The sequence below is a fragment of the Carassius carassius genome, chromosome 29 (genome assembly GCF_963082965.1).
Source record: "Carassius carassius chromosome 29, fCarCar2.1, whole genome shotgun sequence".
Taxonomy (NCBI): domain Eukaryota; kingdom Metazoa; phylum Chordata; class Actinopteri; order Cypriniformes; family Cyprinidae; genus Carassius; species Carassius carassius.
This window is the reverse complement of record NC_081783.1, coordinates 15,964,474-16,108,652: the sequence shown is the minus strand read 5'-3', so window position 1 is coordinate 16,108,652 and position 144,179 is coordinate 15,964,474. Positions and strand designations below refer to the sequence as shown.

The 144,179-nt window shown below is 37.7% G+C and overlaps 2 protein-coding genes across 2 annotated transcripts; one reads left to right on the top strand and one right to left on the bottom strand.

The window, feature by feature from the left end:
- Window positions 1-30,039: 30,039 nt before the first annotated feature.
- LOC132109740 (catenin alpha-1-like) lies at window positions 30,040-132,809 on the bottom strand. The gene is made up of 18 exons (XM_059516053.1): window positions 132,499-132,809; window positions 130,146-130,254; window positions 129,858-130,053; window positions 122,714-122,880; window positions 117,379-117,498; window positions 115,842-116,111; window positions 108,793-108,996; window positions 76,444-76,524; window positions 76,068-76,220; window positions 65,417-65,509; window positions 64,959-65,115; window positions 63,581-63,781; window positions 59,609-59,760; window positions 53,163-53,273; window positions 50,609-50,790; window positions 47,506-47,611; window positions 31,699-31,833; window positions 30,040-30,880 (listed from the first exon to the last, which is right to left on the bottom strand). Exons 2-18 carry the CDS (start codon window positions 130,248-130,250, stop codon window positions 30,590-30,592), a joined length of 2,724 nt encoding a protein of 907 aa, XP_059372036.1. The 5' UTR covers window positions 130,251-130,254; window positions 132,499-132,809; the 3' UTR covers window positions 30,040-30,589.
- On the top strand, window positions 81,734-85,374 carry LOC132109739 (leucine-rich repeat transmembrane neuronal protein 2-like). Its single transcript, XM_059516052.1, has 2 exons — window positions 81,734-82,371; window positions 82,933-85,374. The coding sequence occupies exons 1-2, from the start codon at window positions 82,053-82,055 to the stop codon at window positions 84,552-84,554; spliced, it is 1,941 nt and encodes a 646-aa protein (XP_059372035.1). The 5' UTR covers window positions 81,734-82,052; the 3' UTR covers window positions 84,555-85,374.
- Window positions 132,810-144,179: the final 11,370 nt, after the last annotated feature.

Sequence of the window (144,179 nt, the reverse complement as noted above, 5' to 3'; positions counted from 1 at the left end):
TTGCAACGATGCACCCTCAGCCCGCCGCAGACAACATCCCTAGCTTTCAATAAGGCTATTAAAGTTGCAACTCTACCACCATCAGCCTATTCCACAGCTGAACACATGTAAGAGAGGACCTATGGGAGTCTGAAAGCTACAGAGGGTAAATTAACCCACATACACCACTGCCAAATACAACAGTAATTTCACACCTGGTTGGACAAAAACAGAACCATTCATTTTTCGCTGGTGACAGGAAAAACATTTTAAACATCTACAATAGTAAGAATAGTGTGTTAGCTGTCATTCACACATCCTTAAACTGCGTTTTATCGCTCTGAGATTTTGATTACTCTGCTAATGGATGCACAGATTGCGACAGCTTTTCCAATCTATTAAATTTAGACAACAATAGATGAAGACTGTGTAATGCCCAAAATTATGTGATTTTAGCTACGGGGGTTATGGACGAATAATCGTACTGCAGTGTTTGTTCAATTTAATAACCTCAGAGCAGCGATAAAAGCTGGTCTTAACACATCCCTTATAATCAACTCGCCAAATTGGTATCTATGTAAAATATGACAAAGAGCTACTGCAAATCCTCAGGAAATGACTACAGGAAGTAACACATGGACCTGTCTAAGACATTAAATAAGAATTCGATAAAAGCAGCATGTCTGTTATGAAGGTACATTGGTCTGATATGATGTGGCTAAGATTGGAAAATGTAAATATTTCCTGAAAATAAGCTTGTTTTGTCACAGGAACACTTGATAATGGCCAATATAAGCTTCTAGGCATAAAAACACATTTTTCAAAGTTTAAAGGGTATGAACCAATCTGAAGTCTTTGTGTTACTAAAGTTCAACATGTTTTACCATCAAATGGCAATTTATTATGACCTGCACAGGCGCTGTGGTGGTTCACAACAAAAGAACAAAAACAAGTGAGAAAATAAACGCTCATTAAAATAAGTCAAGCTTTGTCTTAAAGCTGTCACAGTAGCACAACAGCAACTCCTACAGAGCAACGTAAAGTTCAAAACAAACACATCAATTGCAGAAGCAGTATGCAAGCAAACAGGAAGAACAGCAATTATAAAATATCACAAATAAAGAAAAATCAAACACGAGGGAAATGCAACAACCAGCTACTCAACCCACCAGCCTTCATGGGCATTCCCACTCCCTAATCTGAATCACAAAGTGGCTTTTTAAAACCTTGCCTCCACACCAATGCAGCTGCCAGTCGCTGATTGCAATAATTAGAAAATCTCTCTCATTGGTGTGTGAGATAGGATTGGCAACTACTAGAAGGTCAAGTTTTGGCTGGCTATAGCATAAGCAATCAAGCCCTTCTGGTAGATGCTGTAACTGCACCATTCTGCAAACGAAAAAAAAAAGTAGGCCTGTATATTGCAAAATAAATTATTTTAAGGCAACATATATAATTGCACATATTTCATTATTATAGGTATAATATTACACGTTATGGCTGTTGAATGGGAATACAGATGGTTTTCTCTGGGCATTATAGGCCTCCTTGATGATAACCAGCCAAACTCTGACACCCCTGGTCTTTCCAGCATAATAACCAGCAACAAATGCTATGTTCTGAGTGGCATTCTAACATACTACTCTTATTTCTGCCGTGGAGTCTGAGGCAAAATGCTTTGTTAGCATTACAATGTTGCCCAAGCCTAAGGTATTAAAACAGACAATGCAAAAATAAACAGAGAAATGAAAGGGAAAATAAAAGAAAAAGGAACACATATATATATATATATATATATATATTTTTTTTTTTTTTTTTTTTTTTTTTTTATATAAATTTAAATAATTTTCTGTATGCCATGAAAGCTTATTCTCTCCACATAACTGCAGCTTTTTATCTCACAGTATTTACATTTTAGTTTATATCTCGCAATTCATTTTTTTTTTTTTCGGAGTTCTGTATTTTAATTATAAATACAGAATTGTTAGATACTCTGTAACTTGCAATTGCAAGGGGGAAAAAACTCTTAATAATAAACATAGAGAAATTCCAAGTGGGTCCAAAATGCCCAGTATAATGAAGCATACTGCATGTTTCTATTAAAAATGTGGTAACACTTTAGAATAGAAACCAATTCACAGTATTAACTAGTTGCTTATTAGCATGACATTTATTAACATATTGGCAGTTTATTAGTAGTACTTACAGTATAAAGCACATTTTCTGTTTGTCCATTTTCTACATACCTACCCAAATACATAAATGTAACAACTATCTTACTCACTATTAATAAGCAACAAATTAGGATTTTATTGAGGCATATCTCGTAGTTAATGGACCTTAAATTAAATTGTCTGGAATATACTATGCAGTATTCAGTAAGCTATAATGTAGTATTTCATTCAGAAGCCAAAATAAACTCATTTATAAGCATTCTTTACATTAAAATTGTTTTAATTCACAGTTCTGAATGTTAATGGCATTAGGATATAATATTTCTTCCAAATTTTTGGCTCCAAAGGAAAAAAGCCATTTTCTTCATAAACATTTGTAACACTCAAAGTACAGTTACTTATCATTGTGAAAAACAGAGCATCATGGGATGTTTGACAGTTTAAGAGCCACTTTAGTGTTGTCTCTAGTGAGCGAAGTAAAAGTGACATCATTTTTAAAAATGGTTTAAAAACTCTCCATGTGGACAGCCTAAATTATCCCTTAGGCAGCAGTAAATTGGGAGCAGCTTTGAATTTTGATTGTCAGGACTGTTTGATGCAGAGTAGTCAAGGGTACCGCCATGAGACAAACTACTCAAAATGTGGACAGAGTAATAGCTTCATTCAAGCCTCTTTTGCATTGTGCACTTTAGAGATTTTGCTAGAATTTCAATGTAACACATTTCTGAAGAAATAAGCCTAAATAGTTGAGTTGGGAATTATGCGTAATCAGAGGAAGGATTATAGAGCTGCATGTTCCTGAATACCTAAATTGAGAATTAAACAAAAACACTGTAGCCTATGTATTATGGGGGTTAATTTGTAAACATGCACACATAAAAGATTTTTTTTTTTTAACTGTTCCAAGAGTCTTGATGTTATACAAGCACACTCTTCGCAACAGGATAGGACAACACAAAACAATTTTCTCCCACATCACCCAGAGGGATTCTGGGTTTTCATGAACAGCGGATATCAACTCCTACATTGTCGGGATGAAAGAATGGAGCTAAAAAAGAAACACGAGAACTGTAAATTTGTGGGAGTTCTCAATAAGAGGTTTGTTATCACTAAGATACAGTTGCTATGGTGAGGCTAATTAGCGTGGCTACACGAGGGTGTGACTAAGCACTATAGGTGTCCAGTGGGAGCCGGTGAGTAACCAGACAGAAAAGAGGGAATGAGAAATAATGCATTGTTTGTGCAGCTGCACTTTCAGTCTCGCCACCAGGACTACATTTCAAAATTATCCCTGTTTTAAGACCAGAATAGGCAGCTTTCATGGTTTTTGGTTTCTGTTGTGGCTTTTGGGAATGCAAAGTGGAAGACACACAGTCTGCGGGGTTAGAGGATCTGTTTTGGATAAGATTTGCGCATCTGTATTTAAGAGCACTTTGGGTTGCTCTCTGCATATGCATATTTAAGAGAGATTACTGTATTTGTCTTACATTTTATGTTATTTGTGGAGGAAAAAAATCACTCATTCTTCCCCGTTCTTTTTTCTCTTTGTAGTCATTGGATCACAGTGATCTGACATGTGTTTGTGTTTACAGATCCTGCATTGTGAAGAGTGCTTTGTGGAAATAATAAAACACATATTGCATGGTTTCTTTCTTGTTTGGAGTTTCACTAGTCATTTTCCTGTAGAGTGGCACAGGGTATCTGAACTGTTTTATGCCCCTTTACTAAGCCCAAACTGTTCACAGACCTCTATAAAGCATTGTGAATGGCATAAAGAGGGTGAGGGGAACAGATTCAATTATTAACACTTGTGACCCTATGTTCTTAACACTATTTTATTTTCTAAGAATACTCAAATTATTGGAATTATTTCTTGACTGAGAACAAAAACTTAAGAAACCACAGTAGGTAATAGAAACTTGCAAATGAAACATTTCTCAAAGATCTTCTCTTATGTTCCGCAGAAGAGAGTCAGTCATACAGATTTGGAATGACATGAGTGGGGGTAAATGATGACAGAATTTTCATAGAATTTTTCTGTCGCTTTAAGGTATTTTAATGTCTATGGAGAAAAAGAATGGGAAATATATTTCAGGAACCCAAGCCACTAGAAAAGTGAGTGGTCACTGTTGCACTCTATCATATTGCTTGCCATGGTTGTCTAGTGAGATTTTTGTTCTCTATTGTGAAATTTTCTACAGGCCCCCTGGCTATCTGAAACAGACCCTAGTTTAAGATAAGCATCTGTTGAGCAACTGGTAGATAATCTGGACTTATTGTCTGCTCAGTACTGCCCAATAAATAAAGTTTAATATATATACAGTACAGACCAAAAGTTTGGAAACATTACTATTTTTAATGTTTTTGAAAGAAGTTTCTTCTGCATTTATTTGATTAAAAATACAGAAAAAAAATGTAATATTGTGATATCTTATTACAATTTAAAATAATTGTTTTTAAATTTATTATACTTTAAATTATCATTTATTTCTGTGATGCAAAGCTGAATTTTTAGGATCATTATCACATGATGATGACATTGATTCACTATCAAAGTGGGAAACAGTTCTGCTGCTTAATATTTTTTAAGAACATGTGATACTTTTTTAGGATACTTTGATGAATAAAAAAAAGAAGCTATGTTTTTAAAATATAAATATTTTGTAATAACAATATACACTACTGGTCAGTAATTTTTCTTTCTTTCTTTCTTTTTTTTAAACAAAATCAATACTTTTATTCAGCAAGGATGTGCTAAATTGATAAAAAGTGATAAAGAAAATATATTATTAGAATATATATTATTAGAATTTTTATTTTTTTTATTTTGAATAAATGCAGTTCTTTTTATCCTTTTATTCATCAAATATATTAGACAGCAGAACTGTTTCCAACACTCATAATAAATCAGAATATTAGAATGATTTCTAAATGATCATGTGATAGACTGGATGTTACATGTGACACTGAAGGCTGGAGTAATGATGCTGAAAATTCAGCTTTGCGTCACAAGAATAAATTATTTTTTTTAAGTATATTCAAATAGAAAACTATTATTTTAAGTTGTAATAATATTTCACAATATTACAGTTTTTTCTGTATTTTTTATCAAATAAATGCAGGCTTGATGAGCAGAAGAAACTTCTTTCAAAAACATTAAAAATAGTAATGTTTCCAAACTTTTGGTCTGTATTGTGTATATATATATATACACACACACACACACACACACATACACACACACATTTAAATGTTAAAAATCTTACTGATCCCAAACTTTTGAAGTTAATTAGTTTTTGCCACTTTGTTGTTTGCACAGTACAGCCTTATGAATGAGGTGAATATATTAATATTTATTTGATCATTTGTTTTTTTCTGCTTAATGTTTTGATGAAACCATGACACTCTACAATTAAAAACATTGAGGTAAATAAGATATCTTTAAAAAAGAAAAAGAAATTAAAACTTGTATTTATCAAGCACACATCAAATTTATGAAAAGTGACTGTAAAGATATTTATAATGTTACCAAAGATTTCTAAAGAAAAAAAATGTTGAATCATTTTAATAAAAAAATTCACATTCATTACGTTATTATTGCATACTATTTTATAATGTACTACAATAAATACTGCTATTTTTACTTAGTGTAAATTGAATCCATTGCTATTTGCACTTAGTGCAAAAATCTGCTGCCTTTTAAAATATGTTAAAATAGATATATTATTAAATATATAGAAATGAAATATATAGATTATTTCACAATATTACTGTTTTTATTGTGTTTTAGATTGAATAAATGCAGTCTTGGTGAGTATATATCATACAAGTACACACACATACACACACACACACACACATACACATAAGGATCAGACTTTCCAAATATGGTAACATACTGTTTAATTACAGTTCTCATCAATTCTGTTACAGTGATCTGACAAACATGTTTGTTTACTTAAGTGTTCCACACACTAAAAGACAAAACAAATTTAATATTCGTCTGTCAACATTCACACATTCCTGCATATTTGTCTGGCAGGTTCTGCCTCTGGCACCAATGTATCAATGTCAAGTCATTGCAGGGAGACAATGACTTGAAAAAAGCGAATCCCAGCAAACACTGAGCCACGTGGCTATTGTTGGACAAACAGCTCTTCCATGACATTGAGATGGAGATGAAAGCGGCTGTAGGGCAAATATACTTCATATTTCGATTAAGATCATAAAATTGCTTTCTTCCGTCTGGATGCAAGTTTTGACATCCCGTTAAAATAAAAAAATCGAACCTAAATATCTGAGGGCAATCACAAAAAGCACTAAATAAATACCCTGCAATCCTTATGTTCATCCGTCAAGGCTGGCCAAGAGTACAAGAGTTGACGGGGGTGAAAAATGAAAATAGGCCAAGGGTTCTCCTGTTTACACATATAAACGTGATGTCTGGCACCCAAAACTTTCAGCTTTTTCAGTGGCCACAATTTTTTGCAGGTCAGTTAGTCAATTTGTTGGCCCAAGGCAAAGAGCAAAACACCAATTAGGAGCAAGGAGGGTCGAGCACTGAGTGTGTGAGGAGAGATTAAAGTGCTGGCAGAGTTTGGTCACCGGAGCTCACTCTTAGACCCTGACCTCAGAATATATCAAACACTATATAAATCAAACATCATTCAGCCTGCAACTCTTCTCTCACTGTCTCAATATTCAGCTGTGGAGGGGTTGTTAAGTGACAATAGGTGAAAATTGATGATCATCTTCTTCAACAAAATGTAAGGTGCAAAATTTGTAAATGTACACTACCGTTCAAAGGTTTGGGGTCAGAACGTTTCTATATATATATACATTAATGAATAAGCTATTTACAAATATGTTTAAAACAATGTTCACTCCAGGGCGGTGCTTGAGTTCACTTAGATTCCTTAATTTGAGTTGAGGTATCAAACATGATGGAGAATTGCAACTGAAATTTGATTGTGTGAAGTGGAATTCAAATAAATTCAAAGAATATTTGAACAACAACAGCAAATTTACTTCCTTTCATACTGGCCAGCAAAATGTATGCTTAATTGCTTAAGTAATTTAAAATGAATAAAAATAAGACAAAATATGAAATACTTAACACAAACCTTCACACAACTATATATATGTATTTTTTTTTAGTATCTAAGCTTCAGTACATAATTATCTAATATTGCAGCAGGTGACTAGACACGTGATTTCTCACCAGAAAGAGAGTCACTGTATTTTCATGTTTCACAGTATGAATTACCAAAAAGCCTAGGGTGGGCCTACAGCCCCAGTCAGATCAGTCTGTAGAAAAAAGAAGAAAAAGAAATACCAGAAAGATTAGAGGCTCCAAGGAAAAATCAGTCTTCCACCATAGGAACCAATCAGTCTCAGAAAACCACTAAGTATTATCGGTATTCTTCAGGTTCCCATCTATTTTGTGCCATGTATATGAATCCATAATCCATACTGTAGTAATGCATATATCTGCAGAGTGAAAAACATGATGTAACACAAGCAATGCATCGTAGTATCACACAAATTCAGTTGACATACTGTACTGCCTGTGCCTACTAATGGATCTTCAGTATAGTGCCTGAAGATGTCCACTGTTAGCCTGTTAACTGCAGTAATATTCAAAGCAGTTCAAGAATACGAATGGAGAGGAAATCGTTCTAAGGGAAACTGTACAAGCTGGTACCAACTAGTATTACATGCAGCAGGGAGTCATTAATACATTTTGTTTTTCTGTTTGATTTTTGCATGGTATATCTCAAACTTGATATAATATTCAAATGTTTTTCTGTTACAAAAGTTGCTTTGAAATCTTCTTTCTAAAATGTATAAATTAATGTCATGTATAAAGAGCTGCTATTACCACCTCCCCAGCTGTGATACTAATTGATAACATAAACACGTTTAATATTTGTGAAATAATGTAATCAAATTCACTGTTCAAAATAATTAAGCTTCCATTAGGAATGCACAATATACTGAATTTGGCGATGTCAGCAAACACTTTTATCTAAACTCAAACAGCGATGATTGCAATGCCAAGATTGTAGGTTCGATTCCCATGAAACGCATGAACTCATCAAATGTGCACCATGAGCTGCTTCGGATCAAAGTGTCTGCCAAATGCATGAAGGTAAATGTAAATGAGGAGTTCTGCGAAACATTTAATTTTCAAATATATCAATACTGGGTATTTAATTGTTAATTTAATTGTTTTTCACATTTACTATGTAGTAATTTTTAACTCATCCAGCGCTGAGTTAAGGTTAAACTTAAAATTTAATCATTTAATAATAACACTGTTATAGTGTAATCTTTGCTAAATCTTCACACTGTACATTATACTGTATTGATGCCTACATCCACTAATGTAAAATAACTGATTTAGGTTTTATTGTGTGTGTGAATAGAAATAAAAGAATAGAATAGAAGATTAATATTGGTGCTTCTCTTAATTCTACATTCTGACAACAACACTTAGAACTGCTGTCATCTCAAAAAGACAGTGGTCATGTATTTCACTCCATTACAATTCTTCGTTACATGCCCTGGCCTTTGCATATGGTAAATGACAATGTTGTATAATGATAATTGTTATCTCTGTAGGGAGCATGATTTATTGTACACTTCAAAACACAAAACACATAAAAAAATGACTGCTTTATTCAGACCTCCCAGAACTGAAAAGACCAGTTTTCTCTGAGAGAAGCACTGATATTGGTCTGGCACGTTCTTGCCTTATCTTAAGTTATTTACTGCTGTCAGAGAGGTTGACTGGCAAAGAATGAATGATTGCTTGAGTTTGAGAAGCTTCTGGCCCAGCAGTCAATTTCTGTCAATGAGAGTGGAAAGTTTAAAGGAATGGGATAAAACAAATGGCCATTTGTCCATAGATGCACTGAACAGAGAATTTAATTCTAAAAAATGGTTCTTCCTAAAAATGGTTCTCTAAACAAGAAAAGTTACTGTGACGTTATGAAATTGAACAAACTCAAACATTAAAAATCCCCAATAAAGTTCTGAAGATCACATTGTGAAAAACAAATGCCACATGAATGTCAGGGAACACAAGTTCACTAACTGATTATGAAAGGCAAAGAGAAACAAAGCAATGTGCTTGGATGTGTCGTCAAATAATTCACTTCTATATTTGTCTCACTGTGAGCATTAAAATTCAATAATTTGCGATCAGATTTAGCAATACAGTACGTGCATTAGCATTTCCTCTCCCATTCACACATAAACACAATTATCTGCAAAGCAACAAGAAATTTTAAATAACTGTTCAGCACATTTAAAAAACGATCTTCTACTTCATTAAACTTTGCACTTTGGTATTTTCTGGAAGTTGAGCACAGTGTTTACTCATCTCTCGCTCACGTACCCTCCAACTCGCATGATGCATATTGATTTTGTTTACAAATCTCGTCGGATTTGATACGTTAAATACATTTGTGCTCGCGAGCCTTCGAGTCCAGAATAATAGTGCTCTGAATAATATAAGCCACTTTTACCAACTACGTTGAATATTTTTGGCTAAGTTGGGCTAATCTTGAAGAGGTTTAACCAATAACCACTTTGGCATCACCTTCTGAATTAGTACTTTACAGTGAAACTTCCCCTTCATATTCAAAGGTCTACAACAGGAGACTCCTATATGTGCTCAGGACAACCTGGGGAAATAGCGGATATCTTGAACTACTCAGACGTGCACACGCTCCTTCCCATGGTCTGATGGGGCTTTGTGCCCTTCATAAAATATACAGTCTAACAATCAGAGTGATTTAATGCCCCCAGGAAGACATTATTATAGTGCAGACAAAATCAATACAACTGAAATTCCAGCAACTTTTTTTCTTCCCTTTTCCTCCGGTTCAGCCTGGACGACTGAAAGGCCTTTTCTCAGCATGCAATTCAAAGAGAGAGATACCATTGGACTGGGGTTAGTCAGGAGGCATGAACCACTGGACTGTCATTAAACAAGAGCTAGGTTCATGGCACCCATCATGTTCCCAAATTACCAGGCGTCACTTTTAATTAAGTGTGGTAACAGCTCATTTTAATGAAGGCTTGATGTGTTCAGCAGATTTTAGCCCAGCACTCTTCATTTGCTTTTATGTGCCTGTGCATTGATTCTGCCCAGTCAAACTTACAATGAACCCTCAATATAGATTGAACCCACATGACAGCATTAATATGCAGTAGCTACTTTGAAACAGAAGATTCCCCAGATACAAGCTACTCAGCATTTTAAATAGTTCAACTACAGTCAAGCTGTTCGTTTAAAAAGTAGCCACTGTAACAAAGCTACTAACAAACAGAAGGCAGCATTCAAGGGGGCAGTTTCTATATATATATATATATATATATATATATATATATATATATATATATATATTCTTCATTATACTTCATTATAGAGGAAAGAATCAGGAGTAAACTGCAATTAAGAGATTCCAAGCCATAGTTGCCAAAAACATGTAACAATTTCAAAGAGTCATACTGTATCGATTTAAGATTTTAATTCATCACTAATAAAACTTGCAGTGTAATTTAAACCCAGTTATCAGCTCCTTAGACTGAACATTTAATATATAAATAGTAGCTAAAATGGTAAGATAATATAAATATGATAAATAATGGTAGCACTTTACAATAGGGTCTCATTTGTTAACATTAGATAATGCATTGACTAACATCATCAAAGGTTAGTAAATGATGTAAAAATGTAATGATCATTGAAAGTTCATGTTAAAGGTGCCATGTGCAAAAATTGAGCTAAAAATATATTTAAAAAATTACCTACACGCATCAAAAGTATGAGAAGAAATAAGGGCGATGATGTCATTAAAAAAAATTAAAGTTATAGTGCTGCAGAGATATCAACCTTAATTAGCAGTAGCATTACTAGCCCCGGCCCGACAGGTGTCGTAATACCAGTTTCGGCCATGGGAGGCGGTATGCGGGCAACATAACCACCAGCCAACCTGCAATACACGAATAACTCGCACGGCTTGTGGGCGTAATCTAACCTGATGTCAATCAAGCGGAAGGATGGTTGAAGCCCTTGGCAAGAGACCACCACCCGCTACAGGGAAACAACCTCGCTCGGAAACACAAATCCGATAAGAAAAGGAGCCGAACCAGAGTAAACATCGGCACTGCTTTCAATCGCTGGAGACAACTGATGGACCTGAAAGAAATGAGGTTCGACACCGAACTTGCAACATTTCTTTTGGATTGGTAAGTTAGATGCTGTTAGTATTTCGCTAGAAGTTTGTTTTATATGTTTGTGTATTTTTTTTCGGGAAGTTATAACATAGAAATGTATCGAAGTCTGTTCTATAAACGTGCTAATGTTAGCGATGGCTAACCGTAGCTGCGTTTGATAATTAGCTAGCTATAACTTACCCATATTTTTATATCATAAGTAACCTGCTCTGTCTAGTCTGTTGGTCTCCGTGTCCTCTTTGCTTCGTGGTTTTTCTGTACGTGAGAATGTCTGGCGTGAAAGCGTGTGAAAAGAGTCAATTGCGTGTGTCTCACGGTGAATGCTTGAGAGTTGCCTGTCTGATGTTGACCAATGATGTTGACAGAATGTTGTCTGTCAAATTAATTTAATTCCAATAATGTGTATATACAACTCAATGTAATATGAACAAAACGAATATGAACATATTCACTGGTAAAGGTGAAGGGGAGTAGCTTGAAGATGTCATGTTTCAAAATCGCTTGACATCACCCAACGTTCCTCTGGAGGCAAAAAGTCCTCTTATAGCAGCAGTTCTCAATTCCAGTCCTCGCGCCCCACTGCTCTGCATATTTTGCACGTTTCTCTTTGTTAACACACCTGATTCAGATAATCAGCTCGTTAGAAATGAACTCCGTGCATGAACTGTGTTCTAATTGTTCATTGCTCCCTACTCTCTGAGCAGGGGAAATCTGTTGAAGTTTACCTCACATCGAAACATTCATTCACTGATTTGTGCTGTGCAGCGTCTTTAAACATGGACAACTGTGACATCATATACCTCTGTAAATCAATACAATTTAAATTCACGTCTTGCACACTTCAATGCACTTTGATTGGAACATATAGCTACGTTCACTTCGAACTGGAATCATGGCTGAATATCCTGTGATGACCACTTCGCAAGGCACTTATTTTCGAATAGAACAAATGTCTGAAGCTCTGAGAGAAACGTTCAAAATGTGCAGAGCAGTGGGGCTTGAGGACTGCAATTGAGAACCGCTGTCTTATAGGCTTCGGCTATGCTCTAGTGTTGTTGTGTAGGTAGGGGCGGAGCATAGAGACTATGCTGTTTCTCGTTTGTTACTCTAGAGTAGACCAATTCACTTTATTGAGGCATACTGCCCCCATCTGGTATGGAATGTGGAGTATGACTTGATTTTTTTGCCAGATATGACAGATGGCACCTTTAATGTTGATGTTTGTCAGACGTTGCATTACTGTACTTAATGTTAAAAGTTACAACTTTTCATCTTGAAATGTATTAGTGATTATTGAAAGTAACATATCATAAGATCAATAATATAAGCATTGTTCATTGCTACTTCATGTTAACTAATGTACAGTAGCTAACTATTGTTCACAAATGAAACCTATGCAAAGTATGACTGAAAAAATTAAAAAATAAGTATTAGTAAAATTATATAAGGTCAGTAGGACTAATATGAGAAGATCAATTTAAAGTAGCGCACAGACTGTATATAGCAGAATTGAGACAATGATTCATGTTAAAGTCATACTGTAGCTGTGTGAGATATGAAATTATTTAATATTTCACAAATCCATGAATCACTCATTCCTTCAGACAGCAACGACAGAATACAACCACTTGTTTTAGCAGTTACTGCACATTTAGTTGGAAGAGAAAAATAATTCCAAATAAACCCTCAAGTTACACATCACAGTGCTTGTTACTGGAAAACCTACTTCATTTTTAAAACAACTGAGCTACTGTCACGCTCCTGAAAAATGCAAGTCAATGCCGCTGCTACTTTTAGTTTGTTACACTTCTGATATGCAGCCTGACAAACTGATAACAATGTTCTAGCACTGATCCGGAATCAGGCTAAAACACTTTCACTGCCAGGTAAAATACAACAGTGTGGGTTCATTTTCTTTTCATTTCTCTATTAGTCACAAACACACACAGAGAGACACATATATCTCTGAAGGGCACTCATTGTGATAATTCGTTTTTTTTCCTTCCATGCTCTCAGCTCATTAAAAATTGAAATACACACAACTTCTAAAAAAAGACCCTGCATGACACTGAACTGGACACCTCTAGTCCTTTTCAGACAAGCCCGATGTGTGACAACACAGAGGTGGTTAATTTAGCAGCACAGCTAGATAGCCTTGTTCAAGGGCCTCAAAGAGAGCCCTCTTTTGTGGTCCGGATGGGAAAAAATCCTGTGTAAACATTTTCAACTGTGAGTGCTGCAGAACCACAGGATAGTTTTCCCTGCTTGAGTGGGAAGGAGAAGTTTGTGATGAAAATTACTGTGCTAATGCACCTAATCTTTATGGACTTTTTATTAGGCTGTAACTCTCGAGTCTTGATCCATGTTTAATGCCCTCATATACAGATCACAAGAGACCTACAGATTACTCTGAAAAATAGCAGGCTAATGAAAGCTAAATTTGAAGGAGTTCATTCCAGATACTGTAGCTAGTTTCCAAAGAAGCCTGTAAAATGTGTTGATATGGAGGGACACAGCTCTCTCAATTAGCATGCAGGAAAGGGAAATGTAGCCCTCGGTTTTGACGCTGTCATTCTCTGACCGCTCCATGCTGACATCGCAGGTGTCTGTCGTTCCCGTACCTACAGGCCAGGGCAAGAGGTGCTCACAAAAAGCTGCTCTCCATCACTAGAAATCCTTCTACACACACACACGGACACACACATGCTGTAATCTAAACCACTGGCCACAAATCACATGAGTGCATTTGAAAATCATCACCGGCCTTTCCCATAAAGAACACCAATAAAAATAAACATTCCCTCAATGGAAACATTTCAAGCTCATATGTAAAGTGCTGGCAGGAGAGTACATTACGTGATTGTAGTGAATTTGCCGTTGATTTTGCTTTGGGAAAGGGAGAAATAAAGATAGAGAGAGATGGAGGTTTGAAAATGTACATAAACCTTCAACAAACACACTTCAAATTGAAGTGTTATGGAGCATCTGTGGTATAATGGTGTTTCCTCAAGTAAGCTAATTTCAATTTGTCTTAAATAAATATAATAGAAAAGCACTGATAATAAAAGTAAATGGTGATTAAAGCAAAAATATGTGCACCTTACAGTAAATATTTTTAAAGCACCTAAATTCTTATTATTTTCGTTTTTTATTTTTTTTGTACAAAATGTCAATTATTTCAGCTGTAAAGTTTCCTTAATCCCCATTTCAGTCAAAGATGGAGATGCACAGAGCTAAGTAGATTACTTATGAATTGTATTTCATTACTGATTCCAAATTACATTACAAAAATTGTAGTTAGTAACGTAATCAGTTACATTACAGAATTTAGGTAATATAATAAGACTTTCTGATTCCTTTTGGATTACTTTTGACCTATCTTATTTATCACATCCATTTAAATAGGATTATCTTTACTATAATAACTGTTATATAAAACAGTTACCATTTGTTGTAATTATGGGGTGCATTAAACATTATATTACATCAAAATTTGCCAGACTGGAGTTTCTAAAGGTGGAGTCTTTGTGTCCACAAAACTGGAAGGCTTTCTGAATGTACACTGTAAGTCATAGGCTATTGTAAAAAGTTTTTTTAAGATACATTATGAGTAATTTATTGCTATTGTATGAATAATATGTAATCAATAAAAAAAATAACTGCAGTATGATTACGTGTATTTTAAAATGTAATTACAAGTACTCCAGTATAATCCAGATTACATGTAATCAGTTACTACCCAGCTCTGGCAATGCAGCAATGCCTGATTAAACAAAAATGTATATGTATAAAATATAAACTTATTATTACACAGCCTAATTGGCTAGCAGTGAGCTAAGCTAGCTTTCTGAGCAGTTAACTTACAAAGGATGCAAAACGAAGAAGAAAAAGAAGAATGGGAAATGTTTCTTTTCCCGATATATATATTGGTTCGGTATTATACTATTATGTAACATGTCATTTAAAATGCATTAATGGTCATAATAGCATAGTTCAGATGATATACACAGAATTGGTCTTCATACTGGGTTTCCAGGGTTACCACATTATGTTGTCATGACAACAAAAAAAGTTATATAAAGACTACAGTTCGAAAGTATGAATCAGTAAATTTTGGAGATTTTTTATTGTTATTGTTTCAAACAAGTGCTATTTTTAAAAAAACTTTTATTGATCAAAGAATGTGAAAATAATGTTAGCACAAAACATATCAAGCAGCAACTGTTTTTAACATGAGTAAATTATTTAAATGAGTAGTGTTTCTTGAACAGCAGGTCAGCATATTAGAATGATTTCTGAAGGATCATGTGACACTGAAGACTGGAGTAATGATGCTGAAAATTCTGCTTTGACATCACATTAATACATTACATTTTAAAATTCCCTAACCCTAAATTCAAACAGAAAACAGTTATCTTAAACTATATATATATATATATATATATATATATATATATATATATATATATATATATATATATATATATATATATACGTATATATATATATATATATATATATATATATATATATATATATATATATATATATATATATATATATATATATATATACGTATATATAATGATGATGATTATAACATAAATTACTCATAATTTATGTTATAAGAAATAAGAAAATAATAAAAGGAAAGGATGTGATGTATGGCATCAATTATATTATATTATATTATATTATATTATATTATATTATATTATATTATATTATATTATATTAATTATATTATATTATATTATATTATATTATATTATATTATATTATATTATATTATATTATATTATATTATATTATATTATATTATATTATATTATATTATATTATATTATATTATATTATATTATATTATATTATATTATATTATATTAGAGTCTCAGGTCTGGCAGGAATTGTCAGTCACAATTGCAATTAAGCTTGAACTAAAATTGGACCAGAAACTTTGCTTTAACCAGTGGTTCTCAACTTGTTGTTGAGTATAAATTTGCATGAGGTTAGACTTGCCCTATGGCCTTGACAATAAAAAAAAAGCGATAGGGTTCTCACTAATAAAAGCCTTTTAATTTTGTTTATGGATAGTTCATTTTATCATTACTTTATCAGCATTGTTTTTTTTCTCTATCAGAACAGACCTTTGAAACATTTCTGGGTCGTGACCCACCGGTTGAGAACCACTGCATTAAGTTTGCGCCCTGATTAAAGAACAGTGAGATTATTCAACGCTTCAGAGTGAACAGCAGGGTGTAATGATTTGCTCATATTTCAGCCTCTTGAAGGAATGCTAATACACTTGAATGTTTTGAATCCTAATATTGCTCTGTATATATTAACACTAATATATTCTGAAAGCTGAGCAAAGAACATGAAAATCATGATATTTCTGGTGTGTGAGTTATCCAAGCATTAGGGTAAAATAATACGTTTTACTTTGATTCTGTTTTTGCATACAGTTACAGTGAATCTACTCTTAATTTCTGTCCACCGACAGGCAGCCAAAAGATCAATCACAAACACACTGACTGTAGATCTCCCCTTGATTCAATCTGGCTGGAAATGAAAGACGTGTGAGGAAGCAGGTCACGTGGTCTTTATAGACAGCTAACACAGACAGACACATTCCGTGCACATTCCTTGAGAGGCACGTCCACAGAAACGTCGTCTGGCCATTCGATTAATCTCCCAGCTGCCAGCGTGACCAAATTGTAAAATCAGGAAAACACTAAGTAATTTAGCACTAGAAATGTAGGGAAGGAAGAATTCAATGAAATAGATGCAAATTAGACCCTCTGTCTCGGGTCTTTGGTCAGGAAATTCATTGGTAGCCATTAGTGTTACACTGGGTGTACCAGTGTCACAGTAGCATCACAGCACCCAAGCCTGAAAGTACTGGTGCTAATGTGCTAGAGTAAATATCACTGAAACATTTACCATACAAAGCTAATGCAACACCACAGAGGAGTATAAAACAAAGCATGATAGATAGATAGATAGATAGATAGATAGATAGATAGATAGATAGATAGATAGATAGATAGATAGATAGATAGATAGATAGATAGATAGATAGATAGATAGATAGATAGATAGATAGATAGATAGATAGCAGGGATTGTACAGTGTTCACTTCCACCCTCAGTACCACGGTATCAAGGTGCCCTTGAGCAAGACACTGAACCCCAAACTGCTCCAGCTATTGCTGGAACAAATGGCTGCTCACTGCTCTGTGTGTGTGTTCATGGTTTGTGTGTGAGTTGTGTTCTCTACTCACTGCTGTATGTGTGGACTTGGATGGGATAAATGGAGAGCACAAATTCTGAGTATTTCATACTTGGCAACATGTCACAACAATGGCAGAACACTCTTAACTACTTCATTACGAGTGTTCATTTCCTAGGTACAAGAACTTGGGACACCTGGGCCCTTATTCACACAAAACATCTTAAGGCTAAAAGTAGCTCATAACTCACAGATTTAGGAGAAAATCTAAAAAATAATGGGTGTGTCAGTCCTAAATTTAGGACTCCTAAATTTTTGCTCTAAAAATATTTCCGAAAGCATTTCAGCACTAAAACTAGCTCACTAAAATTAGTGAAGAGGACTCATAAGTCACTAAGACCAAATTACAAACTATCCTAAATTGGCTGTTGCTGGCAATCTGCCTCTGAATGTAAACATTTTAGAAACATTTGACGATAATGACCTTTTACAAAGGTATCACCTTTGGTTTTTGAGGTTACCCCAACTCCTAATTTTCCTGTGATTTTTTTTCTTGTTTTTTATTAACCAGCTGGGCTAGAAGTAACAGCTGGTCTTGTGTCCAGTGTTTTTTTTTTTTTTTTTTTCGTTAGAATGTATTACTATCAGCCATTATTATTCTACTCTGTCAATTAAAAGGCTGTTTATATGCATATCCACTAATTGTTTTTTAGAACCATACATGTAAGAGGCTGACAATAAGCTGAACATATACTTGTTTAATTAGTGACACTTATCCTGCATTTAAAAATCTTTATTTAAATCCGGCAACATAATATTGTGCTCGACAATATCTCCATGAATAAATCTCTGACAGAGACCATCAGCCAATCACTGTGTGCATAGTTAGTAAACATGCTGAAGTCATCCATAGTGACGAGGTCAACCCCGCCCTTACTCTTGCTCAAGACTTTTCTCTATTCCTAGTAAAAGTTTGTGTTAGCAGCTTTGTGAATAGGTAACTCTTAGCTAAAAACGTTTACTTCTTTTTAGGAGAACTCTTACTGGTAAGATAAAATGCTTTGTGAATTAGGGCCCTGAAGCACAATGGAGCCCCATGCAACCTTTTCAAACAAAAACAGTATTTTTTTACATAAAAAATAAGTAAATGAAAATCTTGATCAAAATTGAGCTTAATAGTTTTTGTAGAATCCATAACGTCCTACCATTTTGTGAATATTTATTTAGCAGTGCATTTTTAGTGAGACCACATCAACCACTTTCAAGAACATAACTGAATGGAAAGCGATTAAAATAACTCAGTGGGTGATCCAGATCTGTAAATATGATGGTGACTAACATCTTAGAAATAAATACAAATCACACTTGAATCCATCTAGCTATGACAGGCATTTAAAAAAAAGAGCGTGTAAACCTACAGTAGGCGTGAGGTCATCTGACAGGCATCATGACATATTTCACAACAGTGTATGGAGCAGACTTTTGTTTATTTTCAGTTGTTTAAATTACATTGGAGGTGTATATTCACTTTAAACACCTTTAAGTGCACTTGAACAACTGACAGAATGATGAGATATGTATACTGTGCAACTGAAATCAAGCAGACATGAGCATTTGTTCTTATGGCCCTATATCAAACTCATCTGTTTTCTAGATTCAGACCCCAAGCACTACCACAAATAATCACAAAGCCTTGAACGAAGACACCAGCATGCCATGATGAAGAACCCGATCACCACCAATCACTCCAGCGAAGCAATTAAAGAGTCAGCTCAAAGCATTTTAACTGTAATTACATCACACAAATCGACTCGGACAAGAGAGCACATACAGGCCCACATGCAAAAACAAATGCATTGGCAGCAGCTTTACTGTGACAGCTAGAAAGGCATCAGTTCTGAGAAATAATAATAAAGAATGTCTAAGCCTCACTCATGATTCCATTATGATTTAGGCTTTTGTGGGCTTTTCCCCCATAAGAGCTTAAAAACAATTAATTCATTCATTTAGCCTTTAGCAACAATTCACCACCAATTCCATTTAAAATAATCTTATGACCTTCAGATGAGATCATTTCACAGAAAACAAACAAAAAGTATATTTCTTGTATACGTGTGAGAGTGTGTGTGTGTGTGTGTGTGTGTGTGTGTGTGAGAGAGAGAGAGAGAGAGAGAGAGAGAGAGATGCATTCACAAAACAAGCATGAAAAATGTTGCTTGCCGGAGTAAAATCTGCTTCACCATCCATGAAGATAGCGTGCGTGAGTCATTTGTGGGTAGCTTTCAAAATGCCTTCTTATGTCCACAAAGAATAACACGAGAATAACCTACCACAAATCCACATTTCTCCAGGAATAGAAAATTCATATAAAGTGAAATCAAAGTTCACTGTGACTGTGCATTCATTTTACACAAACATTAAAAGATGTTTGTAGAGATTCACTTGAATGATTCACTTGAATGAGTATGAGCATCACAACTCAGTGTTGGAATGTCCATGGCTCCAACAGTCTTTTTTTGCACTCCTGAACATACATTTTTATATATGCTAGTTTATTAAGTATTGTTACAAAATGCATTTTGCCAGTCAGCTTAAAAAGTGTATTTTTTTACGCAGCCTTCATTTCTAAGTGCTTATATAATATATAATACATCTAAACTAATTAAGCGATAAGCACGTGTAAAGTGAAAACACATTATAGAATGAATTAAAGCTGAGAAATATGCATTTAAAGTCATATATATATATATATATATATATATATGTGTGTGGAATATGTCAAAGTCATTTTTATGTGCCAATCTTCCTGATGCCAGCAGGTGGCGCTATCATTATAATGGAATATTGGCCTTCAGATGTGTTCAGGCCAGGACTCTTATCGAACATGTGAAGTTTGGGGAAGAACGAACATTTTATGCCTGAGTTAAAACAACTTCTCTTGCTGTGGCGAGACATCAAATTTTGTCATGGCGCCATGGACACACCCTTTAACAAAAACTCAAGATCTCCACAATTTAATATTGCACAGACCTTTAGATTTGATGGACAACAAAAAATACATTAATGTCAAAAAAATTCTAGGAGTAGTTTGTCGCAGCGTAAAATATGTCACTTCCTTTTTCATGGCGAAACATCGAAATTTGTCAGGCCGCCATGGACACGCCCTTTAACAAAACCTCAAGATCTTCGCAATTTAACATCGCAAAGGCCTTTAGATTACACTGACCAAGTTTGGTGTTGATCTGAATAAACCTCTAAGAGGAGTTTGTTAAAGTTCAACCCCTGAAAATGGCAAAAACAACACCAATTTTGCAGAGAAAATTCTAAATAACCGACTTCCTGTTGGGATTCGGCTTGTACCAAGAGATTTTTTCATATGTATTGGTGTGTTACATGTGTGTACCGATTTTTGTACATGTACGTGGGGAAGATCGGATATTTTATGCCTGAGTTATAACATCTTTTATTCCCATGGCGAGACACCGAACTTTGTCACAGCGCCATGGACACGCCTTTAAACGAAAACTCAAGATCTTCACAATTGAACATCACACAGGCCTTTAGATTAGACTGACCACAAAAAAGACATTGATGTCATAAAATTTCTAGGAGTAGTCTGTCGCAGTGTAAAATATGTCACTTCCTGTTTCCAATAGGTGGTGCTATGACTATAACTGTAAATGGGCATGTCAATCTGTTCAGGTTCGGAGTCTTATCAAACATGTGAAGTTTGGGGCAGATTGGACATTGTATGTCTGAGTTATAGCAACTTCATTTTTCATGGCGAATCATCGAAATGCGCCAGGCCGCCACGGACATGCCCTTCAACGAAAACTCAAGATCTTCGCAATTTAACATCGCAAAGGCCTTTAGATTAGGCTTACCAAATTTGGTGTTGATCTGAATAAATCTCTAGGAGGAGTTCGTTAAAATACAATGCATGGAAATGACAAAAATTACACAAAATTTGCTCATAATATTAAAAATAACCGACTTCTTGTTGGGTTTAGAATTTTGCTCCAAGAGTCTTTTTTGTAGGTATTAGTGTATTACATGTGTGTGCCAATTTCCGTGCATGTACGTGAAACATAGCTGGAAGTCTGTTGATTTTTTTTGTATAGGTGGCGCTGTCGAGCCATTTTGCCACACCCTCTTCTGAATCCTATATCAGACATTAATTTGCACCAGGGTTGACGTGTGTGCAAAGTTTCATGACTTTTTGAGCATGTTTAAGCCCTCAAAAATGCGATTCATTCAGGAGAAGAAGAAGAAGAAGAAGAAGAAGAAGAAGAAGAGACTGGACCTGCGAATCATCATATCCCATCTCTGAATCTGTGACATAACACACATTTTCAAATCAAAATGAGAGTGAGAGAGAGAGAGGGAGAGAGAGAGAGAGGTGTGTGTGTGTGTGTGTGTGTGTGTGTGTATGAAGAGTTCAGATGCAAATGCCACCTGAAATTTTCATCGAAAATTAGCATTATTCTCAGGCTCCAATATTTATGTTCAGTCATTTCACTTTAATGGCAATGAAAAGTACCTATTCGTTGGCATAAAAGTTTAATTACTGCCAACACACAGGAGCCTGCTAAAATTCTTATTATTCTTATTATTATTTTATCTGACTCCATTTTAATATGACCTCAAATTTAGGTTGGAATGCAAATTGGTTGTACGTCTGTTTCTAATTAGTAGGCCTATTCTTCTGACATTTGATTATTCTAGTTAAACCCTTTATTTTATATTAACTCATTCATTCGGGTGCTCATGTCGCTAACAAGGATTCAACGTAATCTACTAGAGTCAATAATTACAGAGTAAAACAGAATAAAATCAAATGTAACAATTTATTATCAGTCAGGTAAATAATGTATTCTGCCAATTACATATCCAATTGAAACACATCAAATCATATCAATACAAAACATCAAATTCTCAAAGATGAATCTAAAAGTAAAATATGCATACCTGAAAATACATAGTATGAAGTGAAGAGACACACAACACACTACGGGCTTTCTGGCTACAGAAATCGCCCTGATCCTCTTGCTGCAATCGTTTAAATACCTCAGACAAGACAAACATCCCCCGAGATGAAGACAGGAACTTACAATTGGAATTTGCATTAACTCAGGTCCCAAGCCTGGGTGGTTTTACAACTCAATGGGAATAAAGGGTAATTTACATGGAGGACCCTAGGAAAGGGCACTCCCATCACAGTAATCAAGATAGCTCTTGACTCTTCAGATCTGTATTATCATCTAATCTACTTTTGTAAGATTGAGACCATTGTACCAGTTGCACTGAGACATTTCCAATGACACTAGACATGAGTGTTAGTTCACTTGCATTAACATTTTCATGTAATCATTTTGAGCAGACTGAGTAGAAGGAAGAATGGGTGAAGGGATTTAAAATGAAACAAATGGCCAGAAGGGGAGGAGGTCTCCTGCTCCTCCACTCTGTGGGGTGTCTTGAAGATGCCCGTGTATGTTTGTATTGTCTGTTTCTCAGGAGATCAAAGTATCTCAGGTTCTTTCATCCTTACACAAATTACTATCATTCTCTCCTTGTTTTTCAGAGTTCACGATACAGTATGTTGCTGCCTTCCACAATTTATATTTCCTTTAGAAAATGCAAATATTATGCATGTGCATAATCTGTTCCCAAAAGTGTAATCTTCCCACAAAAGATTTCAAAACCTCCCTCAATTTTAAAAGACAAACGCATTATAAAATCTAAGACCAAAGGAACAAATCTATTAAAATCATGCTGATTGCCATGCCACTATAAACCTGACGTGGGAAGCACAGTATTCTGGTACACAGGTAAATTACGACCCTTCTTCTCTTGAAGGGCTTCACATAAATTAACATGAACTCCCAAAGATCAGGTCTCTCCTCCCACCTGCTATAAAACATCAGCGAGCAGTCAGACATTGTAAATAGCTGTTTTGACTGATTTTCAGGAAACACCTCTCCATGCCCCCCATTACCCCACAACCTGAGACATTTAAATCATCTCGTATGTGGCAATCCGGGAACAGCAAGCAACAGAGATAATGTTTTCTCTCTCTCACTCTCTCTCTCAAAAACATAAATAAAATGTGATTGTGTTAGCAGTAAGTGTTTAGCTTTCCACATAACACACAGGTGATGATAGTCAATATAGAAACCTGTTTTCTTTTTTAGTATTTCATTACAAAGAAATTATGTACATATTTAAAAAATATCATATATACAGGAAAGTTAATTTCTTTATTGGGCTACTGTATACATTTTATAGACCTAGTCAAGCATTCTGAAATACCCAAGCACGGTCATATGGGCCATTCTTCAAAACTGGTCCAAACTTCTATCCCACTACCAAAACACATTTAAAAAACATTTAAGCATCAGCTCTTAGATGTTTAATGAGATTCTTTTATTATCTACTGAAACCAACAATACTATTTAAAATCTTAGTAAGCTTATTATATATAATCATAATTTATTGGGTACTTTCAATTGAGAGGTGGCTGTCCTGAACCATAAGCCCATCCATGTGGATGCTGCACACTGATGGTGGATGAGGAGATACCCCGACAATGTAAAGCACTTTGAGTACTTAGAAAAGTGCTATATAAATGTAAGGAATTAATTAGTTAATTAAATTTCAACTTATGAAAATGATTCAGAAATATTTGTGTGTATTTTTTTCCATTGATGATTTTAAAAGTATATTTTTGATTATTTTAATAAGTTAAAAAATATATATATTATATATTTGAAGTGTTCAGATGCACAAGCCTCTAAGTCTCAAAACAAAATAATTTAAATAAAAATCTCATGAATTAGACTTAAAATATTGCTAAAAATGTTTTTCTTTTTAATTGATTTTCCTCAGATTTTTTTTTTTTTATAAAATAGCTACATATATTTACAATGTAGATGTAAGTAAAATCTTAATAGGTCAATATAAACTTTCGAATTTAATATTACTGTGGTAGTGACAAATTTGCTTAAGACAAATATTCCAAAACTTTCTGAAAATACAATATGAAAATTACCTGCGCAATTACTAGAAATGTATACCGTGGATATTATACAAGTTTTTTGGAAAAATAATTTTTTCAAGTCATTGACTTTGGACCAATTCTGTAGAATGGCCCATACAGGATATTGAAAAACAAGATAGAAAATATATACCATGTATATTTTTTTCAGTTTCTGTTTGGTGCCTCAATGAACTCTGTTCTGTTCCGTAGGTTGTTGTCTTCATCTTGTGAATTAATCTGCACTGTGTATTTCCGCACAAGATTGCTCACAGCTTCCGTTCTGTACTGAAAATCAATGGACATGCAGATGGACTCCAGTTGAAATGCTGCCCATTCCTGTAGTGCTGATTGAAGACATCTCCAACACATTTTTATTCTGTTTATTCTGTCTTCTGTTTGGAATATTCTTTGGTCTGTGCAGTTGAAAGGGAACATTGGTTGAGACATTAGATTGCAGCACAGGTTCTCGGATTGAAATGTGAGAGGTGCCTGTCTGTGCAAACCTGACTGCCACCATGCTATGGTGCTCAGAGTGGTTTCTTGCTGGTCAGAATCTAAAAACTTCATCCCTAAATCTCGAATAGTCTGGTCTCTTGACCAGACTCTTTAAAAGTAAGTTTAAGAGATACCATTTCTCTTCTAAGAACTCATTTGATCATTTTCCAGGTTAAAATCTTAAGTCTGATCATTAAGAAACACCCACCTCTCCATCCATTTCAAATTGTATCCAAAACACTGAGGGACCGTTTCTCATTGGTTGTTTTAGCAGGAAAGAGCTAGGCTATTAGTTAAAGGTACATCTGATACAGTATAGATTACACAGTGTTTTCAGGAATATATATATATATATATATATATATTAGGGAAAGGGATTGGATATAAAAACCAACAAAAACAGGCTCAGCTTGCTTAGACACAGCAAAATGTTTGTTTTTCCCTGAAGTGTATCAGTAAGAACATTTTGATTGCTAATGCTATGGATGCTGACTCCTTTAATTTAATGGCACACTGCTCCCAGCGTTCGTATTACAGGAATATGACCATGAATAGGAAGAAAAGCTCCTCACAAAAAATGTGTTGATGCTTAAGTAAATGGGTCTGACTCAGCGCAACCTTTGGCATAACCCCAGTTAAACCTAATTTTTAAGAAACAGGAATTTCTTAGCATTTTAAGTCAACAAGTCATTCAATCACTGTGGTTAACAATTCTCAGGCATAGACGATAAAGTCTTCACACAGAGTAATCATTTGACTTGAGAAATGCACAAATCATATGGACCACTTGTATGGTGCTTTTAAAGCTTCAAAGTTCATTATTATAACATTTAAAAAACATGGAACCTATGCAATTCTTAATTTTTTTCTCCCTTTGTGAATGAGGACTTGGCCTGTTAAGTATGATTAAAAAAAAGAAAATAAAAAAAATCTAAGAAGCAGCAGCAAAATCCAATTTGTGAATGAATTGTTGGTTATGCCTGATATACTATAAATCTCAAGTCTTTGCACAAAGTTATCGTTTGACCTCAGACATGCAATGGACCACATTTATTCTGCTTTTTGAAGCTTAGAAGTTCATTGTAATTCTATTAAACGGAATGTTTCTCTTTTGTGCTCTACTGGAGAAGCCATTTTTGGGTTACATGGTGCCAGTTAAAGTCAACTTGCCCCTTTAGCAATGTCCAGTGTTCAAAAGGAGAGTTTTTTTGTACAGTGTCAAAGCCATTATTGTTGTGATGGATGTTCCCGAGCACAGCTATCTAACAAAATCTCTCAGCCGTCTATTTTAAGTCAATTTAATGGCCAGAGATTCAGGTGTGAGCGACTGGATTTAAATTTGCTGCCTGTCTTCTGACGACCAGCTGAAGGGTAATACCTCCAAGACATTTCTTTTCATACGCGTCAAGCCTCGGAATCATTTGTTGTAGCATAACAGCATAACAATTGATTGAACTGTCAAAAAACACATTGTTTGATTGATCACATCTCAACCGATCATGTCATGCAATTTTAGATGCGATCAGGTTGGCTGACAGATCATGGGAGAGAAAAAAAAAAAGAGTGATACAGGCAAGGTGATACTGTTGCACGTCGTTTAAAACTATATGCCCAAAAATACCCCCCAACCACCGCAAGGAATCAGACAGTTTGGCATTGTCCAGTAAAGGCAATCCAAAAAAAAAAAAGAAAAAGAAAGAAAAAAACTTGCTTGTCAAAAAACCAGCAGCAGGTCAAGTCGACCTTAGCTAGACTTCCAAATGATGCACCCCTGTTAAAACTGGAGAGGTTTTTCAGCATCAAACAGCATGCATGTAACACCCAGATGACCTTCCAAAAAACAGGAGGAGACATTTGAGGGTGCCCAATGTTTGAAGGACTGGAGGGAAATCAGGAGGTCGGGTCAAACCCACTGTACATTCTTGACAGTTACAGCAATTATGATGAATCTCGAATCAAATACTCCAAATAAAAGCTGACAGCTGAAGCCTGACAGAATGCGAGCATGTGGGCTGCTAAAATGTGGAGAGAAGAGGAAGGTGTTAAGAACCCGTGAGAAAACCGAACAATGGAACATCGGAAATCTACTTCCTTAAGTTTATTTTGTGCTTCTCAAGCAATTAACAGTTACATCTTGTGACAAACAACTTATACAATCCTACTCGTGATTAATTCACACAATTGAGTTTACCTAACAGATGTCTTCAAGTTGGCACTTAACAAGTTTGTCTTTAACTCAATGTTTCGTGCTTTGCTTTAGCAGCAAAACCATGTGTAAAAGCACTTTGTCTCAGCAGTGAACTTTTACAGAGCTTGTCCACTCCGGCTCCCTCACTGTAGTACATTTCCTATTTGGAGAACCGTAATGTCTGGAGGGAAAGGTCAACCACAGACAGTATGAGTAATGTAAGAGAGACAGAGGGGGGGGGGGGGGGGGGGGGGGTGAGAGGACATCACTCTGTATCTGAAAATCTCTGTGTTGAGGAAAAGGTGCATTACGTGGCTGAGAAGAGCTTTGACACTCGATACTTTTCCTCACTAGAATGAAATATCAGAAATGTGTCGTCATGGATGAGCTGTGCGAATGTAAAGCGGATTTGTTGGCTTAACAAAACAAGATAAGAATTTTGAACATGTATGAGGCATGGCAACACTTGATGGACTTCGACAACAGGAAGCAGTTTGATTTGAATAATCATTCGGAGAAAATAAGTATTTCTCACTTGCAGGCCTCGGAATCATGTCAATTATGATTAAATATTCTTTGAACATTAATTTGGGAAGTGTTTGATAAACTGCGACTAGTTAGATGGCTGACAGCATATTTTAAACAATGGCAAGAGAAGTCAAATGGGCGTAGTTAAAAAAAAAATACAGAGGCTTTTGATATAGATCACCTTCAGGTGTGATAACATGTCATTTATCAAAATGTAACATTGTAAAAGCGTAGGTTCGAGTTATATTAGAAATATGAAGCCGTTTCACTACATTATCACTGTAAGCTCATTTGGGCATTTCACAGAAGGAAATCAGTTTGCCTAAAGATACATACACACTAGATCGGTTCAATGTCAGAATGCTGCAAATCCACAGATGGTGTCATTTATATTTATGGTTTTATAAATGTTAATTTTTAGAAGCCATGGATTCAAATTTCAAAGAAGCTTTATAGAAAGTGTTCAAGCAACACTTTAGCACATTTATGTATGCGTAAAGTATTACTAACAATAAAAAAATATTTCAGTATTAATACAGGTATATATATATATATATATACACAATATTAATATTAATGCTATTGTTCATAATTTATGATCCATGAGTGAAGTTAATTTAATCACAACGTTAGAGTATATTAGCCTAGATACCGTAGATTCATAAATGCTGTAAGTGTTGTTTTTGTTAGTTCATGATACATGATGCATTGAACCTTATTGTAAAGTCTAAATGTTGTGCATTAACCCTATAAAGCTTGTATATAGCTGATGGTCTACATGAGCCATAAAACCAATTTACTTATAATTATATAAAAAAAAAAAACCGTTCCATATTTAAAATTTACATATTTTTTTTTTTTTTTTTACACTATTTCATGACAGGCTTTATAGAGTCAATATCTTAAAGCTCATTAAACATGGTGTCTAAAAGGAAACAAGTTGCATGTTACCAAATTTGCATATTTTTATGTGCAGTCATGCATTTTGACCAATCATGTGTTGACCAATATGACTGAGAGATGAGGGTTCTTTTGGAAATCCACTTTGGTGTATTCCCTCTTGATGTCAAATGGACCTCACTTTTTCTCACACCTCAACAAATTCCTATTTGGTAACAAATGACAATGCGGAAAAGTATTTAGATTTTTTTTTTATTATTATTTGAAACAAAAATGCAAATGTGTAAAACAGCAATCAAACTCCCAAGCATTACATAACATTAAAAAAAAAAAACACACTCCTCTAGCAAACTACTATTCACTACAGTCATTTCCAGAAATAAAATACAAACCCCAAACCAGTACTAAATCCACAGGAACCTCTGAGAGGCAATTAAGTTGCAATAAACACACAAACCGAATCAAAAACATCCCTTAAGCCATCCGTCACACAACCTCCAGCGACCCAATACACCGTTGTTTATAAGTGTAAGGTGTAAGGCTACTCCAAAGAAGTCATCACACATGCATGCGTAATAGAAATGTATATGCATTTCCAGAACGCCGCTCAAAAAACAACACTTTACCACCCACTGCTCTGACTAATGTGAAAAGCTTTTTCCCTGTTGACCAATCAAATCTTTGAGCAACTCCATTTGAGGTCATTCGCTTCTCGCAATGAATCAAGCATCATCCTGCACTTTCTCAAGCGAAACCTAATTAACATGAAGGCAGCAGAACTGAGAGATGTTTTCCTACCTAAAGATATATTCAGCAGATAATGATGAACTCATTAACTAACAAGGCCTTATGAGGAATATCGATCGCTGTGATTTGGAAGCTCCTTTGGGACACTTGATCCCATTTATCGTTGGTTTAGCCCAAGAGTTCTCCACTCCTCCGAATAAGAGGTGTGTTGATTCATTTAATCAGTGTCTGGGTCATAGAGGGGTGCGAGGATGGGAAGGAGTAGGAGAAGAGAGGCCTAAGGCCAGTCTTTTGAATTTAAATACAGGGCTGAAAATTGAACTCGCTCGCATTTAGCTTTGCCCCGCTGCTCCTTGAGATTACTGAGGGCATTATTATTGAGGGCTTTTGTTTCTAGAGTTTCACATCAATTCACTATTTTCCATGCAGTATTAATTCTCTTAAAAGATATAAAGCATTAATATTCACCAAACTTAAAGATTATTTAACAGTTAATCAAAGGATAAAACAAAAGAGTTATCAAAAAGTTTATTAGGCACAGCAAAATACAAAGACTTTGGTCTTGAGACTGACAGTAATTCAAAGCCCGTTTTCCTTTTAGAGTTTCATACCAAAACAAGTATTGCAAGTGTTACGGTGAGTTTGCATAGGCATGGAGAATGGAAAGAAAAACAAAAATCAGACAGTAGTGGGCAATATCAAAGCCCTTAGTGTGAAATATATAAAAGTCTTCTTGTAAAATACACCTAAATGTTTTTAAAAATACACAACAGTCATCTAGATAAGGGTGAAACGTACATATAAACTGAGGGAATGCCCAAAATTTAAATGTATGCCCTACCTGTCCTCAGGAAGAAATCTTGTGTAAAGATTGAGCAGATTAATGCATTCGTGTGAAAAAATATAACTTTAGCAATTTATAGACCTTAGTGCACTCAGCCACTGCTTATGGAAAAAAAAGGCATATTGGTGACTAAGGTACAGGAATGCGTTTAAATGTGACTGATTTTAAGGCTCAATCTACTTCTGAAGCATAATCTACTGAATTGGGGTAAAGGCTGCTTAAATACTATCCATTGCTTTGAACTCGCTCAAGGCCTGCACAGGGTTGATGTGCTTCTTTTGAGAGGACCGCTTCACTTTGTTGGTCTGACCATCATCTTGCTTCTCACGTTTGACCAGTGGCTTTTTCTCCGGAGCTTTCATCTTCCAGGAGATGGCGGGCATGTTGAGGTTTTGCATTCCTTGAGACTTCTGGTACTTGGTGGAGGCCACATAAGAGGCCTTGACGGTGGACACCACAGAATTCATCAGATTCTTGGCTGCCTGAATCAGAGACATAGCGCTGTCCACCTGTAAGTTGAGGGCAAATTGAGACCTTTAGAGGAGTTCACACACTTTCTACAATGAATTAGCATTTTCATGACACTCATCTATCATGACAGTCATTTATGATTATTGGATATGGATTTCTCTTATATAAAATTTGATAGAGATGACCGACAGATTTTAGCTTGTATATTAGACACTAATCTTCTGAACAAATAGATTTAAAAGTTTATAATAACCTGCAAATGTCTTAAATTTTCTAGTTGCATGTATGTTCTACTCTACATAAGCACTTTTTATCTTTATAATTGACATTCAATAAAGAATTTAGATTTTTTTTCCCCCACATTACATTTTTCAGGTTTTCAAAGCGGTTTTCCCAAATGTATGTCCTTTAATTTACATCCAGCTATTCTGATTAATTTACCAATATTTATCAAAATATCTGGATGCAAATTAAAGGACATCTTTGCAGTTAAAACACTTCAAAAACATTTGCTTTTACTGGCTAATAATTTTGACAATACAACTGAAATCAAAGACAGTCTAAATATAAACCCATATACTGTAGATGCAACAACGTAATTAAGATGAACACACTAAAATTAAGCAAATTGCAACTTAGTTTAAAACAAAGGCTGGCAAAAAAACAAGTTGGAAATATTGAGCTGTAAAACTAAAATAGGAAAATAAATTAGTTTAACCGCATGAGTTGTTCTTGTCATAGAGCTACGGATGGGAGAAAATAACAGTAATTTTATTTTGCTTCACATAATTAGGTTTTTCACCACAGAGGCACAGGACTTCTGTCCTTTTCTTCCTCTCAGTAAATGAGGACTTACCCCAGACACCACGAGCTCTCCGCCCAGATTCTGCACCTCTGCTTTGACTTTACTACAGATATTGAGCTGGTGACAGTACAGGGCTATACGCTGCAGATAGGCCAACAGATCCTGTTTGCACGCTGAATCTGGACACTACACAGAGAGAGAGAGAGAGAGAGAGAGAGAGAGAGAGAGAGAGAGAGAGAGAGAGAGAGAGAGAGAGAGAGAGAGAGAGAGAGAGAGAGACAGAAAGAGAGACATCAGTCACTTTGTCAACCAATCATTTTTCCGCACTGATTATGGTGAAAAAAAGTTACATTTAAGCATGTTAAAATATGTTAAATCAAGCAGAAAGTGCTACTATAAGAATTACTGGCAGTTGAAAACACAATTAGCCAGAATATTTCAAAAATGGACATGCGAAGGGCAGGGACATGTAGAAGTGTGTGAAAGATGGGCGTTCAGATTTATTCGTGGTGCTTTGAGGCACACTCTGTGTGGGCCTAATGACACAGAAGCACCATTTAATAAACCTGACAAGAAAACACGTCGAGACGGATGGTGAGTCAGACAAGCATCTGTATAGAAATACTTCGACTAATATCTAGTGAAAAGCACGTTCAATGCGCTGGTGGTTTTGAGGATCTTTGACTGTTGCCTGCAGATACCCTAATGCTCCACAGTCACCTGTCCAGCTGCATGTGCTAGTCAAATTCAATCGGTTCCCCATTGTGGCAGGTGATCAGGCCCACCGAGGGCTCACAGCCAAACTGTCCTTATCATTTTACTAGAGGAAAAACAAAATCCTTGCGCATCCATCAGAAGAAAACAGCCTTCTATGTGCTTGCTCATAAGGAATATTTCTGAAGTATAAACACAACTACAGTTCAAGAGTTAGAATTTGCACATTTCTCACCAGTTGATCTCGCATCTACAGCTAGCTTAATACCAATTCTCAACTGCAACATTTACAAATTAAGGGTATTTGCACAGATATGTATTCAGGGTGAAAATTTGATGCTAAGTGGTAATGAGATGGAACACCAAGACGGAGTTGTTAATGGCACCCTATATAATGAAAGGTGCTGTATGTAAGATTTTGACTCTACTAAAGCATAAAAATACCATAATATGTTTGCAGATATTTAAGAAACATGCTAGGTTAACATACTTGTTTATCTGAAAAACAATGCTACAGTCATTCTCCCTTGAAATGAGCGTTATGGGCTGGAATCTCGGTCTCTGTTTTGGTTTTTGAAAACTTCCCACTGCCAGTTTACCCAATTGTATTTCGGCAACCCTGGGTGGCCAGTTAGTGGAAAACAGTGCATTTAATATCATTTATCGTCAAACGTGCTCGTTCCAGTTGGTGTTTTCAATCTGGCAACCTTCATGGGTGTCAAGTCTGAGAAGGAGGGGCTGGGTGAAAAAAAACCCTCTCCAATATTATGAATTTGGACTGCAATACCTAGTTCAACCACTCTGTGTCAATCCTACATACATAGGGCCCTAAGAAATCGGTTTTATTTTTCCTAAATTCAGTTTAATTCTGCGTTTTGTTTAAAATTTTCTTGACTCCTTTTTAATATTTACATTTTATTAAATCTAAATCATACCTAATTAAAATCAAATTTTTAAATCAATTTATTAAATTGAACAAATATTACATGTTCGGGGCCCTACGAAATGCTTTTTTTTCCACCATTTTTTGTTACATAATTCTGTTTTAGCATGTCTTATTTGAATGCATAACACTTTTTCTTTTTTTTTTCTTAAAGTAACCTTCAATTCAATATTTGAAATTCTGGTTATCAAATAAAGGCATAAAATATAATTTCTATCTTTTAATTATTGAAAATCAAGCAAACTTTATTTTTTGGCAAACAAAGGGGATTTACTATTTCAAATTAAAACATGGAGGAAATGTGTGATCATTCCTTTTTTTTTTTTTTTAAATGACACTAGTTGTACTCAAATCAAACAGTGCTCATGAAGGGAATCTCAGAGCAGTTCTGCAGATGTTGTTCATGTGTTCCTCATTTAGTGATATGGCAGACGCCGAAATCATCGAGTGCTTCAGTTTGTGTGTAGTAACGTTAAATGAAACCGTGTGTCTGTGCCATTCATTAACAGAGACACGCAGAGCATGCAGGATTCCTATTTAAATCGACTTTTGCTGCTTAATATTTTACAGATACTAGTCAACATCACGATTTGATTTAAGTGTAATGATCTACTTTTGATTAATTCATTCAAAATGACATTCCTCAACATTCTGCATTACACTATGAATTCCGTTTTTATGACTGGATTCCATGATTCCATCTGTTTTCCCCGCATCACAGAAATCATAGGGCCCTATATACAGCACCTTTAAGTGGCTTTATTTCATGGCACAAAAACTAGCAATTTTCTTTAAACTTGTTGAACATCAACTAGCTCCATTTACCAGTTATTGGTGAAGTAAAAAGCAGAGTACTTATTTTTACCCTTAGTTTGACCATCCAATATCAATACCTCACGATGTTTCATCAGTCTCCAAGGTAACAATACTTTTTTCACACTTATAAATGTTCAAAGAGTCTGGCCCCACATCTCTGAATTGAAATGCTCTGAACAAGCAGGACTTGAGGGTGCCTGAACAATTACACCATGCCCGCTTTCAACCAAAGCCTTCATCTCAATAACTCTGGCCCAAATGCCATAAAGCATTTGGGAAAATGTCAAATTCCTATTATTTTAAACAAAAGCTAGACTGCAGATGCATACGTGAGCTGCTTAGGGCTGGAAAGACACTCACAGATGTCACATGCATAACTCTGCCACGCAAAATGCACCAATTACGATTTTATGTAAAATTCTGGTACACGCAATTTAAGACCTCAGTATTCAGCCAAGTTAAAATAGTGCTTAGTTAACTATAATGTATAAAAACTGGGCAAGAAAACCTAGAAAACGTGAAGTTCCCATGACAAAATTATGTCTGTATGAAAGAGAAATTCAAACAAGATTATCTTCCATGTCCATGTAATAAATCCAGATTACAATACCTAAGAATTCTCTGAAATACCTCAATTAAAAAAAACTGAAGATTAAACAAGAGTGACCTTGCTGATTTTATGTATAATGAACAGGCAAGCATATTCAACCTAGTATATTTTAAACCGTTCTGTGGGCATTTTGCTAAATGAGCTCTCGGTATCCATTAATTTTAATATTTGAGGCCAGTAACTCAAAATACAAGGGTGGAATATAAAACCAAACTTGCAGAGAGGAGCTTGTGGGAGATTCAACTGGAGATACAGCAGAACACAGAGTCTGAGTCAGGCCATCTTCACCATACTTTAATAATCATATATATACACCCCACACTATACACCCCACAGAGAGAGAAGGGCCGATAGATAGGCACAGGCTGTTAGAAACAAGACAGAGCGACAGGGAGACAAAGGAAGATGGGAGACAAGTGGGTGAAAAGAGAGTGGGATACCAAGAAATAACTGGTGAGAAACAGGAAGAGAGTGATGAAGAGGGCAACAGGCTGCTCGTCTTTAAAGACAGCGTGAGAATAAGCTGCCATTTGATCACAGTATTTTCCAGGATGTTTTGCTTGTTAAAGTGTAAGATTTACATGCTGCTACTACAGCCACAACATGGAATGTTAAACTACTTATTTCCAAATGGTGTATAATTGTGTATATAAATGTACATTAACAAGAAATCAAAAAAAGAGATGAGAATTTGTATTTTTAGGTGCACACTTCCTGCTAAAATATGCTATAAATAGGCACTTTCTTGGCCCAAGGAAAAAGTCTGCTCTGTCTACTTTCCCTACAGTATTACAGTATTTGCTGACTATGACTGCAGGATACTGTAAAAGCATTTGTGCCAAAGGTTGGAGGAGAGGATTACATTCACAGCAACACAAAGCAAGAATTTTCTTGCCTTTAAGGGCTTCTCACCCCTACATCTGGCATGTTGATCCAGCAACAAGTCTGGCTATGCTGTGAGCCCCAGCAGCGCTGCTGGAATATTTAGCTGTGTAGCTCTGACTGCTTTGGCATTCACCATTTCCATTCCAGCTGGCTCAAAGCATTCTGGGATTTGTAGTAAAGATTATCCAGCTGGGCACATCATCACTCCCCAGCGTGAAGTCAGGATGTCTTGGCAGAACTTCTCCCTCTCTCTCTCCAGCTCATCATAAAGAGCCAGCAGGGGCACAGGAGTGTCCCTATTAAAGCACAAAAAGCCAGAGCGTCTGCCTCTCATCTGCTTTACTATTCCACCCATTATGTCCAGCAGTCATAAATAAAGCCCCAAATTTTTATCAATCACAGAGCTGCTTTTCTTCCTAGAGCTAGAGAGCTTGCTGCAGAGCAAGTCAGACAAACAGCAGAATGAGGTGAAGGAAAGGGAGTGGGTAAGAGAGAGAAACAGAGAGAGAGAGAGAGAGAGAGAGAGAGAGAGAGAGAGAGAGAGAGAGAGAGAGAGAGAGAGAGAAAGAGAGAGAGAGAAAGAGAGAGGGGACAGCGGTGGTGAATCAGAACAGAGCCCTGCTAAAATGAAACCTGCTAAGCATACCAATTAGAGGCTTGACTCCTGTTTGAGACAGCTCGAATTGGCCATTTGAAAGCAACACTTGTGCATGCTCAGCTGCTGAATTCATCCAAGTTGAACAGGAAATGCAGCCTGCCTGCCTGCCTTGACCTAGAAGCATGTGAATACATGATGCACATGTCAAACAAAAGTCCTCCCAGCTATCCTCAAACATTTTCTTCCTCCACCTGCAAGGGACACATGCAGATCACATGTGGTTCTGCCAATGCGGCTGATTTGGGCACTTTGCGGTGAAGCGATGCACTAAAACAGAATTTAGTGCAGTGTCCAGTAAGTACCTTATCAGGCCGGACCAAGAGCTTATTCTGCATTTATCCATCACTCCATTAAAAAGAAGCAACTACAGAGAAGAGTGTTCTCCTTAGGAAACTCATATAACCCTGGAGAACATACTGTAACATAACCTTCCATTCAACTTCAGCCTCACTTCAACCCCTTAAGTTATGTACATGCAAGCACTTATGGGATATTACCTTGCCTGGACACAGAGTTTGGATTCTGTGCAGCAGGAGTTTCTTGGCAATTAATTTCCTTTAATGTATTAGTTCTCAGAGGACAGTTGATTTCCTTTTTACAGGAATTATTAAAATAATAATAACAATAATATTTTGCTCGTATATACCGGCTAATAATGTGGTGTTTGAGTAATGAGCTGCATTTAAAAGTGCACTGGTTTTCTACCGGTGCACTGGTTTTCTGGGTGCTACCGAAAATAAATATTCTGTGATGAAGTAATCCATATGAAAACAATGCGATGTCTGTCTTGCATGTCTCCCTTCATTAAATCTAATGCGACCATGCCCACACGCTGAACGTGCTACTAATATGTTCCACGTGAACGCTCATACCACAGCAAACCAAACAGCGAGACCATTATAATTTTTATTTTTTACTGTACTGTTAGCTTCGCACTGAGAGGAATAAGACAATTCACCTAAAGAAGATGTGCTGAAGATTACCTCAGGATTTGATTTCTGGATTTCCTCAGAAAAAAAGAATGAAGTGCTTTATTCAGCAGAGATCATAAACATGAGTAAGTCTCTTTATTTCTATACTTGCACTAGTTTTCACATAACGTGTAAACATTTTACTAGCTAGACTTTTTCTAAACTATAATTCCTGACTAAATGTATAATCAAGTGAAACATTATGAAGTTTCAATAATATACACTACTATACCATTCAAAAGCTTGATGCAAAAAATATAAATGTAACAAATAAATGTAAATGTAACAAATGTAACAAAATGCTGTTCTTTCAATTTACCCCTCTCACTCTCTCTGCAAATGTGTAAATACCACATTGTCCTCTGGCATGGAGGCTGCAACAGTTCAATTCAAAAAACGCATAAACTATACCCTGAGAAAACCATTTAAAACAATAAAATAATGGGGCAGCCACTATCTGGACTGATGAGCAGAAGAGAATGCAGGTGTTGGAAAATTTCACACCTCGACGTTAAAAATATCCTGCTATAAAAGTGAGTAGGAAGGTCAGGCCGCATCATAGAAAATGTCATCTGGCCTGCTGAATTCTATTCTAAATGGGCGACGGTAGTAGAACAGCATGAGCAGGGTTCTGACCTTTCTCAACACATCAGGGAGGAGAAATGCCAGTTTCCCATATTCACTGACATAGCAGCATTTTAATATAGAGCAGCCCTGATTATAAATGGAGCTTCATGGGTAATGCATTCTTTTGTGGGTTATGCCCACTAAAGCCTGAAGAGATATTGATACGCTGCTTGCTGCACTCCTCTCAAGAGGGGATGGAATGAGGTGTGTGTTTTCTCTACTAAACAGAGTAGATGACATATGGAGGTGATTAGAGCAGTGATGAAATCGTTATGCCCACCCATAGGACTTCTGCGTGAGAATTTCCATGATATGATTACCTGGTGTTCATATGTGGTGTCCCAAACCACAGAAAGAGTTACTAATTGTTACTGATAGACATTAAGCCAGCATCTGAAATTTAAAGAGGGACACGCTAATCACATTTAACACAAGCACTTCTAAATGACTTAATTTTCACTTCCAAATTAAAGACAGCTATCTTGGCTTTAAACAAAACCTTTACCAAATATAAAAAAAAAAGTCAGTCAATCTGGAGATAAAAAAAAAATTCAAGTGTGAAAAAAGGGGGAAAGAAAAAGGTTCCAAGTGGGCTGCAAGAAATCTAAGCAAATGTCCAGAGGTTAAAAAACAGAGTGGGCTGCAAAAAATAGAAGTATAAGTAAATCTCCAGAAGCATAAAACAGGCACAGAAAAACACACATCTGCCACAAAATTCCTTTAGTCCATCTGAAGGAAGAACTGAATCTCTTTATAAAAAAGAAAACACTCTGCAGTAAGCAAACTTCATCTTCTATAAACATCTGCTGGAGACAGTTTGAGAACAGCGCAGGTGGAGATTTGACAAACTGACTGTGACCCTTCGAAGAAAAGTTTCTGGACCAAAAACTTGATCTCCCCACATCTCTCAGGTGTGAACTCATTCTAGATTGTTTTTACTGGCTGTGCAAGCTCAATGCTGAAATACTGATCTGGGAGAAGTGGTGGATGCAACAGCAATAAAACCAATATCCTTCAAAGATTCAACACACACACACACACACACACACACTCAAAAAACATTCTAAGGAGGCAAAAGATGATGGCCAGGGAATTCAGCCCACTCAGTCATCAGTATTCAACGTACAATCTGGAAATGGCAAAGCACCCAAGGCAATCGAAGGTTCATTTTAAAAGCACCTGTTAATATCAAAGTCATTTTTTACCAAGATAAAAGATTCATCTGTAGTTTCTTTAATAGAGAGAACTCTAATGCACTTTGAAAGAGGAACGTCCCTTCATGTGGCTAATGTGTTTTATATTGCATTTAAATAGTCTGGCGGTGCACTTTTTTTATTTATTTTTTAACTGCTAAATAGAAAGCCATCATGGACCATGATAATCAATCAAGTGGCATTTGAAACAGACTGATGATCTTGCTCATATCCAACCAATTACCCAAAGGGGGAAAAAAAATAAAATATTTGCAATTGCAAATTCCATCTCAGTCTCATAAAATCCTGATCTTGGATCAGAGAGAAGAATTCACTCATGATGAAAGTGGACAAAAACATCATAAACAAAAATTTTAAGTTTTCTGATAAAATAACATTTTTCTGACAAAAAAGCCTCCAACACGCCTGCGAAATAGAGACAACCACTTTCCTAACAATTATACATAGGAATGCCTGCTCCAAAGTATAATTACAAGCACCTATTTCACACAGCTTATAACGGAGACCATTAAACTATTTCCACATTTCACCAAATTACAAATGCTACAATGAAATTTAGTACTGTGATATTTTTACTAAAGTCCATTTGACTAAAACTAGAAAAAATTATGGATATATTCCAAACATGGTGATGTCCTGAAATAAAGCTCAATAAACTGCTAAAGCTATTATGATAATATAAATAAAATGATAAAATAAAAAGATGAACTGAACTGACAGACAGATCTACTTCAGGTTGTTAAGGTTAGATGGATAACGCCTACACACTACAATTGTTAAATGGTGCCATGGAACTGGACCGCGATCAAAACAACATACAAGGCACTGAAGGGCTTTTTTGTTCTTGAGCCATGCAACTATTTATTTGGTCTCTGGGTCACTGTACTGCTTGAAAGATGAACTTTCTTCCAAGTAGAGCTGAAACAACGAATCGATTTAATCGATTAAAATCGATTATTAAAATAGTTGTCAACTAATTTAGTCATCGATTCGTTGCTAAATAACTTATTTTCCGTAAGCAGCTCATATCGTGCATATTTCAAACCTGCGGTGACCAAAGTGTGGCAGTAATGAGCCACCGGAGGTTTTACTCAGCCAGTACAACAGGAGAAGTAGCGAATAGCCAATAGCTGGCCTCGTTTTATGTCACGTGCTTCCCGAACAGCGTCTCTGCAGCATTCAGCGGGATGTGGGAGTACTTTACTTTGAGCCTTCAAAAAGGAAGATTAACCTGTAAACTCTGCACTACTGAACTGTTTAAGGGGCCGTTCACATATCGCGTCTTTTGCGCGCTCATGTTCGTTATTTCCAATGTAGACGCGCAGTATGCGCGCTCATAATGGAAGCGACGCGTGCGTTTTTCCAGGCTCGTCCGCACCGCATCGAGTTAAAAACATTTAATCTTTTCAGAATGCGGCAAGCGCACCGCGGGTCATGTGACAAGAACTAAATAATCAGCTTCATCCTTTCCCGTAACAACGTTATAAGCTCAGCCAAGATGAAGGAACAGCTGATCATAGCTGTATATGGATTTCCATTTTGAAATAAATTTAGTAGGAGAGCTACTACAAGCGATTTTTAGAGCTGCAAATCCATTTATCCTTTGATGAAATTCTTCAATGTCTTCAAGGAGAGAGCACATCATGGTTGCTTAGCAAAGGCAGACGCCTCAGGGGCGCTTCTGCACGAGCGCTTTGGAAAGGAGGAGAAAGCGGTGCGCCTAGCGTTTTCCACGCGTTTTTAGGCGCGATATGTGAACGGCCCCTAAGACTTTTATTTGTGCAGATTCTCCAGTACAATGTTGTTTGCAAATGTTTAGTTGTAAAAGCTGATAACATTGCTTTTTAACAGTTAACATTTAAAGCTTTACAAACATGTTCTATGATCAGTTTGTCGTTTACCAGTTCATAATTCAGTCGTGCAGCCTAATTATGACTGAATGAGAGAGGTAAATGTTTAAAGATATTTGAAATGCACTTTTTTTTTTTCTAAGTATTCACTGCTCTTTTTCACACAGCAGGTTTTTTGTGTGTGTCCGATTTTTTTTTTTCTTGACAACCTTCTGATGGATTTTACTTTAAATTGTGAGTTCCATTCAGGTTTCATGCCATTGGCACTTAATTCGAAGGATTGTTTACAATTTCACAGCATAAGATATAAAGCGGTTTCCCAGTAAATAATAAAATACAACGCACTGCAATCTTATTCTGTTTTATCCTTATTCTTCGTGAAAATGTTCTGAAAGATTCCTTAAGCTTTGTTCAGGATGTTAAACTACTTTAGGAGCTCTAAGGACTGCCATGGTGAAAACATTATTTGAAATCTCCTTGTGAAATTTGCTAGAGTATGGGTCATTGTTTTGATTGCAGAAGAGTTCGACAAAGGATCACTAACACATAATAAAACTACTCCAGGTATATTTTTGATGAGGATATGACAATGCAAAATGGTTAAAATCTCTTAAAAATCTATGCTGAATGATAAAGACCCTTTATTAATAATTAACTTGGGGGAACAAAATGGGAAAAAACTAAAATATAAGTACATAAACCGATTAATCGAAAAAATAATCGACAGATTAATCGATTATCAAAAAAATCGTTAGTTGCAGCCCTACTTCCAAGTCTTTTTGAGCAGACTGAAAGAGTGTGATTGACAACTTTTCCTGTATGTCTGGTTGGTTTGATGTTGCATCAACTTTCACACAAATGAAACAGTGCTCACTGGGACACTCAAATAGAGTTTTTAAATCTTTTTAACTTATGGATTTATTTTTCCTCTCCTATACTACTTTCAGTTTTTCTAGAAGTGTCTAAATTAATCGTTGCATCATTCAGGGTTGTGACAGTAAGGAAATCACAGTGGAGGCATGGGCATTCCCTCTTTTTCTCGCTTTGCTTTTAAATAGCTTGTAAAAGTGGCGTGCACATTTTACTTTCACTTTCAAATAGAGGCAATTCAGCATAAAGCAATTGTTTGTTTGAATTTCCCCTTTTCCTCGCTTTCCTTCGCTTTTTAATAGCTTGCAAAAGTGCTGAATTAGTGTCAAGTCAGCATCAACTGCTTGAATGCAACAAAATATAACAAACTCACTTTAGCCTATATATAAAACATAGAACTTTTAACAAAAAAATGCACCATGCTATAGAGCAGGCTATGCCTAATATAAAATAACCAATAACTTAAAGTATAAATGGTTATACAAAACTGGAAATAAGTAAAAATGTATAATATATAATCAAGTAAATAATAAACATAAAACTATTAGTAAAACGAATAAGAAAGCTTGGAGGCACGGCATACACCTTAATGTCAAAAAATTAATTATACAAAGTTTAGATAAAGTAAATCAGCAAACAATGTGGAACCAATTAAATAAGATAAAAAATTAAGAAATTGAAAAAAAAAAATCCTAAATAACCTTAGATAAATGGCACAAGTCAACAGGATTTACAAATTCCAAAATATTGTCAAACAGGTGCTTTTGTATTTTGTTTAGAAACTAAATCATCCGCCATCAGCTTGTCGGTCTCACCTCACTCTTCTTGACAGTGTGATTGACTCACTCTCCTCACTGGATAAATGAAATCGGATTCGTTATGCGACCGTAGTTTGACAAGCTGCATTGACCAGCTGCGTTCAGTTTTTAATTGTAATGCCCATTCTTTTACTGAACGGAGATGATTTTTATTACAAAAAAATGCTTGAACGATGGGCAAGTGACGTAACCAGTGTTGTGGCTTAACAATGGTATCACTGTCAGCACTATCGCGACGAGCCTGGCATTGATGCATCGCAATGCGGACTTGGACGATTCTGTAATTGTTTTTTTTTTACTTTAAAAAAACTTTAGAAGTGCTTTCATTTATGCAGTTTGGAATCCAGCAGCGGACGTATTAGATGCACGAAACTCACGTACTGACACTTTAACGTGTGCTTTGGGCTTGTCCTGAAGCTTGCGGCGGCGGTCCATGACCTCATCAGTAATTATGTAATATATAACTATGATTAGCCTATCCTTTCAGAAACTTTAAGCACTCCCAGATAATTAAAGTGCTTTGTTTAATAGTTGTAATTGTATTTTCCCCCTTTATTAATTTATATTTGCTTGTATGTTTTAAAAGCCACATTTACTTTTAATTCTTAACAATAATTAATAAATTATATATTCTTTAATATAACATTATTATAATTATTTTAATAAGTAGCCTGCTTATAAAATCTAATAAAAATGCACAATTGATATAATCGTTATGCATCATGATATCAAATTGAACTGAATCATTGACATAATCGTAATCGAATTGTGAATTCACACCCCACAAGTATTTCCACAGCAATCCTTCAGTTTCACAGGATTTTTTTTTTGTTTTGTTTTTTTACCAATGAGCTCTCCACGACCTCTGAGATCACAGAATAAAGGTTTTAGAAAGATTTTAGACAAATTTAAGACAAATTTGCTAAAGAATCACAAACTGACTGAAGAGAACTGACTGAGCAATTCATTCACAAACCAAAAACTATGGCTTACAATCAAGTTTTATTCTACATGAGCAGATAAATATTTTACAGAAAAATTTACTTCCATCCTGTGTGTGTAAAAACACAATTTTTGGGGGATTTCCAGTACTGTGGGAAGCCTTGATTCAATATCTAAATGATGAGCTCCACCTTTTTTTTTTTTTTTTTTTTTTTTAAGAAATTTAAGGAAATGTTTTAGCTACCTTAATAATTCACACGTAGAAAGCAGTTGTCATTAATTCATTTGGTTTTCCAACTGTGTAAATTTAGAGCTGCTACAACACAGAAGCTAAATACTTAAAACAGCATAATTCAGTTTAGGAACATAGATTATTTTTATTTATTTTTTTACTTTGTATTAATACCTCTGAATGAAAATGTCTGCAAGGCAATTCATACTTCATGTCTAAAATAAGATTTAATTACCCAATTCAAACATTTCAAACCCTGCTAAATAGTATGTCGTTATGCCATAAAACCAGGACTCTCAACCAGGCTGGTGGGCATTATATAAGTCACCAACCCTTGAAGTGCTGAGCTGAGAATGTGGGATCGCATCTTGATTTTTTTTATTTTTGCTCTTCTACTGTAGAGAAGGAAATTTACAGGCCTGTCACCGTTAAGCAGCTAGAGGCCAGAACTGGGATTAATCCAACCTGTGGTGGTGCCTATGGATCACCATAAATCTCCCCTGATTGAATGTAAATTGAAAAACCATGCATGTTGGTATACACATCACTGGCATAAAAGCACGTGCTGCCACCCGCAGATCTGCCTCACTAAAATATGCAATCCTGGTATTCCACGATTGTATCCATGTGCGCCAGTTTCATGCCTTTATGTGCATACATGTAGGCCACAATATTTATGGGCAGTGTGGTGGCTTACACATTTGGATTATAAATCTTAATTACACTGCATTATTAGCTCAGCACTGTGCTCACACAAAATCCCCATAAGTTGACCCTGCAGAATCTGCTCGTAAATTCTTAATAAACTGCATTGCAGACCTTTGTATGGCAATGACCTAAATCCTGCATTCTCAACATCCATGCACTACACTCATTTCTTTAAAATTTAATTGATCTCGGCTACAGCCATTTAACTGATTATTAAACATGTCCGAACATTTTGGCAGCATCTGCGATGATCCAAAAACATCCATTTACAACAGCTAGATGTTGTGAGATAGATTCAGAAGGTCTGATTCTCAGACAAGACGCACCACCTGCTGATTTTTAAAGGCCTCTCTATACTCATCAACGAACACCCCCACTATCCGCTTCAGTACCGCTGTCTTGTTTGCATCCTTTGTTGGCCTCCAGATGCAGAGGAGTATGTTTTGTCACATCCTCATTTTGATTAGTTAGGTTTAAGTAGTCGAGCTTCCCACTAGGACACATTTGTGAAGAGTTATGCAATACAATCCATGCTTTCAACATTGTTTCCCAAATCTTATTTCCCCCATTCTGCATCATCTTGTTTACCTGTACAAGATTTCTAAAGAATGCTCTTTTTGGCATATTCAACTTTCACTGATATTTTTGGCCCTATCAACACATGGCAGCTCTGTTGTGGTGTCTGTTGGCAATCTCAGATGTAACAAAAGTACATGACATGACAAACTAGACGAGCAGTCAGGAGTGATGATATAGCCCACCGCTGTGTATTCTGTGGCAGGGCTTTGAAATGACAAAGAGAGCAAGGAGGACAGAGAGTAGGGGGAGGAGTGTCACGATTATTTGCTTTCCATCCCTCCGCAGGCACTTCTGAATCTGACGATTCATCCTTCTGTATAAAAAACTGCTTCCCTTTGTTTATTTTTCGGCAGTTAGCCTCTGGCAGCCTCGACTGCACAAGAAGGTGTGAGGAGCAGTCTAAATATAGTTTGGCATAAACAAGAGAAAAAGAAAGCTGCCACCTGGTAATTATGCTGCTAATTAAAGACGAATAACACTTAATGGATTCAGGTCTCACTTGGGGCTTTCCATCCCTCATTCCTTTCCCTTTTTCTTCACCTACTGCCCTCAATTCCTCTATTTGTAGGCATGACAAGAGGAGGAGGGACCAATCAGGACTGAGCTGGGATGGATGTCAGGAGTTGCTCACACCTGTTTAAAAGCAGGGGTCGCACTAGAACAGACACATCTCCTCCCACAACCAATGCAATTGCTAATGCATATAGCACTCACCAGGCATACAAAATTAATTTTGCCAAGTACTTAAAATGAATAAAACTTTCTGTTTTTGAGACCGATGTACAGAGAGATGAAGACTTGTTTCACAAATATGCAATGAGAATCAAAATTCAGATATAAAAATTTACTTACATTTTATATTCAAATATAACAGTATATAATTAAACTATGTAAACAAATTAGCAGCAGTAATAGTAGTAAAACATTATTTTTTATTACTAGTTACAATATTGATAGTAAATGATACATTTAAATGAACTGTGTGTGTGTGTGTGTGTGTGTGTGTGTGTGTGTATATATATACACACACACACACATATATATATATATATATATATAAACAAGAATACAAACAAATTGTAAATTATGACCAGTGAAATCTCATAATGCCTGTCTTTGGCACATGTCGTGAAGTTCATTTTAAATCCGTCCTACATACAAATCACAAATTGGCAGGTTCAGTTTAATGGACGCCGTTTACAAAACATAATGCATTTTCATTCATGTGCCAGTTTGTGCAGATAAGCAAACATATCCACAGACACGCACAAGCACCTGCATAGTACCCATCTGTTTTCTGCAGGGGATATCATTGTATTCACAGCACTGAATAAGCAACATCAAAGACTTAGCAGGACGCGGCTGTCTATGAAAGCTTTCACCGTCTCTGAACTGGACATTTAGTATTCCTCTCCAATTGGGTCGGCATAGGTAGTATTACTACAGACTTGAAAAGTGGAGCTGCTTCACGTCGGATCAAAGTGCAATCTAAATAAAATATCAAATGTGCAGGGCTGCGATTTGCATGAAGGCTGCTTATTATGCAAGTTTATGTTAAAGGAATCTTTTTGAAAGCACACTGCAGATGTTCACAGGCACGGCTAATTAACAGCCATAACCATGCGGCAAATAGGATAACGCGGTGTATCTTTACATTCCCTCCCTGGGTGCTGCACGGCGCTGCATGGGCAAAACGTGCTTGCAAATGCATGAACTCAAGAAATTAACATCTAGCGTGACCCTGCGCTTCACAAGTTCTCGCTGCTAACCCTTCAGCTTAATGCAGTTCAAAGTGTAAAAATGTCTTGTATTTCTTAAAAACACACTACGAGTGCTATTGACACATCAAACTGGTAGTCTGCATGCTGCACGGTGATGTTAGCACAACGTGACATTCTTTTAATTAAATGACAAACTGAGAGGAGAGGCCTTCATGGAGGGATGAGTGATGGGTGATGATTCTGCCATGCAAAACCCCCTTCCCGAGCTCACAATATCACTTTCAACAACGCTACTGGGAAGAAAAAAAACAATATCTAAAAGAACCCTTGCAGCACATATGCCAGTTTGATGTTTACTGGAAATGTTCCCATATTTTCACGAAGCCTGTGAACCTGTCATTGTCACTCAGCTTCAAGAATAAGATGATCTTTCCAGGAAAATAAGCGTTGGACTAAAGGGATTGGATTTACAGACCCCCAGCGCCTTATTTTGCATCATGGTCTCCGTAATTTTTCTAATTTTCAAAAGGTGCTGGGAAAAAGCCAGCGATAGGAGTTGGCTGGGAGATAAACTATGCACTGTTGCGTTTCACTGGAATGCTTCATTAGGATTAAGATTCTTAAATGAAAAACAAGAGCATGGATAATTCAACAAAAGATGATATTTTTTTCCTGCAAAACAGACTTGAGTTCAACTTACTTGATCAGCAATAGCACGGCCCAGCTTGTCCATTCTTGATCCGGCTTCGGCAATCTTCTTCGCAGCACTAATCACATCAGAGGCGTTTTTGAGTGGCCCTTTACCCCTGGGGGAAAAACAGCAGGTTCATTCACAGTTACTGTTTTGTGTGCAGTATTATGTGACATGCTACGGAGTATGTGCGAGCATGGATGATACAAGTCAAAACATCAACACGTTTAACAGATAAGAATGGCTGCTCATACTGACAAGGTTGATGGAAAAAAAACAGGCTCTTGTTTCACAGCCTCACACTCACAGGAACAGCACAGCGTGAACAGGGCTTTTTTTGGGCAAGACTAGATCAATTTGCTTCCAATTGATTAATCTCATTAAGGAGGAACATCCCTCTCCAACACGCTTCCATTCACTAGTAGCTTGAAGACTTTGAGGGGGGTACGAATGAACGAGATATGTATAGACAGACAGATGGCATGAGCTAGCAGCAGCTCTCATCCACTTCTGTGATGTCTGGTCAGCTTCCTGGGGTCACTGCCACTTCAGTTCATTTAATAGTTCTGGCCTCATCCATTCCAGACCCCCCACCCCCACCCCCACAGCTCCCCGGTTATGATCAGGCCAGCCATTTGCCAGTTCTGTGTGCCCACAAGGGACTGCGGGGCACAGTTGGCAAGTGGCACAACCTGGATTCAAAGCTGCTCTCTTCAGGCTAAACTGAACAATCCAACCCACAACAGATGGAATTTTGTGTTTTTGCTCTTCCTCTACACCCCTCCCTATTACTCTCTCTCTCGCTCTCTCTCTTTCTGTGCCATTCAGACAGGGTACTCCTGGCAGCACTGCATCTATCAAAGCAGTCACAGGAATTCACTAGAGACACCATCTCAAAAAGAAAATGCACCCCATAAAGAGCAACAAACACATCTAACATTCTGAAACACAAAAGGACAGGTTATTTTGATGTTGCTTTGGTGGTGGTCCACCTACATCCTGCCCTAGGTGAGAGTGTGGCCACTACAAGGTGACTGTCAAGCAAGGGTGACTTCATCTCACTTGAAAATCCCACACTCAGATATGCAAATCTGATTGAGTGCCCATGAATTAGCCACTGATACTGGTTCCAGATGGGGGTAGTGCAATTTTGCGTGTGTGTGTGTCATAACTGCTCAAGCACTGGACCACAGCATGCACAGACAGGTGGCTCCAAAATATGTGACACGAATCCAGGCGACACATGCTTTATTCATGAGCTGAAAAGGACATAAGCAGCATTGGTGGCAAGCCGCTTCTCTGCAGATATTGAGGCTGGATAAAGGCTCCCGAAATCAATTTCCTCTTTATAGTATTAACCTTCATGGGACTGTGTACCCATCCAAGGTCGAGGGACAATAATTTGGGCGTGGGCTGAATTAACTTGCCGAGACCTTCACTCAGCTGCACATTTCTGCAGGTGACACATCAGCACCAATTGCCATTTTTCATGCAAATGCCACCAAATCTGTGCAACCACACTGACAGATGTACTGCAGCCTTGTTGCTTTTTTACTTAAGACAATGACAGATTACTGGGGGCCTTCAACAAGAGGGTATGAGTGTCACCTTCAATGAAATCAATACCATTAAACACAATAACTGCCTAAAACACAAATCAGCTGACAGATACATCATGTTTAGGGCACTAATGAAAATAGTTGATGAACATTTTAATGAACATAATAAATATGTTAAGAAATGAAACTTTTGATAAGGTAAATCTCTGTGTTATAGCACAGAAAACATTTGTGAACCAACAAGTGTGTTACTTTACCATATTTTGGGGACAAATGTTTATACAAAAGTGAGCAAAACCTGACAAATTCTCCAAAACCTCCCTTTGGGGACATCCTAAAACTGATATAAAAATAAAGTTTTTTTTATATTGTAAGAAGGGGTAGGGATAGTATTCGCTTACATAAAAACAACAGAAGTCTTTGTAATATCCCCATTTAGGTGTGTGCGTGTGTATAGTTTGCATTCACCATGTTTATTTGTTCTATATAGTAAAATTAATATAAGTGTACACATTAAGTGTAAACTTAGTGTACACAATACAGGTGTGTTTGTGTGTGTGTGTGTGTGTGTGTGTGTGTGTGTGTATATATACACGCACAATATTATTATTTTAAGAAATGAATTGTGGTGAACAAAATTTGAGGAAGGAAGCAGCAAACAAAGCTGCTTTTCCCCTATTCTTGAGATAAGGCTGAGTGACAGCCAACCTACAGTCATTACTGTGTGTGCAAAATTGGCGAACAGTGTCCTCAGCATGATCCACTTTAAAAAGGGGTCTTGGTTAGCATAGGCAGTGTAAAGCGATAGTCCAAGACATTTTCCATCTCTGTCTCTCTCGCTCACACACAGACACCGTGTCCTCTGGGAGAGCAGATGGCAGTCACTCTCAGGTGTGGGGCCCACGAGCGTGCTCTGTCACACCTAAAATGGCCTTATCCCTGATATCACTCAGGATACAGGGGAAGAAATCAAGTGACCTTTTCTTGCGCCAGCATCTCCTGCCCTTTCTTGTTTTTAAATCAAATCTTTTTTTGAAAGGCTGAAAGATTTTGTTCCCTTTCGAACCCTTTCTTCTGGGATCACGCATGATGGAAAGACAATGAGGCAAGCAAATGAGGCAGGTAAAAAAACCCATGAAAAAAAATCCACAGCTCATTTGCTTCCACTGAGAAGGGAAAAAAGGCTCCATGAGATGGAACAGAGTGCTTGTCTCAGTTAATATTAGACCTTACTAATTGATGGCCGATTTAGGTAAATGACAGGTCAAATTAGGTATATAAAAAAAAAAAAAAAAGATTTCACCAGTCTCTCTTTCAATAATCGAAAAGATTTCCCTCTAAAAAGGCTTGTGCACATTTAATTGCCAATGCAAACTGCCATACAAACAGATATAAAGCTGAAGCACTGAGCCGAGACGTAGTGAAACCAGAGCAGTAGTGCTTGGCCAGAGAGGTCTATGGAGTTAAGTCTAAAATAGAAGTGTGTGTGTGTGTGTGTGTGTGTGTGTGGTCTTTGAAAGGCATTCGAGCAAGGAAGAGGCGTTTGAGCTCACCTGGTGAAGTCTGTCATCTCCATCATGATCATGCACATTTGCTTGGCCAAAACGATGATGTCATTTCCGCTGTCATCCCACTTGGATACCTCGGCGTCCAGCTTGCTCTTCTCCTCCTGGAAACTGGCCACCTGCTCGGCAATCTTCGCCTTCTGCTCCTGGGGTAGCTGAGCCATGATGGCCTGCCAATTCCACAGAGAATCTCACATATAACAAACCGTTCATAAATCTGCTCAAGATACGCTGATCTATGACTGTTAATGAGGTAAAGAGATGACAAAGGATATGCAATTTAAAAAGAAAATTGATGTTCAATCCCCCCCCCCTCCTGCGTCTTTCTTTGCTTCTCTCTTACACCTTCCTTTGTCCTTCTCTCGCTCTCTCTCTTTCTCCCTCTCATTTCTTGCATGACCAGCCCGAGCGAGCAGGAGCGATTTTACAGCTTTGGCTGGTGGCGTATGGGCTATGAAACATTCCTCTAATTCTGTAAAAGGTTCACAACCTTTCAGAACTATGCTGAGCAATGCTTTCTGCAGCCTCAATAGCCCTACAAAACGCGAATGAGAAGGCCAGTTGAATATGTGCCACTGCATTCAGCACATCAAAGATGAACAGAAAATTAGCTTGATTTTTTTTTCAAGTAACATGTATGCCAACTGTAATGCAACCTTGATAGGAACAAGGGCATTTTTGGATCAATTTGAGGCATCACGCTCATTAATCCCAACCATCAAAACTCAGTGGTCAGATATATATATTCTGTTCAAAAGTTTGGGGGCAGCACAACCGTTTTCAACATTAAGAAATTATCCTTAAGCACCAATTCAGAATATTACTATGATTTCTGAGTGATTGGAGTAATGGCTGCTGAAAATTCAGCAGTGACATCATAGGAATAAATTACATGTTAAAAGTATTAAAAAGAAATATATAAAAATAAAAGTTGTTTTATGTTCATTATGTAATTTTACAATATTTCTGTTTTTACTGTATTTTATCAAATAAATGCAGCCTTGGTGAGCATAATAGAAATACATTTCAAATATTTAAAAAACAATAAAACTGCCCCAAACACAGTAGTGTATACAAAAAATGTTTTCATTTACGCATATTAATGTACGCATGTCAAATTATTTGTCGCTGATATATGCTGCGTCACACCTGGTTAGGACATGCTGAACATTGATTAACTAAAAAGAAAAAAAACTTCCTTAATTGAAAAACCTTTCTGACAAGTTCTCACAAAGAATTGATATTTTCAGCCTCAAACAATTTTCTCTTTAAATTTGGAGCACCTGCACACACGTGGCACACATTAGTGCATTAACTTAGTGACTGGGATTCCCACTGGAGCTGGGGACTAAATCAAAAGCCCCTGGGGGGGTGGAACAGGAGGCTGGACAGTGATTACATACTTATATAATCACATTCTCACTCAAGCACAACCTCCACTGCCCTGTTTTCTACAACTCTAAACAAAAATACTTCTCGCTTCCCCAGCAACAAGGTTCAGTGGAAAACATAAGTCTTCTGCAGTGCTTTTATCTTTAACAACAGCTTTCTGTTCAAGTCTTGAGCTCTTAAAGTCTTCTGCCATCCCCTAGACGATTAGAGCTGAATATTTTTTTAGTTTTCATCAACATGCTCACATCACTATAAAAAAGTAGGGTGAGAGGTTTGTAATTATATTCGTGCAAGCTTGGGGAACAAAGAATAAGCGAATGGCACAGCGGATGTAAATATGAATAGATGACAGCCTTACACGACCAGGAACAATTCTTATTGACAAAAGAAAATCTCAAATTTTAAAATCAATTAAAAAAAAAAAAAACTTGGGCCACATATTGCTTTTCATTTGTGCTGTCACACAAGGAACTCTGAACAAGTGCACACAGGAAAAGTTAGCACTCTTACTAACAAGATCCCCCAAAACAACTTGGTTCCCATTGCCTCTCTCTCACAACACTGAATTTAAAAAGGAAAACAGGATGCCAATCATCGGCAGTGTCTACCATCACCACAGCTGTGGACTAGAGAATATATTTAAACTAATAACAAAATAATAAAAAATATTCACTGTTCCTTCCAGCTATGTGGGGATGGATTTTCATATCATTACCAAGGCAACAGAGGAGGATGTGAAGGGAGGGGGTGAGAGAGAGGGGAGGACTGGAGGTAGAGAGGGGGCGAGGTTTGATGTCTGTTTCGCTGGTGGCAACATCAGGAGCGCTGTTGACACGAAATCAGTACAGAATAGTTTCTATGCTATTGGAGCTCAACAGCAAAGGTGGATTTGGCCGTGATGCTGCACATCTGACCTGTGAATAGAGCATTTAGCACCTCACAACGCTGTCTACAACTCTTGAAATAGACTGTGATAAAGTTTTATTATAGAAAGATTGAAAAAGATGGAAATTACTACGTCCCTGGACAGATTCCATACAAATATCCACAAAGGAACCTTACAGTCTTGTAATCGTAGGATCTATTGAACACCTTTTGACAGGCCAACCATGAAACCAAAGCTGTGGACTACAAAAGCCCCAACTCTCACCCGAGCGCTCTGTCCGGCGATGAGCTGATCGTCTTCTGTCTGCACGCTGGTCCTGCTACGAGAATCAAAGTCTTCTGTCTCAAAGTCAGAGTCATCCAGTTCCTCTGGGGTCTGTGGGGGATATAGAATATAGGAAAGCATTAGAAAACTAAAGTCACTTAGGGACTGCAGCAAAAGCTTAAGGTCCTGATATACTCACAGCAAAGTTATTTTTCATCGGGTTAAAAAGTAGCATGAAATACCTTTGTCTACTGTTTTACGAATGCCTTGGTATACTGTTAGCAAACAGTGATGGCATCTGGTATTTAGATGAGCTAGTAAATTTTTGCTATGCGCTTTGCTATCCTTGTCTGGAAAGTTTGCTTAGATAAGTTGTTCCAAATTCTTTAAAACCTTTCTCATCTTTGGAACACAAATTAAGATAAGTTTGATGAATTCTGAGAGGTCTCGGACTCTCCCATAGACAGCAAAGATCTTATCGTGTTCTAGGCTCAGAAACGTAGCAAGGACATTGTTAAAATAATCCATGTGACATCAGTGGTTAAACTGTAATTTTACGAAGCTACGAGAATACTTGGTGCGTAAAGAAAATAAATTGAATTGTTGAATATTATTTGTGTTTTCTTTGCGCACAAAAAGTATTTTTAGCTTTGTAAAATTACAGTTGAACCACTGATGTCACATGGATTATTTTAACGATGTCCTTGCAAGGTTTCTGAGCCTTGATTGTGTTAGGATCCTTGCTGTCTATGGGAGGGTCAGAGAGCTCTCAGAATTCAAAGATATCTTAATATCTTGTTCAGAAGATGAACGAAGGTCTTACAGGTTTGTAACAAATTGAGGGCGAGTAATTAATGACAATTTTCATTTTTGGGGGAAATTATCCTTTTAAGTGATCAGAGCAGTTTTTAATATTGCTATGTGGTTTCAAGGTCCATTTCTAATAATATTCTATTCCCTGGATAGGTCCGAGTACCTCCTTCAATGCAGCAAAAAAGTGATGTGTTTCGGTTTAAAACTTAATTTTAATAAACTCCAACCTCAAATTATAATGATAATAGTGATACTTTCTTTAGCAAGCACTCTAAGCATAAAGAACCTACCTATGCATTTTTAAAGCAAAAATGTAATGGCAGAAGTTTTAGCAGTGAAATATTTCTACTGGTCTGCTGTAAAGAGAAATAGAATGATCCGGATGCACCAATGCAGCGGGTAGACCACATTTTCCCTGTACTGAACTGAACTAAATATCTTGCTCTCTAATCCCTGCACTGAATGCCAAACATGCCTTTTATAACTCTACTGCTCTATTAGTATGCACTTGCGAGCAGAGGGACCTGTTTGCAGAGGGAAAAGGTGGAGAATGGGGAGGGGTGGCACGGTGGGAAGAGCCCTCACTGACAAGAAAATGCATTTCAGCTTGATAGGAGAAAGGACGAGATGTGAGAAGATACGGATGTATTTCGCCAGTGCTGCAAGTTGTGCTTATCCGACTGTCTGTAAAATCCATTTATGAGGAGATTTTGACTGGCTCACAATGCATCTGTTCCAATAATAGACACCTCAAGCATCTCAAAACTCTGCCTGCTGAAGATGACATCAAAACAACATACACCCAAACAAAGCCAGTCAAGATGTGGACGATACTTTAGAAGTGCCCAGGCTCATCTCATACCAGTGTTTTGGCTGTATCTAGAGATTCAGACTGTTGTAAAAATTTGGATTTTAGAGTAACGGCGCTAAAATCTCAAATTAAAACTTGTCGCTTGCAGAGTTGCGAGTATGCTTTCAAATAAATTTTCCTCAATTGAACTTTATTCTATTTTGATCAAATAAATAAATAAATAAATAAATAAATAAATAAATAAATAAATATATTATATATATATATATATATATATATATATATATATATTAGAGCCCGACCGATATATCGATATATTACATAATAAATAAATAAATATATATATATATATATATATATATATATATATATATATATATATATATATATATATTAGAGCCCGACCGATATATCGATATATTACATAATAAATAAATAAATATATATATATATATATATATATATATATATATATATATATATATATATATATATATATATATATATATATATATATATATATATATATATATTAGAGCCCGACCGATATATCGGCCGATATAAGCTAATTGCATTTAAATCGGCATCGGCATTTATAACGGCTGATGAAACATGAGAAACAGTCTCATGCTTCACTCATGTTATGAGTGTTGCATAGTGTGCCCACCAGAGGGAGCTCTGCAGCTCCAGAGTTAACAACAGCGCCAGAAGTCCACTACAGAAGAAAGCGATTAGCCAAGCCACGGAGATGTAACTTACTGTTTTGACGGTGAGTCTGTCGTTCGTCATGTGAAATGATTGTAGATTTAGTTCATACCCTGTATATAAAAACTGTGTGGTAGTTCTAGCTAACGGTCCTATCATTATCACTTCTAAATATTCTGTAACATCACTTACAGCCGCTAATGCATTGCTATATTAGATTAGCCACAAAGCTAATACCATGTTTATCAGTGGAAGAGCGCGAACGTTAATAGGAGGTCAAACTATAACGTTATCGTTTAACTTATTCTTAGTCTATTGCGGTGTGTTTCCCACATAATGACCGCGTAATTGGGCCTTTCACACAGGACGCGGTATGCGCGGCGCTTGCCGCTGGGTTCAGCGTTGCCCTTCAGATACAACGCGATTTGCGCTGGGCTATGGCGTAGGCGGGGTTTTAAAAACGTTTAGCGGGAGCTCTTTCATAGTCTGTTCCTCCTCCTTTCGGTCAGAAGCAAACATGTTTTCTGTCCCGTTGTAAGAAGCGAGCGATAGCGCTAGTCCTGCTGATGAGAATTAAGAGAGAAGCAAGGAAGAAGAGGCTACCCTCAGGTCCAGAGAACAATTTGGTGAATTCAGGCTGGTTAAGTTACTCTAACGCTAATAGCTTCCTTTTTAGCAGGCCCCTTAAATGCTTGCTATTAACTTGTTTGAAGGTGGTTCTTCTCAAAATTGACAGCGGTGTGTTCATGAGACTAACGTTAACCATTCAACTTCGAATTGATTCCGTAATCTTCCGGTAATAGTAGGCAAGACGATGTTCTGTGAGAGCAAATATAGTGTAGTTACAGTAACTACAGTAGGTGCGTCAGAAATGATTAAACCAGAGGGGACATGTAAATAAATGTGAGCTGAACAAGCGCTTTTTTTTTTTTTACATATTGTTTCAAAGCAGCTTTACAGACATAACAGGAAAATGTTGAAATAATATTGTTAAATATAAGTAGGTAATACCTATTACTTGACAAATAAAAAATATATATATATTTCTCATTTTTGCCTATGTAGGAGATCCCAGTTTATTATTATTATAATTCTAATGATGACATGAGTAATGATACATGGTGATATTATTAATACACATGCTTATTCTTTCTCTGTCTCTCTTTCTGCCTACAGATGGCTGAAAAAGGTGAATGCTGTAGCAGCAAAGTGTGGGACTACTTCTGCAAATACTTTAACTTTAGTATTATAATTTATTTACAGTACACACACAGACTGTTAAAACCATTTTCAACTGGAAGAAAGTAAAAGTGTTAAATGTTTAAAACCAGACTGTTTTTTGATCATTAAAAAATATATACTTTTGATGTGCAATTGTTTAGTCATTGAGACTGTAATCTAAGGCTTTTAACATAGTCCATTCTGGAAAATGGTTTATACAGCCCACATACATAGAACAGGCAGATATTTTGCTATTGAATGTTGTGTAAGTGCAGTTTATAGGAAATGGGTCTAATATCCAGATTATATATATATATATGACACACCGTATTTTCCGGACTATAAGTCGCCCTTTTTTTCATTTACAGACTTACAGTCAGGTGCAACCTATTTATCAAAATGAATTTGTCATGAACTAAGAGAAATGAACCAAGAAAAAACATTACCGTCTACAGCCGCGAGAGGGCGCGCTATACTGCCAGAGATGCTGCTCAGTGCTCCTGTAGTCTACACTGAAAACAGAGCGCCATCTCGCGGCTGTAGACGGTAATGTTTTCTCTTGGTTCTTGTTTCTAAATGAATGCGACTTATAGTCCTGTGCGACTTATATATGTTTTTTCCTCATCATGACGTATTTTTGGACTGATGCAACTTATACTCAGGTGCGACTTATAGTCCGAAAAATACGGTATGTATGTATGTGTGTGTGTGTATATATATAATGACATTAAACGCATTAACTTTGTCAATCATCTTAATATAACACTCCATTTCCAAGAATGCATTACTTCTCTTGAAATTCATTTAGTAAATTCCTCTTCCTTTCAATTTCAATTCAACTTCCTGTGGGATGCCACCCATTAAGTTCAAATTCCAACCAATGAACTACAAAAGGAATTCTGGGAATTCTAAATTTTGCACAACCCCAGTCGCAAGTGTAGGTCGACTGTGTGCCGAGTGATGGAACCACAGACAGCTCAAAAATATCTACCTTGCCATCCAAGAAAATGCATCATATCTATAAACTAGGGCGGTTAATGAGCAGGCATTTGAATAAACAGTCTAAGATGCCTGAAGCGGTGTAGGTAAGGTGAGGTGCCTTTGCAGGCTATAGTAACCGCTCAGCAGTTATGAGGATCTGTGCTACGGAAGAGCCATTAGTACCAGTGTCATCCCCTCAACAGAGTCTTCGAGGGCTGCCTGCCTGTCAAATATTAGGTGACGGCCGGCCGGCAAGGACTATGAGTGCAGTACTTACTGAGGTTAAAGACTCTGTCCATCTTAAGTAGCCTAAGCCGCACACTTGTCTCTTCCGATCGAGGATTTCCTGTGCAGCGGAGAGGTTGATGCCCACTGGGCACTAGTGTTGGCTGATTGGCTAGCGCTCAAGCTCTGTCTAAACGTATGAGCTTGACAAGGCATGCGTGTGGAGGGAAGCAACTTGAAAGTCAAACATGAAAGTACTTTTTTTTTTTTTTGCTATCTCAATGTCTGCAGGATGTATTAAAACAGTGGTCTCTAACAAACCCCAGCGATCGCCAGACCTTTGGGCAGTTTACTTATCGGTTCGGACGAGTCGTCTCAGAACAAGGGCCCTGAAGCGTTTAAAAATACTATACAGTTGGAAAGGAACAAAACAAGATAGCAAAGATCACGCCTCTCCTTTCGACCCAATGCAGGCATAAAGCATTTCAGCATCAGGGCATGTTCAACACTCGTGTTAAACCAACAGCAAACAAATAGATCCTGTCTGCCAAAAGGCATTTTGTTGTAACCATTGAATCAATCTAGATAACTAGAGAAGGATGTCTGGAGTGGAAAATGAATGAGGCCCCACAGCTCTCCTAGGATTTGAAAAATAAAGGGGAAAATACTAATTAAATCCTGTTTCTAAAAAAATCTATTGCATATTATAATGCAAATAAAGCGTAAAGGATCCTTCATCTAATTTTGTGTTTATTCTAATTTAAACCCGCTGTTATTAAATGAACATTTTGGAACAAGTCAGATAGTTTCTTCTGCATCAACCAGTGAGTTGATGCAAACAGTCAGCTGGAAAGAAATGTCGCGATCATAATCAATATATAATCAAATATATGATTGCGTGTGTGTGCAGCCCAATTTCCAGAGGCTTTTTAACCGAATGCTATTCTGGCTTCATTATCCGGGTCGTGACTGCACTATTTGCTTTAACTAAAGGCGCTAATACATTCCAACACACTTCCTCACAAGCCAATTACTCAAATTCAGTGTACATTATCTTTGCAATTAATTGAAAACTCATTAGTCTGGAACTACGAAAGACTATATTTGTCTCAATTAATGCCTTTAACCTAGTTGTTCCGGTAAAGTGGAGTTAACGGTCTGTGCGTTACCCTGCGCGGCAAGAGCGGACTATTGTCTGCTTATTGTCAGACTGTTAGCTAACGCTTCACTGCAAGCTAGCAACCATCTGTCCAATGTTCCATTTCAGCACAGGGAAAGACCATTAAACCTCAGACAACTACAGCTCTGGTAATAGTGCACATGGAGAGGGAAATCTGTTCAATTAGGTTACCATTTGCCCAAAACAAATTCACAATTAGTTTCTAATAAAGCGGCACATACATGCACACCAGGCTTCAGGGTTTTTACCCCTCTCATGCGCACCACCAATTAACCCTTCCCTCTTCTTCCAACGAGTTTGGATATACTTAATTGGTGCTTTTTATGTTCATCTGCCCTTTTGTTTTATGATAAACACCAGCTTACATGTTCTGCCTACTACCTAACAGGTGTTTCAAGTGAGAATGAAAACAGTACAGGGTTCAAAATGACCCGAGGATGAGAATTTTTATAGGCAAACCTTACAAAATTTGGAAGATAAACTTTTTTCCATTTAAAGGTTTCTGCTCACCCTGATCATAAGCACAGCCTTCCTGATGTCTCTCACACCATCGTATACCAGACGAGAGGCATCAATAAACTCGTTCTCATCCACTGGCTGACCTGGGTTGGCACTGAGAGCCTCCACGGCTGCCTCTATCTGCTCGGTGAAACGTGGCATCACTGTAAATACACAGAAAAAAAAGTTCAATCAAGACTGTAGAAATATATCATTAAAATTTGAATTGAATCAACCCCAACTCCTTCCCCCCCAAATCTAACTTGGAACGCCTGAAACAAAGTTGAGTAAAAGCAGAAATTCACAATGGATGTGTTGCTAGGTTTTAATGACTGCTCAAGGCAACTTTTAATCAGGCTTTAGAGGCACCCTTAAACGAATCAATCACAAGACAGGTGGCAGCAATACCTCAAAGCCACACATTTTGAGGGCTGCTTCCTATATGTTTTGTGGATGGCATTTACCAGTTTATTCCCAGAGGATATTTAAATGACAACGACTGCATGCAACACAAATTAATACCATCCGGCCTGGAGACCACATTTAGAGCTTTGTGCTTAATGAACCAAATGAGAAGTTTTTAAGCAGTAAGCCAAACAAACAGACTGGCTGTTAAAAAAATTTAACTGGATTGAGATGATCGCAAAAAGCTTTCATAGCTAGAATATGGTTTCTGCTCCTAGCATATCTCTGCTGCATTTCATGCTAAATTTTGGGCTGAACAAGCACTAGGGATATTTATTCAGACTGGGCCATCTGATACCAAACCTTCATGAAATTTGGTTGGCTGATTCACCGATTCAGCATAATCTATAGCAGCTTGCCCAACAACTTCTTGAAGCCGGCCCTCCAATAACCCACCACCTCCCAGCCATAAAACAATAGTCCCTCCCTATAGGCCCTGAACACATCTACATTAATACTCATTCACAATTTAGGACTGCACTGGGGAGAACAGACTGAATAGGAAAATGTACATTGGAAAAAAGTGAATAATTGGAATTTGCATTAATAAAAGTTTTTCGGTAAGCCTTGAGGCTTACAGGGCATGAGGTTAAAGCAATCGTTAGTGACATAACATCCTCTTCTTCGCCAATATGACCGAGCTATTTGTTTTAGTGCAAAGCTGTACAGAGTACACAAAATGTGACTTAGCATTTCCCAAGAGAAAGCCCACAAATGAACAAGAAAATCATATGCTTTGTCCCAGAGGAACGAACCATCTCTGAGATTTTAGTCTTAAAAAGCTTCCTGAAGGCATCCAAATGCTATTATGTTACAGCACATGAAAGTAAAATTACATTTTATCTACCAAAAGAAAAAAAAGTATAATAGTAATATTATGCTTTATCTTCCTTATAAAGCTAGAGTGCAGATACTGATCCCAGGCAGTGTCTAAAACTTAGGTAAGCTGCCTATCTAGACAGCACTTTTGGCCACAGCTATGTTATGCAACCTCGCGAGGAAGTCGATAAAGCTACTCTTATTTAAAAATCAGGTCTTGTACAAACACCCTACAAACACACTCAAGGAAATTCCGACCCAGATGGCAGCAGCACTATTTTTGGATGCCTGTGCAGCTTTTTCAGATATTAAACAGGAACAATGGATTTTAATTAGAAATCAGTTACACATACACAAGAGCAATCACCAAAGATAATATCAAATGTAGAGTTTTGACCAAGTTAGGATTGGATGAATCATGTTCAAAGCTGCTGTTAGACAATGGTAAATTAACATTTATATTACTGCACCAAATAATGCCAATCAAATGCTGTCTGCAATTATCAGTGTTGGGAAGGTTACTTTGGAAATGTAATAGGTTAGATTACAAGTTACCCTGTTTAAAATGTAATAGTAGTGTAACTTTTTCAATTACTTTATTAAAGTAATGTAACTAATTACTTTTGAGTACTTTTTGATTACTTTTCTAAATTTGTGAAAATTAAAGAATAATAAATAAAAGCATATACATCAACTTCAATACAGTTATCTAATAAGCATGTGACGTATTCTGTGTAATAAACTCCTGAAACATTGGTGTTTTTTTTAAACTGCTGTCTCTTTGTATATGATGATAGTTTTCTCAAAATAAGTAAAATGCACATGAAGTGACACAGAGCAGTTCTAGAAATTATGTTTATGTGCTCGTGTACTCCTATATTGACACGCCAGAGGTTGAAAACACTGCGAGCTTCAGTAGGCCTATGTGTAGTAAATGAAACCATGTCTTTGCCATTAATTTACAGGAGGGGCGGACTGGGAAAAAAAATCAGACTGGAAAATTCAAACTCATACAAACAAATTCATGGACAAAACTATTTTTTTGTATGGACCTGACATAAAGGTTTAAATCTTTAATTTGAGGACATGCAAAATAATTAAAAGTTCTCTCCTGAACTGCACCTTCACTTCCATTTTTCTCTTCAGTCTCTTTATTTTGCCCTGTTATCCATCTCTCTCATGACTTTAATACTCAAGATTGAACAAAACTATACTTTACAATACAATACAATACTCTACAATACAATATCTTTATAGAAAAATCCTAATACTGTACATGAGTCATGTTTTTCCCTTACAAAAGTTAAACATGCTTTTATTAGCCTATATAAAAGTAAAATAACCTTGTTTTGTTTTTGTTTTTTTTGCAAATGGATTTGTATTTATTTTTAAATAAATACATTTGTAAAATAATTTTACATTTTTGGTTACCACAGTTAAACAATAGTAACCATTTTCTCTGGATTTATAGTTAAATATTAAAATGTTAATTTTCGTAAGGGTTGTGTTGTCTGTCGTAGCTCCCCCTAAACCTATGAAAAAATCGGATTTTTTTCAGCTAAATTCCTACTGTAACATTACAACAGATAATAATGATGTCCTTTATATAGTATTTTGAGTGATGACTGATGAGCAACGTGCTGCTGCTTGATTAAATAAATAAAATAAACAGACAAAAAAAAGCATCTTTACAGATGAAACTGACCTGAAACCCTGAACAGTAGTTCTGCTTCTCTGCTCCAGCAGTCCACTGTATTCTCTCTCTCTCTCTCTCTCTCTCTCTCTCTCTCTCTCTCTCTCGCATTGATTACTCTGAGTCTGATCCAAACCGTTTGGCGGAGGCGCAGAGAGCGCGCGAGTCATGACTAACACTTCATGACTTATTAGAGATTTAATTATCAAATGGCGAATTCGCAAATGATCGCTTTAGTACATTCGGCAGGCAATTATACAATAATGATATTAAATAGTGGGGCAAAATCGGCTGCCAGGCCACCGGGAATTGTCCCGGTTCTCCCGGTGTCCAGTCCGCGCCTGATTTCCACAGACACGCAGAATGTGCAAGTCATATATTGCATTTTTGGGACTTAATATTCACAGACACTAGTCCATGTCATGTTTTGATTCAAGTGTACTGACCTACTTTTGATTTAGTCATCCAAAATGTGGCATATTCCGTCTGCGTTAGGCATTCCGTTTTTATGACTGGATTCTATGAACCAGACTGTGTTTCCGCATCCCGGAAATTATTAGGGCGGTATGTCTCAGAATAGTCAGTGCAATTTGGGAAAGAAATCAGTTAAATCTGTATGTGGATGTGTGTAAATATTCAAATGTAATCCCCTTTGTAATCGTTAAAAATTTCATAACTAATTTAATTACTCATTTTTTCGTAGTAACTTTAATTACAGTTACAATAATTTTGTAATTAAATTACGTAACGCCGTTACATGTAACTAGTTACTCCCCAACACTGGCAATTATGCTTATGAGTTTTGATTTAGCAGTATTATTTGTTGCTTATTATTAAATATTCTTAATACATAGCCTTTTCCACCACTGCTACAAAAAAAAAAACAGATTTTGGCTTATTTTACATAAAAAATTGGCTGTAGCTATAGATATTTATGGCAAAAAACAAAGTCTATGGGAATTTCAGGTCTATAGTGTTCTGGTTTATACCTGTATTCTGGTTTATACCTGTATTAGTGAGAAGCTTGGTGGCTTCCAGAACCTTTTCTGTGTAGACCCCAGGTTCATAGTTGTCCATCTCAGATGTGACCACATGGACCACACGGGCAGCTCTACCACGAATGGCTCCAGCGGTGCGATCCAGGCCATCAACATCCTTCTCTTGCAGAGCCATGACACACTTGTTAACATCCTCCAGAATGTGATTTTCTAAAGCAAAAAGAAAGAAAAATACACAAGAGAAGCAATGTTTAAAATAACTAAGGAAACAACACTGGAGAATGCACAGAATGCACACCACAATGCAGAGCACGAAGACAGGAAATTCTCATCCTTCATGCTGAGTTTAAATTGTCCCTGACTTAAGAACATTAACGGGAACCACAAGGATGGATGAAAAAAGATTAAACACACTCAGACAGTTTAGTAATGGGTGACTGGGAAATGCAAATCAACATGGTAAACTGTAATCTGTCCTTGAGAGGAGGTGAAGGCAGTCAGTCAGCCTACAGCTTAACAAGAACTCTTAAAGGCCACGTCTGACAGGAGGATGGTAAGTCTTTAACATTAGTGATAGAATGTCAATTCCACAGGAGAGAATTGACACTCAAGAGCTTTTGTCTGCTCCTGAGAACTAATGAACTTCTTTAAACGTGGCCACTAAGCAGCCCATGGTCGGAAGTAACTTGTGTCATCAATTGCTGATAGAAATGCAGGAATAAAGGCTTTTCACCTCTTCTGCATGAAGCCATTATGGGTATGGTACAGACCAGACAGGACAGGTGCCAAACAGCATATTATTAGATTGAAGAAAGATGAAATAATTCTTCACAGTTTAAAAAGCTTGTTCTTTATGACATCCCGTGAGGTTGTCTTCTTGCTAAAGACTACTGTCAGAAACTACTAAGTCTAAGTCTAAGTAGACTACTAGTCTAAAACACTTACAAATGAAATTAAACACACAACATGGTTTATATACTTAAAGCAACTGTGCACCAAGATTTCTGGGAATAAATTAATACTAGTCAGAGAAGCTGCATTAAATAGATTACAAGTGACAGTAAAAGACATGCACAAATGAATGCTGTTTTTTTTTAACTTTCCATTCATTAAATCAAAAAGAATGATTTTCTGAAGGATCGTGTGACACTGAAGACTGGAGTAAAAGTTACTAAAAATTCAACTTTGCCATCACCAGATAAAATGATTTTCAGTGAAAAATTACAATTTTGGTCTTTACCCCATTTCATGGGGTTTTTGGAAAGAGCAAAATTAATATTCTGCTAAGCATAACAAGGGTAGAGTAAATGTGCATGGTAGTTATTTGAAGGTGAACTTCACTTTTAAGAGCCAAGATCCACCTCTACACTTTGTAACGTGGGCTTACCAGACACGCAGAGGAAGTCGTCAATGGAAGTGATGTCATCCACTGCATCAGTAAGCACTCGCACCTGTTTCTCCCACTGGTCCTTAAACAAATCCATGTTATCCTGGGCCACTTTGCTGTTAGGCTTGGCAGCCAGAGCCAATGCTGCATTAATCACCTGCAATTACCACAAGAAACCCATTAATCCACTTTAAGATGTACAAGAACCAAAAATCACATCTACAAACATTCAGATTGATAATCTGAGCCCATTTCCTCCCCACAACAACCTTATAAAAACACATTTACAATCGTTTCAGATTAGGACAGAGATTAAACCATGTTTATTTTGATGGAAAGACACAAATTCAAAGCTCCAGGATGGAGGAATAGTCATTGGAGCTCAGATTAAAAAGCAGACAAAGCCAGAGTGAAGTGGGGGACATACTGCAGGCGCATCTGCAAAAAAATCTACGTACCTGAGGGCAAAGTGTTTCCAGTTGAGAAGCAGCCATCCGTACCAACTTAACTCCCTCCTCATTGTTTGAGATGGAGCATGCAAGGTTAGCTACCTACAACAGAAAAATTATTCAGCTTTTTATCATATAACAAATGAACAGCTAACAAAAAAAATTTGGTTTTCCATCCCTCAAACAAATAGTTTTAATTTAACACACCTGCTGTCAGCTGTTGATCTGATTATTTGATAAAATGATAAAATAATACAGCAGAAAAAAGCCCCCCAGACGATTAAGTCAAAACAAAAGCAAAGCCTGAAATTGAGGTCTGGTCTTCTCCCCACATAGGGAATATATTTCATATAATTCACAGGATGATGGCTGACAGCGTCAGGGAGTGGTTCCTAGAGATGATTAAATCACCGTTCTGCCAGGCGGCTGTTACCTCAGGAAAGTGAGGGAGGCAAATATTCCTGACACTTTCAGAAACTCCACAAGCTACTGAAATCTAGAGTGCTGAGGCAAGCAAACCCAATGCCTGTTGCTGATGTTTAGAATGTTAGAGAGTAAATTGTCATTTTGACCCACAAATCTCCCTCCTTACTCAAGATTGCCAAGCATTCTCTGCAAACAGACATTATTTGCATCTGTTTGCCGCAGCCAGTCTTTTAAGGCAAAAAAATTGATTTTTAGGGTGACCTCTATACAGTGAAGTAAGCACAGCACATTGCAGAGTAGCTTTGTTACTTAAGACAAGAGTCGTTTTAATTAAATGTTACTCATTTGTTTAGTGGGACTGCTTGGAGTTACTCTACCTTATCGTAATGTGCGAGAATTAGCTATGCCAGGAGTTGGAAATCCAGAACACAAGGAGTGTATGTGTGAACAGGGCTCAGCGCAGTCACAGAAAATGCCCCACTGACTACAGGAGTACCACAGTCGATGCTCTTCCACTTGCTCTCTTTCCCTTAAGCACCATACTGAGAATCTCTCAAACAGCAGGGTGCCATTAACAAACACACTAGTCAAGCATTAAAAACACGTATACATGCCAACACTTTGAACAAGGCGCACTTCAGTAAGTGCCACAACATTTAGCAGCTAAATCTCATCCGATCAGATTCCATTGTACCTGGGCAGGGGTTCCTAAAGCGGTCAGTGAAAAATCTCAAACCCACCTTTAATTCAGTAAACCCTTGTAATAATCTAATAAAATGGCATTCTATACAAGTTTTGTGCTAATTGCTGCCACACCTAATAAATAAAAATGAACAAAGAATGATTAATTTACCTATTACCAATAACCACATTTTCTTTTATGCACTTGTTATTTGGCCAATGCATTTCCTACAGTAAATAAACCAGTTTCCAATTTTTCTGCCACCAGCTAATGAGTGTTACGACAAAGGCATTTTAAAAGCATTTCTGATTTAAGCAAGTCTAACACTAACTAGATTGAACTGCAACAATCAAAATGTCAATCAATAGTTTGCAGCTCTGCATAATTTCAGAGTCATTTCCATTTAAGTACCCATCCTCTTCCCGAGGCTGTTCTTTCTTGCAGTAACATCCCATCAGTGCAGCTGGTATTTCACCCCTCTGTGGCACCACTGGGTCAACCAAGGGGTGAGTTTGTTCTTATACAAGCTGCCTAGCACATACAGTACGCAGTAGAGTGGAACCACTCTCTCTTCCTGTAGCTCAAAATAAGGAACTAAAAACTTTTGACAACTTCTGCAGGTGAGGATGAGGAACAAACGTTCTTTGTCAGACGATTCTTATTTCCCGTTCTGGTAGATTTTGGGTCTTATCACATTTTCTGTAGATATTCCCACACAGATAAACTGGAAATGCATATGCTAGATTCAGAGAGGAGAGACAATTTACTTAGGTCCATGAAAAAAAAGTCCAAAGTTTTATACATAAAATATATATGGCTCTGTTTACATGACTCGCATAAAAATCAGTGCCTCCTTACATTGCGACACCACATTGAATAACTTTGAAGGTGTATAACATTAAGAAAAGATGTGTCATTTAACTCAATGTGTCCATTATATTTACATGATCAAAGTTTAAATTGGGGATGTCCCGATCCGATCAACGACATCGGTATCGTGCAGATACTGGCCCAGAACGCTAAATCGGAGGGGAGAAAAAATATGATCAGATACTAATCCAACACAAACCATGGAAAAAATCTAGCTTAAACCATTGCCTAAATGCTTTAATATTAGCATGTCCCTTGCTGCGATATCTAGTTAAGCGCGCAGCCTGTCACGTGATAATAGTAGTAGCCAATTTTAGTCGCATGAGTATGAGAGTTGGCGAACTTACAGAAAAGCCATGTCAGCGGTGTGGAAGTATTTTAACCTTAAAGAGGAAAAAAGTGATGCGCCATTCCCATAGCCGCGCCCGCGCTTGCTCTCAACTCATGTTTGCGGCTGTCGGCTGACTGCACATGATCAGAACTGATGGACAACTTTGCCCAGAAAAAAGACAACAGTAGTCCGGTGCCGAGATGAGGAAAATAAAAAAGCCCAAGATGTGGCCCGTGCATCACTTTTAGGTACTTTTATAATCCTGTTTATCTTTTTTTAGATTTTGATAACATTAAGTTAATAATGTGTTTTAATGTCGGTGATAATATCACAGCCGCATCTGCCATAATATCCTCTTAGAGTTTCAATGTTCCATTTAATTCAAATATCCACTTAATCTTTCATTTTTGGCCACCTTTTTAGCCTCTATAATTTCTTCAACAAAAAGGTGGACTTCACAAACCTTACAAAAACTAGTCATTGTTTTTATTGAAGTAAAATTTTATTGTGTGTCATTTCTGAACGCTTGAGACAAATACAAGCTTGCAAAATGAGACAAAAGACCTACAATTTTGGAGTTAATTAAAGGGGTCATTAAATGCCTATTTTCCACAAGTTGATACGATTCTTTAGGGTGTTAATGAAAAGTCTGTAATATAGTTTGGTTAAAATTTCTCAATTTTAAAAACACCTTTTCTATCCTCTCAAAACATCTCTTTTCAGAACAAGCCATTTTGTAGCATTTTCCTTTAAATGTTAAAGCGCTCTGCTGACCCCGCCCCTCTCTTGCGAGCTGCTCTCTGAGGAACGGTTTACTTTAAGCGTCATTCATGACGTCACACAGATTTGAGAAAGGGTTAAGGATTTTAGCAGATTAAAAAAAAACACTGGATGGATTTTTAGCATTATAGGCTGGTTGTATACACTGCCAACATACATTTCAGTTCAAACTACTTGTAAAAGTGCATGTAGCTTCCAATGACCCTTTTAAGAAAATCTACAACGTTTATTAAACTGCAACACATTTCCGTCTTCTCTCTCTCCTTTCGTGCTTCCTGTCTCTCTCTCATTTTCTGTCACGCATGTAGTTTAGTCCCTGCACAATCTTAGTGTTTCTTGAGCAGCCAGGAACCTCTGAGAACAAGGCCTTGAGGCAATAAAACTAAGCTTGTTCTATTTTTATCCCGCTTCAGAAATGATGCATTTCATGGTATAAAAACCGAACTGCTACTGTTTCTGCGACCAAGAACTGACACTCACAGCCAAGCTCCTGCTCTTCCTGCAAGCTCAGAAGTTCAAAGACAATATAAGTGGCTTTCAAAATGGGGAAAAAAGGGAAATTAACAAATAGGTAACGGTGGAGTACTCTTGGGATGTATGTAGGTTGCCAGAAGGATCTCCAAAGGTACTGACTGCGACGTAAAAGCCTCTACAAAAACTATTTGAATGAATGGTGGTATTGAAGTACACTACTGAGAGAGAGAGAGAGAGAGAGAGAGAGAGAGAGAGAGAGAGAGAGAGAGAGAGAGAGAGAGAGAGAGAGAGAGAGAATTGGCACTGACAGTCAACCTGGACAAAACCAGAGTCACGGTATGCCTGAGGAAGGCCAGGATCTCAGGGAAACCGATACCAGTTCAGTTACGGAGGAGAAGTCCTAGAGAACAGCACCAGCTATACTTACCTGGACATTGAGATCTCGGCCTTAGGAGGCTTCAGGCTAGCTTTGAAGGCCTTGAATGAGAGGGCCCACAGGGCATTTTCTGCCATAAAAATCACGGTTTGGCCAATTAAAATTAAAACATGAATTCAAATTACATCACACAATAATTAAACCAATTCTACTGTACAGTAGTGAAATTGAGGGACCAGTATTAAATTATGAAAATTGGGATAAAAGTTTAATAGAAAGAACACAATTGGAATCATCTAAGGGTAAATGGAGGCACTTCTAACAATGCCTGCAGGGCTGAACTGGGCTTATACCCCTTACACATTGAAATACAAAAAAAAACAGCTGTTCAATTCTGGCATCACCTGAGTCAATCTGACACTGAATCTATTCAAGATAAAGCCCTCCCTGCCAATGAATCCCCCACAGTGTCTCATCCTCTAAATACACTTGTGCTTCACCTTATGAAAGAAAATCAACCACTCGAACCACTACCCCTACTCTAAATCTAAAATATAATTGTGACAAAAAAAAACAAAAAAAAAACACGAATGAGACCGCCAAACCAAACTCCAGTGTTATACAGCCCTAAACAGAACCACCAAACTGGCAAATTACTTCTCAAACAATTAAAAGACAAATCCTTTCAAAATATCAACTCTGCGACTATGACTTAGAAATAAAAGAGACAAAAAAAATCCTTGATACCGAGAGATCAGCGACTATGCAAACACAGTGATTTAAATCAAACAGAGGATAAGAAACACTTTCTTCTTGTCTGCCCCACATACACCACTACAAGGCAAATATTTTATACAGTTTTAACTATTGAAATTGTATTTTTTTAGAAATATTGTCTGCTGTTATTTTTATTGCATTCATTTTCTCTAAACTGTTTTTTGTCTCCTTTTGTACTTTGATGGTGTAATCACATCACGAAAGCTTTGGCAATACTGTAACACAAATGGCATGCCAATAAAGCAACTTGAACTGAACCGAGAGAGCGAGACAGAGAGAGGGGGGGGGGGGGGGGGTCGTCGCTGGCACTTTTTACAGCCCTTGGAGAGTGTCGACTTCATGCCTTCTGCAGGAGTAAAAAGATAGTGAAGGGAGGGAAGAGTTGGCTGCGGTTCCATTCCTGTCGTAGCCATGGATGCTTCATTGTACTGAAAATTAAATGGCCTCCCTACAGCAATAACTACATCCATATTTAAACAAAACGGAGCAAGAAAAGAAGAAAACTGCATTACAGTTTTTGCTTGTTTTGCTGTCTTGCTTGTTTAGTGGATTGTTTGGAAAGTGGGTGACATTTGTAAAAACAGTTTATCATTTAAATAATAATCTTATAATTATAACTACACAGACTCTGCTTTTCAGTTTGGGGTCAGTTTTTTTTTTATGAAGTTTCTGCATTTATTTGATCAAAAATAAAAATAAAAAATCAACAACAAAAAACAATAATATTGTGAAATATTGTAATTTAAAATAGTTTTCTATTTTAATATCCTTTAAAATATAGCTGAATTTTATGACTGTTCTGAACAGGCTAATACGATGATTTATTAATGTTGGAAACAGTTATATAAAGCAATATAACAGCAATATAAATATGCAAATATATTATAAATGATTTTTTTTTCCACCATACAATCTCTTTGGGCAAGCATTTAAATAATGCATCTCATAATCTTGTACTTCAATTATATCTGATCAAATGCACATTAATATTCTTTAGCTTGAGTTAAACATTCATTTTGCTTGGTTGGAACAGCAGCTAAGCTAATTGTCTCCGTTTGTTTCTCTGTTTTTGCCACAGGATGTAACTAGGATTTACACAAGCTTCAGTCTGGATCCAGAACACCTGAGAAGAGATGATGCCCACCCCTCAAAGGACCTCAGATGATGCCACCCCTTAAACAACATACAGAACTACCATATTTTTAGTGGTTCAACAGATCGCTGTTGATTCGTGATCCGTAATGACCAAGCCCCACAGTTCAACACGCATGTGATCCGTGGATTAACTGCAAAATTTAAACATAATAGAGTATAAGTTTATCATTTGTTCGTATTTACACAATCAAGTGAATTTTAAACAATTCCAGAGAGAACAGATTAAAGGGAACTCGATTCGTTACTCACACGCTATTCTCCACGCGCAATGACGCACACACACACAGCATGCAAACACATTTCAGATGGTGCACTAACCCTGAACGGAATCCTCTAAACAGACGTGTAGACAAATTATGAAAAAAAAATACCCATCTCGACAATCATTCAAGTAAACAGTAAGCTATGTCACAAGTGATTTTAAACAGCTGAGAAACATGTGTATTAGTGATGCGCGGGTCGACTTTTTTTCCAACCCGCGGGTCCCGCTTTTCTGAAATTATTCGGCCCGCCCCAACCCGCCCCACAAATAAAGTAAAATTTCTATACCCGCCGCGACCAACCACTGCGCATCGGGGACGTCACGGAAGTTACGTTGCTACTTAGACATTCGTATTGTAACCTTATCAAAGAACCCAAAAAAATATGAAAATATTCAAAATGTTTAATATAGACTATAGGGAATTATACTACTGATGGTTCGTTCGTGAATGAATATTTTAGGAGAACAAATCGTTCTCGTTCAGGTAATCTGACTCACTGACTCATTTCTCATTCCCTGAAGTTTCTACCTCCACAGCAGCACGAGCTCGGCGTTATTAGTAGCGCATGCGCAGCTCGTGAACAGCTCTGTGAACGGTTTCATCCTGTCAAAGAGTTACTTAAGATGTGACGGAGCTTGTGATTTGTTGAATCTAGTGAACAAATTCGATATTCCCGTTTGTGTTAAATGAACTCATTCATTTCATTCACGAACGAGATGTATCAGAGTAAACCGGGTCAGTCGGCCAAGCATGTAAATCTCAATCAGCAATCAGCAGATACAAAGCACAGTTATACGTGCACATACGCTCGTTTTCGTATTTAGCATACAGAACATAACTCCAAGTTTAATCCACGATTTATTAATGTGAATATATTATATATGAACAGTCTGACCAAACAATTAAAATGTTTAATTATGCAAGAAAACCTTGCGCTTTGTTCATCTGAACAACTTATTTAGACTATTTAATGCGAACATGCACACACTTTAATAAAGACAAAACAGTTTATGTCACAAGTAAATATACGTTTGTTGACTTAAGCCATAACACATAAGACACTCTTTTTGCCACCTGCTGTGGCGTATGTGTATAATATGACGAAATGGTCACTGAACAAATCAGTGAACGAATCTGAACGAATCGTTTTGGTGAACGAACTGAAAATCAACGAATCTCTTGAAATAATAAAAATTTCCACCACTAAATTCCACGCACCATATTTAGTGACCCGCCCCAACCCACCCCGTAATAAAGTGCAAATTTCTTAACCCGCCCCAACCCGACCCGCGGGGCCCGTGGGTTATGAGACGACCCGCGCATCACTAATGGTGTATCATTATATCGGATCTGTGCATCAGGTCTTAAAAGGATTGCAGCCTATAAATACTGCAGCTTTCATTAAATAATCAAATAACAAAAAATATACGTTATTTGTAACATTCTTTTGTATTTATCCATGCTTGTAATTTGTGTAGTCTATTTGTTCTTATTTTTACTGGCTGTTTTAGTCTCTTTAATCATGTTTAAACTTTCTAAGTTAAGTATGGTAGTATTTGCTGTGGTATCAAAGTAGTACTTCGCTTTAAGCAATAAATGAGAGCAAGTTAAATTTAAATATTTTTATTTTCTTGCTGATCCGAAAAAAGTTCTTATCCATGGGTCAAAAGCCATAATGTTTCCCGAACCATGAGATTTGTGATCCGTTGAACCACTACAAATTTTGCTATAGGTTTTACTGCAACAATTGCTGTTAATAGTGTTCATCGCCTGTTTGATTACGTCTTTAATTTAATTTTCTGTACATTTCTGCCATATGTACATTAACTGACAGTCACCACTGATAAGCTACTACTAAATACATTGTAGAAACTTAATTTTCTGTAAAGTTACTTTGCAACGATTTGTATCATGAAAAGTGCTATACAAATAAACTTGAATTGAATTAAAATATGTGGGATACTCGTGGATCTTAGTGATGAAAGCCATCGGCAAACAGAGAAATTCCATTATATGGCATATCGTTTCAACCCACTGTGTTTGGTGACAGAAGGCAACTACATGAATTCAGGAAAAATCCCTAATGCACATGAATACATTTCCTTGCCAACACTGATTGGATACAAACCAGGAGTGAGACGCTCCAGCGATTTCAGACAATGCACATATTTGAAACCCCTCTACCTTCCTCCACCATACAAAGCAGCCACAAGGTCAAGCATAAGCTGACCCTATACACAGCTGGAATACAGGCTTAATGCATTAGCAATATGCTTTACTGTAAACTAAAGAAATAAGTCATGAGAAGCTGTGCGTTACAGTTGTTTTACCGGTAATGGATGTTTTTAGGCAAAGTCTTTGTCTTTTTATTGATTTTGCTACCATAAAAAAAAACATTTTAAAATTACTATTAATTTTGTTGTAAAAAAATATAAAAAAATGCTCAAGTAAACTAACTTGAAAGTCTAAGCTGTTGATTGTTTCTAAAAAGTTACTACATGTGCGGTCTCAATTGCACAATTACACTTTCACAAATACATCATCCAAACAATTTTATAAAATATGAATAGATAGCAGACTGCATTTAATATATTCAAAAGACAAAATCAGACCTTGCCCCGGCACAAGAAAGGGAAGCACACAAACCACATTCTTTTGTAAACGCCCCTCAGATGCAATTATCAAAATGAACCCATGTTTTGTTCTTGTAATCCAGATTTGGATTAAGGTTGGAACGTATATGGTGCGACCACTGTCTGGTGTCAAATCAAAGCAATGGAAAACATGAGAGAGAGGAAGAGAGGGAGACGGATGTGACTTTTTGGGATGTGTTTTGACTATCTTTAGCCCCCAGTGAGACTCTGAGGCTTTTACTCATTATCCCTCCTTTTCCCTTCACTAGTCTTCCCCTGAACGCAGCGTGTCACACGAGGGCCGGGCCTGCCCCCTGTGGGGAGAGGTCAGTCTGAAATGTCGGTGGATGGCGTGTTACCACAGGCACTAAGATGAACAGATTTGAAAAACTAATGAGGATAGCTAACATTTCTGTCAGCTTGTCACTGGCCCTGCCAATGCAAGCATGAGATATAAAGCCCCCAGTGATTCGACATGAAAAACATCTATCTGGAAAATAAAACACCATGAGAGACATGGCCTATTTATCGGTCATGAATACGGTCACCGCGAACAGACACAACAATGCAGATTTCTTGTGAAGTCCTTCAATAAGACACTGGATATCCAACTGTTTCGCATTTCCCCACCGAGGCAACACTTAACCTTGGGCTCGGAGGAGTTTCACTCTTTGGCTGAGCTTAAAATGTGATTCACAGTTGTGACTGCCCATACAAATGCAGTGATTCCCCGGCTGTAGCACTGTAAACCCAGCAGCCTTGCTACATTTGTGTGTAAGTTTGACTCCTGAAGCATAAAAGATAGAAGGGCTGTGACATGCTCACTTGGATCAAGCAGTCAAGACAAGGGACTTCAGTTGCATTCCAACATAAATAGTAATGGTGCTGACTATCGATAAAAATTTATTCCGGTTTTACATCAGCTTGCATGTTGGAATCAGAATGGAAAGTTTCCCCCCTTCAAGTGACAGCTTTTTTTTTGTGGGTGGCATAAGGCACTTTTAATTAGAGATTTGTAAAGCTATATATTACTCTCAAACCAGAAACATTCTAGTATCTGGTATAATTAGGATGTTTCAGGGTATGGGCCGTCAGTAGGGGAACTGACAGACATCCTACAAACTAATGATCTAACAAATAAGGCTAAATATTTAAACACAGAGCTATCTGCACAGAGCTATCGTAGTTCTCACAATATCTACAGATGATGCATAATCATGGAAACGCTGCTCACAGCAAGTGAATTGAAGTCTGACAGCAATTGTCTTGAAATCTGTTGAAGGCGGCACATTTGTTACAAAAGCGATGCTATGATGGGGATGAATTTAGAGATGCAACTTCTCTGCAGCACGTTCAAGCATGCTGTCAGCATACCAAAAGCCTCTCAGAGAAGCAGAGCCTCTTAAATCATCCCCTTTCAAGCACAGCATCCTAAAATAAGTAAAAGAAATACATCAGATAAACTCAGTGGTCGACCACCATAATCGGTTAAGCTGTCTATCCTGACTCATCTCCATGCCTCGTATTCATTTCATGTTAGTGACAAAAACAACAAAAGCAAGTCAGATACAGTGCACAATCAATTTAGGATCAGAATTGGTCTGTGCACTTCAACACAGACTTCTATCATAAATCCCCTAAAGAATCCCCTAAAGAGCTCATCTTATTTATTAATGAAAAATGTCAACAAATGTCTTCCTCAAAGACAAACAAACCTACAATCACCAAGCATGTGTACTCTCTACGAAATGCCATGTTAAACAAAAGAATAGCTAGTCTGGAGGAGTACAAATAATGTTCCATCATTTGTTTTGAAACAATTCCAGAATTTAAAATCTGCAGCAGACGAGGGACAGTAATTGGCACTTTATGGAGCAAAAAACAGGTGCCTACCTCAATCAGTTTGTTGGCGTGCTCACGGAAAACTTGGGCATATTCCTTCACCTCCTTTTCATTACCATTCTTGGCAGCCTCGATCAATACCAGCAGTGGAACATTGGTCTCCAGAAAAGAGTCCGACACATGGTCCATCACAGCCTTCCGCAGCTGAAATGATGAATACACAAACACACAAATCCTTAGCTAGTGTTTGATCACTCGGAGCACCTGGGTTTGGTATATTAATTTTTTTAAATATGCAATGTAAACAATGTGCATCTAAAGAGAGACAGTCATGATATGTCATCAAAGAGAAGGACGTAAAGTATTCTTGTTGACACCCATAATCAAAATAAATGAGATTCTTTGCACAGCTTCAAGGTAAACAGACCTGTCTGCGCAGGTCACGGGTCTTCTTAGTCATCCTGTCGATGGCCATGTTCAGGGCATCGCTCTTCTCTTTATGTCCAGCCTGTGATAAAAACAAACAGGGAGAGAATATACTTAGTCTAATTTAAAACTTGTTATAGTCAGGCTCGCTGGAAAAAAAAGAAAAACGGAAGGTGGGAGTTAAAGCGGAGGACTGAAACGACAAGACAAACTTATAGGATAAGATGGATAGGATGCATTTTCTACAGAGGAAGAAAAAGGCAAAACAGCTTGAGTTACTCTGATGGTTATGACCCATTTAAGTTTTTTTAATTCTTGAAAACTTTAAGGGGTTCAGGTTCCTTTACCCCCCCTTTGGCGTTCATTGTTTTGCGTGACTAATGTGACTCGTGCTACTGTCAGGAGGCACCGACTCACATTCATTCACAGATACATTTTTCAGTTAAAAAACTTTTTTTTTCGACTGTCACTTTCTTGAGCTGTGCTTAAGCAGTCTGTGAAATAATTCATGACACAAATAGCTCTCCTGCAGTGCAAGTACACAAAAGAAAAAAAAATTAAGGGATGTAGGGCAAAGGCGCACGTATTGATTAGTTAAAATGCAACCATCCCCAATCTTCAGGGATCAAAATGTAAGCAAGACATTTAGATTTTCAAATAAAACCCATTATGTGATGGTCATACAGCTTTTAACAATGCACAAAGTTCAGAGAAAGGTAGGCAGGAGTTAAGCCTGGTCAAGCAGAGCTCACCAACACAATGACTGTCGGAGATAAATCTGAGCAATTTCCACACTTTACAAGGCGCTCACTTGTCAGGTTCCAGTCATGTTGGCTAGCGTTGGGAAAGCAGATCCCTCTCACATGCCCCAGACAAATTGCTCATGTGCAGTGGGTAGGTAAATCTCCAGCACAGGGAAAAGCCTGGGGGAAGGCCGTCACAGGGGCACAAGCAGCAAAAGCGTGACAGTCAATGAAATATGGCAGTGGCACTGGAGGTTCGGCTCCCCCTACATCCTCATCCCATTGGGTGGTACAAGATAGAGGCAAGCGAACGCCATCGGCCTTAATCCCCTACTGACTTTGTGCCAGTCGGATGAAAGCACTTGAGTACAGCATAGGCTCTCCAGCGTAATAATGGTGAGAGACTCAATTCTAAATCAGTAATCTATGGGCTGCTTGTTGAGTTGAACAAAAATTACCTAGATTAGCATAAATGGTACATTCATCTAGAGTACAAGTAAGAAAGCTTGACGGATACTACCTATATGATCATATGTTCCCCCTGAGGGTAAAATGACTTGGATCACTCAATATTGATTTTGCTCCAAGCAGCTCTACTTAATTGGGCAGTCGTTTGATTCCTCACACTAGTTTATATGGTGTTTTCACACACATAGTTAAATGATGGTCAGGTAGAGATGTGCTTGCAGCATGAACAAATCTCCCCACAGACCAGCAAAGAAAATATATATATATATTTTTGAAACCGTCCTTCTCAGCAGAGACTTCCCTTGAGGGCACATTAGACACCAGTGAGAAAAGTATCTGTAATAAAAATTAAACAAAAAAAATAGTAATATGACATATGGAGAAAAATGACAAACAAATAAATCATAAGCAAACAAAATGGCCCAGGTCATTTTAGAAAGTGACCACCCCAAAAAAAGTAACACAGATGTTCAAATTAAGCACAGTAGGTACAAAGGCACGAAAGCAATTTTAGCACAACTTACAGTCACCATGTGCACAGAGGAAACAAAAATCTATACACTTTGAAAATTAACTAGATAGTGACTTAAGAGTCATATGATGAAGAAAGAGTTGTATAAATGGGTTGGTTTAGAGTCATGTTTTAAGTTTAGATACCGATGGTTGCATTCATAAACACGACTTCAATCTGACAAATAATTGCAAAAAGTTTAACTTTTTAATTTGACATGAGGTCCTAAATAGAACTAATATTGTGAGATTCTAAAATAAGTCACGCAATGCAAAGATTCCAACTACAACAGACCAACAATTACACATAAGAGGAATATTTTTTCACAGCAGGCTCTCTGACATCTAGCAATAATTGTTTTGAAATTTACTGAAAGCAGCGAATGTTACAAAAGCAATGCTGCATTATTTTAAAGGATGCAATGCAATGTCTTGAGTTAAGTCTGAGCAAACAAGAAATTTGACTAAATAATGAAACCTGTTTATTATAAATAAGTAATAGGAGATATAAAGACATACAAATACATGCTATTTAGATTTATATGGAACAAGAGGAGGCTGCGAGTAAGATTCACAACCCTGCAATTACCAAGGGAGGGGGGTGGCATGGCATTACCATGCTTGAGGGATTAGCAACTGGTGGCACATTTAAGACCATTAGTATTGTGGTGTTGTCCTAACTATACAGCAAAATGGAAGGACATAGAATTGTCTTTAATGGACACTCCATACAATCAGTTGTAGGATGCATAGAGCAAGTAAATGATACACATCTAATATAGAATCAATGTGTGGGCTACTTGGTCAAGCTGTGGACTGAGGTGGTTAAATGTTTCAAGCTGCAAAAGTATTGGGCTGGCCGGCCTATGATCCACACTGTACTCCAGCTAGTTTGGATAAAAACAGATATAAGTCGTGGTATTACTGCCCTTTGTAAAATTATATCAAACGGGGATTTGAATAACTTTCAGAACCTGTCAGAATTTACCTATCAGTAATCCCCACTCCTCGAACGCAGATGAGCCAATGGCAGTTGAATTTCAGTTGCACGGGGAGCGGAACTCTGACATCTTTAGGTTTCAGCACCATAGAGAAACATTGGAAGAACAAAATCGGTTTAATGGTGTTTATGCTACAAAAATAGAAAGAAATGTGCCTAGGGTACTTGTAACACTAATATAGAGGATAGGCAATGTCATTTATTTTATTCCATTTCTTAAAACCAACCAAAACAGAGCAAAATGTCCCCAAGCATTCAACCCCAATAACAATGAAGACGAAAACATTCATTTTCTGGTTACACTTTTCATTGGAGATGTTCCGATACCCTTTTTCTCTTCCCGATACCGATACCTGGGCTCAGGGTATCGGCCGATACAGAGTACTGATCCGATACCTGGGTGTGTATCTGTATATACAGCTGTATATACTACTAGCCCTGTGTTAATTGCTAGAATTATTTTATGGTGTAATTATTCAGACTTATCCCTCAATAAAACATGAACAAATACATGGTGAACTACTGTATTTATTACAGTATTTTTATTATCTGACATGAATTTGACAGTAATATTTATATTCTTAAGCGAAAAAGAACTTCAAATGCAGCCAAAAATCTAACACCGCAAAATAAAGAAGGTATTTTAGTTTTACAATAAAACTGTATAAAAAACTGCAACAAATAAGTCTAGGAATATAAAAAATGATATATTAATCAGATAATCTCTTTACAACAAAACAAGTAAAAAACAACATAGGTGTGTCATTTCCAACTATGTTTCTAGGGGTCACACTGGAGGATTTTAATAAATGTAATGCTTAACTTTGAAAGGTTTGTTTAGTTGCATGCAAGAAAGCAGTTACTAAATGTTGGCTTAAGAGAAGCCCTCCTGATATGAATCTTCTTCTAAGTATTGTCAGCCATATATGTCCTATGGAAAAAGTGACCTTCTCCCTGAGGTTACAGAAGAATAAAGGGGAAAATTATTGGAGGAAATTGTATTGTTATATACTACAAACTAGCAATGGCTACCGTATTTTCTGGACTATAAATCGCCCTTTTTCATAGTTTGGCTGGTCCTGCGACTTAAAGTCAGGTGCGACTTAAAATTAATTTGACATGAACCAAGAGAAATTAATCAATAGAAAACATTACCGTCTCCAGCCGCGAGAGAGCGCTCTATGCTGCTCAGTGCTCCTGTAGTCTACACTGTAAACAGAGCGCCCTCTCGTGGCAGTAGACTGTAATGTTTTCTCTTGGTTCTTGGTTCTAAATAAATGCGACTTATAGTCCGGTGCGACTTATAGAAGTTTTTTTTTTTTCCTCGTCATGATGTATTTTTGAAATGCGACATACTCAGATGCGACTTATAGTCTGAAAACTTATAGACTGATAGTCTGCACCTCAAATTCTACCTGTACCATGCATTTCTCAATTTCTATAAGTCCCCATGTAACTATTGTTAATTTTTTATTACTGAATTGCTTTTTTTTTCTCTTTCTGTTCTTTTTTTCTGTGTCGTCTTGTATATATTTTGGTTAAGTTCTCTAATTGCGTGTACTAAAACAATACCTGTCAAAATATAAAAGTATAAAAAAATACATGCTATTAAAAACAAATACAAACTAATAAAATAAGTAAAATAACATACAAAAATGTTACTGGAATCAAAACCATCCATACCCATAAAAAAAATCATATTAAATTAATAAATGGGTTTTGATTTGCTAACACGTATATCCTTTTGCTTGTTTACCCAGTAAGCTTTATAGGCTGTCATCCAACATGTCAGGCTTCATTTCATTAAAAAAGGAACAGTATAATTACATTTCATTCAGCAAACCCACAACAAGAAAAATTAGCCGAAGGATAGAGGAGCAATGAAAAATGCAGCAAACAGCTACATCTTATGTTTAGTGAAATCTTCTGGTGGGCTGTGCAGTGTGAATGCTCTATTAAGTCTAGCATTCAGACTCTGTCCCCCACAAGATCGACAGGAGTATAAAAGGTCTCTGTGACGTCGTTTTGCTTGTGACGCGTTCAGTGTTGAAAACCTGAATGAGCAAAAGTGAAAGAGAATGCAAGAAGCAATCTGACTTGCAAGTCATCGTATATCAAATTAGGTATCAGCTCCCTGTGCAAACTTCATTATATTGTAAATTCAATCAATATTTAATTGAAGACTCAAAACACAAATAAATTCAAGTTGAAATCACCTAATGTGTGTTTCAGTGTACTAATACAAAGTAGTAAGTCAACCAGCTTCATCACAAACAAACATACACACAAATGTTTTTATGTATATATACCAGACAGGAAGCAGGCATGGAGATTTAAATGTAATTGTTCATTTCGGCTGTGAACTGCCGCAACACGTTGCAGTTATCAATATTCTGACTGTGATGAACCAGAGGAAAAAAAGTAAGGGAGGGGGAGGGTGCGTTGAATCAAACGCCAAAGCACTGTGCAAGTGTGCAAGGCGGAAAGTGAGCGAGCCAGGGAGCGAACCAAAGCGCACATGAGAGAGAGAGAGAGAGAGAGAGAAACTGCACTGATGATCGACGCCAGCCTGCCACCACTCTGTAGCAGTGAGTGGCTGCAACAAAAGCACAGAATAACATCTCAGCTCCTCTCCTCTGCTTTGCTTTTCCCCTCACTGAATCTCCTCTTTCTCGGTGCCGAGAACTCCACACAACACAGCAGAGCCACACGGAACTGGCGTCGCAAGTGCAGCCTCTGTCTGCCATCAACAAGTTAGGGATGAAGGACATCAAGCAATGAAAGAGGAATGCGTGATCTTCAATTAACCAATTGAGCTGACATCATTGCGGTGGAAAAGGAAAGAGGCAGCTAAGGGACAGAGGGATCTGCTCAGCGGTGCTGCTTTGGATGCAAATAATCAACTTCGAATTTAAGGATTCTTGGGAGGCAAATAATGCTGGTCTTTTCTTAATCTGGGAATTGAATAGCAGGACTGACAAAAAAGGACACACAAAAAAAATAGAAAAAAACAGCATCTCAGGACATGGAATGCCTGAATTTGGTTCAACTGGGGGGGCTCAGCACTTCTTTATTTCTCAAGAGCTTGATTCCTTTTGTATTAACCCAAAAGGTTTTTTTGCCTTTGGATTTCTCTTCCATCTGGCTGCTCCAAAAGTCTGCGGAAAAAGACAGTTGAATGCAGCCCCCGATGTACACAAAAGAATGGGTAAGTTAGCCCTTTTATTCACAGAGTCTGGACCTGAATAGGCAATGTAGTGAATAGGAGGGGGACAGTGGCTGGAAGGGTCTCTAGAAACATCTCTCTCTCTCTCTCTCTCTCTCTCTCTCTCTCTCTATATATATATATATATAAAAAAATCTGCTTTCCTTTTCTTTTTTTTACTTAAGCGACTTGTAATATTTTACAAGCAGTAATTTGAAGCAGGAAAGGGGGGTGGGGGGTGACTTACAAGCCACTTAACTAATGACTGAAAAAAAAAAAAAAAAAGATTAAGGCAATTGGGCAAAATATTGATAAACTGCATCCTAGGAAAAAAAATTATGAATCTTGTGAATAAAATGCTAATTCTGCAGTTCAAACATATGGATGAGTAATTTATGCATTCCCCATAAACACCAGTAAAAATCTTGAATCAACAAGCAGATCGCTTTGACTATGTTGAAAAATACAAAGAGTGTGCATGATGACAAAAAAAAAAATTCTGTGTACTGCAGAGATTAGATTTCCCTCCCCCCGGTTTATTTTCTTATCTTTAAACCCACCCAGGTTTCCATTCAAGGTGGCCATTGGTGGGACAAGCACCAGTGGCACTTTGTGTGATCAGCATGCTACTGTGCCTCCCTGTGTCATGCACAACCTGCCCTCAGAAATGCCGATGTGAAGACTTGCAGTTTTACTGTGACACGCAGGGGCTCCTGGCGCCCCCAGACGGTGTGGATAAAGGGGCCCTTGGACTTTCGCTCAGACACAACAGCATCAGTGAGCTCAGTTCAGACCAGTTCTTTGGCTTCACCCAGCTTACATGGCTTCACCTGGACCACAACCAAATAACCACCGTGCATGAGGATGCCTTCCAGGGGCTGTACAAGCTCAAGGACCTTAACCTGAGCTCAAACCGCATCACCAAGCTGCCAAACACAACCTTCATCCACCTCATCAACCTGCAGATCTTGGATCTCTCTTTCAACCAGATGACAGCGCTGGAGCCTGAGCTCTTTCATGGGCTCCGGAAGCTCCAGATTCTACACCTGCGGTCAAACTCACTGCGCACGACACCTGTACGGGCCTTCTGGGACTGCCGGAGCCTGGAGTACCTTGGCCTGAGCAACAACCGGCTCCGTAGCTTGGCCCGGAATGGCTTTGCCGGGTTAATTAAGCTGCGAGAGCTCCATTTGGAACACAATCACTTGACCAAGATTAACTTGGCGCACTTCCCTCGTCTGGTTGCCCTTCAGTTCCTGTATCTTCAGTGGAACAAGATCAACAATTTAACATGCACCATGGAATGGAAATGGACAACTCTGGAGAAACTGGATCTCACTGGGAATGAAATACGTGTACTCACCCCCGACGTGTTTGAGACTTTGCCCAACCTCAAGATCCTGCTGCTGGATAACAACAAACTGACCAGCCTCGACACCCAAACCATGGATATGTGGAAGTCCCTAAATGCGATTGGGCTGTCAAGCAATCTATGGGAATGTACCAAACGGATCTGCAATATGGCCACTTGGCTGAGCACCTTTAAAGGTCGATGGGAGCATTCTATCCTCTGCCATAGTCCCGAGTACGCACAGGGTGAGGAAATACTGGATGCCGTTTACGGATTCCAACTTTGCCAAAATTTCTCGGCCCCGGTTGTACTGACCAGTACCAGCACGGATGTCATGCTCCCCGAGATCACAAGCTCCCTGTTCGGAAATATGCAGACCCCTACACAAGACTTCTATGCAGAGGATTTTGGGAGCTTTACGATTGTCACCACTACCACCACCACCACCCAACCCCCACGCACTGCCCTTGCTACTACCATGACAGTAGAGGGGGCAGACGTTACAGAGGACTACTCTGCGATGGACAACACATTGCTGACCCAGAGGGTCATCATTGGCACCATGGCTCTGTTGTTTTCCTTCTTTCTCATCATTTTAGTAGTGTACATATCACGAAAATGCTGCCCTCCCACTCTGAGGCGGATCCGCCATTGTTCGGCCATTCAGAACCGGCGACAGATGAGGACCCAGCAGAGGCAGCCAATGGCGGACCTGGCTACACAGGTGCCCTATAACGAGTATGATCCCAGTCACGAGGAGGGTGCACTCGTGATCATCAATGGCTATGGGCAATGCAAGTGTCAGCAACTGCCTTACAAAGAGTGTGAAGTATAAACGATTTATCCCTGCAGTATCTGGGTTTAACCATTTGTCCATTTCAACAGATACAGGGTTTGCTTTTGGACTTTTTCCCCTTTTCAGTTTGTATGAAGGAGTATTTCTTTGAAATTGTAAGCTTTGGAAATCTATGAAAGCTTGAGATGACTGGGATGAATTTGAAAAGAGGAAATATAGAAAAATCCACAAGTTTATTTTTGTAATACAAATGCAAAGGTTCATATCTAGCTGGGGCAATCAATCTCAGCAGAGGAAGGCTGGATGTGTCACCGCATCACCAGTTTGTGTACTATGTATCCTGCAGCACAGAGGAGATGAGAAATCTATAGCCAAACCGCCTGGAACCCTGTGCTCCAGAAAACAGTTTATAAAATGACATATCTTCTGATAAATAGTGATATTTTATTTCATGGAAAAATAGTGTTTCATATGCTGAGCAGTGAAAATTTAAAAGGATAAAAAAATAAAAAATAAAAAATAAAAAAAACTTGGTGCACGTTAGCAACACTATAGATCACTCATTCACTTTTGGGGAGAGGAAACCAAAAAAAAAAAAAAAAAAAAAAGACATCAGATGGACACAAAGCATATTTTTTAAACTCACATTTTCTAAATTGACAACAAGTACTGTTACAAATTGAGCCACATATCGAGATTACATTTTGGACAGGGTATTCAACCCACTCAACATTACTTGTGGCAGAATATTATCATTACACTTTGATCGAGTCTTAAATCTGAACTAATGAGAACACTTAACTGCCTTCCCATTTCTGCATTTGGTTAAATTCAATAAACTGTCACAGCTTCCTTGAAATCTTAAAGCCTAGCACTTTGTGTGAAAAGGTTAATGTCCAATATGGCTCTGCACTGGTTCTAACAAAATGTCCGAACCTCCTTTCACAACTTCAGCGGGGATTTACTAAATGTTAAACAGAGAAATTGCTCAATTATCATTGTGCATATATTCTTACATAAGATGGCTCCAAACACTGACATCCTCACTGTGATAGAACAATGCTGCTTAGATTACTACATCATTAATTAATGGTACAGACCATCAAAGGATGCTAGACGACGAAGCAAACACCAGCGAGAACAACTTCCTAGGGAGAGCTAGAAAAGAGCTAGAAAAAAAAAGGCAAGCAGAGGACACTGACAATTGCCTCCTAAAAATACATGCGTACGCTTGCCGTTGCACTGTTCAAATGCAGCCAAGAGCATAACCATACCTGACAGCTTCAACATTGAGTCAATTAAGCCCGGGGAAAATGAATATAATATTCTGTCACCCAAAACCTCTGCACCGTTAGTTTCAGCCTCCTCAGCCAGTACTTAAAAAGGAAAAAAAACACTAGAGTTATTACTTCATAGCCTTGCTCCTTCAGTCCATAAAAACAAAAAAGGCCATTTGTCGTCTGTGCAAGAAATATCCAGAGGTTCATACCAAGGACACTAAAGAAACAGAAACAGAGAGAAAAGCTGAAGTTAAGTGTAGCGCAGCTCTCAGGAGATCATGAAGACGGCGGGAGGCTGGGTCAGGAGACATTTGTATGCAGCACTGAGAGAACCGACATTAGCATCAAACTAAAGCTGCTGCTGCAGTAGCTCTTTGTGTTGCAATCAGGAGTTGGGGGCAGGGATGCACAAGGTGGTAAAAAGAACACCATCACTGGTTAGCATCTAATTGAAGCATCCTAGGAGCCACGAGAAAGAACTGCATTACAAAACGGTGACTGACAACACCCTGGGCAAAAGCTAGAAAGCTCGGAACGCCACCCTACTTATGCTGAAATAAGGCTTATTGCCCCATTGCTTAAAAAAAAAAAAAAAAAAACACGTCTAAAAATAAAGAAACATGCAATCATATGAAGGCAAATTTTTGGTGAAAAGCTAAATTTGTGAACTTGGAATCTATATGAAAGACAATTCTTTGGTCACGTACCTAATGGTAGTAAAATAATTTTAATTCCCGAGTAGTCATATGCTGAAATTAAGCATGCCTGAAGAGACTTATTAAAACTGTCCTCTAGAGGGTGTGTTATCATGAGTGAGGAACAGCTGCTAAAATTCTTTCACTAATTTCAACTCCGCAAAACATTTTTTGTTGATAAAAACAAACAGAAAGGGAATGTAGGTCTGTGTAGCTGATTATTCTGTGCATCCAGAGGTGTAGCTGGGAAATAACATTCCAAAATGTATTTTTTCAAATGCTGTTGGACTGAACGAGGAAAATTACAGCTAACATTTACTGAGCAGAGAACCTCTATCTATGGTGTTGCTTTGTTTTGAATTTGAAAAGCTGACCTTTGCTTTCCTCAAAAACACCTTGCATGTTTAAAGAAAACAAACATCAGCACCACCCATCCACCCCCTCTCTCCCACAACAACCTAAAAAAAAAAAAAAAAAAAAAAAAAAATCACATCCTGATCTGATAGTTTAGGCATATATATGGTGGGAAAGACCTTTCTAATGAAATACTGACAAACACTGTAATCTGTTCAAACTATCAGCTTATAAGCAATCACGAAAACCACTCAACATGAATCCATTTGCACTCCTGTTATCCGTTTTTTGGGGGGAATGTCATCTTGCCATACGCTGAAGTCCTGCTGCTCACTCTGGCCAAAAAACCCCTTTCAAATCACACCCAAAAACTTCTTTGTGCAAAAATGAATGCTTCTCACCCTCCTCTCCCCAACACCCTGCTTATTCCTTTTTTGTATTGTAATATGTACTATTTCATATCTGTATAGTGGGTAAAGATGTGGCCAACTGAAAAGATCTTTTTTCCTTAAGACATATATTTTTAAATAAAAATGTTACAATTTATAAATGTTTTGGTCTAATATACTCTTTAGGTACCCAGTCTTTAGGTCTTTCTTGCCTGTATACTTGCCTTCCTTTTAAATATCTTCTACACAAAGGGCAGTAGAAACTCTATCATGTATCAAACGTGCTGAATACAGAGATGGCTGAAAGGCTTTTAAGGATGCTGCACTCAGGGTATTTGGTCTGGGCTTCAGGCAAGGTGCCCTTCTGAAGTAAATGGCTTCTGATATCATTAACATTATCATAACCCGGCACTCACCTGCCCTTCTAAACAGAGATAACAACCTGCCTGAATGACTGGCATCAAACGCAACAGCACGACTGAGATTCCACTCTAGCCTACGGCAGAACAGTGCTCAAATCACCTTAAAAATGCTATTATAAACAAAATGATTGACACTGGTTGAACATGATTATCTAGCCCACTGGTTCTTGATTTAAATACGATCTAAATAGAGGTAGGTTGATGAACGGTGGCAGAAAAGCAGCACAGAATTACATGTGACCATTGCTTCTCTCACGTCATCCAGACAGGTTTTTCCATCTCCATTCCTCTGAGGATTTTTTGGTGAGCAGAGAACGTAAAATGGTGCTGATGCATGACACCACAAGTGGGAAATAACTGAGATCTCAGACGCTCTAGAAATACTCTTAGTCACTCTGAACCCACATTACTTTTAATTCAAAACTGTATTATTCTGAGAAAATAATTCCGTAAAATCTGAGCTTTTTGCCATTAAGAGAAAAAACCATACAAGAAACCACAAAAAAAAAAAAAAAAAAAGAAATTATATAAGTATAAAGCTTAGAATAAAACCAGTGATTTACTCCGTAAGACTGCAGCCTCTGTGGAAGATTCAAAAGTGTGAGGGTGGCAGCAAGCATATGCCACGACAGCTACCCGCCTGTGTTATATACTGTGCACTTCACAAGTCCTGCAGGGCAAGCTGGGAAAAGAAAGTTTCAGTGCAGAATGAAGGGGACCAAATACATAAATAATACACAACTGTTACTGTATGCCTAACCTTGGGAGTCCAATAAATCACACACAGTGAATATCAGCTTTTATGTAGCCATTTTTAATGCTTTTTTCTATGAATAATACATTAACATATCCAGACATTTGAACAATGATATTGCGTATGTCATCCTTGACTGCTGCATCTCAGTTTAAAGATTTTATATCTATCTTTTGTAACTCTCAAGGCCTTGTAACCCAGATGATAGAATTGATTTGAATGATTTTACTGCAGGCATAAGCTAAGCGACTGGTCTACTCCCTCCGGGCAGCTGTTGACCACAGGTTCAGTGATGCTGTGCCTATAGGCATTTGCTACAGAGAAAAGCTAAGTTGTTAGGGAGTGGAGGGAGGCAGGATGGCTGTAGCTGAACATGATTTATAGAGGACAGCCATTTCTTGGTCAGACGGAGTATGTAAGAGAAAAGGCTTTGTGACTACAGAGGCTTCAGATGCAGCGGCTTTCTAAGGCTTTTCACTCACTGGGAAAGGAAGCTATTAACTCCAAAGGTCACTTTTTAATTTGGTTGCGGCCTTATGTGGCAGAGGTCTGTCCCCGTCTGAGGAAATGAAAACAGAAGTGATTTAACTCAAGATTTAATTACACTAAGATGAACGTAAGAAAGCGAGAGGAAATTGTGTTCCTCAACTTAACGCTCAACTGTACGCTGTGTTCCCAATTACGAAGGCTCGTTTAAACCCTGCAGGAAATAACTGAACACACACACACAAAAGGAAAGGCAACTCTGGGACCAGATGAAAACAGGACAATACTTTTATGGCACTTGTCCACTGCATGGCACGACTCCGATCAGTATGGTAAGGCACGGTTTGCATTTGCACTGCAGTGTAGTATCGCTCTAGAGAGGGCGGGACTATTAACATGTCATTATAGTTGCACCTCCTCTTACTGTGACGTCTCCTAAAAAAAATGTTTTTCACTCCGCATCGCCCCATCAAACCCTCACTGGATCTGCTCCTCTGCTGTCAATGAGGGGAACATCTGTACTTCCACAACCCAAAATGAAACATTTTGGTTGTAAATAAAAAAAAAAATTAAAAAAAAAGTGGTGCGCTCTGTCAAAACAGTTGCGTTTGATCCTTCGCTGGCTCTGCTGATTTAAATCTAGCGGTTCTTTTGTGTTTGTGTCGCAAGTTCGGTGACAGGTAGTGATGATTCTCTCCAACCAATCCATGATCTGCAGAGTTTACATGTCACATTTTGGTTTAACTTGGAAACTCAACCAAGGTGGTACAAAAAAAAAAAAAAAAAGTACCAGGTATTGTACACAGTGGATAACCCCCCAAAATTAAACTGTACTGAGCTGTATCTTACCGTACCATACAGTGGAAAAACGCCATTAGAGGATTTCTTTTTGTACCACGGTAGTCACTCCAAACGTTAATTTGCTCCCTCTTTAAGTCTACGAAAAATGGTCTTCCTTCTCTCTGCATCATTTCCTTAGAACTCAGGGCTCTCAGGGACCACAGAGGATGAATGGACACCTCTCTTCAAAACAAGACTCTCAAAATGAACTATATTAAAGCAAAGGGCCGAAGCTCCATTAGCCACCAAGGGTAGTCATCCCTCATCCACTCCCTGATCAAAGCAGTCAACAAAAAGGAAATGATAGCAATAGGCACAATGTGGCTCAATGAACCAGCTACCAAAAAATAAAAGCATTTTTCGTTGGATGTGGATGTTAAGATGATACCAAATGTTGTAGTGCTAATTTCTAGCTGTGCATGTTAAGCACACAACCTCTATTCTGCAAAGACAAAAAGATAAACAAGTCACATGTACAGGTGTTTTTTTTTTAGCTGATACTATAATTTTGGCACCTATAGTCATATGCAACCATGCTATGATACAATATTAGCTGATTCCTTGGTTAAAAAAAGATCTAGGAATGTGTATTAATAATGAATTGCTTTTAAATGTTATGTTGAGTGCAGATGCTGAAAAGATAATCAAGTTTGAGTTTAAAGAGCACTTAAATATACTCAAAAGCACCAGAAAGAGAAAAGAACCAACAATCACATTTGATTTCTACATTGTTAATGATGACCGTCACTAGATGTGGACACGCAGGATTTCAATGACAAAATGCTCCATTTATCTCTCACATGGTTGCCAAGGAAACAGTGTTCAGCCAAACGGAATTCGTGTTCATTACCATCTAGGGTGTGACGAACAAAGACCTTCATTATTCTTGTTCTGACCAGAAGTAACTTTATGCAGCCCTATTCATGAGAATGTCCGACACATCGAAGCATCAGAGGGGAGTAATACTAGATATCAAGGTACATGCACAGCTAATGCAATGAGTCCGAGCTAATCCACAGCAGCAGGTTAAGAAAAGGACCCTAATAACCCTGACATGCCTGTTCTTTGACTTGTCAATAGAAGTGACCTTCATGCTACAAGGCTAAGTAATAAAAGCAGCCACACAACCGAATATAGCTTGCTTTAAAATACCATACTATCAGAACTAGTTAACTTAACATATGAGTGGTGCAGCACAGAGAATGCCTGCCACTGCCGCCCACTAGGTCTTCATAATCAAATATGATGCAAGAGTGCTATAATTACTCCTATCTGGATTCCATCACGGTTGCCCATTATTTCCCAGTGCCACAGGTGAAACATCTGCATCGCACTCATCATTGACTCACTGAATACAGTCCAGAGACCATGTGCACAATTGAAGGAAATCCAATTATTGCCTTGAACCTCCTGAAGAGGTTCTCTTGAAATGCAATCATATATATCGAAAAGCAAATTACATTGAGATTTTTGAGTTAAGACCAGCCGGATGCTACGACTATAGCCCGTTTCTCCCACTACCACTCCATGTACATTCGCTCAGAAACAAAACTTTTCAACCAGGCCAGAAGCAATAACGCAACCATTTTCAGGCACGAGAGAAAAGGGTTCAAGGACTCAAGAGCCGCATATGTTTGAAGCACTTATTATGAGCTGCCAATTAATCCTGCAAACGCTTACCAGTGAGGACGTATCGATCAGGATTCTCGCCAGCAAATACCTCTCTAACATTTACTGCTTTCCACATTTTAAAGTTGCTCTTCCTTGGAACCCGAAAACACATCTTGGACCAGACCAGACAGAATCAATTAAACTCTGACAGAAACCCATAACAAGGAGATATACAAGTGGAGAGAGTCCAGCCAAACTAGTTTCTTATTTGGTCACCATATATAGTTTACAGTGTAAGACTTTGAGAAACAATTCTAAGTATAACATAACTCCATATAATTATATTTTTTTTCCATCACATGCTTTTTCAAATCACATGGATAAAAAGGCACATTTGAACAGGAGTTTATTTTGCTGACAAAAATGCAAAGATGTATTTTTTTGTTTTTATCGTCAACTTTAACGAAGATGAGAAAATTAGCAAACAATTTTAAACAATTAAAATGGTGGGGGGGGGCAACAAAAATAATGGTTCTGAAGTAAAATCTAGATGCGAATATTATTGATTCAAATAATCTAAATCACAATATATGACTAGATTTTACTTTCTGAATATGAAATTAATGACTAAATAGATTTTTTTTTGTCAAGAGTAAAAATTAATTGCCTTGTTAATTTCACTTTTCAATTCAGTTGAATAAACTTACAGCTCTGGATTTGATTTAGAAACATGATTTTTCTGTCACTAGTAACAGCTCAGTACATTATGTATACGAGGGTGACCTTTTCATTTCATACACCTACCTGTCGCAGGCAAGGAACAACAGTGTGGCTACTGAAACGTCACAGGTCTTATGAAGACACCTGCAACGCGCACCAGAGGAGACGCATGACAGCCATCCCTCAGTATTCTAGGGAGAGGTCTACAAAACTGGACAGCATGTAGTTACTAAGCCTCGGCTCAGAATTGAGGGGCAGAGAATGGGGCATGTCAAGCTTTTTCAGCATTCATCCGTCTTCACAGAGCAATCAGTTGTGGCATCCAGTCGCTGTTGGCAAATCGTACAGAGCGGGTAATAAACATGGCATGCTATCGGTCTTCATACTGTCAACTTTAGGCTGAAGCCTGTCGTGAGGGCCGATTCCAAAGGTGGGTTCATTGAACCTCGAGGGTTTGAATACCAATGCTCGTTCACAGTGGGGATCTTTCCTCATCCTTCACACTGTCTGCTTTGTTCATCTATAAAAATTAAAAAGCGGTGTCACCAGCGAAAGGTGACAAGATCTTTTGATTTATTAAGAACGCTCAACATAACTTTATGCAACCGTCCATGCACCCTAATTACATGGGGGAATGATCCTTGGCCACTTTGAATACAAGCCCATACGTCAAACTACCAGAGCATATCTTTGACACAGCGGCACCTTTGCAAAAGTTTTTAAGTGTATCCCAGACGACAATGAGAGAAGACAAATGCACGACTTAATGCTTCAATCATCATTAAATCTAACAGGGAGAAAGTTCTGCTGTGCAAGGTGAAATCTAATTTCTTAAAATGTTCACCTCCTGCCCTTTCAATTTTAATTCATTAATATTTATGCTACGACTGCTCCTTAGAGCCCATTCTGGCCAAAAGAAAAATTACACTACATACCAAAAGCCTAACATCTCTCCACAGAGTAAAGGAATCGCACACCAAAGGGGAAGAATTGGAACAATTTACCAATAATGCAAGAATATATATTCAGTGACAAAAGAAAATGCAAATGTGTTGGCTATCAAAAAGCTTGGCATGCACTAACCAAACAACAAAATTCAGTTGCACAGCCTAGCGCTGTTAATTTCCAGGCTCATTTCAGAAAGACCACTTCAATGATACTGTAAAATTCTGTTAATAACAGACCTTGTTCTGAACCCAATATAAAATGGTCGCAAGTCAATGGCTTCAAATGTCTCATAAAACAAGCAGCTTACAAGATTTTTTTTATCTGAATGCCGAGAACAACAAGAGCTTGAGCATGTGTCTATATAACACATGAGCTAAATGGACATGTAACGGCACAATGAGAAACAATGCAATCTTGAGAAAGACCGTAAAAGAGCCAGTGTGACAGGAATTAAACCAGTGGGACCAATAAATAACCTTTTCTCTCTGGATCTTGCGATACATCAGGAGAAAATGTGTTTTTCTATATTACCTATGAGGCTAATGATGCCTTTGACAATCACAATAGCAAAATCCTAAGCCTCTTCTGAGGGCAACCCAGTCTAGAGTCAGAAATGCTACATCACCAAAGTGAATGTGGGCAAATGCCATTATCCATGACAGCAGTGTTTAACAACCACTAGTCTGAATCATTCTGCCCTTGAAAAAATAAAATATTTCCATTCTGTGGTGGATTTGCAAGAAAAAGAGCTGGGACACCTCTCTAACATCGTTTTCCAGCCAAAAATAATAATAAAAAATTAATCTAAAATCTAGTTCTAACAAATGCTCACTAGATCAAAACTAAACCAAAAGATCCTCGCTAGCTTTTGAAGCTTTAGCAAGCCATTGATTTGTGTTTTTGAACCACTGAAAGGCTTGCTGTCTCTGTGCATTTTATAAACAGCTTTGTCTTATACAGCAAGATTTGGTAAAATGAACAACAGGAAAACAAGAAAGCATTCGGGTAGATATTTTCTCTCTTTCTCTGAGCTGCTTCAAACTTGAAGAAAGAAAAACATCAATAAGGATATAAAAAAAAAAAACACACAAGATAAAACCTGGAAATGTACTTACAAAGTCATTAGAAATTAGTGCAATATAAAGCCAAGCATTTCAACAATTTATTTCAAAGATAAATCATGGTTCATGGGGCTTAGCAGTTTTTCAAAGCATGTAGCACCATTTGTGTTTGGGTCAAACTAATTGAAATATTTGTTTTGGGGGGTTCAGAGGCAATTAATCTTGGCCTAACCTCATTTATCTGCAGGAAAACAATTTATTCGGCTCCTCTGGATATTTATTAAATGCAATTACAAGACATTTCAGGAAGAGTGTAATACAAATTCCCAGGACCACTTCTAGATTAAAACTCTAAATGTTGGTCTAAATGTGGCTTTAAACAGCGAACCACAACTGCAGTCCCTAGTGGAGCAGAAAACCATTTCAAATATTTCTAAAGCAACTACGTCTTTGTGCTTGAGGAGCACTCAATGATTCATCCTGTTTCTCCAGAAGGAGACAAGGCATTAAACACGCTCACTTGCATTTAAAGTAACTCTTTTTACTGTCTTTCCCTAAGCATTGCTGGGCTAGCATACATAATTTGGGTTTTTACTGTCATTTTAATGTACAAATCACAATGCTTTTGATGGACTAAAAGAAAACGTGCAATTTTTTTTTCAATCTGCAAAGAAAATAAGCAGCTCAAGGTCACAGTCATGTTAACATGCAATCACCCTTAAGCAGGAGACAGTCATTTAATCTTCATTCGGAAAGGACAAAGCAAACATCCTTCATGAATTTAAATATCTTGTTTCCTTCAACCCATTGTTTGAAATACACCGTCTACACTCTGGAAGCGGCCATAACAGCTTGAGATAGTCTACACTGGATGCTGCACATCACCGTAAACTTAATGAAGTCAGTTCACATTTTTAACAAATCTACTTCTATTTTATCAATTTCTATAAAAGTAAAATAACTTCCCTCTTCTCAGGATGGAATAATGTCTTTGCAAGGTCAGAATCATGGATGTGTCAACGCTGAACCAGGTGGCGCTGTAGCCCTGTTCCCAATGACGGTTCAAATCCATTCAGTACATACCAATTCACTGAATGTTCACCTTCCCCTCGACAAGGGAAAAATAAGAGTGATTTGTTCCTTTCAAATAAAGCTTATGATTAAGTGTCTGGAAAAGTTCTGACAAGAAAGGTGACTGAGACAGTGACATGCACTTACTGAGCAAAAAGCTAATTATGGCCAGCGTGAACGTACAACAAAATTTGCCAGACGGAAAATCAGTTTATATACTTGAGGAAAACTGGAATGAAAACATTGGAATGTAGGGGTGTGCACGGATAGTCGAACATTCGAACTCTAATTATTCGATAAAGAAAAATGTATTCGAATTTCGCAAAAAAAAAAAAAAAAGTTCACAATTAAACCTCATTTGGTCACTTTCTGTGATTCTCCACTGCATATTTGAAGATGGAAGCAAAAAATAATTAATGAATAAGGGGCCATTCACATATCGCGCCTAAAAACGCGTGGAAAACGCTAGGCACGCCGCTTTCTCCTTCTCCAAAGCGCTTGGGCAGAAGCGCTCCTGAGGTGTCTGCCGTTGCTAAGCAACAATGACGCGCTCTCTCCATGAAGACGCGGAAATTTCAGCAAAGGATAAAAGGATTTGCAGCACCAAAAAAGAAAAAAAAAAAAAAAAAAAAAACGCTTTCAGTAGCTCTGCTACTAAATTTATTTCAAAATGGCAATCCATATACAGCTATGGTCAGCTGTTCCTTCATCTTGGCTGAGCTTTCAACATTGTTACGGGAAAGGATTAAGCTGAATGTTTAGTTCACATGACATGCGGTGCGCTTGTGGCATTCTGAAAAGTTGAGATGTTTTTAACTCGATGCGGTACGGACGCGTCTGGAAAAAACGGGCGCGTCGCGCGCATCGCGACCACGTTGCTTCCATTATGAGCGTGCATACCTCTCGCCTACGTTGGAAATAACGAACTTGAGCGCGCAAGAGACGCGATATGTGAACGGCCCCTAAGAACTGCGGTCTTCTTCAGTACTTCAAATATGCAGTGGAGAATCACAGAAAGTGACCGAATTCAAGAACATTGTTGCGGCATCTCTCAAGCAACGAATAAACACCGCTATCTTGGAGAATGCAGTGAAAACTCCTCTTCTTGCGTCTGCCCTAGACCCTCGACACAAACATCTCCGGTTTCTCCATGAAAACATGAAAAGAAAAAAAAAATTTGAACATTATCAGAACATTATTTTCCTTTATGCGAGTGGAGCGGATGCAGCCGCCGTCACCAACGATGAAGAGGATGCAATGCCCACTCTTCGGAAAAGGCTGAGCCAGTTCTTCAGCGATGATTACAGAGAGTCCAGCCGAGACGAGTGGGAACAGTTCTTGCTGGAGCCATGTATTCCACCAGATGAGGATCCCATTCATTGGTGAAACGAAAACACGAAGCGCTTCACTAAACTTATTCGCTTAGCAAACCGTTATTTGTGAGTCCCGCCAACGTCTGTGCCGTCAGAGCACGTTTTCTCCGTGGCCGGCCTTATTGTTAACAGACTAAGGAGCCGACTTTTCCCCGATCATGTTTACATGCCCGTGTTTCTTAACAAGAACATGTAAAACAATAGAAAAAAAAAAGCAAAAAAGATTTGCTGACAGTTTCAAAGTTTCAAAGTGTAGGCTACGTTCTACAATAGCCTAATTGCTGCAGGATGCTTCACCTTTTTTTTCCTGTTCACTTTTTTTTTTGCTTTTAATCTGTACTTTTGTTTTATTTTTTTTCAGCTACAAAACACGATGTGTAATGTTCAAGCTTATTGTAAGCTTGCTCAAAATGACGGAAACAAATGTTGCTGAAAAATAACGTCAGTCTCATTAAACTTAATTTAAATAAACAAATATTCGAATATTCGTTTTTTGTGAGCTCAAATATTCGAATGTGATATTTGCGGAAAACGCCCATCCCTATTGAAATGAAAACGATAAATTAGGATGATACTGATTACCAAAAACCATGCATATACAGACACCCATCATTAGCTTGTTGGGCTATGAGAGTAAAGTCAGAACTAGGGCTGGGTGATAAATCATGGTAATATCGCACTCACGATGAGGCAAAACCTGCGAGAAGTCCATGCAAATCTTTCAGTGAAGCACAGCTCTGTGATCAGTAGTAAATTTCCAACCAAAAGCCAGAGGGTGCTCTCGCGTGGAAACTCCAAATACGCCCCAAAGAAACAACCCAGGAAATAAAGCTGAATAAAGAGTTTTAACTGCTTTCATTACTATTTCGTTACTAATAAACAAACGACTACAACAATATACAAGTTATTTTTATAATTATTTTTATAATTATCAAATGCATTCGCCTACAGAAAACTGTAGTAACAGTTGATTTACACTTTAAAATAATATAAAGTTACTTTCAACCTACCGTTCAATTAAGAATAACAAAAAGTCATTACTCTTTGTATAACGGTCTAGTCTATATATTCAAGTGAGGGGAAGAATCTGCCTAATTGCACAGGATTTCAGTTAAGACAGTTTCAGTGTTAACAATTCTACTAGTTGTTCAACGAGATGCTTTTGAAAACCAAATCTTAACATCCCCATATACTAGCTTACCAAATAGGTGATCTGCTTAATATACCTGACAATAGTGTTTTGCAAGGCGACCGGAATGTTTTGATCTATCAGCACCTAGGACAGGAAATATTCACTCTACAATTAACCGCACAAAGCCACTGCTGATTTGCACACTTGCACACACCACTGTAGTACAGCATTCAACTAAAGGATGTATAATTTCAATTGAACAGAAGCTGGAGTAAATTAGGGGAATCGTGATTCAATTGAATGAGCATAATCAATTATTGTGTACAAGAACAGAATGGCGACATTTTTCCAATCACTGACTGCGGTTGAAAATAACCATTCCAAGCCATCACTCCTAGATTCAGAAGTCTATAGAGCTCACTCAAGTGTTCTATGTGCCAGGATGAAAAAAAAATGCACAAAGAGAGAAAGAGGATATAGGCTAAAGCACCCTTTATTGTATGTTATGATACCAGCTCTGCCAGGCTCTATGACTTTGAAGTTGGAACAAAATGTCAGTGGACATTTCATTATGAGAAGGGGAAAAATAAAAAGAGGCTGTCGAGAGTTCACGGTGTGGACTGCAGCTTATCAAAACTGCATTAGAAAAGAAGGGGGAATTATAGAGCAGAAAACATCCGAGCACTAATCCAGCACAATTTGTTATCTGCCATTATTAAGGTCATTTTTGATTGAGCACTGCAACAAGTGAACACACTTTACGATGAGGTTTGATTTATCACTGTTGGTTAACCACATAAGTTAACATTAGCTAGTAATGGACAGCAGCATTACTACCCTTTAATTTCAACAATTTACTAATTCATTGTGCTCAGAAATTGTATCTGTTAATATCAGATAATGCACTGTGAACTAACATGAATAAATACATTTACAAATTAATATATGCTGTAAAGAAATATTCATTGTTAGTTCATGAAACTGTGTCAGTTAAACCTAAAGTAATGTTGAATGAAGGGTTGTTTACACCAAAGACAATTATATTAAAACTTTAGTTAGTTAATAGACGTGCAAGTATTCGGTAATGCGATATTAGAGTAATGAATATGCACGATATTGTTATCGTGGGCACTTCTAAATATCATGAATAATTATATATTACAAATTATTCAGAATTTGGAATGCATTAAGAATACTATTCCCATCAAGTGGTCAAAATGCACAACACCGCTGTATGCTGGTTGAAAGAAGCGTGTTCACTCTGATGTAACCATGCATGCATGAGAACCACATGGGGGAACATGTGAGAGATGCGCTGAATGAAAGCACATTCACTCGCTGACAGCAGATGGCGCTAAACTGCAGAAAATGCAGTCCTTAGCCTGGAAACCCCATAACTAAAGCAGCTGCACTACTTTCTAAAACATATTTAAATAATTTGAAATAGCCATTAAGATTTGTGTATTCACTATGGTGTTTGTCACAGTGCCAAATACTTAAGTATTTAGAACTTAGACTATTTATTTTCAAAATAAAAATTAATTTTAATCCGGACTACAACATGCCCTAGATATTGTTTGGAAGGGTTTTGATTGTTTATTGTTAATTCATACTTTACATTAGAGCTTCATTAGTTCCCAAACTGCCAATGAAAAATTCTTCTGAACTTTCATTAATCTTAGGTATTACAATATTTAATAACACGTTGTTAAAATAGTTGCAAATATTATTTCATGAACTAACATGAACCAAGGTTTGTATTTTTTAACAAAGATTAATAACTTCTGTAGCAAATGTAGCTATTGCTCATTGTGAATGTTAATGGTTATCTAATGAGGTCTTATTGTAAAGTGATACCTATGGGTCATCGTAGTTCTTTTGCACTTTAATTTGTGTGTAAATCTTTTAACTTAATATATTTTTCCTGTTTTGCTTTACTGTATTTAAATGTTGTTTCTGTTTTAAGAAAAAGTTATTTAACCTGTTGTACTGTATTAGGACCACTTTTTTAAAAACCATTTCAATATCGTGATCATACCGTATACCGTCATAAAAGCATGAGCAATTAATCGCAACAGGAAAGTTTGATAGCGGCATATCCCTAATTGTTAATCAAATTCAATGAGAATAAGTCAAAACTATCACTATATAAATCACTAAAAAAAATTATTTTGTCCCAACTTTAAAGAGCTGGTTCATTTAAAGTGGCAAACGACTTCTAAAGTGTGTTCATAATAAACAGAACAGTTTATTAATAGTTATTAAGACCATTTAGTATTTGTGCTGTAGCACAGTGCTATCTTTTGGAACAGAAAAAAACGAATGTTACTTCAACGCATGACAAAAAGCTGTTTAATACGTATGCAACAAGGACAAATGACAAGGCACAACAGAGGTCACTACGCATCCTGAAAGAGGTGAAATGGAACTACAATAACCTTCAACACAGAGCTGGGCTGTCGTTTAAATGCTCTACAACACGACTTAGACTTCAACGGGCCTTAATAGAAACTGTCAGTCAAGGAGTGATGCCATAGCTCTGCAGCAGCCGACAGCAATGGTCTAAGACCCACGAGGATGAGCGATGAATGAAAATAACAGAATCATCAGAGGATTGTGCTCTGTCTCTCTCTCTCTCTCACACACACACACACACACACACACCTCCCTACATGGAACAGTCAGTGAGAGACTGCGAACAGTGAGGCATAGATCCTCTAAGTGCCACACCTCGCATTTTATTTACTCTTATTTAAATTTTTATAAGAGGTCAGGTCAACTCCAGACCTGCCCAGATGCTAAATCATACACAGCGACATGAATTACTGTACTAAGTGGTAAATGTTTTTGAGGAAAGAGAAAGAAAAAAAACCAAGTGATTAACCTGCTGTCTTTTTTACCTTTTATGATAAAGCAGTAAAATGCCATGTGTGTGTCATAAGGGTTGGTATTTGGACGCGATATAAAGTGGGCACAACCTTCTAAACTGTGAATAATAAGGTCTACTGTTTAAAGTTTTTGCTAAAGTGATCAATATAGGATTATTAAGTCTTTCTCTTTGCCATCATATTTACAGCAGTTAGAAGAAAAAAGCTTTTAACATTTACAGCCTAAAAAACTTTTTAATATAACAGTCTAAAAAAAAAAAGAAAGACAAACATCAAGCCATTTGACTAGAGGGTGTATTGCACAGCTGGATAATCAATGCTGAAAAACAATGCCCGTGTGAGAGGCTTTTATACCATAAAAATAGATTTGTTTTTTCATTAATCAAAACAGTATGGTTCCAGTGTTAATATTCTGGGTGACTTTTCACCATTTACGGTCAGCATTAGGGCTGTCGCGGTTAAGAAATTTCCCCTGCGGTTATTATGGGTGGCTCAATAGCGCGATATGCGGTATTACCGCCGTTTTTTTTTTTTTTTTTTTTACATACCTAATTTATCCTGATTTTGCTGCATACAAAGCTCTATCGTTGAGTTATGTAGCATATATTGTTGCTTTTTTTAACTGACAGACGTTTTAAAACATTTTTATTTATTGTTAAATGCCAAACAGCAACAAGAACATGCGTTTTCCAATAATTTTTTTTTTTAAGAAATCAAGTTCTAACATGTATTACATGTGTGTGCGCGCGACTTTGGACAGCAGCGGAAATCTAGACTGATTATCGCGGCACTGGCCCACCAGGACAGTGGATTCGCGCTGGAGTCGATGCACTCCTCATGCAGATAGCGTGTGAGCTCGTTATCTGCTCACGCTCTCTTGGGTATGGGCACTGACGCAGAGGTTGTCCGTGACTTCAGCAGGTATGCCTGTTACTTTCATGGCTGTATTTTACAGATTTCCTTTTCCTCCCATAGAAAACCGTTATAAGAAAACGCTTAATGTGGCTTAATGTACTAAGACAGTGATTTTTAAAAACCAAACTCACTAAACATTATACTAATAAAGTAGTATACAATGTACAAAAAACAAAACAAAAAAACAGATGATTATGAATGCAAGTCGTTTAATAACATGTTAAGCCTTATGATGGTTTTCTATGAGAGGAAAAGGCTTAACGTGTTATTAAACGCGTTGAATTCATATTCAGGGATCATCTGATTTTTTGTAGATAATATACTTTATTAATATGATGTTTGATGTTAATGGTACATTAAACCACATTAAGCGTTTTTCCCGTTAAGCGTTTTAGAATGTCCCGATGACCTCAAATTAGATGTATTGCAGTGTCACAGGAACCTTTTTTGTAGCACATTTTGCATATCGGCTCATCTATATTCGCTGGCTCGTCCTTTTCATTGGGTTGAAAGCCAAAATGTTCCCATACTGGCAACGTGACATTAGGTTTTAGGACGAGATCGAGCGCCTCCCATCGTTTCAGCCGGCCTATTCAAAACTAACGAAGCACCATAAAGCTACAACGGCTCACGAGAAAATTACAGTCGTGACCATATTGTATCAGTAATTTATTTAACATTGAATGCACAGTGACAAATTGAAAAAAACAATAAGGCCACAGCCTCATAAAAAAAAAAAAAATAAAAAAAAAAAAAAAAACTTAAACACTGCGGTTGCCGCGGTTTCTGCGGTTGCTATCTTTCCTCTGCGGTTTGCTTGTCAATAGCGCGGTATTACAATTTTGCGGTTATCGCGACAGCCCTAGTCAGCATTAGGGAACAATAGCTTCTAGGGATAAGCATTTTGGTCATTTTAACCCCTTTGCAATCATGAGGACTACAGTAGTATTGCCCATCTCTAGTGGCTACTGCTTTAATGGGATAGTTTACTCGAATGAATTTGCATTATTTACTCACCCTCATGTTATTACAAATTTGTATTTTTTTTTTTTTATGCAGAACCCAAATATATTTTTAATATTGTTGGGGTTTAAATAACACAGGACCACATTGACTTATTGTATGGACAAAAAAAAATAACCATGTTTCACAAAACAAGTCAGTCATTTAGATTTTGAGTGACATGAGGGTGAGCAAATGACAATTTTGCTTTGTATGAACTATCCTTTTAAGCAAAAGAGTAAAATTGAGAGCAGCAAGCTTCCTCTGAAATGGACAAACGGTCTGAATCTTTACGCAATTAAAATTGCTTCAGCAAAAAAAGTACATCATCCATCTCTCTGAAAAGCCAGGAATGGGATTTTAACAGCAAAATGATCAAGGACCAGGTATGGGGGAAACCATCTGACAGCCCATGTGTGACAGATTTGCGTTTTTATGGAATGCTGTAAATTTAGCAAAAGCCTCAGGGACAGTAAAGTGCTCCCTTGATGCACTGCATGTGGTGTGATTCGCTTTATTTACACATTCAGATGGTTAAAATTGAAGAGAAAGTCAGAAGAGAAAATATGCATTGACCTGGCTTTTCAATTTTTTTTTTTAAAGAAGCTGCAGGAACTCTTGACTCCAACTTAATTAGTAAATATTTGGGAAAACCAGAGGCCAACAGGTTAGCAGGGACTCATTAAAGCTTGGCTTTTACAAGCAGGTGTCCCTACACTAATCTTCCAAAAGAAGAAAATTGCTGCCGAAAAGGTCAAATTGTAATGATCTGCTCTTACTGTTCAAATGTTATTGCTATTTATGGAAAAAGGAAAATTATTCCAGGCTGGAAACACGAAAATAATTTCAAAAAGCACGCTGTTAGGTGAAAGAACAAGAAGAGGAATGATAGAAACAGGGCTCAGTTCGAGTTAAGAGACTTTGGAAGCAAGTTGTCATGAAACAAGACCAGATGTCAATCTTCCCGAATGCCCATGGCAGAGGAAAACGTTAGGAAGAGAACAGACGGAGAGCGAGGTGTGGATGTGTGTGGGTCTCCTGTTCCACCTCCCCTCCGTAAGGCCTTGAAGAGTTCGCATCTGTATTTTCACAGATTCTTCAGATGTTCGCCTTCAAGTTGAAGAATTTAAATGTCAAAAGCTTGACACGTCGTACCTTATTACTGCCAGCTCGCCTTGTGTACAATCACCTCTACAACAAGAGTCTGGGGGGGTCTGAAATTTATTATTAATAAAATGCAGAGGAAAAGCTCAGAACAGACACATCATGTGAAGTAGTCACGAGAGGGTGAAATAATTAAATACGTGCTTGAACCGCAGCACTCAAAACCATGAGCTCGTGCTCGGCAAAGTGAAGAGGCTTGTTTGTTTAGCAGTGCTCTGCATCATTAATCATCTGGCTAATCAGTCTGGGCTGGACTTTTAAGTCGAAACCAGATTGACTGCCCGAGTTCGGGGTTACAGCACATACCGAGGCACGTGGTTTAAGGTCCTGAGTAACAATTACACATTTTCCTGGCTAACAAAGGCCTGATCAATCTCTGCTAATCGGCAATTAATTACAATCTATTTTTGAACACTCTGAAAACCGCTTTTGAAAACCTAAGCCGAAAATGGGACGCAGCAGTCCCCTGTAATTCAATCAGTGTCTTCACTTTAATGCCTACATGCGCCATTTCTGCTCAAAGATAATGAAACCTGTAAAATTCAGGTCGCATAACAGTGATTAAAATGTTAGTATTCATCATAAGATTATATCAATTATGAATAAAGGTTCGATTATTTTGGGGCACTGCTCCAGGTTCATTTAAATATGTGACTAAGGCAAGAATCAAAAGCAAGGATATTGAACTTAAGATGACAAAAATAAAGCCAATTTAAGCCAATTTGAGCAACTCTGAATCATTTACATTCAAGCGCAATAAACTCAGTAACCTTAATGCATTAAGCGCTTAGCTTGGTCAACATAATGCCCAGAAATGGCCTTTAACTACATGATGCCTTTTTTCATGATGCCGATTTTCATAAACCTTCATAACCATAGCCACTGCCAGAGGCTCTTACTACAAAACTTGGGTTTCATATTAACCTCTCGAGACCTCTCATTTAATTTATAGAATATTAAAGTCTGTTTCACACAGCTGTCGAAAGACACATCCAATCAAACCTCTCATCCAAAAGAGAAATTTGTAGAAATTTCCCTAGAATTAATTGATTACTGCCTTAAGCAGGTAAATATTTGATGACATTGTCTTCAATTCTATTATGTTAATGCATCATTTTGCTTCAAATTAATAAGGACAGAGTTCCAGTTTGCGGTCTCAATTTGCAGATTGAACAATGTAAAAGGCAGACAAAAGGAACCACTGCTATGCTAGCTAGCTAAAAAAAGAGAGGGAGGTTTAAAGAGCAAAACTCCTTCAACAGCACAGTCTCAGCTGTGACAGAGCCCATATGCTGTCTGGCCAATACGTCCTTCTATCAAACCAAGTCACTTCAAACAAGGCAGTTCCTTTATTCCAGGAGAAATCATATGACTAAAAATTGAATTTGGGACACCAATTAAATCTGTATTATTGCGGGCCTTCAGAGTTCATTTAACAACCCAGACAGAGCATAAATTGAATGTGAGAACAGTTATTCATTCCAACAGAGAAAGGAGGAGCTGCACCTGTCTTTCTCAAATCGAAATCCAGCCTATTGCAACTGATACATTCCTCCATTTAGCAGAGAATAAAAGAGTAAGAAAGACTGAGGGAGAAATCTCTTTACTATCTGATAAGGAAATCCTGAAAGACTATTAAAAAAATGATATTAAGACTTCTCTTCCCTTAGAAGTTCAGAAATGCCCGTATTTTAGCAATATGGCAAAACATCTTAAGATTTTAAACATGAAAAACATTTTAATCATATCCACCAATAAAGTGCGGTCACCCTCTCTCAGAAAAAAAAAATGTATCTATATAATATCATATTATTTGAATAAAATGAACATTGATTTTATTCAGCAAGATTGCATTACATGGTCTATCGAGTCAACTGCAGCCTTTGCAAGCAAAAGCTCTCAAAGTTTTGGAAGAGAGCTTGCAAAAGGTAATGCCAGGCAAAGTGCAGGCCAAAGCATCCATAGACTCCAGGAGGCTTTAGTCCAGAGGTAGTCAAAAAGACAGACATATCATCTCCCTCATCTGTTTCTCCTGTCTGAACGAGTGAGCAGCCAAAGCGCTGTCATGTCAGCTGCGCTTTAGGGCTGAGGAGCAGTGTTTTGTGTGTTGGGGCAGACATGCTGCAAAGACCTAGTCAAGTAGAAAACCTGCTTTGAAACGACCCGGACACTGCTTGGATGAATCTCTGCATAAAATAAACCAGCAGCACCAAGGATGAGCAAAAAAGCGATCACAGAAACGTTCATCTCATGGATGGCGCTCATCTGTATTCAAAAGACGGCTCTGTCATTTATCTGTTTAGGGACATATGGGACTGCTCGCTGTCATTTATCTGAGGAGGGACATAAAAAAATAAATAATAAAAAAAGTCTATACATAAGCTGGGGCTTTTATAAAAGGTCCTGTCCAATTATATTAGCATTTCTCATGCAGTCATGGTAGCACGGCTAATTTTGGATGACATAGCAAGCTTATTACACAGATAGCTGCATATTAGTGATTACTATCACTGCTGGAATCAATCTGGTATGATTTTTCCATTCCAGGCATGAGCACTCTTCACGAAGATCACTTGAAATGGCACTGGAAATCGAATGTGTAATTTGACTTTTATTGAATGCTTGTACCTTATCCATGCCAAACCTCTTGCTAGATATTTTCAGGCTCTCACACTGCAGTGTTAAAAATGGACGGTAATGACAGAGGCGCTTGCTCACTATCCTGGTCTGGAATTACACAGAACTAGCAATGAGCCATCTGGAGTGTGTCAGTGCAGGTTCCCGAGAACACTGATGTGTTTCCAGACAGAGCTGAGGACCTGCTGCTTCCTGACGTTTCTGAAGACTGACATAAATAGTTGCTGACACCTGCGAGACATCGCCTCCCCGAACATCATCATCAGCAGTTTGTGACAACACCACTTCGGCTGCCCACACACCGCTATTAACGTGTGACAGAAAAATTATGTTACTGTGTGCTAGGGGCAAAGAACTTATTTGAACGGAGTTAACCCATCAAGCAGGAAAAACTTATTACAACACCGATTAAGTGGGGAGTAGCTTGCATACACAAATACATATATAAGCATATTTATTAATCACGCAGCTCTGGGAGCAGCCCTTACTAGATATCTAGAAAGCAACAGATTTGTAGTTATTTCCAACAAACAGATGGAATGCAGTACCACGGCAGCCAAGAACAACAAATCTGATTGGCTGCTTGGAAACAGAATGATAACTCCATTTGGAAATAAGACGAAGATGGGGAAAGAGGCTTGTTAAAACAAAGATCTGTCATGTAGGGAAATGTACGGAGAAAAAAAAAAAAAAAAAAAAAAAAAAGTGAAGATACGACATTCAGTGCATGTTAGAAATCGAAAAAATAAATTAGCCCGTGGAAATGAGGTGGGTTTTAAACTGGTTAAATTACTTATTAGAATGATTGCATTTGTTTATCAACACACCAGCTAGGCCTTAAAGTAGCCAATTGTCTCTCGTTGTGGGAAAAATTTTGCCAAATGTGTCAGAGAACTTATAAGTTCCTCATTTACCCACCGGACCACAAGCATATCATGTTACCCACCATGCTGCACGCCACGGGTGTAAAATGGTAGCTTTTAACCAACATTTTTTTACCCTCTTGAGAACCAAGGAATATATTTTTTTCCTAATCATATTTTTTTGTGATTAACAGGTTAGAGCTTGCAGACTGCCTGCGTGAGACACGCGCGGAAAACGTGTGCATGCTAGAAATAGAACCGACGCCTATCTTTCACGGGACACGCGCGCGTGTTGGAAGCGTTTCCAGGCAAAATATAATAGGAAAATATGTTTATATGTCATTTTGTACACAAATACATATTAATTCATGACATTTTGATGTTTGAAAGTCTATAGGTTGACATAAATTCAGATATAAATGTAATTAAAAAAATAAATTAATTATCGATTTTCAAATATTGCACCTGTCAAACATAGTATATTTTGCCGTCAAAACTGTTGACGGTGTCCTTTATCAGTAGGCGTAGTTGTAGGGGTGTAAAAAAAAGTTGATATTGTTGTCATGAAGACAAGATCCTGGTCTGTCGGCGGCCTCCCTCTATGTCACCTACAGCAGCAGCAGCGCGCCGCGTCAGGCACGCTTCTGGTGTGTAAAGACACAGAAAACGCCACGCTCCTGGGACGCAGCAGACATGCCACGCTCACGCCACGCAGCCAGTGTGTCACTGGCCTAACTCTTCATCTGAACGCGCTCTCTTTGAAATAGGAATCATTGCCATATTTCTTGTTACCATCGTTTATTCATCGCTGTCTTGTTTGTATTTGGCCAGTTTGGAGAAAGCCTCACCAAACCTGACCAGCCAGCGTTTGCGATCACGAGAACTTGTGCAAACGCCGATGGGTGACATGAATGCAGATGACTCCAGATCGGTGATGCGGTATTTGCTTTCCCAACAAGATCCATCGCCCAACACTAAATTAATTTGCTGAATGCATAAACTGTATTTTCCTGTGCTCAAATCTGCATATCTAAAGGAATGTTTGAGGTAATTACCATAGACATAGAATTTGCAACTATTACAGTTATTACACTTATATACAAAACTTTGTGTTATGCTTGCTATAGAGTTTGTGACGTCGCGTGCACTACCGCCGGTGGCAGTAGACAACCGCGGTAGCAACCGACCACCGCGGTGACGCGGTTGTTACGGCAACCGTCACAGCCCTAAAAAAAATATATATATATATAAAATTCTGTGACTACAAGATAATAAATGGAGAAATAAAAAGGAAAACAAATGAAATGAAAGACTGAAAAGAACAAATAAAACCAATACTGGTGAGCAAACAAAGGGAATTATTTGAAAACAACAGCAGCCAAACAATTCCACGCACAGATCAGTATCTCGGGGGGAGGGGGGGGGGGGGTTTATGTGTACTGAACCCCTCTTATCAAAAGTTAGGCAAGACTGGAGGTCTTTATACAACACTACCCAGCAAACGTGATGTGTGCACTGTCCCTGAAATAAAACTCCCCTCTCCTTCCCTGCAGGAGAGCGTCTGTCTCAGGTAGCAGGTGGGGGTACTCAGCATCGCCATTCGGAGATGTGGGACTGTCGAAGGGGAAAAACAGTAAACGAGAAGGAAAAACACTATTTGACGTGCACTTACATTGCCCATGTACTCTGAGAGCAGATCCTGTAGCGCCTGTCGCACGGAGTTGCATTCAGCCACGATGCGCTCCCGCCGGTCGTCACGTGTGCAGGAGGAATCAGCCATGAGGGCAGCACCACTTATGATGCTTTCCAGACGCTCCTCGAGAGAAGGCCGGAACCTCTCCTCGCTGAAACTCAGCGGGTCCACAATGATCTGCTTCTGCAAGGGGAGAAAGAGAGACAGAATAAATCATAAGATGATTAAAAGTAGGAGGAGGACGACAGGAAGATTAAGCACTTTCTCTGAATTAATGCACTAAAATATTGCCATTCAGCGTTTCTGTGCAAAACAAGGGGTGAGATTTATGATTTCACATACCAAATATCCAACTTTAAAAGACTTTGACAGTTAAACGGCAGTCATTATTGGCTGTGCGGACTGAAGAGGATTTTGGAATCTATCTCCCTGGACTCCGAGGCACAAACTGTGATGTTCATTAACTGGACGAATCAATAATTCACAAGATCTGAGATGATGGTCTGGGGCTCCTGATGCAATTTCAGGCCAACGGCTTTTGCTCAATCAGAGGCTGCATTAGCTTGCCTGTGCACTTCCTTTTAAATCAACTATGTAACAGACCGCATCTGAAAAGCCATTTGTAGGGGGGGAAAAAATAATATAAAACAAGCGGGACAAAATCAAGCTTAACTGCAAATTATGTAAGATCACAGACTCTTGCTTATCTCGTATGTGGTTTTAAACAGAGAGAACTGCTTTGGTAAACACTGCATTTACGAGTGCATCTTTAAGGCTACTAACCCTAAACGCCAGAGCAATCGCATTTCAGCCTAGGGCAACAAAATGCAGTTGCACATATAAAACACTTCTATTTTTCCTCCTTGAGCCAGGATGACATTTGAGATGTCCCTACATGTCCTCTGCTTGGTACACTCACTTGGGGACATCACACTCCCCCTCTCAAAGAATAAACTTGTCAATGTGTGGTGCAATTAAAGAGACAGGAGAGACAAATGTGCCAGAAAAGCGATAGCTGCCCAGAAAGAAAAGAAAAAGGTGGAACAGCTGCAGGCGGAGTTAATCTTCATATTCAACAAATATTATACATTATTCAACAATTCAGTAGTTAGAATCTGAGTTTATTAGCCTCATCTCATCTGACCTCCTTTACTTGCGTGTCACGTTGGCATGGCAACAAGCCTCGCTCTCTGACTCACTGCAAAGTTGCTCCAGCTTCAAATTAAGCAGCAAGAAGCGATGTGAAAAAAATGTGCACGTGTGCAGAAGTTTCTGCACAGTCACCAGGAAATTAAAGTAGCACATGCTCTGAGGTACCGACATTTCCCCCTCTCATATGAGCGCACACTCAACCACTTATGTTAGTTAAACAATATATGTAATAAAATATATGCAATGTTTTGATGCACTGACTTTGTAACCTTTGTAAGCTAACGTGACATTGCCCATACCATCACCAAAATTATACATGAATGCCAATATTTTCTGATGACTGCTTTAGTTTTTACCAGGGCTTTTTGTTGCTCAGGGCCCATGCTGCATTCAAAGCAATACAGATCCCAACAGCCAGGATTAAGAGAAGCAAAGCTAGTTTAACAACAATTACGGGAAACAAGCCTAGGTGATGCTTGATGTTTACTCACAAGGGCAGTTGGCTTAGCAGCCTTTCACAAAGAATAGAACAGAAGTGTTTAGAGACGTGCCTTTAAAGAGTTTAGCAGAGAGTTGTTGGAGGGAAAACACGACGCAAGTAAACTCCAGAGTGAGCTAATTGTGTAATTCAAAATTGTTTTGCATTTTTGTATGGATTCAGCATTTTATGATTTCACTTATCTATGAAAATTATCTTTTGAAATTATTTCTGCAATTCTCAATTTAAAAAGTCATCTAGTAGGCAAATGACAACACAGGGCTAGCTGACATTGAGTAATACAAAACTAAGACTGATGATGATGATGATATATCAAAGAAAGAAGGTAATACAGTAGCAATTCAGCTTTCTGTAGATCGATCTGACGAGATGAAGTCTATACTAGGGCTGTGCGATTAATCAAAATCGTAATAAAATCACGATTTGAGCATGCACGATTTCTAAATAATTTTATAGCACGATTTTCCGCTGCCCCGACCTCCCGCAGTATGCTATCTGAACCAATCAGAAAGCAGCACGCCTAAGTGGAGCACGAAAACATAACAGACTGGGCATATGCCTAACTCTTGCGTTTTTTTTTTCCTCGAGCCCATGTTAATGGATCAGAGCATTCACACTGCACACGGTAAGGTAAAAGATGTGAACAGAAAATATTAATATTAGAAATATTAAATCTTTTCGCACCTTTCTATCTAGCACATGAGCATAGAGGAGTTGTGAATGCACAGGACACAGGCAAAGCGAGAGAGAAGACATGTTTTAAGTGCGCGCACTCTCTCCAGGGCGAAAGCAGCATGTATCGGAGCACGCCTGGTTTTGTAACAAATTAAATCTGCATGCGAGCGGAGAGATTCGCGCATTATATTAATGTGCTTTCGCATTACAATAATGCGCTCTCGCTGCTGCTTCTGAACCGCGGACACATACTGTATAAGCACTACAAATGGAGTACATGTAACCCTTGGCCAATAAATATATTTAAAAACCTGAGGCACTGCTACACTGAGACCAATGCATGGCCAAATAAATAAATAAAAAATTCCCTGGACACCTGGTTTTATTATTTATCTAGCCATATGTATAGACATTTTGTTTGACATCTTAAGTGATTATTTTGACTTATGTCTGTACTAGAGACATGTTACAACTTGATAAAGCTCTAACTGGTTTTCTTTTGTAAATGTTTCAAATTTGTAATGAATGCATTTATGACTGTAAGGGTGCTTTCACACAAGCACTTTTGGTGCGCACCCGGGTTCGATTGATGTCAGAGTTCGGTTCGTTTGGATGATGTGAACGCTGTCTTCCGTACTCTGATGCGCACCTGCAAACCGTACCAGAGTCCGCTTAAAAACGGTGGTCTGGAGTACGCTTCATGTGAACTCTGCTTATGTGAACGCAATCGTACCAAATCGCGGAAGTGAACCGCTTTTATTGAAAATTTATTTGATGAAAATGTGTGTTTGTGTTTCACTCACTTTCCTGATGAGCGTGACTGACGCGCTGCAAGCAGAGAGCTCTACATCTCATTTATGTTCGCCTTCAATGTTCTTTAGAGCATTTTCAGTACATTCGCAAATGCCGTTATGTACCGAAGTTTTATAAACAAAACGAACAGTTCAAAAACGTAATACATAAAAGTGCAGAGAGTAATGTTATGCATTTGCCGCCTTCTCCTGCGCTGTCGTTACCAAGCAACGGGGTAAACAGCTGCTGGCTTGTCCATATCGCACAGCCCTACTCTATACAGCATTTTAAAAATCCCTAAAAAAGCAGCAAGCAAGGCATAAAAACAGGGCCGATCACATAGTATAGCACAATAAATATAATGGATGTCCGAGGGTTCCGATAACTCTAGCAGCCGCAGGTACACTAACAAGCTGCAGGCAACTAGAAATCTCGACGTGCTTTGTGCAGAGTATTGATTGGCTTAGAAAAGCAAAAAAAATAAAATAAATCAGGACATTTGCTTCACTTACAATTAACCATGTTACACTGTTAGTCTTGGGTCACCACAAATGCATAGTTTTGAAAACTCTTAATTCATTTAAAGCAGCTCAGATTAATCTGATGACCCATAAGCAAAAATAAATAAATCTACAAACAATTTTGTTGTATCATTAAACTTTGTCTCTCAGTGCATCCTGCTGCCTGTCTTCACATGATTAAATTATCACTTCCTAATGGTTTTGAGCTGAAAAGGACAAGAGAACAGCAAATGACAAAGGTCTGATGCTGTGGAATTCAACCCTTGGCGTAAAAAAAAAAAAAGAGGAATGATACAGTTGAAAAGTCCATCGACAAATGTGACAATGCATCTCGGAATCCAGCCAGAAGCAGAAAAAAAAAAAAAAAAGTATGTCAGTTCATTGTTATAGTATGAAGAGGGATAATTGCAGCGTGTAAAAGGGAAAAAGGGAATGAGAGATGGGTGGAAGGGAGAGAAAGAGTGTGAACAGAGAAACTGACTCATGCTACTACACCTACAGCTCTGTAGATGACTAATGAATTCTGCATTAATCTATCAACTTCCAGATGTACTCGCAGTCAAGTGGGAAGATGAAAAAAACTAGTGATTTCACCCTACGAGAGTGAGGAAGCAAAAAGAGGAGATATATATATATATATATAAACACGCATAAATTCCTTGTAGGTTACTGAGCATGTGAGCCCCAGAGACACCAGATTTTGAAGATCAGAGCTTTCTAAAGTCCCTGAGCTCAGAACCAACAACCCCAGAGACAGTTTGGAGAAACTAAAGAAGCACAAAAACTCACAAAACAAGACAATAACCCATTTCCTCAATAATTAAGGCCCCAGAACTAGGGATGAGTGCGCACTTTTGCAGAAGACAAAGAAAATCAAACTGTGAAAGAACAGAGTGACAGGGTTTGATTTATGCTCTCTTTAGCAGAGCGACGCCACTTCTGATACCACTGTGTGCAAAACTGAGCAATGAGCAAGCCCTCTTGCCACAAGAGATGGAGACAAGTACCTTTGGTGACTGATTTGTTGAAAATTTAACAGGAGGATGCCGAGGAGGTTGACCTAATTGACTTTATTCATATTGCCCAGGCAAACATATGATACATCATAACAATTGTTGAAATGAGCTGAACTAATAGAAGCCCTCTAATTAGGGATGTTAGAGATTAAATGAAGTTGTGTGCTAATCTCTTAAAGACTTCTCTCATCATCATTTCATAACTGAAAGCATTCATTTCAAAGCAGCAAATAAAAACAGTATATCCTGTACATCAAGAGCAACAGTCTGTAAACACTACTCTAGCATCTTCAAGCTTCATTAGCAGCACCTACTTCAGTCAATGCAAAAACTACAGATTCAAACATATTGTACTTGAGATTAGCAGAGAGTTGTAAGATGTTTTTATGCTGCTGTCCATCAGCAGGGTGGAAATTACACAATTAAACACCCGCTACCAGATATATTTTTTTTCTTGACAAGTCAACTAAATTGGCAACTTTGGATAAAATAAGTGTATAAAATAGGGAGTGTGATATGACAATTTTTGATCATGCACGGTCTGCTTTGGAAGAAATATAGTAGTATCGTGCTACTGCTCACCTCTGTCTATATATACACTAAGTATAGTAAGGCTGCACAATTAATCACATGTGATTGTCATGCGTGTCTCGTCAGTATAGCCGGTTCTGTGATTAGTACTAAATATTCATCACCTGTTTTCAAATGGAGCAGGTGATGGACATTTACTGCTAATCACAGAACCAGCTATACTGACGAGACACGCATGACAATCGCATGCAATTAATCGTGCAGCCCTATAAAATAGTTTTTCTTTTACCTTTTTTTTTTTTCTCACTGTCGCAGTAATCCCTCATCATAAATGCAAAAGCATTGTTGAAGTAGGGCCACAAATATTTTCCTCCATTGTAAAAAAAAAAAAAAAAAAAAAAAAAAAAAAAAAAACCATACCATACCATAACATCTTTAGAAAATATCCTAACCAATGCAAAAAAAAAATAAATAAATAAATTAAAAAAAAAAAACACACCTTACAGCTTTAATGCTTTGTTCAATTCAATTTCACAGGCATACTGAGCTGGGAAAAAAATGCTGGTAAAATTCTGCATTTAGCGGTCACTGTGGCTATTATCTATTACTTAAAAGTACAGGTTGCATTTGCTAGAACAACAAATTCAAAAGTAATATGTGCAGGCACCTCATGCACAAAAACAGTTTGTACCATTATAACCTACTTTTTCCTTTTATAAGATCTCTATGGCAACATTTCAGTTCTTGCATATCATTTGAATTTATTATTTCACTGATTGTTTAAAATGTTAAGAGTGCAACAGACCAAAAACGGTGAGACTAATGATTTGCATTCTATTTCGGAAGGAGACTAACTGTTCAAAGTGCAAATAAATGAAGGATAGCTAATGATCACTTGCTACCCTTAACCTCAAATTAAATTTAGAGACTCTGATCTGAACCATTTTAAACATGTCACATCAGGACATAAATGTACTGCTTAGTCAAATTGTCATGCTATTTCCCCATAGGTTCTTGGTGTTGACCTGACTCAACCCTGCAACAAAAGTTCAAACTCGTGAAAGACTCTGAGGTCAGTAGCTCAGCTTTGTTTGGACATACAAATGTAATCTGATGCAATCCCGGATTACGGTCTCCTCGACACAATTCAATCACACACTGGATGTGTCAACAACTCGCTGCTCTCACGCGCTGTTGATAAAATTGTGTGGAGCAGTAGCAGAGGGTGATGGAACAGCTTTTAGATCCTACACACAATATGCTCATCTTCACCACTGGCTTCATAACAACGTTGCACTTTTCACAAACCCAAAAGCAGAAACTGATCAAAAGTTCCAAAAGTCAAGACATTTTTAGCCTAAAGCCTGATCTTTCTGCAGACCTTATGAAAATAAAATATTGATTTAGCAATTAAAGAATTTTTAACATTAAGTCAAGCCTAAGGTCTGCAAGGAGCTGCATATTTCATAACTCTTCGACATAACCTTTTCCATGAATTCTGAATATTTCACGATCTATAATCCCATACCTAAAGCTGGACCAAGCTATTCACTGTCTTTTCACACCCTCACTGAAAAGCGCATAAACCTTCCTGTTGCACCTCAACACAGCATGCAATATGGCATTTGTCCCAATACAACAGGCAAAAAAAACACCCATTCCCTAAATGACAATGTTCACAGCGCACATTCCCTTCAATTAGAGAGAGGCCAATTCTCAGTTTAGTCTCGGTCATGTTCCTGAATGACGATTCTTCACTGACACAGCTTATTAGCTTGCTATTTCTGTCTGGATCAGAGAAACTGGCCCAAAAACGTGACATTCAATAGCCCACGGACTTACATCAAAGTTGTTGAGGGCGTAGGCCAGCTCCCCTCCACCTGCAGACTGAGAGAAGCTGGAGTCCTCGCTGCTGGCAGCCTGAGCTGCATTAGATATGCCAGAGACAGCGTGCTGCAGCTGCTTGTAGATGAGGTCCCGGTTGGCCTTGTACGCGGCCACGTCTGGGTGCTGCAGACAGGCATGAGAGGCAGTGTACAGCATGGGAACATTCCTCTGAAGGATCCCGCGAGCCGCCGCCATTTGGTCCTTGTGATGGACGTCCTTGAGTTCCTGTCATATGAAGAGGGAGAGTTCAGTGGTGATGCGACAGGCCTGTCATAATAAGGACATTAAAGAGAGCCCCCAAGGGCCCACACATGCTCATAATCAGATCATGACCATACAGCCTGGCAAATATGCCATGTAGAAACACGTGCCATGTGGAACCAAAGTAAATACGATAACTTCTGTTAAGTGAACACATTGGGTAATTTCTCTACTTTTTTATTGCCAGTGTACATAAAAATGAGTCTGAAGGAACTTTTTTTCTTCAAGCCATAAGTGTCACATTTTTAAGATGACGTGTCAAGTTAATAATCAATGGCCTGCTCCATACGCACTCCGTGTAGCTGTTTGAAAGAGGGAATGCGTCCTGCGTGAACGCCCTCTAATCTCTAAAGTGTTGCTGTTCCTGCCCCACACTTAAAGTCAGTGTGCAGTGTTGACACAAATTGCTGTCTGTCGGAACACAAGTTACAGTCAGAAAACACACTTTGTGTCCAGTTTGAGTATAGTTGACACAGGATTCTGATCTATGTGAAATGTTTTGAAGATGAGAAAAAAAAAAAAAAAAAAAGGACAATTTGTGCTTTCATGATCGATCTTTGCTGTCAAATCTGAGATCTCCCAAGTGTGGACTAGCACTCGCTGAAAATTACTTCTGTTCTCAGTGGAAAAAAGCCTAACTCCTGAAAAGGGAGTAAAAAAAAAAAAAAAAAAAAATACTTTCCAAAAAAAAAAAAAAAAACCTTGGGAGTGAGACTAGCATCTGCCAACTGTTTCACAAAAGTATCGTCTTTAGAGGGCCCAATGTAGCATGAGAGGGGAAATCATGCTGAATAAATAAAATGAACAGCTCTACTCCATATTCGAATGGAGAAATAATTAGCATTGTCAATATAAAATAGTCTCTCTCTATTGCAAAGCAATGTTCTTTCTATAAATCAGTGAGCTCACCTGGAAAATTCTACCTTGAAATCAATCACTGCTGAATACTGCTCATCCTGATATGCCACAAGAAATCCCAAAGACCCAATTCTCATATCATTTAAATGGATTTTGTCACTCTAGCTGCTCCAACCCAGTTTGCTTTTCCCCTCCCCGACCGGTACAAAGAAGATAGTCAGTGCTAACATGCATCAAATCTTCAACCAGTACTACATAGCTCCTCATTGCACATGTGGGTGGAGGATGTAATGCTATTCGAAGTCCGTACATTGCCAAATGAAATCTCCTCAGATTATGAGAACATCGGGTACGAGGAGTGGCTGCATTTTACCTGCTGCCTCTTGGCTGCCATCATGTTCAGTTTGTCCACCTCTGGTTTCAAAGCTTTGTACTGGATACCCAGGTCCTGCTCAGTGCCAGCGTTACGCACCTTCACCAGGCTCTCCTCAACCTGTGGGTCAAATATAATAAACCATTAAAGAAAAAAAGTCTTAATCTACAGTCTATGTTTTTAGTGTGACATTTGAAAATCATTCATCCATTCATGCTTTGTATTTCTTAAATCACCATAAAACTATTAAAAGGCCCTACTGGGATATATTAATATTTAGAACTTATTGTGAGCTTTTCCTCTTTCTATTGATAGAAACGAAAGAACTGAAGAGAGGGAGAAAGATTAGACCTTACTAGCTGGATATATAAAACATCTAAATACTACATAAATATTTTGTTTACAATTATTTACAGTATATGCACACTAACATAAAGATATAAAAATGTACATACACATACATTATATACAAATGCATTGATCACTTTGCTGAAATAAGGAGAAAACCAAGCTGTTCAATAGAAAATGTCTCAATATGAAATTATTGTACTGAAAAAATGATTAGTGAACCAGCGAGACAGTAAATTACAAAAAGTACAGAAAATAAAAGTAAAGAAAAGTACATAATGATAAATATTTCATGGTCACACAAGCACACTTAAAAACCTTCTCATTTGATCATTCAAGCTGAACTCCCAGAACAATCCAATGAAAAAGGGAAAAAAAAAAAATCAAGAAAAACAGCGCCTACTCTTCCACAAGAAAGCTTCTGCTTCCACTTCCATCATGAATTTCAAGCGAATAAAGCTGGCATAAGCCCTAATCAGATTGTAATTGTTTCTCAGGGGGACGCAAGTGATTTTCACCATTTACCAGGGGTAGTCAGTGATTTAATTGCCGTCCGAATCCAGGATGTCAGTGTTTTTCCTCTCACCACCACTGTAAAAATCCCCGGCCGAATTACATCCTGCTTTCTGACAAACACCAAGGTCGTGAGTCATTTTAATCGCTGTCCGAATCAACATCTGAGTTTATGCGAAGAAATCGATTCAAAATTCCATGCTTAAACCCTTTTTGAGCACTCCCGAACACCGTAAGGTACATTAACTGTTGTACTTCGGTTTAATTTGCATACATATTTATTTCTAAAATGCTGGAAAGTATTTAAAAGAATAATACTGACCATAACTGCTCACAGCGGCTGGGAGCAGAAAGAGAAAAGCAGGCAAACATTCAAAATGGGTCTTATTATGGCAGCAGCAGGTATGCAATACAATTTTAAAATGTGTATTATACCGATTATACTAATATATACACATACCTATATAAGGGATGCACCGGTTGACCGGCCATAAATCGGAACCGGCCGGTTTTTGCTTAAAATACGCGATCGGCAATCGGACGGTTTTTGGTCTTTTTCTGGCCGATTGCCAATCGCGTATTTTAAGCAAAAACCGTCCGGTTCCACGTACACAGACTACATTGAAATCATTCGCTATCATGTAATTTGTGTAGAAGTATTTCGAAATCTGTGCAAGGACACAGGCAGCCGATCAGCAGTGGAAGTGCAGAGCTACATGTCTGAGGCACAGATAGCAGGAAGTGTTGTACTGGCGCTCAAATAAGAGCCTTTCATGCACGCACTGAAGCTGCGCGAGCATATACTGTATCGGTCCGCGCCCTGAACACGAGTAGACCGTGAAGAGATGTTCAGATAAACTTCTCACGTGTTGGATGAGAAACGAAACTAAAAAAAAAAAAAAAAAAAGCATTTCAGTTTAGTCAAAGTAGAACCTGCATACACGTTTGAAAAGACAGAAGTAAACGTCAGTTCGGTATAGGAGGATTATTTTTATTTTACCTTAAAAATACATCGACTTGATTTAAAAATCACCTGCTGTAGCACACTGACAAAAAGTCTTTCATTCATCCAATTAAAACATTTATGGGTAATGATTCACATCTATATAATTTTTTAACTGGAGACAATAGTTATTTATTTTTCATTGGCTCAAGTAAAAAAACAGATGTGAATCATTACCCTAATTTTTTTTTTTTTTTTTTTGGACGAATGAAACACTTTGCATCTGTGTTTTATTCGCACCAACATTATTTGATTTTAACATTTTGGAATAATTTACTTATATAGCATACTTTTTTATTCTCACTGGTAAAGCTTTTTTTTTAATTTAAAACCCAATTTAAAAACTAAAACAAATACTGAATGCTGATTAAGAAACACGTTATTGAATGTGTGTTGATTGTGCTGTTTGGACTGTAGAACTATGCAGTTGTTGCCTTTAACTTCACATGGTTACAGTTAATCTTTTCATTTAAGGCCAGTTCTATGTAGTTTCAACCCAATTCAAAAACAAAAGCTAAATGCTGATGTCTGTACCAACAGTGTATGTATTGAATTTAGGCTACTTACTGTGCAGTTACTGCTGTTAATTTCAGATGGTTACGGTTATTGTTTTAAATAGCCAAAAGCCAGTTTGTCCTATTGAATACCAAATAAACATCTTGTTTATGCACACTTTCCTGCTTTCTTGTTTGTTGCTTAAAGATAAACAAAAATCGGAAATCGGTCTCGGCCAGTTTGCTTGTAAAAAAATCGGTATCGGAATCAGCCAAGAAAAATCATGATCGTGCATCCCTAACCTATATTGCGAATAATTATATACAACTATAGCGCATCTATTTCCTATTTTTAAAATGGAGATTTAAATAATGAAATACATAGGATTATATATTATAAAATCGGCTTGAATAATAATACATTTTACATAAGTATTTTAAATGCATTTTACACTATAAGAATTTTTTATATATATAAAATTAATTGTATTTTCAGCAAACAATTGTGTGACTGGTCACGTTCGTAGGATCACAGAACTCGCTCCTCCGCTGTGAATAGATCACCACCCGAATCCATGAGTTTTATCACGGAGGTGATATGTAAATGTATTTTTACAGACGTCCACATGAGAAACAATTACCATCTAAATTGGGCTATAAAAACCTAAATTGTAACACTGAAAAAATAACCCACCTGTATCATATCATATTAACAATGAAGGGGGCTTTTCACAGCCCTCCCAACAGTGAAATCATTTTGTGCACAAATGTGACAAGACCTCTCTACTCTGCATAGGGACTACACAAAGTGTGATTCAATTGTGTGTTGCTTGCAGAAAACAGAAAGAGGATGTAATCTAGTTTATGCCAACAACCTATAGACTAAATGCAAACAAATCTAATATAAAATAGAGGTGTAAGTGAAAAACAAATTTTAGGATACAGGAATGCTTGCAATATCCAGCTTCCATGCAGGGCTTTCTTTTTAAATATGAGCAGTTAATATTCACACATAGTAACTGGGTTTGCTGTGCACAATTACTTTTGGAGGAAGTTCAAGAAGAGTTGGGAAGTAAACCCAGAGGGTAATAAAATCACTGACACCAGTGCAGATGATGGAGTAAATAGGACTAAACTCAGGCAACTATTTGTGTGCTTTACCCAGCCTTCTGGACCAAAGCCAGTTCCCTGCGGTACTCCCTTTGGCTTAAGCTTTTTCTCAGATCCAGAAACTGACGAGGGGTAGAGATAATGAAGAGGGTTATAAAAGGAAATTTGAAATCATTGGTGGACTAAGTCCAAGTGATACAGCAAGATACGAAAGTTCAAAATAACCTTGCTATCAGCCAACTAAGATTGTAAATATTAGAACCAATTATACACACTAACACATTTTGGCTAATTTCCAGCTCAAAACTTTGAGTTTGAAAAAGTGTCATATTTCAAAAAGACCAGAATGATACTTTGCCAGAGAGTTTCTGCTGGTTGGCATGATGTGAGCCACTCCAAAATGAAATGGAAATTGCTGGGCACATCGTCTGCCCATTTTCACATAACCCCTCCAGGCATGTCTAGAGTGATCAAAATGTTAAAAGAACCATTCACCCAAAAATGAAAATTGTGTCATCATTTACTCTCGACAGACACCAAAGGTTCTGGCATTTCTTACAAGTGAAACGTGACATGCAAATAAATATGCATACGCATTAAAGAGATTTGTGAGCTACAGCAGAGGGTTAGATGAATAGTGAATATAATGACTTAAAACTAATGCATGGCTTCAGAAAACTTGTATTATAGGGTGAGAATCATATAGACACCTTTTATAGGTACTGTTTTTAAGATTGAAAGCCTATGGTTATCATACATCATGGAAAACAGCATCTCTGGTTTAATCTCCACACAGGTCTGAAACTTCACTAATCTTCCAAAGTTTGGGGTCTGTAAGATTTTTAATGTTTGTAAAAGACGACTCATGCTCACCAAAATTAATTAAAAATAAATTAACAAAAAAAGTTATACTGAAATATTACATTTTAAAATAACTTTCCTATTTTAATACATTTTAAAATCAATTTTATTTCTCATGGCAAAGCTGAATCTTTAGCACCCAATGAAATTTTATTTGCATGTTATTATTATTCACTTCAGAAATCTTTATAATTAGCTACTCAAACATTTATTTTTATTATCAATGTTGAAAACAATTGTGCTGCCTAATTATAATCTCAATATTTTGGGGGATTTTTTCAATTACAATAATTAGACGATATTTTGCCGAAATGTATGTATGACTTTTCTAGACCTTAACAGTGTAACTTCCTCGGCAGTCTATGGGACAGTCACAAGCCTCCCAGGTTTTATCCAAAATATCTTAAATTGTGTTTTGAAGATGAACAAAGCTTTTACGGATTTGGAACGACATGACTATTTCAGAAGGAAACCGACTGTCTTCAGAAAATGTTCAATATTTTCAATTTATCTTGCATAAAGTTCCTGATAAAGCAGCATTTGTGAGCGGAGTGCTGCATTCATACAGCCATTACCAGGGAACCCTCCATCACTCTCGCACTAACAGCACCACACTGGCACAGTTTAACCCATGTGACTTCATCACGTAATGAATGAGTGTACTACGTAGGTATTTTGTTTTGTTTTTGCAAAATACTTAATGCCAAATTGCACATCTTTAAACAGCCAATTATGATATTATCGCAGACGATATATCACACACCGCTATGCCTAATGTGTTTCTGGAAACCAATACACATTTTTTCAGTTAAAATACCAATTTACTGTAATATAAATGTCTTTACTGTCATTTTTTATCAATGTAATGTATGCTTGCCTGAATAAAAAGTATCAAACTTACTGGCAAACCTTTTAACTGTAGTGTATGAGAGCTTTAGCAAACAATAAAAATAAATTCCTTTTTGGTGAACCAACCTGTCAAAGGGTACGTGTGCGCATGTCTTACCAGTTTGAGCTGAAGCAGAAGCTGGTACACATCAGCCATATCTGCCAGTACAAGCAGATGAGTGACAGCAGAAAGAAGGGCACGTGCAGCACGGACCATGTTGCCTCTCTTCACTGAAGAACAGGGATCCTCTGCAAACTCTCCTGAGGCCAACTTCATGGACTCTCCTACAGAAAAAGAGTCACGCACAGAGTCTCATTACTAGTTTTAATTCGTACATTCATACCCCTTCATGATGCAAGAGTAGCAAGGTCAATGAAATGATAATTTCCTAATGGGGAAGTCGACATAACAGATAATTCAACATCTGAAGATGCAATTACTTCCAAAAAGGCCTTTTGAAATGCCAAAGACTGGCACCTAATTATTGTCCTGTATTTGATTAAATCTGCTTCTGTTAATTGCCCATGATAATACCATCCAAGGTCACTTGAAAGTCACTTGAAGACTACGCTGTGAACTGTGAGACTTAAACCAACAAGTCCACCCTGCAGTCTGTCATAAGAGCCAACCACTATACACAAGAACAACCACAAGGTGAAATATAGAGATAATCACCAGGCCAGCAGGTTTTCATGTTCAAGGATAAATGCCAGTGGTTAGGGGGGTGACGGGCTAATTGCATTAGGATGTCATTTTTTGAAAATGTTAGATGGAAAGGCAAGTCAGAAGCACTGAAACATGGTGGTGAAAGCAAAGACTTGATTCATGTCTACTCATAGCCAGAGCTCTATGACACATGCTAGCACACCAAATGAGTTCTTTCAGTGAAGGTCGAGTCCCTGGCATAACACTGACGTCTTATCTGATGTGCCTGCGAAAGGGTGTCATCACTTGCCTTCACATCCCAGTTGGTTCATGTTGAAACCTTTTCAATGTGACAAAGCAGAGCATTTTAACTTTAGCTTAAAATACTGAAATGAATAAGCACTGCCCTGTGACCACAAACTTCCAACTGAACTGAATGCACTCATGCAGATCTACGCATCCCACTCAAGCCATACATAAAAATAAAAAAGCCAGCAATGACCCTGGCCAAGAGTGCAAGTAATAGCCAAGTTCATAACTAGACTCAACTGAAATTGACTTAATGAAAAGAGAGAAAAATCAATTTGAGGGGGCAGTAAGAGCTTTGTGCTCGGGAGGGGGGGGGGGGGGGTCTCATTCCTTCCTTTGTTGATGTTTAGAATAATGTGCAGTGTTCCCTGATAACAGGAAGCAAGTCTCACAGAATGATGGCAACAAGATTTTCTGGGTTATTGCGCAAGAGGTGGCTGCCACACACTGAATAGTATCTCTAAGAACCTTTCTATTTTACCCATCAGTTAAAAATAAATTCACCCCACCATCTACCACATAAAAAGAACTAAGGTCTCTAGGACTGTCATTCCCTCCTGAGGGAGCAATCAATAAGACCATTTTCATGGGCCTGATAGTGATCAGTGCACCCATAATAAACTCACATCTATAACTATAAGGTAGCGCTCACAAGAGGACCACAGAGGCATGTGATGAAATGTTGAAAGTGAAGTCTAAAGAAGGCACAATAAGCATCCAGATACCTTGGAGGGAAGGCAGACGGCATTATCATTCCCAGCATCCTTCATCTGTCCCGCTGAAAGGTGCGAAGCAATCAAAATCAGTTTCTACTGTAAATAAGACGCATTCTACCCAGGAGACATGCTAATGTTGCATGTATACATGCAGGAGACAATTCTAGAGCTGTTAGGGAGAAAATCGTTCAAGGATTCAGTGGTTTCTAACTGCATTTCACAACGATTACATTTGTCTGGATCGCAGAACAGCTGGTAAGCCACAGCTGGGTACCACAATCTCTTTTCAATCTAGGGAAGCTTTAACCCCACTCAATGGTGGCATTATCAGTCGAACCACGCAAGGTCGAGCAAAACTGCATAGCTGACAGTCTACGCCACAAGCAAGCTATAGCTTCTGGATTCCACAGCCAACGCAAGCATAGCAAAACCAATGTGACATTCCCCGGCATCACAGCAGCATGCTGGCCAGTGCTTGACAGATTTTACAGCCCAAACTAAGCCAATAAACACTGAGTGCAGAGTCTGAAACTGACAAAGATGTAATTCCAACAAGTAATAAGTGGGTTGAGCCTGCACTCTACATCTCAGAAGTGCGAAATGCCACACTTATTTCAAAAGAAGGGGGCATTCCAGCCAAGGAGGCTCACGTCAGCCACTCACTTTGAAAGAGAACGTATGGTGATGACTTTCTGGCTACAGGTTATTTCTGTCACAACCAACAGACTTGGGCTAAAGTCTTGCATAAGTAAAGTGCCGCCTTAACATCTGACATCACCTTTGACAACTGGCAGACTCCATGTATATATGCAAGTAAGTTGTTTTGCTCTTATTTTCTCATTCTTGGCAACAGAGCAAAAATAAAAATATCTTGATGGATCAGCGCAACAAGTCAAGGCAAGCTGTTCGCTAAAGAATGTGACAATCCCTCCTCAGCAAAGGGAGCATAGCCATATACCCAGGATTATTTAGCAATTGGTGTCAAAAATGCCATGCAAATTTACACCATAAACTGAAGGCCTCTAAACTCATACTGATATGATGAGGTTACTGCATCTTATTTAAGTCAAATGAAAATATGTGCTAACTAGAGTGCCACAGTGATCGCATATCAATATCTGCAGGACTTTAAATGCATGGAGCAAGGCATGCAGAAATGAGGAGTTGTGCAATTTGACAGGGTTAAACCCTGCTATTAACCGGTCTTCTCTATCCTCTTTTTATAAGGAGCCATGGCAGAGATACCAGTGATGTTCTGTAATGAGAACGAACAACATGAGATTGAGTGAGGGGATATACAGAACAACAGTATTGGTGGGGGGAGAGGGTTGTACACACTCCATTGCGTGATAGCAGCAACTCTGCTAGCACAAGCCAAGACCTCTTAATTCAAAAATCCATCCGCACATGCAGATAAGCAGAGACAGATAATGAAAACAGGAAGTGAAACCACTGATTAAAGCCATTACTCAAATTAGGATATTCAACCGTTTCTTGTAATAGGTTCAATGGCTGCAGACACTTTTGAACTTATCGTAGAGGTAGGGCTGGGTGATTTTCCAGATTTTATAGAGTAATTCAAATTTATTGTTTGCCCTGATTTTATTATTTAGAAAGAGGAATCATGATTTTGAACAAATATATATATATATATATATATATTTTTAAAAAAATTCCAAATGTTAGAATTAGACACTTTGACAATATGCCAGTAAGAACAGCTAAGAGAAAAGAATGATCCAACTGCATGTCGGTGCATGCGATTTACCACTCACGTGTGACGCAATCTGTGAAGGACGTGGTGAAAGATCATTTACCCCTAGGCATCATTCACACAGTGCTTTTGTTTTGACAAGGATACCATGCGGACAGTGGAATAGGTAAAACATGCCAGAAGATGGGAGTGAACTTCTTTAAACTTGAGCGCAGTGTTTTTAAAATGGCGTTTCATGCATGAAACACTGCAAGAAACATGAGCGCAACAGTCAAACACACCCATGTAAGCAGCATAATCAAATAAAAATCCTGTAAAGAACTACAGTATGTCTGATATTTCATGTTTGCATCATGGTGACAGGCTGAAAGCTTCCGTTGTTTTAAAGAATATTTATAGTTAATAAAAGTCTACAGGTGTTATACATTGTCATTTTTGAATTACCTTGACTTGAGATTTTTTTTAAATTTTCCTCGTATTATTTCTGAACACAATGTATAAGAAAAGTTTTACAATACGTACAGTGCTTCCCACACATAGACATTACTTGGGCGGGCCACCCAGGTATATTAACGGCTGTCCAGGTACAGATGGAGAAACATTATTGCTTTTATTATTTTTATCCTCATAAGCCCTATTCGGACGGGACTAGTTTTCTAAACTACGTTTGAGTTTTGATCTTACTGCCTGACATCTGTGATTTTCATGTACCAATTTGGATGGGACTAACATCTCCATGTTTATTACAGAGGTGGGAGGTAGAGGGCTGCATTGGGATTGAGTCCCGCCGGGTCCCGCGGGACCCAACGCAAATCTCGCGGGAGCGGGCGGTTTGAATTTTGCTGCGGGCGGGAATGGGCGGCTAAAAAAACCCACCGCGGGATAGGGAGGTTGCCTGACAGCAATATTGCAAAGTGATTCATTTGTTAAATTCATTCGTTAACGTTGTTTATTTTATGTTATTTATTAGTGTTGTTTTTTGAGCACAGCCCCTTGTTGCCATCAAGAGGCGTGATGATGCCAGTGTTATTGAGCAGGCTGCCTTAGTTTGAATGTTTTTATTCTTATATGTATTTTTCAAACAGAATACCTGCGACACTTGGCTAATAATTGTAAAACTGCTGTTTTTCATGTAGCCTAGTTTATCATATTATGTATATTTATGTGCAAAGTTTTTGATAAAAACGAAATTATATTTGAATGTATTGTGTGTTTTGTCTTTTTTTTTTTTTTACATGCAGGCCAGGGAAACGAAACAAACAACCCCATCAATCTCTTTAATAATATCAATACAAATATGCGTTTTTTTTTCTGCGGGACGGGAGAAGACAAAATCAATGCATCTCTATTATTGTGCGGGAATAAATTCTCAGAGTTTTGCGGGTGCGGGCGGGAGTGGACATACATATTGCGGGAGCGGGCGGGTGTGTAACACATACGTTGCGGGAGCGGGCGGTAATGCTCAGAAATTCAGGGGACGCGGGCGGGATGAAGAAAACAGTCCGGCGCAGGGCTCTAGTGGGAGGGTCCGTTTTGTACATCACAGAAATCATGCACTATGCTAGGGCTGTCACATTTAGTTCGAAAATCGATTGCACAATCAATCGGACCAACCAAAAAAAGTTTCGATGAAAATAGGGAATCGATTTTAACCAAATACGTACACTATTCATTTTAAAATAATTAAACAATTAAAAAATATAGACGTAACAAAACTCACAAACAAGCAGAAAAAGAAAATAAAGAATTGTTTAATTTTCATAAAGGTACATCTAATTAAAACATTATATAATTGAGTGCATAAATGAATGCGAGTAATCTTACCTGATGCTGATATTAAAATAGCCAGTATTAACGGTTTACGTGATCTAGCTCTTGATTTTGTTATTTTTATTATTTTTATCATCATCATTTCTTTCCCTGGAAGCAAATATATCAAACATGCACACAGTAAGCGCATCTATGGTAATTCACGCTGGCCAAAACACACAAGGAAACGTGTTATGAAATAAAATATCGCCAGCAATCACAGACATTCGCAATCAAACGGGATTAGTTTTCTCAGAGGTTCATGGAGTTTGCTGAAAAACAGTAATTTGCTCTGGAATTATTACAGAGGTTCTGTGAAAAAAAAAAACACAGACGTGGCAGACCCGGATGGGATTAAAATCACCAAGTACGTCTGTGCAATTTCTCTAATGACCCCTGTAAAACTAGTCCGGTCCGAATAGGGCTATACTACTTGCAGGATCCTCACATGCGATAGCCTAGTAGCCAGGACAACTTCTTTATGTTTACAGACGTGACGTAATGAAGCAACATCATGCTCAAATTTCCCACAAAAAATTTCCCCCGTACCACTCAAATTAGAAAACATTATTATAAGTTGATGTGTTGTGAATCAGGCTGAAGGCGATAGTTTTGAACACTTGCTGGTTATGTACTTGTTCAAATATTGATTTTGGATCATTTTTAACCAATAAGCTACGGACTGCAGCTTTAAACAGCATAAACATTGCATTACACCAAATACACAAAATAATGTTCTTTTTAGCAATGTCATAGGACCCCTTTAAAGTTGGTCGCTGTGCCATGCCTTTAAAGCCTCACCTGCAGCCGCTCTAGACCCACACTAAAACTGAACTAGAAGGGCATTAACTGCATGACTAACTATAGGTTAAAGACATTAAAATACAGGTATGCAAGTTTAAAGTAACAGTTTTGGTGTTTATTTATTCATCATACTGTTGAACTCTATACTATTCTCTCTCGTTATTACATAGGGAGCTTCAAAGACGACCGAGAAAACCAGAGTCTCAGGACAGCTGTGACATGAAGAAGTGAAAATGCATGTGCTCTGTTTATAAGTTATGTTCATTGTGCAAAAAGAAAAACTAAAGTAAAATTAATTTGACTGGTTCCTCAAGGTTTCTATAGATATCGCGATGTATCAATATTGTGAATTCTTTTGGCCACTATAATCATGGTGTGAAAAATCTAATATCGTGACAGCCCTAATTGATGCATTTAATTCAGATTCAAAAATTCAGAATTTGATTCAATATTGATTTGTTTGGATATATCAGGTACAGTACACATCTATTTTTCTTTAGGAAAACAGCCCGTCAACTTAATGAAATATGACAAATAATGATCAGCACTCAACCATGTACAAAAAATATATATATATATATATTACATGTAAGGCAAAAAATATATATATATATATATATATATATATATATAAACCGAGTTACAGAAAGATTTAAACTAAAGAAATTGTGTATAACTATAAATAAATTTATATAATTATGTTTATATAAATAAAAACTTTTATTCAAACATTAATTATATCAAAGTCATACACTAACATACTCTATAGTAAAAACCTCACTTACAGGTTAAGTAAAAGAATAATAAATATCAAACATTTTATATATAATTAGTAAAATGCTCCTCTATAGAGTAATTTGTTCTAGCCAACTAACAAGCTATGGGCATTTCTTGGGGCAAATGTAACGTTATGTTTCATGTTATTATACAAGCTGTTTTTACTGACGTCTTGCAGCGGCTAAACCACTGATTGAGCGATTACATGTGACATGAAACATTTCAGTACATCATACCATTTCTTTGCACATACTTTATGATGTTCATTCATGTGGATTTCAAACTATAACTAGCAGTACATCATAAAAGATGATTATTGGATAGACAGCAAGTTAAAGTAATGGATTTTTGTTCCCACAGAAAACAGAAAAACAACAGAAAACAGCATAACTAAAAGAATGATCTTGGAATTTAAGAACTGATATCAGTTCATCAAACTTAATATTGTCTACCCAACCCTAGTTAACACTTTTTTTTTTTTGCATACCTTGCTTGCGGACATCCTCCACCGCTGCAGTCAGCTCGTCCTTTAAGAACTGGCTCTCTTTAGCAATCTTCTCTCCTTTCTCCAGGAAGTTCTGGGTGGCTGTCTCCACGGAGGCTGCCAGAATGGGAGCCTTCTTGGAGCGGCCTTTCTTCTTGTTGGACGGTCCTTTGTTGCTAGAGTTCACAAGAGTGGTGACCTGCAAATGGTGCAAGAACAAATTTAAGTAAAAGAGTGACCTTTGGTGATTAATGCAACAACTGAGGGTGAAACCTGGAAAAGTAGTCTGACCTGGGTAACCAAGGGCTCCAGCAGTCTTTCCACAGCCAGTGTGCGGATCTCCAAGCTCTTGGGATCCCATTTGAAGTTGATGTTTGCAGTGTTAATGCTCGTCATGTTTCTGAGGAGAGAAAATGCAATCAATGGATTAAAAGGGATAGTGAGACAGACACAAACATGTGGCCTGGGGCTGTGTCAACTCTTATCAAATGAAATGTCACATGACAGACTCCTGTTTAGTGTACGCAATCACTAATGATGTAAACAATCGACACTGCTAACCATAACCAACTCACACTTATGCCGTATGAGTTGCTCTGTTGCCCACTCTGCTATTTTCCATTCAAACAATGACTGCAGTTGTATTGATCAGCAATTTTGCACTGAAGGACAAGGATAATCAGCCTACCCCAAGGGCTCTGCTGATGTTGCAGGGGTCTGTCTGTACTACACAGCCAGACTAAATGGACATTGTTTGCTATATAGGTCAGGGAATGCATACAAAGTGGGCGAGGTCAGTGTTGCATGACCAACATACTGGAAATAAAACCTTTAATTTCAGTGTGTCTTACAAAAAGTTAGGACATTCAACTTTGGCCCAAGTAAACTGAATAATTCATAAGTAGTTTTATAATAATAAAAAAATGTTTCAAAGAAATTAACCTAAATGAATAATTTCCATATATACAGGGGCATTTGTGTGGGAAAGATTACTCTTCAGTTAGAATTAAAAATTGCAGAACCAACAAGGACACACACACTTGTGTATATAAAAACATCAAATAGAATTCTTCACATTCCAATGGAATGCAAGAATGGGATTCCAAAAGTAAATATCCACTTAATTTTCTCCAAAGTCAAACTTATAGACAAACCTGCTATAAGCAACAACATTTTAATGACATAATATGATTACCCAAGATTATTTACTCTTTTTTTTTTCTTTTTTTTTTATTTATCATGTTTAACAGTCAGAATCTTGATGAAAAACTAAATTATCCAAGATTCTGCAAAGAATCCTCCACCAACTCAAGATTTACAGGTCTCTGCCATGGATGACTGTTTCTATGGATGGATAATTCAGCTGCATTCATACCGTGCAGTATGGGTATTCTCTAGCTATCGAGTGTGCATCGATTCTACACTCATTGTTGCGGTGCATTATGTGACTGAATGAGTGCACTTGATAACAGGCACCATTTCAGACACAACAACAAACGGATGCCCCCTCAAATACTGCCCTATTTAAAAGTATACGGGATTTAGGACATGGCCTAACTAATCAGAATAGAGTCATCTGGGCAAATGAAACCGGTGCTACGTTCTTATCTCACCTCACAGGGTTTGCCCAATTTTGTTTTACAAAAATGCAACTGGCCCCATCTTGTATCTCAATTATCCATTACTGATTATTTTATACAATGTAAGGAACATTTTCCTATGCGTAATCTCTGAAACAATATACAGGTCATTTAATAAAGTAATTTCAAATCGGATCTAAGCCGCGTAAGTTAATTATTTGCCAAGTAATATAAATATACATGTAACATTTTTGATAAATCACGTGTAAAGCGGAATATTGTACAGCCAGTTAAAGTTACCATAAAATAAAGCCAATGAGGGTTTATTTTGCAATAATGAAAAACTGACTGTACATTATCTATTACATATCAACAGGTAGAGTGGTAAATATTAGCATCATTGTTGTTATTTTATATAGACAACATCTCAATAACTGTCTGCATAGCCTGTTTTTATACACCGCTAAGGGCAGAGCTCACATTAAGGGCCTGATCCATAGTTTGTGGTTTAGGCGGAGCCCTAAACTCCTCAAATGGATTTAATTCTCATAAATGCCTTAGACTATAATCATCATAGTTAAAAAAAAAAGGCTAAACATCCACAACAAAAAATACGTACCCTGGTTTTAAAGGTTAAAAAAACCTTTAAGAGTAAAAACTCCTGACACATTTGTCCTGGAACGAGACGTACAGCTAACGGCTAACTAGCATTCCTTAAAGTTTTCAGGATAGTTTCTGTTTCATACTCTTAAGATGTTGTCGACTCTTTTTCCCTTTCATGGCCTATCTACATTCGTCAAAAGATTGCTAACAAAGCGTTCACAAGAAACAAGCCGGTGTTCATTTAGTGTAATATGAAACGACAAAGACAAAAATATCCCAAACATTCCATGAAGTTTGGAAACGAGCTAACAATGTTAGCCACAAACACACATTCCGCCTTTCTGTCAATCTTGTATTCACAATACAGACATAAATTGGACGAATTATGAAGCAAATTCACTTTTATATTAGTTATATTAAAAATAATTTAAACTATCAAGACAAAAGCAAAACATACTCACCAAACTGTTGAAATTCCCGTCAGATTCAAAATGGAGAGATGCGACTTTTAAAATACTGCGGTAAAGTTTTTTCCCGCGGGTGTAATAACTCCCAGCGGCTAAAACACAGCCAAAAGATATAATCCACTAAAACCTGACTAAAAGAGCCAGTTTGAGTGATAAATGTACGAGTTCGTCAAGTATTTCGAAATAGTTTCGTTTTTTCCAGCGCCTTGAATGTGCGGAGAATGATGGCGGACTCCCAGCAGTTGCTCAGTGTTATCAGGTGTGTTTGGGAGTGGCTCGATACTCGAGGAAAGTTCAGCTGAGCTCAAATAGAGAACTTTAAACACAATGCTATCAGATTAAAAGGTGTGAAAGGATATTTAAATGTGGCGAAATTTGTTTAGGGACTTTTTTTACATGATAGTTGCCTAAAAAGATTTAAAGAGAAAATTTAAAGAGGAAATGTGCATACTCACTCTCTCTCTTTCTCTCTCGCTCAGTTTCAGTTCACGTGCTTTATTTATACAACAGTAGCCTACAACATAAGCTAAATTTGTTTTACATTGTCTTCATAGCTTCACAAACTAAGCAAGAAGAGATTTATAACGTATAATAAAGAAAGACAAATACATAATTAAGATTTTTTTTAAACATAAAAACAAAGAATGAGTAATAATTTTGTGACAAAGGGAGACCGACATCTACCTATCTATCTATCTATCTATCTATCTATCTGCATATACAATATGGTTTGCTGGTCTGATTGGTCTCCCGGGTTGGTTTGTTGGTCACTTTAGGAGATTTTGAGGCATGTTAAGCTGGTCAAGCTGGGTGGCCAGTTAATTGAGCACCATTGGTCAGGCTAAGAAACCAGCTTGCTGACCATTTGTACACCAGACTGGAAAGGCTAGGAGACCTTTTTTTGTTTACTCATTATTAATGATAACACTTAATTTCATGGTCAAATTCATCCGTTAAAAAAAATCTTTATATGAAAAAGAGAAAGTAAGAAGTGCAGTGAATATATGAGAAGCTTGTATGGGATTTGTTTCCTCAAACACAGTGAGTGCAGGCAATTGGGTCTGACTCATATAGGAAGTTATTGAGATTTGAGTCTCAGGCGAGTTGTAGCATGAATAGTAATAATCTTACATTTTCAGCAGTTTATATGGGAAGGGCATAGTTCTCTACAATAGAGCCAAGTGGATGATAGTCATTTAATTTATTTCATATTTTCTAAGAATTCATAATGGTTCTCTGCCTTGAGTTTTATATTTTAGCTGGAATTGTAATGAAGTTATATTTTATGCAAGGCTGTCATATTCATCTTTGGAGCAGAAATTATCTCATATTCTGTTTGTATGGTGGTCTCAAGTTATCCTCACCATCAGTCAACAGAGGGAGAGAGGGGCAACTCTGGTGAAGGAGTAATACAACTCTCGTGAAAATCATACCTTAGTCTCTAGTGGAAATGATTACATCTATGCATGATATAGTTCCACTGACTATGTGTCATACAAGACTGGGTTCATGTACTTGACAGTACGTTTGGGGGAGGGGAGGTGAATCAATGTGTAAGAATATGACATAGACTATATGCACTGCTAAGCAATTTTGGTAGAGGAGGGGACTGCAATGTAGATGACAAGTACTTTGTCTTCACAAGCCTGAATGCCATTGTGAAATATAATGAGCAAATCTGCCGGACCCACGTGTTTTTTTTTTTTTTTTCTTGGAGCTTAATGAAGTGGAGGAGCAATAAGCAGGTTATTGGATGGGGCCAGATGTATTAAAAAATAAACATGCGCATCTCATCTCATAATGGCCATACAGAAAAGATGACGGTGCATGAAAGTGGATGTTTTATTCTCGTCGGTGTGTTGTTTTTGCATCTAGTCTGTCTGTTTTTTACTGTGTCATATGGCGTTTTCTAATTTTGTCTTTATGGGAACATAAAACAGCATTGGGGTAATTGACAGCTGTGTTAATTTAGCCCTTAGAAATTCATATTTTCCGCAGATTATGCATTTCACTGTTGTTGCCCATTGGGAAACTGCTGTGGTCCCCTGGAATGAAAATAAATAAATAACTCTCACACAAATCAGGAGAAGCCGAGTGGTTGTAATACCAATTAGATACGCAGAGGAAATTGCTTTAGTGGTAGAGCACAGACAATAATCTAAACTCAGCGGCAAAGGAAGGTAGAGTTCATTAACAACAACAACTTCTTGTTCTTCTGGTACTGGGGGAAGAAAAATACTACTAAATTAGTTGGATGGACTAGACATTAAGTAAGAACTTCAGGTTTTGTTGTTAATGTTGTTAATGATCCTTAAAAGGCTTGTTCTTTCGAACTTAGACCAGTCATTAAGGTGAGTGTGCTGTGTTGAAATGCATACTACAACAGTCCCTTGATCTGAAGTTAACAAAAGTGACCATATTTAGCCATGAGCTCCTCTTCTTCCATTATTTAATTTATCCATTTTCTTTCTTCATATATATTAAGTGGTTCTCAGGTGTTGTGTTGCAGATTTCTTCTTATACAATTAAGGACATTAGGTAAAATCATAGGTTTTGAAAGCGAATGAAAAGTGCTTCCCATATTTTTGGTTGTTTTTGATATCACAGGCTGTGCATCCATTCAAACAGTAGTTTGGAACAAAATCAACAGTTACTTGGTTAAAGCTAGCCAAATTAAGAAGATGCCAACATGGACAGGTTGCTTGAGATCCCTCATCATCGAACATCATGCGCAAAACTCCACCTTCAGCTAGGATAAACATGGTTTGTGCCGACAACAATGTGATTTGTACATTGAATAACTGCCGAGAGCATGAAACCCCTTTAAAATCCATGAGACCTCTAGAAGCCAAAATTGTCTGCTTCCTTTTCAGCATGTCATGTTAATCGTTTTGCATATTGCTGGGCCTATACAGTTCATAATTATATAAAGCGTTTGATATAAAATCCTTAATGTTGTACAATAAACACTTTTTGATTCTCAAACGAGTTGAGGCTCACTGTTGTTGGCTTTTACAAACCTGTCCATACTGTAGATTCAGTCTACAGTATGATTATTATTGCATGGGTTAAATATTATATAAATCTATATAATAAATATATTCATAAAGAGGCTGTAAGCATAATATGTGCAGGTATCTATGGGTGTATTTTTGAATACAGATGCAGCTTGTGATAAAATATTCCATGTTATACTGATGAAATCTACATTTGGGCCATTCGGAATGAATAATAAATTATCTCTGTTGCAATCAACAGTTTAAAGATGCCACGTTCCTTATGGGGGCTATGAAGAATTTTTCCCAGGAAGGGTTTTTTGTGTGAGAAGGCCGGTAATGACGACTTCAGTCACCACACCCTACTGAGTCATCCTGCAGTCTCACATAGACTACTATGATGTCATCTGTGGGAGCCCTTATCAGCATGGCACAGTCATTTCCATGGTCACCGCATTCCTCTGCTGTGTTATTAGTAGCGTTTGTGGCCGTGTTCGGGAGAACATCACTCACAGCCAGCCCTGAAGCCATGGATCAGTACTGCCTTTCACACTAACAAGAGCCTTAGAAAATCCGGGCTTCATCCCAAACATACACACAAATACAAGTGAAACTTGGGAGTACTAGCACACAGAGTACTATGGAATTAATGATTGTAATAAAGCGATCCTGTCCGCACTGAGATTTGATGTTTCTCATAATGAGGCCAATTGTGGACTGATAAACACGGCCCTGGAGAGAGTCTATTCTGCAAACGCAATGCTTGGGTGTTTTTCGGCAGTTCAGTCAAACCTTTGGGAACAATGTTGACATGCTTTTGCATTATTTAACATCCAACTGACATTTATGAATCAAGCCCTGATGTCTGAAATCTTTGATAGGGTTCCAGTGACCGCCACCTTGTGGCTCAGACACACAGATAGTGGTAAGATTTATCAGAAAGAACTAAATGTCATTCCTAAATAAAGGCAACACGAAAAATTACGCGCACTTAAATCTGGAGCGCGGAATGTTTAGTGTGGAAATGTCAACTTTTCAGCTCTTTCCCCGGTAACTTAAGCCATCCATTCGCAAGAACAGAACTAAATGCTCTTTAAATACCGTTCTACCATGTTGTGATGAGCTATTTAGGCTGTGACATTTAATAGAAGTTGGCCGGTCTGTTCTAGGGTCTGTGAGATAAATGGAATATTTGACATAATTTCTCATGCATGGATAAGACTCTCACTCAATGACTTATCAACTGTGGCCTGTTCTTCGCTAACGTGCCTCCGGCTCTCTCCGCTATTAGGTTCATCTGTCGCTCAGCCCTATTTTGTAAAGCCTGTCACTTGGGAGCTGTTCCATTTAACTATAAGATCCACATGGGAGCTAGATTGAGAAGTAGGTGAGCGAGAGAGTTTAAAACACTGTGATGAAACTGGAAATAAACCAATCATCGCAATTTTTTTTTGTGGCGCCTTCTACAGGTCCCTAGAGGTTAATAGCGTTTCCCCTGCTAGGTTATTATAGGATACCGAATTGACTCTTGCTTAGTGCCACAGATTTTTTATTGTATTTTGCATTGACCTGTGCACAGTGAAAGACTGTATGCTAGATAATGATCATATAGGTTGTTTAATATGCCTTCTGACTTCGAAGGAAGGAGTTAATGAGCTGTTTTTGGAGGGGTCACATGCATTGAGTCTTTTGACTCGTCATATTTTCCATGTCCCCTTGGTTCCCTTGTCAGCGTTCCTGATAAGAAAGTGTCTTTGATTGGTTACAGACACCATTTTCTCTGTCACAAGCATCTATACAGAAGCAAACAGAGCATGCCATGGAGCAATTAACAATAAATCTAGTCGTCACTGATTTTCACATTCCATGCTAGGCTGCCACGGAAACTGTCACTCAAGGTATTTTGCTATTTAGAAGTCAAGTGGCTTAGTGAAAAAAAAAAACAGATTGGAGTTGGAGAGAGACACACTCATTTCCTGTTGAGCTGGGGCAATGTAAGGTTTCTGACGGGCTCCCGGTGAGTCAGTGTGGATTAATAGAGCGGCTGTGAATATATTGAAGTCTGAGTTCATTTAGGGTCTCACTGGCCCAGTGTGATCAAGATCTATCAAACCCACTCCACAGGGAATCTATTATCAATGTAAACTGCAGAGAATTATTGAAACGGATCAAAGAACGCTGTAATTACGATAGCATGATGTCATGTGTATTTTTCATGACAATGAGTATCAATACAAAAGCAGGCTTGTTAGAAGCCTGGTGATGATGATGACTTCTAGGGATCATTATTTGAATAATAGGGCCATTATGAGCCTGTAAGTCACTTCAAGACAAAAGACACACTTTTGCTGTAAAATACAGGATTATAAAGGGTTGCACAAATCTAAGGGCTGGGCATGTTGTGACTCTGCAAGCTCTATTAGATTGAAATATAGCTTGCGGCGTTTAAATGGTTTAGCTCACATAGTGTCCTTGGTGAGGTAAGACATGACCAAAAATACCAGCAGGAGGCACTATTTATGCAAGGAGATCCTGGATTCAAATCCTAACCTAATCCAAATTTTTTATTAACCAACCCAAGTTAGAATATGACAACCAGTGATCACCATGCATATTTGTTTTATGGAAAAGAGTGGCTTTTCCATTGTGATACAAACTCGAATCATGCAAGATTCAATTGATTGGAAGTAGCCTAGGAAGGACTAAATGATGGCATTTAATTTTAATCTCCATAAGAACATAATTTGTACTAAATTAGCAAATTTAGACATAAATAGATAATATCTGCCACTTATATATGTTTATATTTATTTATAAAAATATTTAGATAAATGAATATCCACTATCATTAAAAAAATTTTTTGAAAGTTTTTAATGCACACCAAAGCTCCATTTATTTGATCTAAATACAGTAAAAACAATAATATTGGGAAATATTATATTGTGTTATTATATTAGCTAGACCTTCAGTATATATATATATATATATATATATATATATATATATATATATATATATATATATATATATATATATATATATATTTCACTAGCTAGGACCATGCCACAAACAAGCTATGAATCTGGGGAAGAGTAGAAAGAGGATGAAGGTGTCGAGGGAATGGAATGGAGGGGTCAAGGGAATGGGATGATGGTCAGGTTGATCAGGGCATCCTGAATTGATAGCTCAGGGAGACTCAGGGTGGGGGTACTGTCTCTAGCATATATTTAGGCCAGACAATGAGGACCCCCTGATACAACCTGATAGAAATATAATGTGGGATAAGGTTGGCTGAATGGATGAGAAAGGGAGGGAAGGGTGGGTTTGAGAGAACGAGACTAGCAGAGTGGTATGAGGTGGCCCGGTATATATGGAGGTTTTGGAAGTCAGGTGATTGTTTGAGGCGTGGCCCTGCTCCTGAACTTTAGTTAATATCAATAAACTCCATATATATATATGATGCAAATCTGTGAATCTTATCATCCCTACAGTAAACAATATATCGATTCTAAACAAGTTTATCAATACATTTTGAGTCGCCTAACTATCTTAGCATTCCTATCACAAAGTTTATTTTCAATATTTATAGGAGAATGTGAAGCAAGAAACACCTGTTTTTCTCCCTCCACTATTCACTCATCCATGTTGAATGCACAGATATGGTGTGAATCATAGATCAGGTCAGGAGGAACAGCGCAATGTCACAGCTCTCCCAGACCACAAAGAGGAGATGCAGTGTTCAATTTCTGCCTCATTACTTTGACACATGCTTTCCAAAGAGGAAACCTCATATAATGGAGAAGTACAGTGCAACTCTGCTTGTCGGTGGTTTGTCTTTGGCTTCTGTAAATATCAAGAGTTGTTGTTACTGACGATGTGTCAATATATCACACCGGTGCAGAGCAGCGTGAAGTTCAGCAAGTCACAAGAGATAAAAATGTGTAGCAGAGCATAGACGAATATCAGGTACTAAGAGGTAGAATTTCACACTATAAGAAAAGGTGTTTTTTAAAACCAGACCATGGTGGCTAAAATAGAAACTCTGTGCAGAGCAGCAGAAATCAAATGCGAAGCTTCATTCACAGGTAACAATCAAGCTTTGAAATTCTGTCCCATCTCAAAAATCCTTTAGAATTGTAATTTTAAAATGTCAGTTTGTTAATAGCATCACAAACCCAAGATTGAAGGAAAAGCGATGTGTGTTTGCCCAGTCAAAACTATCAGTATGCTAGAGTGTTTTGGAAGGTTTCAAGGTCATTACTATACAATTGCTAAAGTGTCCTGAACAATTCAACATGTTGCTTTGCAGTCGCTGTGGTGTTTTGGGAAGTTGCAAGACTATTGCTATGCAGTTGCTAAGGTGTTCTTGAGTAGTTGAAGCAATTCCCAGTAATACAATTCTGTAAAGCGTAGTTATTAATGCACATTGCTGCAAATATAAAATGCTGTCCTGAACCCATTCAAACCCATTCTTTGTGCTAATGCTTTCCATGATGATGGCACCTCCATGTGGGCACAGGATAATGATACAGAAGGGTACTTCAAGTAATTGTAGTTTGGTCCCCTACAACCTTCAACCCTTCGAAGCTCTCACTCCGGAGGGTAAACCCTTTAAAGGGATTAGGGCATAGGGAAGAGCCCTTCTGAATGGGATGCAGCGTCTGTTACACAATCATGGCTACACTAGGCTACACAATCATGGGAAAGACTGCTGATCTGACAGTTGTCAAAGGCCTCTTTTCAGATGAGAGCAAGTTTTGTATTTCATTTGGAAACCAAGGTCCTAGAGTCTGGAGGAAGGGTGAAGAAGCTCATAGCCCAAGTTGCTTGAAGTCCAGTGTTAAGTTTCCACAGTCTGTGATGATTTGGGGTGCAATGTCATCTGCTGGTGTTGGTCCATCGTGTTTTTTGAAAACCAAAGTCACTGCACCCGTTTACCAAGAAATTTTTGAGCACTTCATGCTTCCTTCTGCTGACCAGCTTTTTGAAGAAGCTGATCTCATTTTCCAGCAGGATTCCATTCCATTATGGTTGAGCTAAAGAAAATAAACGTCATCTGAAAGTTGCGTTTTGTGGTCAGTTTGTGTGTAAATTTATATTTCTGACTAACTTTTGCTCTTCTCGTGTTATTTCTAGCGAGAAATCAGTATTATAGTAATTATAGTTATCCCCAAAACTCATTCTATTTTGTTATAGATCATTAAATTGTTACACTGCCTCAAGCCTGTATAAAATCAGTTTTGTGAGGTGCCTTCATGCAAAAACGCTGCCTGCAAAGTCATTCGTTGCCTGATAAGGCAGCAAGTCAGCATGTGGTTTCTGGGGTGTTACGTTGGGTTACAAGGCCGCCACTATGCATTTGCTTAGGTATTCTGGGAGGTGCTCATTGCTAATGATTTAGTGCATTGCTAAGCAGTTGCTAATTTTAGCACACTGCTATCCTGGTACTATGGTTTTCTGAGTGTATTTCTAAGTTGTTTCTGAGTGGTTATAGCATGTTGCCATGTATTTGGCATTATTATTATTGTTGCTAGGTCATTACTCACCTGCCCAATTCAGAATAGCTCAAGCTCACATTTGATATTCTCATCCTCAGATATGGCTTGCCTAAGCAAGCACCACAAAGCAAATTATAATACAAGATCTATTGTCCTCTGTACAGTACAGTACATAAAATCTGTTTTGTTTAGTGCCCACATTGGTTAGCCAAATTTGGCCCGTAGATGCTGCTTTGTACAGTATGTGATTTATGTGCAGAATGCATTCAGTGTATTAGATTACAAACCATAAAGGGAAAAGCCAAAAACACTCTTACTGACTATTCAGCAATTCAAAGAAACAGTAGATCAGATGATTTGCAAGTTTTGTTTAGCAACTTTATATTACTACTCACAATAACAGTCCGCAATGAGAAATATCAAGAGCAGAGGCTTCTGGGAAATCTCTGACTGCAATGCATACAATGACAGCTCAGTGGATTGAGGTACAATGGTGAAATATAACTTGAGCGGATGGCAATAAACGTCCAGTCATTGGCCCTGAACTGCACTGTAAACAACCCGTGACTCATTGACAGTTGGATATATCTTCAATCGTGGCAAAATGACTACCTTAATGCACTGTCAAGTGCAGTTTATCCTGTTTTATTTTAGCCTGTCAATGCACCCAAATAAGATGGTTAATACTGTAACTTCCATGGCATATATTGCCAGTAGCAATGCCATGTAAGAGAGAAAACAGACTAAAAAATAATAATAATAAAGGATCAGATGCAGCCAAAAAGTTGTGCTTCTATTTTCAGACATGCCACAAGACAGAAGAAACTCTCCACTTCTGACAGCCTAATAAACTGCTAAGACTTGCATAGAATAAAAAACAGCTCTACCGCACTGTGCCATCATCAACAACACTAATCATGGACCCCATTATTAATTAGATCTGTAATTATTACACACATGTAAACTGATTGTCTGAATGTCTGTATACTGCTGATTGTTTGGCATTTTAAGAAGGCCAAAATCTAAATTGCACAATGTTGCATTTTCACCCTGCATTCCTTAATTGACAGGAACACACAATTTCCGATGCCAAGAATCGATGCCATGTGCTGTAGTTCAGACTGCACAGTGGTTATTAAAGACAATTCTAATGGGTAAGAAAACATTTTAACCTTCTCACAGAACACATTGCCATTTCATTTTTCCCTGCTGCTCTCTCAGATATTGAAATATTTGAAAACACATTTGCTCTGAACTGTCTGAGTCACCTGACTCTTCCCATTTTGATACAGGGATCAATTTGTGCAATTATGAAGCACAACTCAGACGGCATACTTTCATTAAATTCTACATGATCACAAGGATATTTATTCTTATTTGCATACAGGCAATTATGGCAAATGATTATGGATTGTTGATTCAAATGTCTGTTCTTGTTTAGCAGGCTGAAAGGTATATCTAATCCACAATAAACATCAAGAAACAAAGCCGAGGGCTTTTCACTGGCTATTAGGACAGAAGTACACCATCTGAGCTCCATGCAACTCTAATACAAAAATAAATAAATAAAAAAATCTGTTGCAATTCATTTTCTTCTATGTCTTTCTTGTTATTGGATCAAGAAATGCTTTTATTGTAGAAAACAGAATAGCAGATCCAGAAAAAACAGTGTTTATTATTGATGTAATGTTCCTACTATGTTCATTTTTTATGGTCCTTCTACTGAGTAAAGTAAAAAGGGAGACACAGGGGTGAGACGTGAGGGCATTGAGATGTAAGGGCATATCATAATGGCCGTTGAGTGCCTTTAACTTATGAATTTAAGAGAGCCACCCTGCTATAGTATGAATGCCAGGTCCTTTCCTGTGGCCCATTCCTCACTGTGATTGCTTTGGCCTTTTTTTCCATAGTTAATATTTCATATACTGTTCAAGGTAACATGCACAAGAGGGAAGCGCTGTTATAAAATATTGATGCAAACAGATGTTTAGGTTTGCATTCCTCAAAAGGTGTGCAGGCATTCAAACTGAACAGCATGGATTAAATCCGGCTTTATGTCGTGCTGTTGAACACGTGATACATGCAGAGCAAATACACATCAACAAACGAACAGCAACCCACAAAGTGTTTATACTGCATATGACATCGGCTCTTGAAATCTCTCTATTTGAAAGGAGGTCACGCACTGATTGTGTAAAGGGAGGCCACGAGGAGGGCAGTAAACAGCTTCTGCGCTCTTGGCATTTGTCCTACTGTCTACTGTGACTGGTCTCTGTAATTGGTTGCAGCTCTGCAAAGAAATATGGGTAACTGTCTTGCACTAGTCACATCATAAAGCACAAGGGACTGGCAGCATTTAACCAGCCATCCTCCAGCCAGAGATATCAGGGCCCTAAATGTCTCTGGGAATAAAAAAAATTTAGTGGAGCATATCAGTAATCCAGATCTATATGCCACTCAAACTAGTTGTAACATGCACAGTGACACAGCATAAAGGGGCTGTCTGTCAGTTTCTCCTTTCCTGCTATGTCTCTATGCTGCAGCTCTGCATTTGATTGGCTGACAGCAGAAAAATGTGTCACATGTTCCAAGGTTATTGTGTTTTATCACAGTGGTTTGTATATTCATCCACTAAAATGGGCCAGAAGAATTACCCAAATTGAAATAAGGAATAAAAGATGTATGGCCTTGTGTATTTTTTTTTTTTTTTTTACATCTCACATCACTTTTTTGAAGACAAACTGAGGGATGCAGTAGGTAGAACTAGACAAGCACCACCACACCAAAGAATGGAATAAATAAACTGAATTGGGAAATGTGACCACTGGTGCATTAAAGTTGGACATGTGGTCAGTGAACAGCATGCCAAACAAATTTTAAATCATTTCTGATAGCACTGATTGTGATGTCATGTACCTGTATCTCTCTCTCTCTCTTTCTCTCTCTATTTATATACAGTACTGTATGTACTACCATCCAAAAAGATATGTAATGCTCTTGAAAGAAGTCTTTTAAGCTCATAAAAGTTGCATTTATTTGATAAAAATAGTTAAATATACATTTTATGAATTATTATAAAATTTTTAAAAAACTGTTTCTTTAATATATTTTACAATGTTATTTACTCCTGTAATGGCAAAGCTGGATTTTCAGCAGCCATTATTCCAGTCTTCAATGTAA

What these genes read in the sequence shown, in the direction of transcription:
- LOC132109740 (XM_059516053.1), bottom strand. Translation starts at nt 130,250, where the DNA reads ATGACGAGCATTAACACTGCAAACATCAACTTCAAATGGGATCCCAAG. An exon ending in TCTCAGAGTACATGGGCAAT is followed by an intron (nt 76,525 to 108,792) that starts GTAAGTGCACGT and finishes TTTTTATCACAG; the next exon opens with GCTGGACATAAAGAGAAGAG. An exon ending in TCGCCGGACAGAGCGCTCGG is followed by an intron (nt 50,791 to 53,162) that starts GTGAGAGTTGGG and finishes TGGAATTGGCAG; the next exon opens with GCCATCATGGCTCAGCTACC.
- LOC132109739 (XM_059516052.1), top strand. Translation starts at nt 82,053, where the DNA reads ATGCAAATAATCAACTTCGAATTTAAGGATTCTTGGGAGGCAAATAAT. An exon ending in CGATGTACACAAAAGAATGG is followed by an intron (nt 82,372 to 82,932) that starts GTAAGTTAGCCC and finishes AAACCCACCCAG; the next exon opens with GTTTCCATTCAAGGTGGCCA.